The sequence below is a fragment of the Mytilus trossulus genome, chromosome 1 (assembly GCF_036588685.1).
Source record: "Mytilus trossulus isolate FHL-02 chromosome 1, PNRI_Mtr1.1.1.hap1, whole genome shotgun sequence".
Taxonomy (NCBI): Eukaryota; Metazoa; Mollusca; class Bivalvia; order Mytilida; family Mytilidae; genus Mytilus; species Mytilus trossulus.
In genome coordinates, this window is record NC_086373.1 from 19,217,119 (window position 1) to 19,361,297 (window position 144,179).

The following is a 144,179-nucleotide window of genomic DNA, read 5'->3' on the forward strand; positions in this document are numbered from 1 at the left end:
ATGGGGTTAGTACTTTGCTCTCACCCCTTATGGAATTAAATGATTCCGTATATACTGTATAAGGTCACTCACACACTATGTAACTAATCATATTGTGAGTGAAAATATCTTATACTATCTAGAAATTCTATCATGCAAGTTTTCTTGTACGGCATATATTTACTAATTATTTCAATGTCTTTATCACATGGGTTAGTAAGTTCAATGGATTGAATTATCATTGGACGTGCATCATACTTTGGTAAAAAGGTAATCAATACGCATCATTCCTAATTGATAACACGATAAATGGGTAAGTAGCAGACTGATTATCAAAATCAACTGATTTTCCAACATCATTAACATCACTATCATTTTACAGTAGTAATTGGGAGTCAAATAACCAATTTCCCTTCAGCAATAAAATACCATAACTAATGAAAATGATAAAACACATCTTTTATAAAAAGTAAAATCACAAAATATACTGAACTCCAAGGAAAATTCAAAACGGGAAGTCGCTAATCAAGTGGCTCGCGGGTATAAGATTTTCAGAAAAAAAAATAAACATTTAATTTTCATTACAAATATTATAAATTACCTTAAGTAGTTGTTACTTTATCATATGGACCAAAAATCATTCCAAAAAATCAATTCGTGTTGGCCCCAGTTGACTTTTTAAATGTAGATATCATTGAAAAAGCTCGAAATTATCTCCCTTTGGTGCAAAAATGCTATTTTTTGGCATTAAAATTGAAATATCTTTTTTACTCATCGGTGACCTATATTTATTTATTGTTGTTTTCAAATAAGCTATACATAAACTAAATAATTGTAAAATTTAAGCGATTTCTGTAATAAGGTTCTTTTTTTATTTCGATATTACCTCTTTTACTCAGTTAGTTCAACAGAAAAAAAAGGACATTTACAAAAATGTATGTTTCTTCCCAAAGCAGATTGTGAGCGTAAACGATCGGTGACCCTTCTTTTTTAATTCATTTTTCTATTTGGTATAAGATAAAGTTCATTTATAGAAAAAAAATAGCGAAATCTTATTTTAAACAACAAAAAATGATTTAGACCCGCGAGCCCCCTTAACATCAATCACGTTTGTACGTGTCCATTTCGTTAGGTGATCGATTAATCTTACGGAGTTCAAGCATACACGGCACAGGATTCACTAGACTTCAGTTCAACATTAAGTGCGTTTGTACTAATACACCTATTCTATTATGTTCAAATTGTAATGTAATTTCTCTCGCAGAAACTGGATAGTTTTGATAATTACTTGATAAATCAGAAACAAATAGCATATGTTTGTCCTTCTTGTCGAATCGAGTTTGCTTTTTAATACTTACTGATAATAAGTGAATATATTTAAGTTGAACTTTGAGTTTGCATTTCACCAGCATGATTGTTGTTATGGTTAAAATCTAGATCAACAATTATTTTTTCACACCATTTTCTGATTAATTAGTGGAATCGACCCAGTGGTGTAAATAATTATCAAAAATACCAAGGTTATAATTTAGTACGCCAGATTAGCTTAGCTGTAATTGGCAAAACCATTTTACATTTTTTTTTATCTTCAGGCAAACTTCGTTGTTTATTTGGCCATTTTAACTTTTTAATTTTGAGTATCACTGTCTTTGTCAGACGAGACACTTGCACGGCGAGTAGGATTGAAATACTGACGAGTTTATTTCTTTTGTCATTCGCATAGTAGTTAATAGTAGTTGTCTTTTTGCCCAGATTAAAATTAAAATTTTAAATGAGTTTAGATTGATGCCACAAAGCTGACTGTACTTCAGATACCACCTTTAAAGTGTAGCCAGACCTATGCATGGTTCAAAATGAAGAATATAATTATGGGATTTATAAGTGAACCATATATTTAATAGTATGTATACATGTATATTAATCATTTATCTAAAATCAGCAACTTTGTAATACAAGCCTTTACATCTTATCAAAACTAGAGGCTCTAAAGAGCCTGTGTCGCACACCTTGGTATATGTGAATTAAACAAAGGAAGCAGACAGTGCATGACAAAATTGTGTTTAGGTGATTGTGATGTGTTTGTACATCTTACTTTACTGAAAATTCTTGCTGCTTACAATTATCTCTATCTATAATGAACTTGTCCGTGTAGTTTCAGTGGAAAATGATAGTAAAAATTTACAAATTTTATGAAAATTGTTAAAAATTGATTTTAAAGGACAATGACTTCTTAGGGGGTCAATTGAACATTTTGGTCATTTTGACTCATTTTTGAGTCTTAAATTGCTGTACATTATTGCTGTTTACAGTTTATCTCTATCTATAATAATATTCAAGATAATAACCCAAAGCAGCAAAATTTCCTTAAAATTACCAATTTAGGGGCAGCACTCTAACAACGAGTTGTCCCATTCATCTTAAAATTTCAGGGCAGATAGATCTTGACCAGATAAACAATTTTACACCTTGTCAGATTTGCTCTAAATGCTTTGGTTTTTGAGTAATAACCACAAACTGCCTTTAACCTCCATGTTCTATTTTTAGCCATGGCGGCCATCTTGGATGGTTGGCCGGGTAAAAAAACACAAACTTTAAACTAGATACATCAATGATGATTGTGGGCAAGTTTAGATTAATTTGGCCCGGTAGTTTCAGAGAAGAAGATTTTTGTAAAAGATCATGGATATTTATGAAAAATGTTTAAAAATTAACTATAAAGGGCAAAAACTCCTAAAGAGGTCAACTGACCATTTTGGTCATGTTGACTTATTTGTAAATCTTACTTTGCTGAACATTATTGCTGTTTACAGTTTATCTTCATCTATAATAATATTCAAGATAATAACCAAAAACAGTAAAACTTCCTTAAAATTACCAATTTAGGGGCAGCAACCCAACAATGGGTTCTCTGATTCATCTGAAAATTTCAGGGCAGATAGATCTTGACCTGATAAACAATTTTACCCTTATCAGATTTGCTCTAAATGCTTTTGTTTTTGAGTTATAAGCCAAAAACTGCATTTTACCCCTATGTTCTATTTTTAGCCATGGCGGCCATCTTGGATGGTTGGCCGGGTAAAAAAAACACAAACTTTAACTTAGATACACCAATGATGATTGTGCCCACGTTTGGATTAATTTGGCCTGGTAGTTTCAGAGGAGAAGATTTTTGTAATGATCATGGATATTTACGAAAAATGGTTAAAAATTGACTATAAAGGGCAATAACTCCTAAACAGGTCTTATTTGTAAATCTTACTTTGCTGAACATTATTGCTGTTTACAGTTTATCTCCATCTATAAAAATATTCAAGATAATAACCAAAAACAGTAAAACTTCCTTAAAATTACCAATTTAGGGGCAGCAAACCAACAATGGGTTGTCTGATTCATCTGAAAATTTCAGGGCAGATAGATCTTGACCTGATAAACAATTTTACCCTCGACAGATTTGCTCTAAATGCTTTTGTTTTTGAGTTATAAGCCAAAAACTGCATTTTACCCCTATTTTCTATTTTTAGCCATGGCGGCCATCTTGGATGGTTGGCCGGGTCAAAAAACACAAACTTTAACCTAGATACATCAATGATGATTGTGGCCAAGTTTGGATTAATTTGGCCTGGTAGTTTCAGAGAAGAAGATTTTTGTAAAAGATCATGGATATTTACGAAAAATGGTTAAAAATTGACTATAAAGGGCAATAACTCCTAAAGAGGTCAACTGACCATTTTGGTCATGTTGACTTATTTGTAAATCTTACTTTGCTGAACATTATTGCTGTTTACAGTTTATCTCCATCTATAATATTCAAGATAATAACCAAAAACAGTAAAATTTCCTTAAAATTACCAATTTAGGGGCAGCAACCCAACAATGGGTTGTCTGATTCATCTGAAAATTTCAGGGCAGATAGATCTTGACCTGATTTACAATTTTACACATGTCAGATTTGCTCTAAATGCTTTTGTTTTTGAGTTATAAGCCAAAAACTGCATTTTACCCCATTGTTCTATTTCAAGCCATGGCGGCCATCTTGGATGGTTGGCCGGGTAAATAAACACAAACTTTAAACTAGATACATCAATGATGATTGAGGCCAAGTTTGGTTTAATTTGGCCCAGTAGTTTCAGAGGAGAAGATTTTTGTAAAAGTTAACGCCGGACGACGGACGCCAAGTGATGAGAAAAGCTCACTTGGCCCTTCGGGCCCGGTGAGCTTAAAATGTTACGGACACAAAAGAGAGGCCAAAGATACTAATGGAACTTGAATTCATTTTATAGTCTGTTCTGATGCAGAACATCATTTAGGACCTGAACTTACCATACCTCGCTAAAAAAAACCAGATTTGTCTGTACAAAAATTGTTAGGAAACCTCCATTTAAAAGGAGAATTGTAAAATGAGCTTCTTTTCTTCTTGCTTAAAATAAGAATGTGTCAGTTCTTTTTTAAATGTATTTTATTGTAAAAATATAAAGCCTTTAAAATACAATATATAATAAGAATTTTTGTACATCTAAAACATAATTTAAGCATCATGACATTTTTCATTTGCTAATGTTTTGTTTTTTAAAGACCTTTAAAATCATAAAATAACCAAAGAGCATTATTATCATAAGATATGTACAGAAAACAGAAAAGAGACTAAAAAGGCTGCTGTGACATGTCACCATAATGATGACATAGTCTTTTTTTCCTAAATATTCAAATAATTGAATTTTAATGTTATGATACCTTCAAAAACAAATTCTCATGTCATTTTTAAACATTAGATGTTTTAATTCAAAATTTAATGAATATTTTAGAAACATTTTCAAACTATCTATTAATAGAAATACATTGATAGAGTTTCACTATCATATCATGCTTGTGTAAATGTGTTAAATAATATATAATCTGTCAGCTGCCAATTCTGAAAGACAACTGAGTAGAAGTTTCAATACAGAAATATTTTGGTTGCAAAGTGATAGCAAGAAGGATATTGTAAATATTATTCAAGCAAAAATAATTTGAATATTTGTGGCGGCTATGAAGTCAGACTAATTAACAGCATTGTATTCCTTGGAAAACAAATAATGTCACATACTCATAGATCAATTGGATCTCAAAAAAAAAATCATACAGACTTTGCCCCCTTTCACAGGTAATGCCTGCCTTATATTATAACTTTATTCATTTGGGGGAAATAATTCCTGCTTTATAATGAGTAAATAGTCAATTATGTGACTTCTTGTTTTTATTTTCTAAAATGAAACCAAAATTCCAGACAAAAATATACCTTCATGACTGTCCTGAGACTTTGATTTTTTTTTTGTTTCAACAAAGACATAAATTGCATAGGTATTCAAATATTTTAAAAAAATTGAGAAGAAATAGACTATTTTTATAACAATTATTTAAAATACATAAATATATTAAATAAGACAGAATTGACCATTGGTCTTTCTTTTTAATTAAAAAATAAATAAATTTTGCCTACATTCTTTTATGTTTTTTTCAAATATCATACTTGATTGTCATAGTTTAGGCTTAGAATACCTTCATTTTTTTTTTTAGAAAGCTAGAGAGATAGCAATTAGCAGAAAGGAACAAAAATGGGGATTGTGTCCATGGGACATAGATGATGCCCCCACTTGCATATCATATCAAGTTATAAAGGGATAAAACTAAAAAACATTAATCAAAGTGCTTGTAAGCACTGATGGGTAAAGACTGTTTTATTTTATTAGTGAACATTGCATTATATAAAGCATTGGTTGTAGTTGATTCAACTACAGTTATAGACAAAGGAAGATAACTCCAAATTTAAAAATTACTTTTGACAATTACATCATTGATATTTTTAGAACACATATAAGATTCCAATTTTTCTATTTTTAAAGGAGAACAACTCTAGTACGGTTTAAGTGTCAAGGGTAAAACTGAAATGCCCCCCTCTGCAAAGGTGGGGGCATAAAAATAAGAAAGAAAATATCTACAACAATTGCAATACTTTAGCCATATATATGTTCCAGACCATACAAGTATTTGGACCATACGCGTATGGTCATGACCATATGCGTATACTCATATGGTCCGACCATAAGCGTATGGTCCGACCGTACGCGTAAGGTCAGACCATATGAGTATTATACTCGTTTGGTTATTAACGGGCCGGACCATATGAGTATTTGGACCATATAGGTATTTTTTTTTAAATATACAATAGAAATAATACGTATTAATTTTACATTTCAAAAGCTACATAAACATTATTAAAATATTAATGATCTTAGTTTTCATCGCTAATTGTATTCGTGTATGCTTTTGTATACTTGAAATGGCATTCACAAGGTTCCATACATGTAGCTTTTCTGCGCGGATTGTTTTGGCTGCGAGCAGTGATATCGACTCGGACAATTCCGATGTGTCTACGGTGTTAAGAAACTCTATGATCGTATAGATCTCCAATATATTAAAATGAATATCACAGATCAAATTAAATAAAGGCAGTAGCTATTTCATGGCTCTTAAATGCTATTTTACCGGTCTTATAATTAAGATTAAAATAGAAGTATAGAATAAAGAATAGAAAAAAATAAGGAAACTAAGTACATACACTTTTAATATTTTACTTTTTAATAAATATCATGATCTTTGAAAAATATCATGATCCTTGTCGGTGATGTCACCTACTTTAAACAATAAAATTCCTTTTACACTATGTTCATCTGATTTTGACATCTTATAATTGTACTTACAAATAGTAAGCAATATTAACTGTGTGAAACTGTTTTGGTTTTTTTAAAGTTTTTTTCATATACAATAAAATGACATTTTAGTGACGTAACAACCAGAAGCGTCACACCTAATGAAGAGTTTAAAAGTATAGGTGTTGATTACCCCGACCATTAAGCGTACGGTCCGACCATATGGTCGGACCATATAGGTATATATCCAAATGGTTATGACCATACGCATATGGTCCAGATACTAATATGGTCCGGAACATATACAGAAGAGCTATTTATTATAACATTGACAATACAAACTATTTAAGGAATAACTGTAATATTTTTTCTGTCTATGGAGAAATAACATAAAAAATTTGGTGCACACTGAATAACACGCGTAGCGCGTTATTTAACAGTGTGCACCACATTTTTTATGTTATTTCAAATAGACAGAAAAAATATTACAGTCATTTCTTTGTAGAAAATCATGAAAAAACGTTGATGATGTCACGGTCAAATGACTAAATTATGTCTATGGGCTCATTACAAAATAATGTCAGCCAATCAGAAGATGCATTACATCCAAAATCAAATTATTTGCTATTAAAAAATATCATTTCTTTCCTATATATTATGCAACAATATGGTATGTACATGTTTTCAAAATACACAAATATTCAAAATTATGTATGTAATAGCAGAATCTTCAATAAAAATAAATACTTGCTAGCTATAAAGCATGACAAAAAAATTAATTGCAATACTCATAGAAGAAGACCCTATATCAATACTGAACTTAAAACAATGAGATGAAGAACAACGATCAAGGGTTGTTGACGTATTTTTTAAACTATGTTGAAGTCCTTCCTTTAATCACAAAGTGATTAAAATTAATCTAGAGTTGTCTCTCTTTATCTGTTGTTTTACAGTAATTCACAAATACCAAAATTAACATGATACAGACTTTCTGTATACTATACTCATTTGTGTAGAGGTTCCATCCTCTGTTTTTCATTTACAACTTTTACAACTATTACAAAAACAATCCATTGAATTAAACATACATTTTATTACACCAACTTGTATTTACATTTTCATGACTAGAATATACATTTTTTACTTTGTGGCATTACTTTGGCTACAGAGTATTCTATAATATTTTGTCGAGGCGCCAGGGTGACTACCGATTACCTAACACAATGGCTATCAGCTGACCTATGTTGACATAGTGTCATAAAACCCCTGGTAGTTAAACACGGTTACACCACCATCTACCATGGGGAGTGACCGGGGAAAAACAATTGTATTACCAATGCTCCAGTTATAAGTGCCCCACCTGTTGGCAGATGAAGGCCTCCCCTCTATAAGATGAGGTGGAGGAGGTCCCAGCGTTACCCATCTGTAGACCCCACCAGATACCACTAACCACATTTTCCAAACCTGCAAATTGTAGAACTTGTCAGGCCCAGAGCAAGGGCCGAGTGAAATAATCCCCCAATCACTACCAGTCTCCCTGGACCTCCCCCCATTCCAAATTGACTCTGCGCCTAAGGATAGTAGAAGAAAATTAATTTCTTTAAAATGTCATGTTTTCTTTCCAATTGTTAATTACTTAAAACTAGAATTAGTTCTGGATGCTTAAATCACAATAGTCCATATGTTAATAACGTGCTTAATGATCGAAATGTCCAAATGATAGCAACGCAAGTTTAACATGACAACAAAATATTTTAGCTATACTATAAGAGAATAATTTTAGAATCCTTTTAACTGAAATCTAAGTTCAGTTGAAACCATTTAAAAAAAAAATATGGATAAAATAACAATATTGTCATCCCTGTAAAATGAACAAATGAGGGTATATGCAGTAGAAACACATTTCTGGTATTTGCTGTAGATTTTGTTTTAAAAAAAGATATAATATTAAACCTATCAGAGAATTTTCTATAAAATAGTTGACAAAATGGAAACTATCACAGAATGATTTCTAATACATCTATAAATAAATCAATCAATCAATAAATAAATACAAATTAAAAACAAATAATAATAAATAAAAGTTTAATATCTGTGTTAAAAAATATTGAACAATTTTCTTCAAATGACTAAACATTAGTCCTGAAAGATATTTCATTAAAAATATCATAGTAGTTTGTTTAAAACACAAATTGCACAATTATTGTAAGCATTATGCATATATAAAGTCTATGCTTTTTATTTGCCTCACATACAGTATATGTTTTTCATTGCCTTTTAAATGGGGATTTTATATACCCTTCATATTGTTAATTCATAGCCTATGAAAACAGGTTACTGTTAGTGGTATTAGACAAACAACAATAATTCAAACTATTTTAAACTATGTAAATGGCTAGAATCTTTAACGCATGTATAAAGCAAATATAATATAATGTATAAATACACATGAAGAGCTATCAAAACAATTGTGATGTATATTTCTATAGTGTGTATAAATTTTAGAGAAAGCCTCTCAAACCTTACAAATCACCCTGATTGCCAACATAGATAGAAAGTTTTATCATGTTTATAATAAAACATATTATTTGTAAAAAATCTATCCGATAAAATTAACAATACATCATTCTTATTACAGTCATTTCAATTTAAATGCAATAGTTAACATGTTCACTCACAAAAAAAAACATCAAATTTTGTAACTTGTTTTGTTATTTCAGTATGAATGTTTTCTTAAGAAGATTTCAGATGTGAAACAGAGCTTATTCAAAATACTAATATAAATATAAGTGATGTGGTATGCTTGTGAATGAGACAACTATCCACCAAAGTTTAAAATTAAGCCATTATATGCACATTATTACCACAAGGCCTTCAACATACACAGAATATATACATGAAATATTTGTAATAGCCAATGGGTCATTATTTAAATTGGATTGTCTCCCATTTCCTTGAATATATTCTTAACTAAGATATGAAATGCATTATGTGTTTGAGAGATACTTCAGAGGTTAAAGTCATAAAACTTTGCTCAGTGCTCCGAGCATAAAAATCATGCTCAAATCACAAAATCCAGCATTTTGATTGGTTGATTCTTGAGTCTGAGTACAAAAATCGTGCTCGAAAGTTTTATGACCGCAAGGCCAGATACTTATGTAAATATTAGTTTGGTGATTTCCAATTAAGTCTTTTAATATAATATATCTTTGGACCACTATATTTTTAGCATTTATAAAAAAAAATCAAAAGTCACAAAAAACAGATTTTTTGTTTCACTGACATTTTCATGCATTGAATCTGCATATTTGTAGATTAGATTTTGTTTTAAATTGCATTATGGTTACAACTCCCTATACTTAGCATAATATATTAAAGTATAATTTTTACAAACTTTTACATTTTGAGTATCGTATACTATACTATTTAGCATTATATATCAAAATACCATTATACAAACTTTGACACTTTGAGTATCATGTAGCTGAAACTGCTAAAACAGAGAGCAATGCAACTACATGTATTTGGACATGAGAATTTTTGCTATGAGGTAAAGTTGAAAGGATTATCCTGCATGGTTAACATATTTGTTAGTGTTATATGATCTAACTTGATGGCACATACAAAATAGAACACAGGCTGAATGCAATACAAAGATTTGTTCAGAATTTTCTTTCTTTCATTTATAGCTATATACATAATAAGAGAAGAAAGGCTGTTCCATTATAGTCTATCTTCTTATCCTTCTTCCTGTGATAGTCTATCTTCTTATCCTTCTTCCTGTGATCAAACTTGTACGCTCTGTTGCTAAAACATCATATGCTGAAATGAGAAAATATTTTGACAAGTTAAAGTACGGGGACAAAATAAAATTGCAGCAATTCTTAAGCTTTCTTTGGTAAATTACATAATACCACTTTGATAAATAATCTTTTTCAGTGTTTTCTAGATACATCTGTATTTAGCACACTTAAAGTTTACCTCCCCCCTTTTCACTCACATAAATTTACATGTATCATAACCTACATAAAACCCTATGACAATTTTGGATGTGATCAGTCATGAGTGATACACATACATGGGATCATAGCAGTTCAAAGAAAATCGTATCAAAATAAAGCAAAATGTTATAATAATCATGTCTTGTTTTTGTAAGAATCAAAATAATTCATGCACAACAATTAGATTGTTGTCATTTTCACATGGTCTGAGCCATAATATTTGTGAAATTTATCAAATTAATGCTCAGGATAATATATAACAGCCCAGGCCATGTGAAAATGACAACAAATATGTGGCTTGTGTGAATTATTTCCTAAATTCTGAACCTACAAATAGGAATGTAATTTTTTAAAAATAAACCCTCCTTCCAACTTCCCCTTTTCTCAATTTGTCAGACAAAATAACAATGTCATTTTTACAATTGTATCCATCAGACTTACTTTTAAAGTAGATCCAAATGGATGATGTAGGCAAAGCATGTATGTGCTTGTCCCAAGTCAGGAGCTTGTAATTCAGTGGTTGTCATGTGTTTATATGTTACATCTTTGTTTTTCGTTAATTTTTTATACCTAAATTAGGCTGTTAGTTTTCATGTTTGAAATGTTTTACATTGTCATTTCTGGGCCTTTTATAGCTGACTATGCGGTATGGGCTTTGCTTATGTTGAAGGCAGGGCTTCCAAAACAGTCATATATTCCAGTCATTTGTATAATGTCCGGTAAAAGACCGGCTGGGAAAAGCATGAAACCGTCATATACTTTTTAGTTTTCAAGGCTTTTTCGGTCATTTTAATATAATTCACGATCTTTTTGACCCAACATTTTGCCTTTAACAGCCATACATTTCCGGTCATAAAAGTGAAATGTTGATTAATTACTATCAAAACAACCCTTACTTCAATACTTTCTAATTATAATCAAGGCTAATTAGTTGTTGGACAGCTGAAAACTACCTGTTCAGGTGACAGGTAAACTAATTTCAGTACCCGACATCGTATAAATTAATCGGTCCATTCACAATTACTTTCGTACATTTCAGCGGTTTGTATCTAATTGATTTAGTCCAAATTTATAATAAATACATTTATAAACTTGATTTGATGAAACATTTAAAAAGGTTTTACATGAAAAAATCGTCAGAACTACGTTGTATGAACAAGAACACATGTGCGCATGTGCAGAGGTGGGAAATTCAATTATGCATCCTACATTTCTTCAAAATTCTAAAACTATCATTGATACCTGTACCTAACGTTCATTTCAAGTATTTTGTTGAAGAAATAACGTGGAAAGAGCTTCTTCCCTCAGTTGTGCTTTGTAAACGTACACGGATTTTACGTATCTGTTTATGGTCCATGTTTTACCATTGTCAAGTCAACATCCGGTTTTGAAAAAAGTGACTTTAAAAACGAAAATAAAGTTCTAGACAACGTCATTTTGCACAATTAAAGAGTCTAATGCAGATATGAGCATGCTGATGTGCACTCTTTGAATGATGCAATGCCAATTTTAACATTTTATGTCAGAACATCAAATTCATATCAAAGTAAAGTTTAATATCCTTTTTAATCTAATGTCAATCATTGGGATGGCCATCTGATTACCATAATTGCCTTTTGTGACTTAGTCTTGGGGATTAAAATTCGGATCAGATATAAAATGTCCGGCTGGCTCAGAAAAATTTTGGAAGCCCTGGTTGAAGGCCATATGGTGACCTATAGTTGTTAATTTCTGTGTCATTTTTATCTCTTGTGGAGAGTTGTCTCATTGGCAATTGCAATCATATCACATCTTCTTTTTTTTGTATTGACCTTTTTTATAATGATGACTAAAAACATGTTAAATATAAAGATCCTTCCAATTTGCCAAAACTGCTATAATATTTGTGACTAACTAACATTACCTCTTTCTTTCAGGCCTTTACCAAAGTTTTTATACACCTTGTACAGCTCAACCATCAATACAATCCACACAAATATTGCTAGAAGTGCTACAACAAATAACAAATTGAAAATTATTCTTGCTGATTCTTTCAGTATTTCAAATTAATCTTCTATACTTTTTTAAGTATCTATATATCTAGAACACACCCGCGAAATCGCGGGCTTTGAGAGCGTGGTTGAAAGTATGTAAACTGTTGTAGAAAGAGCTTTGTAACAGATTTTGTGACTGGAAAATTTAAGGAAAAGTATCAAAAGTCATAGGGGCTTGGGAATAGGACAATTGTTCTTGTCCCCCTCTTCCTTAATTTAATTTTTTTTTTCTTTTTTTTTTTCTATTAATTTCAATATGGACATACATTTAGTATATTATGAACATGCATTACTATAAATAAAGGGTATTTGCTTTTTACTATCAATTCTCAGTTTATAAATCGATGATCATTTGTAAAAGATTGTATGACTGGATAACTTCAGAAAAGGTATCAAGTAATAGGCACTTTGGGACAGGACAATTGTTTTTCTTGCCCGGCTCCTCCTTCTCGCCATCATTTTTTTTATCAAATTTACAAGCACAGGAATAATTTTAGCGCTTATCTGAATATTATATGTTCATTCATTCCTATAAAAGAAGTCTCTGACTCATTGGGAGTTTCGATCCCAGATCCCAATTAATACACTATGTACGTAAGTTATTTTTTTTAATTTTTGTAATTTCCCATGTCCCGCTAGACTTCATTTATCGTTTTCACGGCACAATAATTTGACCTTCACGTGTCACGCTGTAACTGTCGTGGAAAGTTAACTCTTTCATGTGTCACGCTGTAACTGCCCTGGATAGTTAACTCTTTCACGTGTCACGCTGTAACTACCGTGGATAGTTAACTAGAAAATGGTAGCAGATAGCAAATGCACTGTATTCGTAGCGTATGAATTTAGGTTCACTGTAAACCAAAAACGCAAACCGGAAGTCTGGTCTGACTTTAAATTTTGTCCAGTGATGGAAACAATGTCCAAATGTCTTTTTTCTTGTTTTTCTCCCAAAATAGCTCATCTGAATAATCTTAAGAATGGATGACAAATGTGACTATGCACTGTACCTTAGGACACAGAGGCATGATGATTAATTTATTATGGAAAGAAGAGAAGCGACACATCAAAATGAGGTCTTCTAGTTTAATAGTAAAAAATCTATATTAATGCTTCATATTGCTAACAACTACTTCATTTGAACTGTGGTGGATAGCTGTATCAATAGCAATCATACCGAATCTCCTTATTTTTATATTCATTATGCTCCTTAACACATAAAATGCAGCAATTTTTTGTAAGAATTCATTCCAGCCATTGAAAGCTGTTAGATTTTAAATTTACAAATTTCTGTGAAAGATAAAGAAATGTTTTCAGATTCAGAGGCCAGTAACTATTTGATTTGCAAAGAAAATCACATTAATTTATGAATTTGCACGATTCAAATTACCTGCTGCTATTGTTGAATATACTATTGTGTCTCCTAATTCTTTGATAGTTTCATGTATGTCCATATATTCCTGTAAAAAAATCAAATAATTCAGGTTTAATGAAAACATACTATTTTAAAACTACAAAAGAAAAAAACAGAGAGCTGTAATGTAGTGGTTAGCGGAACGGACTACTAACACAAAGGTTTCTGACTTTGATCCCGTTCTGGGGAGAATATTTCAGAGACTACAATATCTGCTCTCCCTCTACTGTATACCATTTGCAAGTATAGTCTTGAGAAACCATGATAGTCCATCTGAAGGCGAAGATAAATGGCTGACCCTTGTAAATAGAGTGCCATATATCTTGCACTTAAAGACACTATTGTAGATTTGGTAAACGAGCAGGCTAATGATGCTACAAGGCAGCAAAGTGGAAAGGGATTAATATAAGTTGCAATAACTTGTTTCACAATCCACTATTAATAAATTTGTTTAAACTTAATAATCTAAAGAAAAAGCTATTCACATTTCCTTAACAACAACTGGTATGTTCATAGTCATAAACTTGTGGAAGGGCAATAACTCTACCAAATATCTGGAATTTTCAGTTTTGAACCTCTGATTTAGCCTTTTTCTCCTTTTTTTAATATTAATTCAGCCAAAAAATTGGCATATAAAACAGTTTTGAAATTCAATTATCTGGATGTAATGTAGTCTGTTTTCCATTATCTAACTGTTACCCAAGAAAAAATAACATGACTTTGACCTATAATCATGCATGATAATTGTTACCTTTTTATACATTGCAACTGAGATAGAGAAACGTCTCATTGGCATGCATACCAAATCATCTTATTTATTTGAACTGTTAACTGATATTTATTTTTAATGAATTATTCATTTCAATTAGAAAAACTTTGGTTTAAAAAACTAGAGGCTCCAAGGAGTAAACTGCATGTTAACCTCCTTATGTTCTATTTTTAGCCATGTCAGCCATGTTGGTTAGCAGGTGGGGTCATTGGACAAATTTTGAAACTAAATACCCTTATGATGATTGTGGTCAAGTTCAGTTATATTTGTCTTAGTAATTTCAGAGGAGAAGATTTACAAAATTTAGGAACAATTATAAGTTCAATAACTCCTTAAGGGGTCAATTGACAATTTTGATTCATCTGAAAATTTCAGGGCAGATAGATCTAAACATGATGAACATTTTAACCTTGTCAGATTTACTCTAAATGCTTTAGATACAGAGATATAAGCCCAAAACTGCATTTTACCCCTTTATTCTATATTTAGCCATGGCAGCCATCTTGGTTGACGGGCCGGGTCATCAGACACATTTTTAAAACTAGATTGCCAAATGATGACTGAAATGAAGTGATGAGAAAAGCTCACTTGGACTTTCATGCCAAGTGAGCTAAAAAGTTGATTGGGAAAACACTAAAGGAAAATTTGAGAGAAGTATTCTCTTTTCATAATTATTACATGAAATGTCAGTACTACAATACTTACCTCAACAATCTTATAAATATAATATGTTGGCTTGGCCAACCCAAATATTGCAAATACAATGGCACCCTTTGATAACTCTTTTCTCAACTGTAAAGAATTTAATTATTGTCATTATCATATTTGAGTATAGCCATGACTATCATGAAACCAATAATATAATAATCAACAAATATAACCCCTTTTTTCCCCCCAACATTTTTTTTTAGGAATGTGAATGCAGCAAAAATAATCCTTTTAAGTTTGGCATGCTTTTGAAAGTCAGAAGAAATAACTAGTTGTTTGGTGAAATTAGTGGTGGTCACAAGATTCTAGAGTAGTAATGATTTATTCAGAAATTTTTTTAGCAACAACCAACTCTTAAAACATGTCACAAAAGTATATGTACTAGAATTTACTCCAATATGACTTCTAACTTTGGGATGACACACTTTTCTCAATTTGAATTTTTTTGTATGACCCATGTGTTGCTTATTGTTGTTTGTCTTTATTAATATGTCTATTTTCTAAGAATTATATCAGTCAGATATTGCTTGTTTATTTTTTTTGTTTATACTGTAGTGTCATGCATTCCCGTTTTTAATCCAAATGGACGATATTTTTCTTTTATTATCCATGAAACAAGAAAATTCTAAATGACTTGTTGATATTCAGAACTTTTACTTCCAAGGTGCTTTCCACCTGTCCACATTTGGACAAGTCTATTTCTATGAGATTATGCATCTTACAGACTGATGACAAATAAGGGAAACGAACTTATTGTGTAATGGGTTTTAAACACAGATTTCGTTCCGCAAAATTATTTGCGTAAACGACATTTCAAGGTCAGTTATAATTGATGTCTATTTTTAGAAACGTAAACTGGAAGTTTTATTTTTTCACAACAGAAATGTTATCACTTTTGTTAGTGATTCATGCATTTCATTTCATAAAAAAAGAAGAATTTAATTATTTTTCAGGGATAATGTATTTGTTTGGGTCGGCGGGAATAAAAAGGCATGAAAAGTCAATTTTATTTTTATTCTAGGAATCGGCAAAATCGGGTCGGCGGATCCGTAAACCAACAAATTAAAAAATCCTGGCCTTACCAAACTGACAGGACTAAAAAATATATTAAAATATAGTTAAATATTATCACTGAGCAGTTTCTTTTCTACTTATTAATTTAGTTTGAGAATCAATGTGTTTTCCTACACAATACTTACAACAAACCATCCCAGAATATTCCATCCCAAAGCATATGGAATACCAACTCCTAAGATTATCTCTTCCAACAATTTAACTTTGGTCCCATTTCTTAAAATAAGTACTACAATGCTGGCCTAAAACAAATTAAATAATAATAATTTATAATTAAATTTAGAACTAAAACTATACTTATCATTCAATAATACTTTGTTTTCACTGTAAAATTGCTCATTGCTCAGATGTACATTCTTTGTTTGCAGTGCCTTTACATTGCCATGGTGGTGGTTTTTCATAGCAATTAGCATTAATTATTCAAAATAATTTTTTATTTTTTTTCAATTAGTGTTGGTCTTCTAGTTTCCGTTTATGGCAACCATATAGCAATTGTGCTGGTTTGTTAAAGACTTCACTAGACATGCTAGATCCAATTGTAAAATATATACTTTAGTTGATAAATCAAGATTGTTTGGTTTATAATATAATTTTAAAGTTTTAAGAGGCACCATAATGGTGGTTGAAAGTGGTCATAGCATGTAATTAAAAATTCCAACAATATATTAAGCAATATTTTAGCCTAAAGGTGTAATACCACCAAATCATGGTACATCCCATCTGGTTGCATATGAAAGTAGGCCTAAAAAAATATTCCCTTGAATTTGACAGTTGGATGTTGGATGTCTGAAAGAATCATTCTTTTTTTATTTGATGGTCTTATAAAATTTGTTGGACTGTTACGGTTACATAGTTACCAAAGCAGGTAACCAGTAAATAACAGTGTAAAAATTGGGTTGTTTACTTCCGGTGATGGTTACTTTCTTATATGCAATGAAATGTAGTGTGAAATTTTCACTGTATCACTGGAAAGGATTAAACTTTATACATGCAAAGTATTTCTTTGGTTGAAATAAAGGTAAATACTGTACAATTTTTTTAAAAGTGCCAATTTAACAAAGACTAATAGGGAAAAATTAATGGTGGTATTACACCTAAACAAACCATTCCAAATCAAAGAAAACCTATTGTGAAAATGGAAAGTTCAAACAAAAACTTTAAAAGAGAGATTCAAGAGATGAATTTTGTAACTTTTGATTCTTACAGGTCACATTACTAGCTATAGTTTACAGATTGGGTTTCCTAATGAACATAAACAGTACTACCAACATTATTCTGATTTATAGATTAAGAAAGCTGAATGACTAAACAGGAGAACACACAACATCTTATAATGGCTCTTTTGTCAAGGTGAGCAAACATTTAAAAAGGACAGGAAATGTCATTAAATCGGTGAACAATAAACAAGGAAATGGATGTCCTTGATCTTTAAAAAGAATGTCAACTACAAAAATTAGTTTATACTTACTGTGACCTGTACATCAAACTTTAGTAAACATGAAAATAATGATGCCTGGTTATATAGATCTGGAAAGACAAAAAGATAGTCCAAATAATTATGCCGTCTTGAACATGTTGAAAGGCTATTCTAAATTTTTTCTGTGGTGTCATAGAAAAAAATTGAAATAGCTTTTCATGATGTCATAATTATTTGGATTAACTAAAGGATGACATTTTTGTAATGTATATATAGCAAAATATACTCTTAATTTTTTTTTTTTTTTTTTTTAAATAATTCAATGTTTAACCAATAAAGGTCATGAAAGCTATTTTGTTTCTACTGACTTGATTAAAGTTTACAACCTTGTCATGGTTTCTTTCAACATGTTCAAGAAAATGTCAATTACACATCAAACATGCATTATGATTTTTTTTTATATTAAGTGTTGATGGAAAGTTGTCTAATTGGTAATCATACCATATCTCCTCATTTCTACCATGTCTACCTAAACAACCTATGAAGTAACACTATATTCATTTTAGTGTACCAGCAAAAAAAATAAACATTGCCAATCATTTTATTGAACACTTTTATTGCATAATACATTAATTCAACTACAACATAAACTTACATTGTAAGTATTCTGATGCCCCAACGATCCTAAATTGAAGATACCCAAAATGTTTAGCCACTGACCAAGCTAATAAAATGTTTGGTGGCGCTAGAACACAGATCAGTATTAGACGAATCTAAAACACAAACAGAAACATTACTTTATTTGTATGTCTGGTAACGAAAGAATAACAACTCTTTTTCAATAACTACAATTTTTTTTTAATGATCAAACTGTTTTGTTTTTTAAACTATTTAATTACTTAATTTGTTTTTACATTATAATAGATATCAGTCTTCTACAAGAAGTAATTGATTGGTGACTGTTTTACACCACATCAGCACAAAAAAATCTATACTGTAGTAAGATCTACTAGGAATTACAATTTATATTGTAGACCTATTTACCACAATGGCAACAAATCAATAAATAATTATCTCAACTCGTCTGGCAGTTTCACACTTTTTAATGTGTGTATTTACAAGGTAAAACAGTTTGCAGGCAGACATGTCATCCTATCTGGACAGGCTATTCCAGCTTCCAGCCAAAACTCTTTGCTCTTACTTCTCATTGGTGCATGCTTAGCAGAGAAGCAGCAAATACAAATTTGCATGTCTTTGGTTTGACCTTGCTTTACATTGAATCACCAACCCCCCTCCACTACTGTAAGTAGATAGCCAGTATATCTATGTCCCCCCAAAGTATTGTTCCGCCAAGAAAAAAAAGTATAAAGTTCATAAGCAATTGCTTACATTTCTTGACATTTTACATCAATTTAAAACATAGTGGGACATTTGCATATCAATCAGATCTATATTTTTTAATAGGCATAAATCTATAGTTAAATTATTAGTTCCAAAATACTGACAATATTATTATCCTACCTTTATTATTTTTACTTACGAGTTTTAATGTGGTCCTACTGTCGTTATTCAAAATGTATTCCACAATACAGTAAACCATTACCACCAAAACAGCTGCCATCAGGGCATACATCTCGTACACTCTCTCCCGTAATACACCATGGTAGGCATAAAACAAACAAAATGCTAAAATAAATTATCAAAGCATGAAATAAACAATCAAAGTCCTTGTAAGCACTGAAGGGTAACATTGATTTAATTTATCAGTGGGAAGCAAAATAAAACATTGCATTGTATGTATAAAGAGGGGTTATAAAGCATTGCTGTTAGTTGATTCAACTATTATCATGGACAAAAAAATATTTTTACAGTATTTGTATAAAGCATAAATGTTGCCAGTGCCTAAAATGTATTGATCATATACACAAATGTATTTACCTGAGTTTAGAAGAAGTAAAATAATAAATGTGAAGTCTGGAGTGCCAGATTGACCATCGTCCACTAGTTTAACCAGCCTATATACAGTTAATCCAATAGCTGCTAGTATGTTCACTGTGGTGAAAAGTAGGAACACCCATTCTTTTGCACTTAGTCCTGCAAATGTTTTTGTCTAAAAAAAAAAGTGACAACTATAAAGTTGATTTATTCCTAAAACAGTTAGTTGACAATGTTATATCTGCTTTTTGTAGAATTTTCTGAACATTTAGTTTCTTTCGATTAACCCTGATTACTTTTTCTGAAGAAAAAAAATAATCAAATCAAAGGGAGTTCAAAGTAATTTTTAACATGATAAAGCTAGAATTTAGTTCTACATAAACATGATAAATAGTATTATAAAAACAAGAATGTTTCATAAGTACACAGATGCCCCACTCGCACTATAATTTTCCATGTTCAATGAACCGTGGAATTGGGTAAAAAATCTAATTTGCCATTAAATTTAGGAAGATCATACCATAGGGAACATGTGTACCAAGTTTCAAGTTGATTGGACTTCAACATCATCAAAAACTACCTTGACCAAAAACTTTATCCTGAAACTCACACTTTCATTTTCTATGTTCAGTGGACCGTGAAATTGGGGTCAAAAGACTAATTTTGCTTTAAAAATTAGAAAGATCATATCATAAGGAACATGTGTACTCGGTTTCAAGATGATTGGACTTCCGTTATATCAAAAACTACCTTGACCAAAAACTTTAACCTGAAGCGGGACAGACGGACGAACGAACAGACGGACGAACAAACGGACGGACAGACGGAAGGACAGACCAGAAAACATAATGCCCATCTACTATCCTAGGTGGGGCATAAAAAGGCAAACTATGGTACTGAATGTAGCATCATTATCAAAATAAACACTGAAAACAATGATAAAAATGCTGATTACAATCCTCAATTATGTTTTTATGAGGTCCAAATCCAGCTGAAACTGATCAAATCTTTAGTTGTGATTAGACAATTAAACCACAGGCACTTGTTTCTATCCATGGGAAGACACACTTTAACGTATATTTCTATAAATAAACATTGATAGTGGGTCTTCCCAATGATAGAAACAAGTGCCTGTGAATTTAACTCTGTTAACATGTTTACGAATTTACATGAACTTGTACTTACTTATTCCAAATATTGTAAGGCGTCAAAGAAAAAAAATATAATAGCCTTTCAAGACGTCATAATTATTTGGACTAACTAGTATAACATGAGGGTACCCAAATTGCACCTATTTAGACAGTTGTTTAACCAGGGCCGTAGCATAATGGAGGCAAATGAGGAAATGCCTTACTTTTGAAATGACGACCAAACTTTTGAAATGTCATTTTTTTAAATTATTTACATTACCAATATGCGAGTTTCGAGTTTCAAATTATCTACTGGCACACTACATACAGTGTGTCCAATCTGCAGCAGCAATTACAGCTTTTACCATAGCGGTGATGGTAAAAACATAAGTGTTCCGAATACAAATCAAAATAAAAAAATTGAAACAAATCTTAATGTCGTTACAAAACTGGTAGAAGACGGGTTCTTAAAAGAAGAAAAAAGATGAAAAAGGTAACTCATAAGTATTAACACCCCCTATTAGTATGCTGGCTTATTTTCCTTGGTTTATGTTTGAATCGATAACGCTATACATGTAGGTATACCAATGTTTACAATATCAACTCACTGAACAACAAATGCTAATCGATAAAATAATTCATTGACCATGTTGACCAAAAATAATAATTTTTCATAATTAATTTAAACAAAACCATGAAGCACCTTTTCTATGTAAGTCTTTGATGTATAAGACAATTCATGATTTTTATTTATTTATAATAAAAGTATGAAATATATTTTTGGTATTGTTTAAAAATATTTTTTTCGTGTTTCTTTTTCTGATTATGATCAGCATTGTCTGGTTGTATGCTATCGTGTTCCGTTGAATATAGTGCGGTAGGTTTTTGGGTTCGAACCCCAGTAGGTCAAACCAATGACTTAAAAATTGGTAGAATAATGTGTTCAGGTAGGTTGACATGTCTTCCCGCGGAATGTTTACAGACAAGTTGTGATCACTTGTTTGTGACATTAGAATGCTTATAACATGTTCTCGTCTTCTAGAAGCTTATAACTTGCAACTGGACATAAATATAAATACATGTTTATACATAAGAACGTGACCAACAGAGATTAATTTTAATATTTACTTATTGGCTAGCTAATAAAGGTATCGGGATTGTTCGCCCTGATTACATGTTCCCCCTAGGTTCGTTCGCACTGAGTTTGTTCGCCCTGGTGTTCCGTTCGCCCTGAGTTCGTTCGCCCTATTCTCATTAACGATACAGATATGTATATATGTTACATTAATGAAAGAAATGCATATTTATATTAAAATTTATGTTTATCTATTAAAAGCTGAATACAGAATATTAATTAAATAAAATTCGTGGCTAAAGTTAAACATATAAATAACTTAGTCTTTAGTTTTTTTTCATGTCAAATACTTTGTAGTCTTTGAATCCACAGAACCTTATCCTTGTAGCAGAAGGACAACATAATAACTTATTATTCAGTTGTTATACAAAACAGCAACACGTTATTGCATCATAAATAAATATTGGGTGAATTTAAACAGACTTCAACATACAAATAGTTTAGTCTTCAGTTGTTTTACATTTAAAAGTACAATGTAGTGCTGAAATTTCAAGACACTTATTTCCCAGAAGCAGCAACAAGTAATTCACAAAAACTAATTTCCTAGTAACGTATTTACATACAGATACTAACTTAGTTCTCAATACCTTGAAGTCAAAATATCTTGTAGTCCTGAAATTTACAAGAACTTATAACCTAGTAGCAGCTAGCTGTAGACAACACAATACATCGTACATATTCGGCGAAATTGTCAAGAACTTATAACCTAGTAGCAGCTAGCTGTATACGTACCGATTATCAGGTTATCTGCATGTTGATATCGTAAAATATCAGCTGCGAGACATAATATGAAGCTTTTTGTCGAGTGAGCGTAGCGAACGAGATCAAAAAGCCTTCATATAATGTCAAGCAGCTGATATTTTACAATATCAATATGCAGATAATCTGATAATCGATTTATCGGGCTTTATTTGCATGTTTCGGAAGTGTTTTCTTTGTTTTGCCAACACACGAAAGTTGACTTGATAAGTTCGGGTCAAAGTTATTAACGTCGGTTCAAACATTATGACGTCGCTGATATGTCCGGGTCAAAGTTATTAAGGCTGGGTCAACGTATTTGACGTCACAAAGACATGATACGGAAAAATATTAAGAGCTGAACAGAGTGATATAGACAGAGGGACGACCGATAAAACACAATACATCGTAAATATTCGACGAAATTGTAGACTGACTTCAACATATTCAATTAAATACACACAACACAACACTGTAATAAAAAATAAAAATCAGGGCGAACATACCCAGGGCGAACAGGTATCAGGGCGAACGGTCTCAGGGCGAAACGGAAATAGGGCGAACAGTAACTAGGGCGAACCGAAATCAGGGCGGACGGACCCAGATTCGCTAATAAAAATAACGCATTTTTGTTATCATTTTTTTCGTTTTTTATTATAAATAGTAATGCTGAAATAAGCTAGCTTCTCTGTTTCAGCCACCAACCCTCTGAAAAAAGGCTCAATTTTTTTTTCGCTGAGCAGAGCATGCGCTACGGCCTGGTTAACCTACATTTATATATGCTTCAGACAAAAGTTCTCATTATGTGTTTATTTTGTAGATGTATCATTATTTACATTGACAGTAAAACCTCTTCTGACTCACTAAACAAGCGCCTGTGTTTTTTATATAGGATAGCGATCACCATTAACAGTAAAACCTTGTTTGACCCACTAAACAAGCCCCTGTGCATATATATTGACTGTTTCCAGATCATGTTGATGTTTATCAATAAAGAGATAGTATATTGACATGTCAGATAAAGGCATGCCTAAGATAAACCTATGATTTCATGGTGAACTGATTTCAAAAAAAAATTACAATCAAGGTAGTGATATAAAATAAACAACATGATTTGAATGAAGTGAAAGTGGCAGTTCCGCCAAGCATGTGATGATAAGTTCACCTGTCCTATTGGGGTAACCACCGTTGTCTTGGGTATATTTGTTATTCCATATTTAGAATAAGTATCAGATGAGTCAATGGAGTCTCTACTCCCACTCGCCGATCCACTACCATTTGCTGCTGCTTGGTCCATTCGTAAATTAGTGATATCTACTTCCATAGTCTCCCATTTTTAAAGTTTTCGTCACATGACAAACTATAAATAGAACAAACTCTCTGGACTTTTTAATAAAGCATACTATTCCGAAAATTCCCGCCATAATTATTTATGCACGAGTCGATAATCAAACCATTATGTCGGTAGAAGGCAATCATTATCTTAAAAACAGAGAACAATGGAGAATATAAACATATTGATATTTATATGAAAGAAAAGCTATTATACCAGAGACATATAATACATTATACTAAGGGACTAAAAAAGGGGGGATTTTTTTTCGCACACTGCACAATTTTTTTAAAGGTTACTGGAAAATCAGCATAAAGAATCATTTTTTTTGTCATCTAGCTGTTTAACCATGTGCAATAAATGGAATCACAAGTGGCTTAAATATAGAATTAATATAAAGAATCATTAATGTCTTAAGAGCCTTCACATGCTTAAGATTTAAACAAAACTACTCCTTTTGGAATATAATCAAATGATGAACATATTTAAAATATAGCATTTTTAATAATTTTTCATTTATTTTTATGAATTTATCTATCATTTGACATAAATTATGAAAACATATGTTTTCACATCATATTCAGGTAACACTATATATATATGAACAATATATTATACCAGAGACATATAATACAATATATATATAATAATAATATATTGTATTATATGTCTCTGATTATACCAATCCATTGGATAAAGAAAAAAACCGCTCCCCCCCCCCAAAAAAAATGAGCCGGAACATATAATCGATAAAAAATAGAAATTAAAATAACAATTAATATATTTGTTGCGTCCGGTTTGATGAAATTTTCATTGAAAAAAAGTGTGAGGGTATCTACACTTATCTTCACCAAGAAAGTTTAAAGCTAAATATTAGAAAGTCAAGAAGGTATAAGAATATAAACAAAAAAGCGAAAAACTATATGACCAACATGGATATAGCAATAATAGTCACACCAATTAAGGAGTTAAAACCTTAGTTTAAAAAAATATAATGGTTGACTTCATAAACGGGTAAGTTAAGAAAGGTATGTTATAAATCATGTTGGTACCAAAGAACTGACAACTGAACTGAGTATACTCCCGAGGAATAAGGGCCCACAAGCAGCGGTATCGACCAAGTGCTTTTTATATTAAAAAAAAACCACTTGATACATTTGCAGCTTCTTAAGCTTAGATTTACCGTCACTAGGAACGCTCAAAGCCAAAAAATTAAAGGTCAAGGATATTTAATATTTATAGTAATGACAAACATCAAATGATATTCGAGCAATTGAGATGTAAAAATAACATTCAAATCCATTTAAGGTCCTAAAGGAACCTCAGTTTCTTATTAAGTTTTTATTCACATCTCCTTATTTTGCTACATTAACACCAAGCTGGTGCACGTATTGTTTGACACTTGATGAACAAAACGCGAATACATCTTACATCAAGGAAAGTGCAAATATTAAATGTCAATTGACTTTTTTATTTCAATTATTGCATTTTAACGACAAGACAAATGCAAATGTTAAATGTCAATTGACTTTTTATTTCACTTATTGCATTTTATCGATGATTTGTATGTACTTTTGAGGTTTTTTTTTTATTATACTTGTTTGAAGACAACAATGAAAAGTGGAAATTTTTAACGAACAAAACTGATAAACAGGAACAACAGATATTTAGTATTCATTCCATTGGTCTTTGATAGTGTGATGACTGACATGCGGAGTGTCAATGGATTTTGATAGAGAAACGAATTGCACGTTTGTAAATACATTTTGGATCTGTGCTCTATACACAGAAAGCTCTAACGGATGTAAAAGGAAGAACAACTGAAATCTACACCTTTCTGAAGTTTTACGGCTATCATCACAAATTGATTGACATCAATACGCCTTGTATAACTTGAAACTCATCAGCGACGTGTTTTTGCGGTCCTAGATATTTAGATACCATATACTACTTAATAAGATGAGGTATGAGTTCTAATGAGACCGAATTTACAATGTATAAAAAGTTATACAATTGTAGGTTTAAGTCCGGCCTTCATCATGAAGCCTTGGCTAGCACCAACATAAAGCTTTAAACGGCATAAAAATTACCATTGCAAAACAATTGAAACAGGAGAACCAACGGTCTAATATATTTAAAAATATAAAAAAAAAACGAGAAAAGAGAAACACTTATGAACCACACCAACAAAACGACAACGACTGAACAACAGGTTCCTGCATTAGAAAATTTGTATAATATATAGTTGGCTGATCTATAATATGTTACCGCTTGAGCCCTATTCCCGATTGTGCACTTGTATGGATTTGTATGAGGAGTAATGCAATCATTACAGGAAACGCTGACTCTGTCGATCCAACAAATCTTTCTCCTTTTGGAGTAAATAGGGTTTTCTAAAGTTGTTTGTTTGTTATCAATTTACGAGATTAACTACTGTCGTTTTATTTTCATATACAGATAGTACTATGCATTTTTTAGTCGCTCACCCGGCAGATCTTCATTTGCATCAGTACAAATTTTATCATTTCATCGCAAGACAGTTCAATACCTTCCTGTTAAATTTTGATATTTTTATTATCCGTTCTCAACCAAACGACCAGGTAAGTTAAATATATTTAGCGAATATTGCCGTTTTGCATAGATTTTTTTTCATGTCATAATCCATTTGAACGGCGGTTTACATGTAAGACATTGAACAAACATATGCAAGACTGAAAGGCTGTGACATTGCAGACGCGCTGGGTAGGATTTCTAGTCATCTCACAATCGGCCATGAAAATATTACATTTGTGACAAACAAGACAAGCATTTTTTTTTAAAAGTACACAGGAACATATTCTGTATACCACTTTCGAAATCCTTTGAAATTCAAAAGTATTGTTTACCAACACTCAGGCTAGCAAATACAACTACACAATTGACACCACATGACCACCAAATAATTCGTATATACATACAAAAAAGACAGCAGAAGTTTAATTTTCAAATATACGGCGGTAACAACGGACGTCGATGTAAAACACAATACCGGGTATACCTCTTACCTGAAACTATGAATCATCGAATTCTAGATTCATTTTTGATTCCTATGGCCATATTATTACGGATATTCTTAATACCGTCCAAGGCCGAGGGGTTAAAAACGTTTTGAAAAAGGACCAGAATATCGTCCTCCATCTAAATTAGATGGGAATCGGTCTTCAAATGACAAAAAATGCTGTTTGATCGTATTGTAATAATAAGTGTAAAACGAAAAAAAATATCCTTATTCAAATAAATGCATGAATGTTGTGGATATTCGAATATCGAAAATATACAGAAATAAAAAAAAAAGTACATAAAACACCGTTTTCTAGAACGATAAAGTCAAACAAAATACTTTCAAAGTGTGTTTGTTCCGTCCTACAAAGCAACCAACAATGTGCCGATGGCATGCCACAAATACTACACGATTGTAGATAAAGCCAACAGTAGTATTCCAATTTTGCTTAACAAATCCGGTTCAAAACCATGCGTATTGGCTTTGCTTATTGTTGAAGCCCTTACATTGACCTTTAATTTTTAATTTATGTGTCATTATTTGGTCTTTGTGGAGAGAAAATCTCCGTTTAAGCTCACATGTGAGCTATTCTCGTTACTTGGCGTTCGTCGTTAGTCGTCCGTTGTCCATCTGTCGGCAAAGTAAGATCTAATATTAAGTTAAATGACCAATATTGTTAATTGACCCCTCAAGGAGTTATTGCCCTTACTTATTAGAATAAACTGTTGCTACATTTTAAAAAATAGCCATCAAGATTACTGTTTAATGTCCATTCTAGTGTCATTTTAATTCTGATAAGTCCAAGAAAGTTTACACGAAGATTGGACTCCATACACAATGGGAGAACATAATTTCCATACATCTTTCATTATGCGAAGTTATGTCCCTTTGTAAATGTGTGCTTTCATCCATTCTGAACACGGTTCTGCTTTTCAAGTACTATATACTCATGTTTTTGAAAATCTTGAATTTATTACAATGTATACTGAAGAAGCAAACACCTATCTAAAACGACTTAAAATATTTTCCGCAATAATGCAGTCCATTGTTTGACACAACAACATCTTTACTTGAAAGAGTTCATTTTGTTCACAATAGTCTATTGCTGTTTTTTCCAACGCATCTTTTGTCATGATGTAAGCACCTTTCTGCAATAAAAACTGTACAAATCTTAAAATGTCGTTTTTATTGATAGTTGACTGACATGCGGTCATCAGCAAAGTACACTTTGCAGAGTTCCTAAAGTTTACATCACTGTATGTCATCAATTGTTCTTGAGCCTGTTCAAAATTACCATTTATTACCTGGTCAAATAGCTCTAGAAAATTGTCCTCAAATTTTGACATGTCGAACTGATTTTTCTTTATATATTTTCTTACTGCTTGAACGATGATGGAAAGCAAAATCATGATTTTTATCACTATTAACAGTGCAGTGTCTTCCTTTCTTTTATATACCCTTAGTCAGATTCACGTGCTTTTATCAAATGTCAAAATTATATTAATCCAGAAACCTTAAGAAAGGTTAAGTTGTTTATTCCATGTTTTTAAGTGCGAACTAATAAACAATTTATATTATAACCAAAACTATATTTAACCAAGTTATTCCGCAAAAAAGGTCAGGGCCAAAAGGAAAAGGAAATATCATTGAACAATTTAATGTATTCGACCTAATACCACAACAACGAAACAACTTCAGACACTGTAATGTTTGTTACAAGAGTACAACAGAACGAAACGCCACGACACAAAAATCCTAATACATACGTTGAATGTAATTTGGTACGCAAAACACACGTTTCGACTACAAAAGACTCACAAGTGACGCGCGAAAATAAAAAAGGCTAAAAAAAGGTAAAAGGTAAGAAAAGTTAAAAGGTGAAAAAAGTTTAAAAGTCTAAAAAAAGAACGTTTAAAAAAATGATTGCTACAGAAGAAAATCCAATTCAAACACGACAAAAAAAATTCATCATAGATATTCAAATATAATATTATACGCAAGAAACACGTTTCGTATACAAAAGACTTGTACGTTACGTGCGACCAAAAAAAATTGAAAATCCAATAAACAGTTAGACAAACAAAAGCATGTTGAAGATAAAAATCAAGTTTATAGAATTGGATTTAGGTAAGACATTGTATTTATTAGCACATAAAACACAAATGTGTGTTATACAGCGGGCATACAATTAGTTTGTCAATACTTTTTTTATTCCTTATCACGCATATAAGGAGTATGAATAAATGGGAAAATGAAATGGTTAACAAACAAGTTAGTATTGTATCCTTTGCATTTTCTTTCTTTTTGATGAAGATTTTTCCGCTTTCTAAATTTTGTTTGTCCACTTTTGAAAGAAATAAAGATAGCTCAAGGTGCAATGCTTATATAACTATAATATCAGATGTCTGTGTTTTACGTGTTTTTAAAACTATACTGGTTTTTAATGACACTATTTGGAGTGCACCAGATGCATATTTTGACAATCTGCACTCTAATCCAAACTTAAAGCCCCGAGAGCTATGCATGAGTAAAATAAATTATTAAAATCAATGAACAATGTCTTTAACAGCCCGTTTGCTCTTAGGTTTACTTTATTTTGAATAATTTAATACAAAACTTAAAACATGTATCGATAAATAGGTAATAACAATTACTGTGATCTGTATTTTTTCACAACTTTGTACTTTATTCTTAATGTATTATAACACATCATCAACAGCTTTGGATACCTAAGTTAGATTCTCGTACTGGTGAGTACATTATGACCCTACTTTCATAATTATGTGTTGATTTCTAATTCCTAGCCCAAGTAAGAAGTCATTATATTGATACATTATATTTGTATTGTGTCTTATTTATTTTGTGTTTTAATCTTACGAAATATGGATTTTCTTATCCCAGGCTTATACTACCTTAGCCGTATTTGGCATAACTTTTTGGAATTTTTGGTCCTCAATGCTCTTAAACTTTGTATTTGTTTGGCTTTATAAATATATTCATTTGAGCGTTACTGATGAGTGTTATGTAGACGAAACCGGCGTCTGGCGTACTAAATTATAATTTTGGTACCTTTGATAACTATTTACACCACTGGGTTGATGCCACTGCTGATGGACGTTTCGTCCCCGAGGGTATCAATAACCCAGTAGTCAACACTTTGGTGTTTACATGAATATCAATAATGTGGTCATTTTTTATAAATTTGCTCTTTACAAACTTTGAATTTTTCGAAAAACTAAGGATTTTCTTATCCCAGGCATAGATTACCTTAGCCGTATTTGGCACAACTTTTTGGGATTTTGGATCCCCAATGCTCTTCAATTTTGTATTTGTTTGGATTTATGAATATTTTGATTTGAGCGTCACTGATGCGTCTTATGAAGACGAAACCCGCGTCTTGCGTACTAAATTATAATCTTGGTACCTCATGTGACCTTTGATCAACATTTGTTAGAATAGGTTGCTCATGTTCTCAGACACGTGAGTGATTGGAACAACAGCAGGACTGATCTCGTTAATTAATTGATTTACCTCCTTTGTCATTGTCGTCAGCTTACCTCTTAGTGATTTACTAAATGTAGATGTTTGTTGATAATATTTGAGTATTAGTCTGTTGATTCATTTTCTCGGTCACTCACGCGTCTTTAAATTCACAAAAAGGCTTGTCAGTTAGTACGCCAGACGTGCGTTTTGCAAAAGATATATTTAGATAAAAAATATATCTTGAAAAAAATACTTGTTGTTTCAATGATTAAATACTTTGTCTTTTGAATATTGCTGCACTCTTTCATTATATAAATGAAAACTAGTTGAATGTTTCATACCAAGTAGAAAGGACACTAACAAACTATATATATAAATTGTCTTATTTAATTGTAGCGTAGTCTAAAGTTTATTATTGAAACAAACACTTTTTCCTTAACCATGTTAACCAAATCATTCCGAATTTTTCATTTTATTTTTTCTTTGTCAATGTTTAAGCAAAATTGTGTGAATTGTGTATAATGTAAACACAGCATTGATGAAAATCTATGCAGGGGTGTGATAATTATCGTAATCTTTTCAATAAACTACGATTATAGGCTCACACACTACCCAAATCAGGATCCGCATTATAACACAGAGGTTTTCTTGTCGCCTGTTGACCCAATACTATTGTATAAGGGTGGCATTAGCGGTTTAGAAAATGTTTTTACTCTATATGTTTCATTCCCGAATAAGATTAAATTACTTTCCAACTCTTTAAATATAATATGAACAGCTTTTAAACAGACTTTTTTGTTGAATAAACTGAATAAACTGAATGTGATTTTTTTTCATATGTTATACAGATTATTTCAAGCATTCCTGTTAAGTTTGTCATAATCACTTCAATCGTTTCTAATAAAAATGTCTTCAAATATTCAAAACCAATCCGCATCATTATAGAATAAAGTTTGGACTAATAAATGATCAAAGAGTTATTTAACTTATAGACTAAAGATTTTTTTAGCTTATAAACAGTTTAATATGATACAAAAGATGACTTTATGATGATGAATTCTGCGAATGGACCTATTGGTCTACCTTCTAAGGTTTCTTATAGTCCATTTGTACCGTCGTTTAAAAAAATCCACTTTTGAGGCCGATAAATACAAATTTTGGGGTAATATTTACTCATTGAGGATAGAAATGTTATAATAAATGAGTAATTTAAGTATTCAAGCTAAGTGAAATATCCATATACAACTCTACTGTCTCCAAGGAGGTTTCAATAATTCTTGAACTTACACTGCGTTCCATAGAGGGACGGTAAAAGCTTCTCTTTTAGTGAATAATTTGTTGTTACTACTTAAGCATAATTTCATTTACTTACAACTGTATATTAATTAAAAAGTAAAATCATAAAAATACTGAACTTAGAGAAAAATCAATCCGTAAAGTCCATAATCACATGTCAAAATCAAATAACAAAACGCATTAAAAACGAATGGACAAGAACTGTCATATTCCTGACTTGGTACAGGCATTTTCAAATGAAGAAAATGGGGGATTAAACCTGGTTCTATAGCGCTAACCCTCTCACTTTAATGACAGTCTCATCAAATTTCGTTATACTTACATAAACAGACACAATAAATAAAATAGTCAAGATATGGGTACATCAGTCATCATCGTATAACACTTTTAAAGCAGACAATTTAACAGAACACAAAAAATCTACTATCTACGAACACATTCATTGATTTTAGTGTCTGACGTCAGAAAATTTTATACGTCACATAAATTTGTCGTTCAATGTGCATACAAACAAATTTAAAATTTACATAGGTAATGTTAGCATACAGGGTTAAAAAATCAAAAGTATGTAAGGATTAATTTCAGAAGTAGACAGAGATTTAAACTAGTCCAAAAGTTATATATAGAATCTATAAAAATCCAAAAATAGTTAATTCCACTAATTCAACGTATATTGTAATTCAAAATAGAAATATATCATAATGACATATAATAGAACAATATCATACTGACTGGATCTTTTAAAGTACAGAGTCACGTTATAAGAACAAAATAAATACAAAGAGTTGCATATACAAAACACATTACCAAACAATGAAAGTATTTCTAAGGGAAATGTTCTGTTATAGCAGAAAATAAGAAATAACGAGAAAAAATTCCCCAAAACACTAAGTATGGATTTTTCTGGCAACTGCTATTTATGGAAAAGTCCTATTTCAAGGGGATGTTCTCATTAAAAGTGTTAAAGATTAATTAAATACAACTGTCAAATTCAATGGGATATTTTTTTCGACCTTTTTTCATATGCAACCGGATGTGACGTTCTATGATTTGATGGTATTACAGCTAAAGTGTTATAAAAGTCCCACGTTTAGTGTTGCTATTTATTTGTATGTGTTTCATATAACCTGAAATATTTGATACTAGTTAAATCTTTTTCATTGCTTGAATTTTACCAGAAATAACCAAAAAGTGTCGGTTTCGATGATCAAAACGTAGTTAAATCATTTCATTTGACAGTTGTTTTCCGTTAGTTCGATGTGTCTGATAATTTGATAAGGTACTTTGTGAATTGAATGTTCCTTGGAGTTCGATGTTATTGTTATTTGTCTTTGATTGTGAGATTATAAAAACAATTTTACATTGGCAAAAACATATTCAAAACATGTCACCCTGATGATAGACTACTTTGTAGCTTGCGCTTCATATACGAATGTTGAGAATTTCTAAACTGTGCAATAGTGATCCAAGTCCCTTGTGTGTAGATGAAGTCCTATGTTTCCTTTTATATCTTACTACAGGTTATGAGATTTGCTTATTGGTGGTGTTTGCTCAATCTTTATTTTCTGGAACACCAAAGTTTAAAAATAGGTGTCTTTGTTCAAATTGTTTTTGAAATCTTTATTTTGTACGTTTTGATAATTTATATTTCAATTTCTGTGTTTCTCGAATTATGCATTGGTCTATTTTTTCATAATAAATTGTTGGTATTTTTTCAAGCTTTCAATTTCAGACATTTGTTAATCTAAAGTTATATTTCTTTTCGGTTTGCACTAACCCACGTCGTTTTTGTCTTTTATGCTTTCGGTGTGTGTTTTGTAGTCTGCTTGCATTATTTGAAATCTACATTTCTGATAAAGGTTAAATCTGAATTGGTCTAATGGTTACACGGATGAAATTAAAAGTTACACGTTTAACAGTTGTATGAGACTATTTATTTGAAAACATTTTAATAATATATTCTAAAATATAAGTACATACAAATTTAAAATTCGTGTCGATCAGCCTATAAAACATTTCAAAGAATAAACAATTTTTCCATTTAAATATTGATAGAGCTCACTGTGTTTATGTAAATATTATTTGAAGTCACTTTATTCAGTTCCTGTGAGTACATTCGAAGATGAGACTCCATACACAATGAAACATGCATGCGTCTTCAAGTATAAAAAACTTTCAATATATCGTTCTTCTTGGGAATCCAAAGTCATGCCCCTTTGTAAATGTGGAATCGACATCATTGCTTTTATCACACCAAACTTGAATCTGCTTTTCATGTATGATACACAAATGTTTTTACAAACATGGAATTAATTACAATCCATATTGATGAAATAACCACTATCTAGAACGATTTGAAGATATTTTCCGCAATAATGCAGTCCATTGTTTGACACAAGAACATCTTGACTTGAAAGAGTTCATTTTGTTCACAAAAGTCTATTGCTGTTTTTCCCGACGCATCTTTTGTCATGATGTAAGCACCCTTCTGTAATAAAAACTGTACAAACCTAAGAATTTCGTTTTTATTAGCAGTTGACTGACATGCTGTCATTAACAAAGTAGACTTTGCAGAGTTCTTAAAATTAACATCGCTGTAAGTGATTAATTGTTCTTGAGCCTCCGCAAAATTACCTTCTTTTACCAAATCAAATAACTCCTGAAAATCTTCCTTAAATTTTGACATGTCGAACTGATTTTTCTTTATATATTTTCTTACTACTTTAACGATGGTGGAAAGCAAAGCCATGATCAGTTAATACAATCAACGATGCCGTGTCTTCTTTCCTTTTATACACTCGTAATGAGATTCACGTGCCATCATCAAATGTCAAAATGTTAATAATCCGGCAACCTTTAGAAAGGTTAAGTTGTTTTTCTCATACTTTCAAATTGAAAATCCAATAAACAGTTAGGCAAACAAAAGCATGTTGGAGATAAAAATTAAGTTTATAGAATTGGATTTAGGTAAGACATTGTGTTTATTAGCACATAAAACACAAATGTGTGTTATACAGCGGGCATACAATAAGTTTGTCAATACTTTTTTTGATTTTTTATCACGCATATAAGGAGTATGACTCAATAGGAAAAGGAAATGGTTAACAAACAAGTTAGTATTGTATCCTTTGCATTTTCTTTCTTTTTGATGAAGATATATCTCATACACAGCTTTAATAGTTTTCCGCTTTCTAAATTTTGTTTGTCCACTTTTGAAAGAAATAAAGATAGCTCAAGGTGCAATGCTTATATAACTATAATATCAGATGTCTATGTTTTACGTGTTTTTAAAACTATACTGGTTTTTAATGACACTATTTGGAGTGCACCAGATGCATATTTTGACAATCTTCAATCTAATCCAAACTTAAAGCCGAGAGCTATGCATGAGTAAAATAAATTATTAAAATCAATGAACAATGTCTTTAACAGCCCGTTTGCTCTTAGGTTTACACATTTTGAATAATTTAATACATACGTTAAAACATGTATCGATAAATAGGTAATAACAATTACTGTGATCTGTAATTTTTCACAACTTTGTACTTTATTCTTAATGGATTATAACACATCGTCAACAGCTTTGGATACCTTAGTTAGATTCGCGTGCTAGTGAGTACATTATGACCCTGCTTTCATAATTATGTGTTGATTTCTAATTCCTAGACCAAGTCAGAAGTCATTATATTGATACATTATATTTGTATTGTGTCTTATTTATTTTGTGTTTTAATCTTACGAAATATGGATTTTCTTATCCCAGGCTTATACTACCTAAGCCGTATTTGGCATAACTTTTTGGAATTTTTGATCCTCAATGCTCTTCAACTTTGTATTTGTTTGGCTTTATAAATATATTCATTTGAGCGTTACTGATGAGTGTTATGTAGACGAAACCGGCGTATGTCGTACTAAATTATAATCTTGGTACCTTTGATAACTATTTACACCACTGGGTTGATGCCACTGCTGATGGACGTTTCGTCCCCTAGGGTATCAATAACCCAGTAGTCAACACTTTGGTGTTGACATGAATATCAATAATGTGGTCATTTTTTTTATAAATTTGCTGTTTACAAAACTTTGAATTTTTCGAAAAACTAAGGATTTTCTTATCCCAGGCATAGATTACCTTAGCCGTATTTGGCACAACTTTTTGGAATTTTGGATCCCCAATGCTCTTCAACTTTGTATTTATTTGGCTTTATGAATATTTTGATTTGAGCGTCACTGATGAGTCTTATGAAGACGAAACCCGCGTCTTGCGTACTAAATTATAATCTTGGTACCTCATGTGACCTTTGATCAACATTTGTTAGAATAGGTTGCTCATGTTCTCAGACACGTGAGTGATTGGAACAACAACAGGACTGATCTCGTTAATTAATTGATTTACCTCCTTTGTCATTGTCGTCAGCTTACCTATAAGTTTTGGATTTCAATTATTTTGGCCACGAGCATCTCTGAAGAGACATGTATTGTCGAAATGCGCATCTGGTGCAAGAAAATTAGTACCGTTAATTTTATTTATTTACCTCTTAGTGATTTACTAAATGTAGATGTTTGTTGATAATATTTGAGAACTAGTATGTTGATTCCTTTTCTAGGTCACTCACGCGTCTTTAAAATCACAAAAAGGCTTGTCAGTTAGTACGCCAGACGTGCGTTTTGCGAAAGATATATTTAGATAAAAAATATATCTTGAAAAAAAATAATTGTTGTTTCAATGATTAAATATTTTGTCTTTTGAATATTGCTGCACTCTTTCATTATATAAATGAAAACTAGTTGAATGTTTCATACCAAGTAGAAAGGACACTAACAAACTATATATATAAATTGTCTTATTTAATTGTAGCGTAGTCTAAAGTTTATTATTGAAACAAACACTTTTTCTTTAACCATGTTAACCAAATCATTCCGAATTTTTCATTTTATTTTTTCTTTGTCAAAGTTTAAACAAAATTGTGTTAATTGTGTATAATGTAAACACAGCATTGATGAAAATCTATGCAGGGGTGTGACCATTATCGTAATCTTTTCAATAAACTACGATTATAGGCACACACACTACCCAAATCAGGATCCGCATTATAACACAGAGGTTTTCTTGTCGCCTGTTGACCCAATACTATTGTATAAGGGTGGCATTTAATTTAGCGGTTTAGAAAATGTTTTTACTCTATATGTTTCATTCCCGAATAAGATTAAATTACTTTCCAACTCTTTAAATATAATATGAACAGCTTTTAAACAGACTTTTTTGTTGAATAAACTGAATAAACAGAATGTGATTTTTTTTCATATGTAATACAGATTATTTAAAGCATTCCTGTTAAGTTTGTCATAATCAGTTCAATCGTTTCTAATAAAAATGTCTTCAAATATTCAAAACCAATCCGCATCATTATAGAATAAAGTTTGGACTAATAAATGATCAAAGAGTTATTTAACTTATAGACTAAAGATTTTTTTAGCTTATAAACAGTTTAATATGATACAAAAGATGACTTTATGATGATGAATTCTGCGAATGGACCTATTGGTCTACCTTCTAAGGTTTCTTATAGTCCATTTGTACCGTCGTTTAAAAAAATCCACTTTTGAGGCCGATAAATACAAATTTTGGGGTAATATTTACTCATTGAGGATAGAAATGTTATAATAAATGAGTAATTTAAGTATTCAAGCTAAGTGAAATATCCATATAAAACTCTACTGTCTCCAAGGAGGTTTCAATAATTCTTGAACTTACACTGCGTTCCATAGAGGGACGTAAAAAGCTTCTCTTTTAGTGAATAATTTGTTGTTACTACTTAAGCATAATTTCATTTACTTACAACTGTATATTAATTAAAAAGTAAAATCATAAAAATACTGAACTTAGAGAAAAATCAATCCGTAAAGTCCATAATCACATGTCAAAATCAAATAACAAAACGCATTAAAAACGAATGGACAAGAACTGTCATATTTCTGACTTGGTACAGGCATTTTCAAATGAAGAAAATGGGGGATTAAACCTGGTTCTATAGCGCTAACCCTCTCACTTTAATGACAGTCTCATCAAATTTCGTTATACTTACATAAACAGACACAATAAATAAAATAGTCAAAATATGGGTACATCAGTCATCATCGTATAACACTTTTAAAGCAGACAATTTAACAGAACACAAAAACATGTACTATCTACGAACACATTCATTGATTTGAGTGTCTGACGTCAGAAAATTTTATACGTCACATAAATTTGTCGTTCAATGTGCATACAAACAAATTTAAAATTTACATAGGTAATGTTAGCATACAGGGTTAAACAATCAAAAGTATGTTAGGATTATTTTCAGAAATAGACAGAGATTTAAACTAGTCCAAAAGTTATATATAGAATCTATAAAAATCCAAAAATAGTTAATTCCACTAATTCAACGTATATTGTAATTCAAAATAGAAATATATCATAATGACATATAATAGAACAATATCATACTGACTGGATCTTTTAAAGTACAGAGTCACGTTATAAGAACAAAATAAACACAAAGAGTCGCATATACAAAACACATTACCAAACAATGAAAGTATTTCTAAGGGAAATGTTCTGTTATAGCAGAAAATAAGAAATAACGAGAAAAAATTCCCCAAAACACTAAGTATGGCTTTTTCTGGCAACTGCTATTTATGGAAAAGTCCTATTTCAAGGGGATGTTCTCATAAAAAGTGTTAAAGATTAATTAAATACAACTGTCAAATTCAATGGGATATTTTTTTCGACCTACTTTCATATGCAACCGGATTTGACGTTCTATGATTTGATGGTATTACAGCTAAAGTGTTATAAAAGTCCCACGTTTAGTGTTGCTATTTATTTGTATGTGTTTCATATAACCTGAAATATTTGATACTAGTTAAATCTTTTTCATTGCTTGAATTTTACCAGAAATAACCAAAAAGTGTCGGTTTCGATGATCAAAATGTAGTTAAATCATTACATTTGACAGTTGTTTTCCGTTCGTTCGATGTGTCTGATAATTTGATAAGGTACTTTGTGAATTGAATGTTCCTTGGAGTTCGATGTTATTGTTATTTGTCTTTGATTGTGAGATTATAAAAACAATTTTACATCGGCAAAAACATATTCAAAACATGTCACCCTGATGATAGACTACTTTGTAGCTTGCGCTTCATATACGAATGTTGAGGATTTCTAAACTGTGCAATAGTGATCCAAGTCCCTTGTGTGTAGATGAAGTCCTATGTTTCCTTTTATATCTTACTACAGGTTATGAGATTTGCTTATTGGTGGTGTTTGCTCAATCTTTATTTTCTGGAACACCAAAGTTTAAAAATAGGTGTCTTTGTTCAAATTGTTTTTGAAATCTTTATTTTGTACGTTTTGATAATTTATATTTCAATTTCTGTGTTTCTCGAATTATGCATTGGTCTATTTTTTCATAATAAATTGTTGGTATTTTTTCAAGCTTTCAATTTCAGACATTTGTTAATCTAAAGTTATATTTCTTTTCGGTTTGCACTAACCCACGTCGTTTTTGTCTTTTATGCTTTCGGTGTGTGTTTTGTAGTCTGCTAGCATTATTTGAAATCTACATTTCTGATAAAGGTTAAATCTGAATTGGTCTAATGGTTACACGGATGAAATTAAAAGTTACACGTTTAACAGTTGTATAAGACTATTTATTTGAAAACATTTTAATAATATATTCTAAAATATAAGTACATACAAATTTAAAATTCGTCTCGATCAGCCTATAAAACATTTCAAAGAATAAACAATTTTTCCATTGAAATATTGATAGAGCTCACTGTGTTTATGTAAATACTATTTGAAGTCACTTTTTTCAGTTCCTGTGAGTACATTCGAAGATGAGACTCCATACACAATGAAACATGCGTGCGTCTTCAAGTATAAAAAACTTTCCATATATCGTTCTTCTTGGGAATCCAAAGTCATGCCCCTTTGTAAATGTGCAATCGACATCATTGCTTTTATCACACCAAACTTGAATCTGCTTTTCATGTATGATACACAAATGTTTTTACAAACATGGAATTAATTACAATCCATATTGATGAAATAACCACTATCTAGAACGATTTGAAGATATTTTCCGCAATAATGCAGTCCATTGTTTGACACAAGAACATCTTGACTTGAAAGAGTTCATTTTGTTCACAAAAGTCTATTGCTGTTTTTCCCGACGCATCTTTTGTCATGATGTAAGCACCCTTCTGTAATAAAAACTGTACAAACCTAAGAATTTCGTTTTTATTAGCAGTTGACTGACATGCTGTCATTAACAAAGTAGACTTTGCAGAGTTCTTAAAATTAACATCGCTGTAAGTGATTAATTGTTCTTGAGCCTCCGCAAAATTACCTTCTTTTACCAAATCAAATAACTCCTGAAAATCTTCCTTAAATTTTGACATGTCGAACTGATTTTTCTTTATATATTTTCTTACTACTTTAACGATGGTGGAAAGCAAAGCCATGATCAGTTAATACAATCAACGATGCCGTGTCTTCTTTCCTTTTATACACTCGTAATGAGATTCACGTGCCATCATCAAATGTCAAAATGTTAATAATCCGGCAACCTTTAGAAAGGTTAAGTTGTTTTTCTCATACTTTCAAATTGAAAATCCAATAAACAGTTAGGCAAACAAAAGCATGTTGGAGATAAAAATTAAGTTTATAGAATTGGATTTAGGTAAGACATTGTATTTATTAGCACATAAAACACAAATGTGTGTTATACAGCGGGCATACAATTAGTTTGTCAATACTTTTTTTGATTTTTTTATCACGCATATAAGGAGTATGACTTAATAGGAAAAGGAAATGGTTAACAAACAAGTTAGTATTGTATCATTTGCATTTTCTTTCTTTTTGATGAAGATATATCTCATACACAGCTTTAATAGTTTTCCGCTTTCTAAATTTTGTTTGTCCACTTTTGAAAGAAATAAAGATAGCTCAAGGTGCAATGCTTATATAACTATAATATCAGATGTCTATGTTTTACGTGTTTTTAAAACTATACTGGTATTTAATGACACTATTTGGAGTGCACCAGATGCATATTTTGACAATCTTCAATCTAATCCAAACTTAAAGCCGAGAGCTATGCATGAGTAAAATAAATTATTAAAATCAATGAACAATGTCTTTAACAGCCCGTTTGCTCTTAGGTTTACACATTTTGAATAATTCAATACATAAGTTAAAACATGTATCGATAAATAGGTAATAACAATTACTGTGATCTGTAATTTTTCTCAACTTTGTACTTTATTCTTAATGGATTATAACATATCGTCAACAGCTTTGGATACCTTAGTTAGATTCGCGTGCTAGTGAGTACATTATGACCCTGCTTTCATAATTATGTGTTGATTTCTAATTCCTAGCCCAAGTCAGAAGTCATTATATTGATACATTATATTTGTATTGTGTCTTATTTATTTTGTGTTTTAATCTTACGAAATATGGATTTTCTTATCCCAGGCTTATACTACCTTAGCCGTATTTGGCATAACTTTTTGGAATTTTTGATCCTCAATGCTCTTCAACTTTGTATTTGTTTGGCTTTATAAATATATTCATTTGAGCGTTACTGATGAGTGTTATGTAGACGAAACCGGCGTCTGGCGTACTAAATTATAATCTTGGTACCTTTGATAACTATCTACACCACTGGGTTGATGCCACTGCTGATGGACGTTTCGTCCCCGAGGGTATCAATAACCCAGTAGTCAACACTTTGGTGTTGACATGAATATCAATAATGTGGTCATTTTTTTTTTATAAATTTGCTGTTTACAAAACTTTGAATTTTTCGAAAAACTAAGGATTTTCTTATCCCAGGCATAGATTACCTTAGCCGTATTTGGCACAACTTTTTGGAATTTTGGATCCCCAATGCTCTTCAACTTTGTATTTGTTTGGCTTTATGAATATTTTGATTTGAGCGTCACTGATGAGTCTTATGAAGACGAAACCCGCGTCTTGCGTACTAAATTATAATCTTGGTACCTCATGTGACCTTTGATCAACATTTGTTAGAATAGGTTGCTCATGTTCTCAGACACGTGAGTGATTGGAACAACAACAGGACTGATCTCGTTAATTAATTGATTTACCTCCTTTGTCATTGTCGTCAGCTTACCTATAAGTTTTGGATTTCAAATATTTTGGCCACGAGCATCACTGAAGAGACATGTATTGTCGAAATGCGCATCTGGTGCAAGAAAATTAGTACCGTTAATTTTATTTATTTACCTCTTAGTGATTTACTAAATGTAGATGTTTGTTGATAATATTTGAGTACTACTATGTTGATTCATTTTCTAGGTCACTCACGCGTCTTTAAAATCACAAAAAGGCTTGTCAGTTAGTACGCCAGACGTGCGTTTTGCGAAAGATATATTTAGATAAAAAATATATCTTGAAAAAAATACTTGTTGTTTCAATGATTAAATATTTTGTCTTTTGAATATTGCTGCACTCTTTCATTATATAAATGAAAACTAGTTGAATGTTTCATACCAAGTAGAAAGGACACTAACAAACTATATAAATTTGCTGTTTACAAAACTTTGAATTTTTCGAAAAACTAAGGATTTTCTTATCCCAGGCATAGATTACCTTAGCCGTATTTGGCACAACTTTTTGGAATTTTGGATCCCCAATGCTCTTTAACTTTGTATTTGTTTGGCTTTATGAATATTTTGATTTGAGCGTCACTGATGAGTCTTATGAAGACGAAACCCGCGTCTTGCGTACTAAATTATAATCTTGGTACCTCATGTGACCTTTGATCAACATTTGTTAGAATAGGTTGCTCATGTTCTCAGACACGTGAGTGATTGGAACAACAACAGGACTGATCTCGTTAATTAATTGATTTACCTCCTTTGTCATTGTCGTCAGCTTACCTATAAGTTTTGGATTTCAAATATTTTGGCCACGAGCATCACTGAAGAGACATGTATTGTCGAAATGCGCATCTGGTGCAAGAAAATTAGTACCGTTAATTTTATTTATTTACCTCTTAGTGATTTACTAAATGTAGATGTTTGTTGATAATATTTGAGTACTAGTATGTTGATTCATTTTCTAGGTCACTCACGCGTCTTTAAAATCACAAAAAGGCTTGTCAGTTAGTACGCCAGACGTGCGTTTTGCGAAAGATATATTTAGATAAAAAATATATCTTGAAAAAAATACTTGTTGTTTCAATGATTAAATATTTTGTCTTTTGAATATTGCTGCACTCTTTCATAATATAAATGAAAACTAGTTGAATGTTTCATACCAAGTAGAAAGGACACTAACAAACTATATAAATTTGCTGTTTACAAAACTTTGAATTTTTCGAAAAACTAAGGATTTTCTTATCCCAGGCATAGATTACCTTAGCCGTATTTGGCACAACTTTTTGGAATTTTGGATCCCCAATGCTCTTCAACTTTGTATTTGTTTGGCTTTATGAATATTTTGATTTGAGCGTCACTGATGAGTCTTATGAAGACGAAACCCGCGTCTTGCGTACTTAATTATAATCTTGGTACCTCATGTGACCTTTGATCAACATTTGTTAGAATAGGTTGCTCATGTTCTCAGACACGTCAGTGATTGGAACAACAACAGGACTGATCTCGTTAATTAATTGATTTACCTCCTTTGTCATTGTCGTCAGCTTACCTATAAGTTTTGGATTTCAAATATTTTGGCCACGAGCATCACTGAAGAGACATGTATTGTCGAAATGCGCATCTGGTGCAAGAAAATTAGTACCGTTAATTTTATTTATTTACCTCTTAGTGATTTACTAAATGTAGATGTTTGTTGATAATATTTGAGTACTAGCATGTTGATTCATTTTCTAGGTCACTCACGCGTCTTTAAAATCACAAAAAGGCTTGTCAGTTAGTACGCCAGACGTGCGTTTTGCGAAAGATATATTTAGATAAAAAATATATCTTGAAAAAAATACTTGTTGTTTCAATGATTAAATATTTTGTCTTTTGAATATTGCTGCACTCTTACATTATATAAATGAAAACTAGTTGAATGTTTCATACCAAGTAGAAAGGACACTAACAAACTATATATATAAATTGTCTTATTTAATTGTAGCGTAGTCTAAAGTTTATTATTGAAACAAACACTTTTTCTTTAACCATGTTAACCAAATCATTCCGAATTTTTCATTTTATTTTTTCTTTGTCAAAGTTTAAACAAAATTGTGTTAATTGTGTATAATGTAAACACAGCATTGATGAAAATCTATGCAGGGGTGTGACAATTATCGTAATCTTTTCAATAAACTACGATTATAGGCACACACACTACCCAAATCAGGATCCGCATTATAACACAGAGGTTTTCTTGTCGCCTGTTGACCCAATACTATTGTATAAGGGTGGCATTAGCGGTTTAGAAAATGTTTTTACTCTATATGTTTCAATCACATGTCAAAATCAAATAACAAAACGCATTAAAAACGAATGGACAAGAACTGTCATATTCCTGACTTGGTACATCAGTCATCATCGTATAACACTTTTAAAGCAGACAATTTAACAGAACACAAAAACATCTACTATCTACGAACACATTCATTGATTTTAGTGTCTGACGTAAGAAAATTGTATACGTCACATAAATTTGTCGTTCAATGTGCATACAAACAAATTTAAAATTTACATAGGCAATGTAAGCATACAGGGTTAAACAATCAAAAGTATGTAATGATTAATTTCAGAAATAGACAGAGATTTAAACTAGTCCAAAAGTTATATATAGAATTTATAAAAATCCAAAAATAGTTAATTCCACTAATTCAACGTATATTGTAGTTCAAAATAGAAATATATCATAATGACATATAATAGAACAATATCATACTGACTGGATCTTTTAAAGTACAGAGTCGCGTTATAAAAACAAAATAAATACAAAGAGTCGCATATACAAAACACATTACCAAACAATGAAAGTATTTCTAAGGGAAATGTTCTGTTATAGCAGAAAATAAGAAATAACGAGAAAAAATTCCCCAAAACACTAAGTATGGCTTTTTCTGGCAACTGCTATTTATGAAAAAGTCCTATTTCAAGGGGATGTTCTCATAAAAAGTGTTAAAGATTAATTATCTACAACTGTCAAATTCAATGGGATATTTTTTTCGACCTATTTTCATATGCAACCGGGTGTGACGTTCTATGATTTGATGGTATAACAGCTAAAGTGTTATAAAAATCCCACGTTTAGTGTTGCTATTTATTTGTATGTGTTTCATATAACCTGAAATATTTGATACTAGTTAAATCTTTTTCATTGCTTGAATTTTACCAGAAATAACCAAAAAATGTCGGTTTAGATGATCAAAACGTAGTTAAATCATTTCATTTGACAGTTGTTTCCCGTTCGTTCGATGTGTCTGATAACTTGATAAGGTACTTTGTGAATTGAATGTTCCTTGGAGTTCGATGTTATTGTTATTTGTCTTTGATTGTGAGATTATAAAAACAATTTTACATCGGCAAAAACATATTCAAAACATGTCACCCTGATGATAGACTACTTTGTAGCTTGCGCTTCATATACGAATGTTGAGTATTTCTAAACTGTGCAATAGTGATCCAAGTCCCTTGTGTGTAGATGAAGTCCTATGTTTCCTTTTATATCTTACTACAGGTTATGAGATTTGCTTATTGGTGGTGTTTGCTCAATCTTTATTTTCTGGAACACCAAAGTTTAAAAATAGGTGTCTTTGTTCAAATTGTTTTTGAAATCTTTATTTTGTACGTTTTGATAATTTATATTTCAATTTCTGTGTTTCTCGAATTATGCATTGGTCTATTTTTTCATAATAAATTGTTGGTATTTTTTCAAGCTTTCAATTTCAGACATTTGTTAATCTAAAGTTATATTTCTTTTCGGTTTGCACTAACCCACGTCGTTTTTGTCTTTTATGCTTTCGGTGTGTGTTTTGTAGTCTGCTTGCATTATTTGAAATCTACATTTCTGATAAAGGTTAAATCTGAATTGGTCTAATGGTTACACGGATGAAATTAAAAGTTACACGTTTAACAGTTGTATGAGACTATTTATTTGAAAACATTTTAATAATATATTCTAAAATATAAGTACATACAAACTTAAAATTCGTGTCGATCAGCCTATAAAACATTTCAAATAATAAACAATTTTTCCATTGAAATATTGATAGAGCTCACTGTGTTTATGTAAATATTATTTGAAGTCACTTTATTCAGTTCCTGTGAGTACATTCGAAGATGAGACTCCATACACAATGAAACATGTGTGCGTCTTCAAGTATAAAAAACTTTCCATATATCGTTCTTCTTGGGAATCCAAAGTCATGCCCCTTTGTAAATGTGCAATCGACTTGTTTTATCCCACCGAACTTGAATCTGCTTTTCATGTATGATACACAAATGTTTTTACAAACATGGAATTAATTACAATCCATACTGATGAAATAACCACTATCTAGAACGATTTGAAGATATTTTCCGCAATAATGCAGTCCATTGTTTGACACAAGAACATCTTGACTTGAAAGAGTTCATTTTGTTCACAAAAGTCTATTGCTGTTTTTCCCGACGCATCTTTTGTCATGATGTAAGCACCCTTCTGTAATAAAAACTGTACAAACCTAAGAATTTCGTTTTTATTAGCAGTTGACTGACATGCTGTCATTAACAAAGTAGACTTTGCAGAGTTCTTAAAATTAACATCGCTGTAAGTGATTAATTGTTCTTGAGCCTCCGCAAAATTACCTTCTTTTACCAAATCAAATAACTCCTGAAAATCTTCCTTAAATTTTGACATGTCGAACTGATTTTTCTTTATATATTTTCTTACTACTTTAACGATGGTGGAAAGCAAAGCCATGATCAGTTAATACTACCAACGATGCCGTGTCTTCTTTCCTTTTATATACTCGTAGTGAGATTCACGTGCCATCATCAAATGTCAAAATGTTAATAATCCGGCAACCTTTAGAAAGGTTAAGTTGTTTTTCTCATACTTTCAAATTGAAAATCCAATAGACAGTTAGGCAAACAAAAGCATGTTGGAGATAAAAATTAAGTTTATAGAATTGGATTTAGGTAAGACATTGTATTTATTAGTACATAAAACACAAATGTGTGTTATACAGCGGGCATACAATTAGTTTGTCAATACTTTTTTTGATTTTTTATCACGCATATAAGGAGTATGACTTAATAGGAAAAGGAAATGGTTAACAAACAAGTTAGTATTGTATCCTTTGCATTTTCTTTCTTTTTGATGAAGATATATCTCATACACAGCTTTAATAGTTTTCCGCTTTCTAAATTTTGTTTGTCCACTTTTGAAAGAAATAAAGATAGCTCAAGGTGCAATGCTTATATAACTATAATATCAGATGTCTATGTTTTACGTGTTTTTAAAACTATACTGGTTTTTAATGACACTATTTGGAGTGCACCAGATGCATATTTTGACAATCTTCAATCTAATCCAAACTTAAAGCCGAGAGCTATGCATGAGTAAAATAAATTATTAAAATCAATGAACAATGTCTTTAACAGCCCGTTTGCTCTTAGGTTTACACATTTTGAATAATTTAATACATAAGTTAAAACATGTATCGATAAATAGGTAATAACAATTACTGTGATCTGTAATTTTTCACAACTTTGTACTTTATTCTTAATGGATTATAACACATCGTCAACAGCTTTGGATACCTTAGTTAGATTCGCGTGCTAGTGAGTACATTATGACCCTGCTTTCATAATTATGTGTTGATTTCTAATTCCTAGCCCAAGTCAGAAGTCATTATATTGATACATTATATTTGTATTGTGTCTTATTTATTTTGTGTTTTAATCTTACGAAATATGGATTTTCTTATCCCAGGCTAATACTACCTTAGCCGTTTTTGGCATAACTTTTTGGAATTTTTGATCCTCAATGCTCTTCAACTTTGTATTTGTTTGGCTTTATAAATATATTCATTTGAGCGTTACTGATGAGTGTTATGTAGACGAAACCGGCGTCTGGCGTACTAAATTATAATCTTGGTACCTTTGATAACTATTTACACCACTGGGTTGATGCCACTGCTGATGGACGTTTCGTCCCCGAGGGTATCAATAACCCAGTAGTCATCACTTTGGTGTTGACATGAATATCAATAATGTGGTCATTTTTTTTTATAAATTTGCTGTTTACAAAACTTTGAATTTTTCGAAAAACTAAGGATTTTCTTATCCCAGGCATAGATTACCTTAGCCGTATTTGGTACAACTTTTTGGAATTTTGGATCCCCAATGCTCTTCAACTTTGTATTTGTTTGGCTTTATGAATATTTTGATTTGAGCGTCACTGATGAGTCTTATGAAGACGAAACCCGCGTCTTGCGTACTAAATTATAATCTTGGTACCTCATGTGACCTTTGATCAACATTTGTTAGAATAGGTTGCTCATGTTCTCAGACACGTGAGTGATTGGAACAACAACAGGACTGATCTTGTTAATTAATTGATTTACCTCCTTTGTCATTGTCGTCAGCTTACCTATAAGTTTTGGATTTCAAATATTTTGGCCACGAGCATCACTGAAGAGACATGTATTGTCGAAATGCGCATCTGGTGCAAGAAAATTAGTACCGTTAATTTTATTTATTTACCTCTTAGTGATTTACTAAATGTAGATGTTTGTTGATAATATTTGAGTACTAATATGTTGATTCATTTTCTAGGTCACTCACGCGTCTTTAAAATCACAAAAAAGCTTGTCAGTTAGTACGCCAGACGTGCGTTTTGCGAAAGATATATTTAGATAAAAAATATATCTTGAAAAAAATACTTGTTGTTTCAATGATTAAATATTTTGTCTTTTGAATATTGCTGCACTCTTTCATTATATAAATGAAAACTAGTTGAATGTTTCATACCAAGTAGAAAGGACACTAACAAACTATATATATAAATTGTCTTATTTAATTGTAGCGTAGTCTAAAGTTTATTATTGAAACAAACACTTTTTCTTTAACCATGTTAACCAAATCATTCCGAATTTTTCATTTTATTTTTTCTTTGTCAAAGTTTAAACAAAATTGTGTGAATTGTGTATAATGTAAACACAGCATTGATGAAAATCTATGCAGGGGTGTGACAATTATCGTAATCTTTTCAATAAACTACGATTATAGGCACACACACTACCCAAATCAGGATCCGCATTATAACACAGAGGTTTTCTTGTCGCCTGTTGACCCAATACTATTGTATAAGGGTGGCATTAGCGCTTTAGAAAATGTTTTTACTCTATATGTTTCATTCCCGAATAAGATTAAATTACTTTCCAACTCTTTAAATATAATATGAACAGCTTTTAAACAGACTTTTTTGTTGAATAACTGAATAAACTGAATGTGATTTTTTTCATATGTAATACAGATTATTTAAAGCATTCCTGTTAAGTTTGTCATAATCAGTTCAATCGTTTCTAATAAAAATGTCTTCAAATATTCAAAACCAATCCGCATCATTATAGAATAAAGTTTGGACTAATAAATGATCAAAGAGTTATTTAACTTATAGACTAAAGATTTTTTTAGCTTATAAACAGTTTAATATGATACAAAAGATGACTTTATGATGATGAATTCTGCGAATGGACCTATTGGTCTACCTTATAAGGTTTCTTATACTCCATTTGTACCGTCGTTTAAAAAAATTCACTTTTGAGGCCGATAAATACAAATTTTGGGGTAATATTTACTCATTGAGGATAGAAATGTCAAAATAAATGAGTAATTTAAGTATTCAAGCTAAGTGAAATATCCATATAAAACTCTACTGTCTCCAAGGAGTTTTCAATAATTCTTGAACTTACACTGCGTTCCATAGAGGGACGTAAAAAGCTTCTCTTTTAGTGAATAATTTTTTGTTACTACTTAAGCATAATTTCATTTACTTACAACTGTATATTAATTAAAAAGTAAAATCATAAAAATACTGAACTTAGAGAAAAATCAATTCGTAAAGTCCATAATCACATGTCAAAATCAAATAACAAAACGCATTAAAAACGAATGGACAAGAACTGTCATATTCCTGACTTGGTACAGGCATTTTCAAATGAAGAAAATGGGGGATTAAACCTGGTTCTATAGCGCTAACCCTCTCACTTTAATGACAGTCTCATCAAATTTCGTTATACTTACATAAACAGACACAATAAAAATATGGGTACATCAGTCATCATCGTATAACTCTTTGAGTATGTTTGTTTTGTTCATGCATCGTTGACAATTTAATGGAATTTGATGCGACTGTCATATAAGTGAGAGGTTTAGCTAGCTATAAAACCAGGTTCAATCCACCATTTTCTACATTAGAAAATGCCTGTACCAAGTCAGGAATATGACAGTTGTTACCCATTCGTTTGATGTGTTTGGACTTTTGATTTTGCCATTTGATTTTTGATTTTCCTTTTTGAATTTTCCTCGGAGTTCGGTATTTTTGTGTTTTTACTTTTTAAAGCAGACAATTTAACAGAACACAAAAACATCTACTATCTACGAACACATTCATTGATTTTAGTGTCTGACGTAATAAAATTTTATACGTCACATAAATTTGTCGTTCAATGTGCATACAAACAAGTTTAAAATTTACATAGGCAATGTTAGCATACAGGGTTAAACAATCAAAAGTATGTAATGATTAATTTCAGAAATAGACAGAGATTTAAACTAGTCCAAAAGTTATATATAGAATTTATAAAAATCCAAAAATAGTTAATTCCACTAATTCAACGTATATTGTAGTTCAAAATAGAAATATATCATAATGACATATAATAGAACAATATCATACTGACTGGATCTTTTAAAGTACAGAGTCGCGTTATAAGAACAAAATAAATACAAAGAGTCGCATATACAAAACACATTACCAAACAATGAAAGTATTTCTAAGGGAAATGTTCTGTTATACCAGAAAATAAGACATAACGAGAAAAAATTCCCCAAAACACTAAGTATGGCTTTTTCTGGCAACTGCTATTTATGAAAAAGTCATATTTCAAGGGGATGTTCTCATAAAAAGTGTTAAAGATTAATTATCTACAACTGTCAAATTCAATGGGATATTTTTTTCGACCTATTTTCATATGCAACCGGGTGTGACGTTCTATGATTTGATGGTATTACAGCTAAAGTGTTATAAAAGTCCCACGTTTAGTGTTGCTATTTATTTGTATGTGTTTCATATAACCTGAAATATTTGATACTAGTTAAATCTTTTTCATTGCTTGAATTTTACCAGAAATAACCAAAAAATGTCGGTTTAGATGATCAAAACGTAGTTAAATCATTTCATTTGACAGTTGTTTTCCGTTCGTTCGATGTGTCTGATAACTTGATAAGGTACTTTGTGAATTGAATGTTCCTTGGAGTTCGATGTTATTGTTATTTGTCTTTGATTGTGAGATTATAAAAACAATTTTACATCGGCAAAAACATATTCAAAACATGTCACCCTGATGATAGACTACTTTGTAGCTTGCGCTTCATATACGAATGTTGAGGACTTCTAAACTGTGTAATAGTAATCCAAGTCCCTTGTGTGTAGATGAAGTCCTATGTTTCCTTTCATATCTTACTACAGGTTATGAGATTTGCTTATTGGTGGTGTTTGCTCAATCTTTTTTTTCTGGAACACCAAAGTTTAAAAATAGGTGTCTTTGTTCAAATTGTTTTTGAAATCTTTATTTTGTACGTTTTGATAATTTATATTTCTGTGTTTCTCGAATTATGCATTGGTCTATTTTTTCATAATAAATTGTTGGTATTATTTCAAGCTTTCAATTTCAGTTATTTGTTAATCCAAAGTTATATTTCTTTTCGGTTTGCACTTACCCACGTCCTGTTTGTCTTTTATGCTTTCGGTGTGTTTTGTAGTCTGCTTGCATTATTTGAAATCTACATTTCTGATAAAGGTTAAATCTGAATTGGTCTAATGGTTACACGGATGAAATTAAAAGTTACATGTTTAACAGTTGTATGAAACCATTTATTTGAAAACATTTTAATAATATATTCTAAAATATAAGTACATACAAATTTAAAATTCGTGTCGATCAGCCTATAAAACATTTCAAAGAATAAACACATTTTCCATTGAAATATTGATAGAGCTCACTGTGTTTGTGTAAATATTATTTGAAGTCACTTTATTCAGTTCCTGTGAGTACATTCGAAGATGAGACTCCATACACAATGAAACATGCTTGCGTCTTCAAGTATAAAACAACTTTCCATACATCGTTCTTCTTGTGAATCCAAAGTCATGCCCCTTTGTAAATGTGCAATCGACTTGTTTTATCCCACGGAACTTGAATCTGCTTTTCATGTATGATACACAAATGTTTTTACAAACATGGAATTAATTACAATCCATACTGATGAAATAACCACTATCTAGAATGATTTGAAGATATTTTCCGCAATAATGCAGTCCATTGTTTGACACAACAACATCTTGACTTGAAAGAGTTCATTTTGTTCACAAAAGTCTATTGCTGTTTTTCCCGACGCATCTTTTGTCATGATGTAAGCACCCTTCTGTAATAAAAACTGTACAAACCTAAGAATTTCGTTTTTATTAGCAGTTGACTGACATGCTGTCATTAACAAAGTAGACTTTGCAGAGTTCTTAAAATTAACATCGCTGTAAGTGATTAATTGTTCTTGAGCCTCCGCAAAATTACCTTCTTTTACCAAATCAAATAACTCCTGAAAATCTTCCTTAAATTTTGACATGTCGAACTGATTTTTCTTTATATATTTTCTTACTACTTTAACGATGGTGGAAAGCAAAGCCATGATCAGTTAATACTACCAACGATGCCGTGTCTTCTTTCCTTTTATATACTCGTAGTGAGATTCACGTGCCATCATCAAATGTCAAAATGTTAATAATCCGGCAACCTTTAGAAAGGTTAAGTTGTTTTTCTCATACTATCAGTGCGAAATCATTTGTTTTTGTTTTTGATTAAAATCAAAATATCACAGCAAACAATGCCAGGGTCAAATGAAAAGGAAATATGAATCGAACACTTAAATGTAGTAGATGAATATAGGCAACAGTAGTATACCGCTGTTCAAAAATCATACATCCATGGACAGAAACAAAATAGGGGTAACAAACTAAAACTGAGGGAAACGCATTAAATATAAGAGGAGAACAACGATACAACATTAAAATGTAACACACACAGAAACGGACTAAGCATTAGACAAAATTCTATGAGAACAACAAATATAACATCAAAACAAAAATACCTGAATTAGATAAGTACCGTGACACGTCTTAAAGTAATGTGAATTTACACTTAAAAATAAGAGAAAACGAATAAATAGTAGACCCATACCACTACAATATAACAATTGAAAAGAAAATATGAATTGGACACTAGACAGACATTTCGTATACAAAAGACTAATACGTTACGCGCGAGGAAAATAACATCGGCCCCAACATATCAAAAACATATCACCCAGATGATACAAAATGATGACAATTTATAGAGCAACCTAAATAAAAAATAAAAAAATATTCAAAGGCGCTGTACATTGAGCATGGTAATTAAAATATATAATATACACATATACGAATGTCCTTGATTAAGGGCTTGTGACTAACTGTGCAATAGTTAACCGAGTCATTTGTCTTGAGATGAAGTTCATCTGGCCTTTAATCGCATACTACACGGGGTATGATTTGTACTGAGCTGATTATAGTACAGTCTTTATTTTCCGAGACATAAAAGTTCTTTCCAAGTTTAAAAAAGTATGCTTGCATAAATTGTTTTTGAAATTTTGTTTCGTAATTTTCGATATTATATATTTCAATATCTGTGTTTCTCAAATCACCCATTGGTTTATTCTTTTTTGTTTTTAGAAATGTTTGGTATTTTGATAAGTCAAGTTTTCAATTTTGGCATTTTTTTTTATGTTAGCAAATACAAGAACGTGTTCTAAAGATATTTCGGTGTATGTTTCGCAGTCTACTTGCATTTTTGAAAACTTTATTTTCGACAAAGTATAAATCTAAAATTTAGTATACATGAACATGCAGTGTAACAATGAACAGAATAATTGGTCAATTGATTTAACGGAAGTAACAAGTAACACATATATGACAATTGTGTGAAACTATTTTATTGAAAACATTTTTAATAAAATATTTAAACATATAAGTACATTCAATTTTTTTGATCGTGTCGATCATCTAAAAGAATTAAATAATAAACAATTATTGTTCCATTTAAGGGGGTAGACCTTGGTTCAGGGAGACAACTCTTTAAATCAGTTAAGCGTTTGTAAAAGTCAAGTTCATCAATGTATTTTAAGCATTTACCTGAAACAGATCGAAAATAATCTTTGTAACATAAAAGCTTAGAATATATTTTTGAAAATGGTTGACACAAACGTTCTGATGATTTTAAGAGTTATTTCCCTTAACCTAGGTCTACCTCCTTAAATTACTATTTCAAAATATCACTGCTTTTATATAAAACGTCGCTTAAGTCATTTTTATTCTGTTCCGACAAGTAAACATGAAGATTGGACTCCATACATACTGAGACATTAATGTCTGAACATACTTTGTATACATGAATCTTTATACGAATTCAAATTTATGTATCTTTGTCATTGTCCCTAGGATATAAATGCTATTCATCCAAACTGAACTCGATTCTGTTTTTCAAGTATGATGTCTGCTCAGACCTTGAATTAATTACGATTCAAAGTGATGAAATATACATTTATAAATTTACTGTTTACAAATTTTAGATTTTTTTTGAAATACTAATGCTTTTCTACCTAAGGCATATATTACCTTAGCTGTATTTGGCAAAACTTTTAGGAATTTTGGTCCTCAATGCTCTTCAACTTCGTACTTTATTTGGCCTTTTTTTTTTTTTTAACTTTTTTGGATTTGAGCGTCACTGATGAGTCTTTTGTAAACGTTACGCTCGTCAGGCGTATACACTAAAGTTAGTCCTGGTATCGATGATGTGTTTATATACAATTTTACTTGATAGGGTTCATTTTGTTTACAGTAGTCTATAGCCGATCTTCCCGACGCATCCTTTGTACTGATGTACGCACCTTTTTGCAATAGAAACTGTACAAATCTTAGAATTTCGTTTTAATTTGCAGTAAACTGGCATGCGGTCATCAGCAAAGTAGATTTTGCAGAGTTCTTAAAATTAACATCACTATAAGTGATCGATTGTTCTTAAGCCTCCGCAAAGTTACCTTCTATTACAAAATCAAATAACTCCTGAAAATCTTCCTCAAAATTAAACATGTTGAACTGATTTTTCTTTACAAATGTTCTTACTACTTTAATAATGGAAGAAAGCAAAGTCATGATTAGTTAACACTATTAACGGTGCAATGTCTTCTTTACTTGTTGGTACTCGAAGTGAGATTCACGTGTCATTATCAAATGTCAAAATGACATAAATCCAGTAACATGTAGAAAGGTTAAATTGTTTTCTCATACTTTCAGTGCGAAATCATGAATTTAACATTTATTAAAAACAACCAAACTGTATATGAACAACGACGGTAGCCATGCAAACAATGTCAAAGCAATTTGAAAAGGAAATCAAACACTATTATAATGTATAAGCCACAATACCAAATCATTGAACAACGTACAAAACTATAAAGTTTGACACAACAGAATAATAAAAACAAACGCATAAAGATACCAGGTTATAATTTTAAACATAAGACACCCGTTTTGTCTACAAAAGACTCATTAATGATGTTTGATAAAGAACGGTAAAACAAAAAGAAAAAAGTTAAAAGGCCAAACAATTGAAAGGTAATATAAATCAAGTAAAGACAGATAATGTGTTTGCATAAAGTTATCAGAATTGAATTATGGTATAACATTGTATTTTCATTTAAAAAAAACATATTTACAGCAGTGAAAGATATATCAAAAGTTGCAATTTGTAACCTTTGGAAAAGAGATATTTCCCATCCATTTATAATGATAATTTTCTTTATAAAGGTGAAAATTTAAAGAATGCATCGTTATAGTCTGATAGTGTTCCATTATTTCCACTATTTAAAAACATATTTAAATATAAATAAATCTATTAAGCGAAAATATACTAGAGTCTCAAACCAAAATCGAAGGAACAAATAAGTGGAAAACCAGGAATAACAGAAAACTAAACTGATACAAAATCAGAAACAAACCCCGCCAGCATACATAGAAACGGAATATAAGATAGATACATATTTGCAATCAAGATACAATGATTAACCTTTACCACTGTAGTAACAGCTTTCTGCGTTATAATATATATATATATATATTCCCTCCGGTTTATATGATCCGTTCATCCTATATTGACTCTTTATATTCAAGTGTCTATCTTAAATTGAGGGTAAATTATATGGCCTTCCAAATACTGTTTCGATCCCTTAAATCACTGAAGAGACATTTCTTGTCGAAATCCGGATCTGGTGTACAATGTATCCTTATGTTTGTGGCATAATATCTTGGCCGCATGTTTATTGTTTTCTGTTTAGTATTAAATTCTATACGTTTGCATGTAAAACCAAATTTCGTTGTAGAAGGGTCTAAATACAGCACAAACAACAATTTCATAAAGACCAAAAAAGTAAAAAAGTATATTAAAACAAAACGCATTTGACTAACAGGTCGAACAACTGATGTTCTTTAACCTTGCTGACTGCCATTGGCGATTGTCAAATAAAATTGATCACAAGATGTAACAAAATGGATCTTAATATGAATAATTTATCTACACATTCTCTTTTGCGTTATATAACTGAAGTTCAGTGTAAAAAATGAAATCACAAAAATACTGAACTCAGAGGAAAATCAATTTGGAAAGTCCATAATCACATGGCAAAATCAAATAACAAAACGCATCAAAAACGAATGGATAAGAACTGTCATATTCCTGTCTTGGAACAGGCATTTTCAAATGTAGAAAATGGTGGATAAAACCTGGTTATATAGCGCTAACCCTCTCACTTTAATAACAGTCTCATCAAATTCCGCTACATTTACTTGATGCGTTAAATAAACAGTCACAATAAATAAAATAGTCAAAATATAGGTACATCAGCCATCATCGTATAACAATTCTAAAAGGAACAATTTAACAGGACACAAAAACATCTACTACCTACGAACACATGGATTGTGTCGTATTCTGAATTTTAGACGTTAGTAATCTTAAAACAATTGTCACTTCAATAAAATAATATGATTTTTATTCCTCAATTTGTTCCCCCTGATTTTAACAGAATCTATAAATTATTCTAAGCAAATCATGCATTAAAGAAAAAGGAATTATGACGGAATTCCAAAACCATGGTGTATCAATAGAAATAAATATCCTTACTGGTTTTTTTTATTGTGTTGAAGCACTTTTGTTAGGACTTTTGATTTTGAACTTTCCTTTTTGAATTTTCCTCGGAGTTCAGTATTTTTTTGTTATTACTTTTTTCTATCAAAGATTAAAAACAAAAGAGCACACCGTCTATTTATGATTTTTTTTTTCATCATCTGTTCTTATTGATTGCTAGATTTACAAATGTTTCGATAAAGGGAGCAAGAATTGAGGTTAAATCTGCAGGTTTTGCAGTTTTGCACGTTTCATGTCGTAAGATTTCCTTTTTTTATTAGCAAATATTGTTTTTCGTTTTCGTTTACTTTTTGAAAATGTTATAGATAGACATATATCATTCATAACTAATGTATGTGAGTTCTAGATATTTGTCACCATGACGAAGGTTAGCAATATTATATTGATTTTAGAAGTCGCTCTTAAAAGTATCGATTTTAACCTTTTTGTGTCTCCTATCGAATACTATAAAAGCAGAAAGAAAGAAATTTAAAAAATGAAAATGGTCAGCAAAATATGAATCGCAAGTTTAATGTCAGAAAATTTTTAAGTTACTCCTAATAGGAGTAATTGTACTAGAATATCATAAAGGAGATGTGTTTATTTGCCAATTAGTCAACTTTCCAATTCTCAATTTCATTTCCATTCTCAATTTTATTTCCAACTACGTGTTTTACTCTTTTTGTTTTTTAGGCTATAGCTTTGAAAAATTTGAAAAACAGAGAGATACTTTGAACGCTACAAAATGTCATCCTAATTCACATAAGTCAATATTGCCAAAATTATCAATCACCATTCAACATGATTTTTAAACAGAAGCTAGCCATAGAAAGCGTTTTAAAAGCAAATGGTCAAGAAAGGTAGGTATTAAAATAATAGAACTAGCTGCAATAGTGAGTCGACTTATTATAGGTGTCATTGTCCTGGAGTGAGCAATAACAAAATACTGAATAAGAAGCTTGACACTTGAATAACATAGTCAGGAACAAAGCCAAACTTATTAATATTTAATCTAAATGAATGACATTTTAAGCTCACCTTTCCTAAAAGGAAATGTGAGCTTTTGCCATCACGTCGTCGTCGTCGTCGTAAACTATTTCAAAGATCTTCTCCTCTGAACCAATTACAACCAAACTTTAGCTGAATGATCCTTAGGGTATCTAGAATAAAGATTGTGTTTTATTTTTCATTTTGTGAAAAAAACATGGCCGCCATGGCAAAAAATAGAACATGGGGGTAAAATGCAGTTTTTGGCTTATATCTCAAAAACGTAAGCATTTAGAGCAAATCTGACAGGGGTAAAAATGTTCATTAGGTTTAGATCTATCATCCCTGAAATTTTCAGATGAATTAAACAACCCATTGTTGAGTTGCTGCCACTTAATTGGTAATTTTAAGGAAATTTTGCAGTTTTTGGTCATTATCTTGAATATTATTATAGATAAAGATAAACTGTAAACAGCAAAAATTATCAGCAAAGTAAGATCTACAAATAAGTTAATTTGACCAAAATTATTGCCCCTTAAAGACTTTTTTCACAATTTGTTCATCATGTTGACTTACTTTAAAAAATCTTCTCCTTTGAAACTGCTGTATCAGTTTCAGCCAAACTTAGGCTAATGAGTTTCAGAGTATCTAGTATACATTTTATATTTTATTTCCTTGTATGTCAAGAAACACAGCTAAAATAGAACATAGGAGAAAATGATTTTTTTTTTGGCTTTTGAAGAAAATAGGACGATTCAAAGAACATTTTTAAATAAATTGAAAAGCCAAAATAATCATTGATGAGAGATTTAACCAAAAAAATTAAGATGAGCGATTCAGGCTCTTGAGAGCCACTTTTAAGTTTTTCCCTAAATTTGATATAAATCTATTGTTTTGTCATCCATATCTTTAAAAATACCGGTGTGCAGACACTAGGCTCAATAAACTTATTACCAAATTCCAACAAGATTTTGACTCATATTGGTCTCATTTTACGAAAAGTTTGTAGTTGTATCGAATCATTTTATATGAGAACATGTCAGATAAAGCCTTTAGTTTCTGTATTTGAATAAATGAAAAGAAAGGGGTGTGAGTTCTCTGACAACTCAAATAAACATTGGTAAAAAAAGTAGCACCACAAGCTGTCGTTTTAAGTCATTTTGGGTTATTATCTACTTTGCAGTATTACTTAAGTCCCTATACTATAAAGGATTTTATGACTAAGTATCCACGATGTTTCTGTACCAGCCTTATACGGATGATATGTCAACATAAACTGACCGAATGGTTCTTTTAAGAAGATTGAAACAGCTTTTAGTAACTTCAAATATTATTAGTTTAACAATATGTGTTGTTATGTTATTTTTTTCTTTCTCAGTTAAAAACCGATCGGTCAAGTTGAGCTTACGATGTTCACAGCTTGTTAAAATGTTGTAATGTTACACACTGTCCAAAATAAAGGTATAGGTTGTCCACACACAAGCATGTTAATCCCTGTTATCAGTGCCCCAAACCAGTTATCGCTGGTGGATGTACGTCATATTTGTTTCATTTTCATTTTTGTACTATAAAAAATTCGAGTATCGTTTTTATTTATATATTTAGTGTATTTTTAATCATTGTTGAATGCTAGCATGTGACCTTTAATTGTTTACATCTTGTTTTACGCAATTAAGTGGAAAAAAAATCACAAGTATATTTTGCGTTCCTATTTTTTGGAGTTACCACTTACTAATGAAACGCAAACAGTTCCAATATGATTATAATATTCTGCACTTCTGACATCGGTAGATATAAAATCAGTTACAAAAGAAAATAATTTTGTATAATAAGTTACACATTAGTGCAAACGCCTAATACCGTTAGACTGTGGCTTAACTTTATGTACATGGATATCTCTAGGCATCATTATGGTACAAATGGCTTCAATAAAACTTTATTATTAGATATGTTTTCATCATTATTGGTTCTGAAGATGTTACATTCTAAAGAAATATTAAGTAAAGAATATATTAAGAGCGCACCTAACAGTAAAAAACTGATAAAAAAGTATCCTGAATATCGTGTATTTAACAATTTCGAACGGTTTATCATATACTGTGAAAGAACATTTGTTCGTGGGGTACCAATCTTCGTGGTTTTCGATGATGTTTTATTCATGTGATTATCTAACAAATTAAAGCAACCTTTGTCCAAATCAATACATAAAAAGATCCATATGTAGGTTCGACTATATGCATACCGGTATATATTCTAGAGAATACGTAGAATTCCACCCAAAGCAAATTTACAGTGAAAATCTCTAAAGAGAAAAGAAAGATGCCACAGGGACATTTATACTCATTAGTAAAAAAAAAACATAGCCGAAAACAAACCAATACAAAACCCCAAAATAAAATCAAAAGACGAACAATACACATAAAACACAACATTGAAAACTTAAGACTGAGCAAATCAAACCCCACAAAGCTCAGTCTGGTAAAGTTGAAATATTCAAAATATTTTGATATCAAATAATTTTAGGCAGATGCAAATACTTATGGAAATTGGGATTACGGACCACGCAGGTAATATTTTACCATGGACGCATTATCGAAAAAGAGATGCCCCATTGTCAGTAAGTGTACATGATGCAGATAACAAAACAGTTTTTTACACAATTTAGAAGCAAAATATGTGCACAAGAACGTGAGCTAAAAATAAGATGCGGATATAGCATCATGGTTTTGTGGCAAACACTTCAACTCGTGGGGTACATTAGATCATTTTCTTTTTATTAAGTCACGTCTTGATTATTTGTAGGTAAAATTTGTCTTCCGCAGCCGAAAACATTTTTTGAAAAATGTTGAGAATAATGAATGGGACACCATGAAATTGTCGGACGGATAACGGTGGAGCTTGCATTTGACACCTCATGAATAGAAAACATGTATTTTAAAAAAAACATATAGGAATTTTGTCCAATATTTTTAAATCCGAACTTCATTTGAAATTTTTACTTTTCTTTTATTCGAGCGTCACTTGAGAATCTTATGAAGACACAACGCGCGTGTGGCGCAAATACAAAATTTCAATCTTGGTATCTATGATGAGCGTTTTTATAACTGACACCGAGATATTTGTTGATAGTAAATTTGCATTTGTTGTTATTATTTTAAAAATTTTCAGAGAGAAAAAGAAATTTCGAAAAGTAAATCTGACCTTTTATGTTAATGCTATAGCGTCTGGCGTACTAAATTATAATCCTGGTACTTTTGATAACTATAAATCAGTCATCATGATCGATTCATTTGTTTGCATTTGAAAGACGATGTTTTCCTTTTTCCAATGATTTAAACGGAAAAAAATATATATATTGGAAAAAGCGAGAAATTGCAAGAATCAAACATTATCAGAAAAACATGAACTTCAAGTAAGTCATCAAAATGTTCTGTTCAAACACCATACACAAGTAATTGCCTTTGAGTTTACAAAAAACACACGATATTGTAAATGCTTCAGTGCATTTGCATCTTTTGTGTTGAATGGAAATTGTGAGACTGAAAATCTTGTACTGGTAATATATTTTGCTGAATCTAGTCAATGAGACAAATATCCAACGACTAATTTGACTGTTTTTCTTCTGTTTTGACTTTAATCTTAAAAACTTCGATCGATAGAGAGCTACTTTAAAAGAAATGTCAGCCATACAAGATATACGAATAAGTCAATATTGCCAAAAGTATCCGTCTTCTAAGCATAGAAGCTACTGCTATTATTTTTTATCAGGAACATTGGAGGGTGAGAGGAAAACATTTTTAAAGACAAAATTGGCAAGAATGTTATTGAAATTTTTGACTTTTTGAAATACTAAGGCTTTTCTACCTCAGGCATATATTACCTAAGCTGTATTTGGGAAAACTTTACTGAATTTCGGTCCTCAATGCTCTTCAACTTCGTACTTTATTTGGCCTTTTTTTTTAAATTTTTTTTTTTAACTTTTTTGGATTTGAGCGTCACTGATGAGTCTTTTTTAGACGAAACGCACGTCTGGCGTTTATATAAAATTTAGTCTTGGTATCTATGATGAGTTTATTTAGATATATAAATAAGTGAAGGTAACTGCAATGGACGGTCAACTTTTTTGTTTTTGTCATTGTTATGAAAAGCTATTTTGTCAAATATCAAATGTAATGTCAACCTATATAATTTTTTGTCATATATTTCTTTTAAAATATAAAATACGTTAGCTAAAAAATGTCTTTAAGAGCTCTTTCCAAATGCATGATTTTCACAGCTGTTTTTTCTGTCTTTATAAATAAAGGTTAAAGGTTTGACCGGAAACAAACATGTTTTAAATCTCTGTCACAAGTGCCATAAACTAGTTGTCTCTGGTTTATGTTCGTCATATTTGTTTTTCCCATTAGTACTTTACAAATGTTTTTTTCCCCCCGACTGTCTTCACCTTTGAATTGGTTTGGCTTCTCAAACTGGTGACAGCTTTAGGTGTTGAATGTCATTATGTGACATTTTATCTTTAACATTGTGATTCATACAAGTATACAAACTATTAACACCAGCAGTTAGATCATCTGTTCTTATATACTTATTTTGATTTATTACAGATTAACGAAATGTATCGATGCACACAAAACAGTTCAATAGGGTAATCGTCTTCTGCAAATCAGGATTCGCAGATTAAACTGAAAATTATTTGATTTGTTTTGATATGATTTAACCCGAGACACCAATATAATTTAAAAGTCGTTCTTCAAATTCAATAAATAAAATATTTTGTGATTCATATGAAGAGGGCTAGTTATTTTTTCCTTGCTTTTGAGCTCATAAGAAACAAAATTAAAACATATCCAATACTTTATATTTTTTTTTCATTTTTCATTTAATAATTTCGTCTTTGCTTACATATTTTCTAACAAACACATTCTACTCAAAGCCAAACACAGACATACACTATTCATAGATACCAGGATTAAATTTTGTATTTACGTCAGATGCGCGTTTCGTCAACAAAAGACTCATCAGTGACGTTCAAATCCATAAAGATTAAAAAGAACAAATAAAGTACGAAGTTGAAGAGCACCGAGGACATCAATTTCCAAACATTTTGTTAAAAAACCAGCTTGGGTAATCTGTTCCTGATGTAGAAAAGCATAGTGTTTAAAAAAATTCAAATGTTTTGTAAGCAGTTAATGTGTAAATATAACCATATCAAAAACATTCGTGTTTGATAACCTAAGATAATTATTTTACCATGACAGAAGGGGTCACAGAAGATTATATGACCCTATCTAAGAAACAAAACATTTTCTAATACAAAAAGTACAAGCAAACGATTTCCCACAAAAACCAAAGGCAAACAATAAGATGGGTATATAGTGGCATGTGGCAAAAAAGCAAATACGTTGTGTACTCTAGATCTTTTATTGTTTTTACGCGTACGTAAAATGTTTCTGATGCAGCTTCAAATCATGTTTCTTTCGTTCACTCTTTTGATAAACGAATAGGCAGCATGCGATTATCTTTCAGATAAGATGAATATTTTTATCAATAAAAGGAAAAGTGAAACACGCCAGGTATTTCATTTTATTTCATAAGTCTACATGACCAAGATGGTATAAAATATTAAATATGGTATTTGCCTTTGAATGAACTTTATCAAGCAAAGTTTACCTCAGGATTAGGCCACTTTATTAATTCCATTCTGGTTTTGATTCCTATTGTCTTTGGTTTTCTAATAGTTGAGCGTTCCCATTTAAGGTAAATTTAGAAAATCGCTTCGGACGCACGGAATTGATAACGGGTTGTTTTCCTTTTTTTAAACCTTTTTTTCTATGATGTCATCGGAAATTGTAATTAGCAGAAAGAAAAACAATGAAAAAGTAAAAAAGGTCATTAAAGTATGAACTACTAGTTAAATGGCAGAAATATTCAGTTGATACCTACTATCTGTTAATGTCATCGAATATATTTAAAAAATGATAAGTTGTATCATTGCAAATGAGACAACTATTTAACGACTCGTTTATCCTCTTGATTTTGCTATAATCTTGAAAACTATGAACGAGAATTTCTTTGAACAATAAAAATTGTCAGCAAGACAAAATCAATATTGACAAAATTGTCTGATTTCTTCAAATACGGGTTGCCGCTCTTGGTTTTTAGTAACAGAAAGGAAGAGGTGGGAAGATATATAATTGAATCTGCAGATCTGATACAAGTATTTAAAGAGGGCGATATTGTGAGATAAAACTCATCGCTGGTAGGCGTTTCGTCCGGGAGGGTTTCACCAGCCCAGTAGTTAGCACTTAAGTGTTAACATGAATTTCAAATATATTGTCATTTGTATAAATTTACTGTTACAACACTTTTAATTTTTTGAAAAAACTATGGATTTTGTTGTACCAGGAATAAATTACAATATCCGTATTTTGCACAACTTTTAAGAATTGTTGGTCCTCAATGCTGTTCAACTTTGTACTTGTTTGGCTTTATAACTATTTTGATCTAAGCGTCACTGATGAGTCTTATGTAGACGAAACGCTCGTCTGTGGTATTTAATCATAATTCTGATACCTATTTTAGATGTTTAAATTGCCAAAGGATAATATCGTTGAAATATCGCTTCACTGAGGGACATTTTATGATTTTTTAATTAAAAATTATCACGTTGACGTTTAATATATGAAGGTCATTTAATCACTTTCATAAAAACTGCATAACATAATAAGAGTTTGAACTGAACGTGTTGACATATTTAGTATTGTGAAGCTAGAATAGTTTGTCGCGCGAACTCACCAGTCAAAGGGATCGTCGGATGCATACCTTTTCCTGATGCAAGTGCGTGTGCATTTAATCTTTGCTCACATCAAACATTTATTTCATTTATTGGTGTTTGACATGTGATAATCAATAAAGTAGACTCAAAGAGGTTTGTTTTAAATAACAACCAAGATATATACCATCCCTTGTAGTTCAGCCCGTGCATAATACTGTCAATTAATTGTATAGATGAATCCTTTATATCATGCACTTATTTAGACATTACAAGCTGACTTTTTGTTGCATGCGTTTTTTACGATGTTCGAAACAATGCTCACCTAGGGTGTTTGACTTGAGAAATAGAATTGTTTCCTTAAATGTGATAATTAATTAAGTAGACTTTGATTAGTTTTTAAATTAACCATCAACATATGTATGTAAGTTTTAGTAAATAAGTGAAATTAGGAATAGGTTGCAAGAAATTCAATTTAGGAATTACATGTATTCTTGGTGCACTTAGTAAATACGGAAACTGTGCAGTTAATACCAGTAATGACTTATATTAAAATGAATTTTCACACCTTTTTACTAACTGTTAATATAAAATGTTTTTATATAAAAAAGTGATCGAACTCAAACGAGAGACGAAAGATACCAAAGGGACAGTCATACTCATAAATCGAAAATAAACTGACAGCGCCTGGCTAAAAATGACAAAAGACAAACAGACAAACAGACAAACAGACAAACAGACAAACAGACAAACAGACAGACAGACAAACAGACAAACAATGGAACACATGACACAACATACAAAACTAAAGAATAGGCAACACGAATCCCACTAAAAACTTAGGATGATCTCAGGTGCTCCGGAAGGGTTAGCAGATCCTGCTTTACATGTGGCACCCGTCATGTTGCTTATGTGATAACAATTCCGACTAAAAAAATAGTCTAATTCCGTAGGTCACATTCATGAATGGGAAGGGGATTGTAGTTACAACGTAAGGAACGTATCCGATATCATTTGTGAAACAGTTATTCCATAACGGTCAACCAACTCGTGATGGCGTCCGAAAAATTAACGAACGGATGATTTCAACTTCACCATTTGGAACTCTTGGTTTAATAGCTTCCTTGTGAGTAGCAACCCTCTATCATGAAAATCATGATTGGAAATGAAAGCACGGGAATATCGTATCAATTGGGAGATTTATGCCTCGCATACAGGTTTCAGGTGGAATGTTGCTACTTAGAAATGGAAAGTTCACAATTGAAAAGCTGAAATCATCTGTTTTGTCGTAAAGTTTTGTTTAGGTACATTATGAGGCAAACTTAACTGTATCTGTAGTATCCTTTATCTCTAGTTCGATGGACTGGATGCGTTCAACTTAGTCACCAAATTTTGAATTATTTAGTGAAAGAACAACATCAAATATACCTTGCATCGCAAATATACCTTAATGGTAAACTGTTTGAAACTTATTTGTTGAAATTGCGGATGAAAATGAATATTTACATTTGTTTTGTTTTTAAATTGTACAATGAAAAATGTTATAGAGTCTAAAAGCCAGAGTAGATGCTAAAGAATGTAATCAGCAGTTAAAGCATTTTGTTTGAAAATAAAACTACAAACAAGAGATGATTAAAATTAAACCTTTCAGTCGGGATTCTATTTCGTCAAAATTATCTCCCTATAATGTTTCTTATGGTTAATTTTTACGAAGCTTTTGGAGTGGTGACGCACTGTCAAGTTAGCTCTTGAAAACCGATAACTTTATCATGTTGAACCTAGTATCATAACGATCCTTTTAAACACAAATATCCTACTAGCTGTTGAACACCATTTAATGTACTTTAATGCATTTGGTCAACTCAAAACTATTGTCAAGTAATAAAATCGTTGGGTTTTTTTCGAAATTTAAAAATTATTTAAAAAAAAAAATACTACATTTTTCTAGGAAGTGCAGATTAAAATTTACGAGGTTTGAGACTTATAACCATGGATAACACACACTCACACACAATGAATGATTTTTTAAAGATAAGTTGTTTTATGATCCAGCAGAATAGTTTGTCGTCAAGTAATTTTAGTATAATGTTAAAAAATGTATTCGACTGTGCTGTTATGACTTATTAGAAGGGCAGTTCACTCTACATGTATATACTCTACATGTATATATATACACGAAGAATCAAAAGCATTTGGCTTGAATGACGCACGCTGACGTCGCAAATCATTTTCATGTGGCAAGAATGACAGTACCAATGATAGTATTTTTTTTAAATTTTGTGCTATAAACATGTAGAGGATCGTTTTTATCTATATATCAAGTGTGAAAAATAGTTTCTTAATCTTTATTAAATGTAATTATGTGGCCTTAAATTCTGTACATCTTCTTTTATACAAGGTAGAGGAAAGCAAAACACCACTATACGTTGTATTACGGATTTATCAACACAAACACGTAACCTGCAATTCTAGCATCGGCAGATCTAATACCAGTTTTAAAAAGAAATCAATTTTGTATTAAAATGAGAAACATAAACTTCTCCTAGATACCAGGATTGAAAATTTGTATTTCCGCCAGCCGTTCGTCTCGTTTACAAATATAAAAAAAGAAGATGTGGTATGATTGCCAATGAGACAACTATCCAGAAAAAACCAAAATGACACAAACATTAACAACTACAGGTCACCGTACGGCATTCAACAATGAGCAAAGCCCATACCGCATAGTCAACTATAAAAGGCCCCGAGAAGACAATTCAAACGAGAAAACTGACGGCCTTGTTTCTGTGAAAAAATGAACGAAAAACAAATATGTAGCACATAAACAAACGACAACCACTGAACTACAGGCTCCTGAATTGGGACAGGCACATACATAAATAATGTGGCGGGGTTAAGCATGTTTATTATTGACGCTCGATCAAAAGTTTATAAGACCTAATTAAGTACAAAGATGAAGAAAATTGAGACCCAAACATTTCGAAAAGTTTTGTCAAATACAACTCAAGTGATCAATTCCGGAGGTAAGCATTTCCTGCACCGTATACGACACCCGTCGTGTTATTTCTTTGTTCAATTCGGTAATGATGGAAGGTGATTATGAATCAACTCAGAGATCAAAACTAAACAGACAACACCATGACTTAAAAGAAAAAGACAAACAGACAAATAATAGTACACAAGACACAACATAGAAAACCCAAGATAAAACAACACGAACCTTACCAACACGTCAAGTGCTCCAGAAGGGTAAGCAAGTCCTATTCCGAATATGACACCCGTTGTGTTGTGCATGCTATTACACACCCAGTTATTAGTCTAATTCAGTAGGTCACAATCGTGTAAAGGGTTACGAGATTGTAATTACAACAAAATGAAAATATCCGATATCACCTGTTAAACGGGTATTCGGTAACGGTCAACAAACTCGTGATAGCGTGCGAATAATTAACGAAGAAATTATTTCACGTTCACCATTTGGAACTCTTCGTTTGATAGCTTCCTTGTTAGCCGCAACTCTCTATCGAGGAAATCTGATTAGAACTACAAGCTCTGGAATAACGTAACAATTGGAAGGTATAGACTCCGTATGCAGGCGATTGCTACATAGAAATTGAAACTTCACAATTGGGAAGCTAAAATCATATTTTTTGTAGTACAGTTTTGTTTTCAACAGACCCTCATTGTTAATTTCTCGATGTAGGTCATATTAGGAGGAATACTTTACTGTATCTGTAAAACATCTAAAATATCGTGTCTCTGACAATCTTCAACGGTTCATTATATACTCTGAAAGTGACCTTGTTCGTACGGTACCCATTATCGTGGTTTTCGTGGACGGCTTTATCAATGCAGACAATTGTCGAATAAAATATTGCAAAATTTTTCCATTTCAAGACATGGAAAGATCACCCTGCTGTTTTGATTACTTGTAATACACGGAATCTAAGTTTTTTTAATCTTTTAATTCTCCTGAAAAAATCGTGATCGACGAAAGTTGACCTTCCGGTGATGATATGGACGCTTAAGTGTTTCGTTTGATCTCTTCATACTTTTCATTTGACAAATACAGATATCAACATATCGGGTTTGCTTTTATATTTCATAAGAATATATTTAATTCAAGGATATTTGTTTTTTAAAAGTGTATACTGTGTCTTATTAAGTATTGTGTCACATGACCCAAATAAAACCTTGTAAAGCCACTCCATACACATTTGATTACATACGTGTACAAATAAATGAGATTTTTATCAATTGACATGACGTAAAACACGAGGGGGTTTTCGAAAAATCTGAGCTACAAGTTAGTTGGCAAAAATCGAGGAGCAATTGCTTTAGAATATAAAAAAAGTTGATTGCCAATGAGACAAAAATCCAGCGACTTATATTATACGTTTCTCATTGTTTTACTATAATCTGGAAAACTATGATGAACAGAGAGCTTATTTGAAAGAAAATTTGATATCCTGAATACGAATAAGTAAATGTTGCCAAAAGTATCTGTCTTCAAACATAGGAGTTACTGTTCTTGATCTTTTCTAACATGAACAACAGAAGGTAAGAGAAAAAAGATTTTTAAAGTAAAAAAAAACGTAACTGCGATCGTCAGTTAACACTTTTCTGTGTCATTGTTATATTTAATGCGTTTCCCTGAGTTTTAGTTTGTTACCCCGATTTTCATTTTTGTCCATGTATTTATGAGTTTTGAACAGCGGTATACTACTGTTGCCTTTATTAATGTAAACCATTTTTACTTTTCTTTTGGAAATTTTCCCAAATATACTAAAACGGCATGAAACCTGAATGGCAACAAGGATCAACACGGCAAAATTTACTTTACAAATAGCTTCATTTAAATAGAACTATTATTTTGCTCCACATTTGATAACTTTTGTCATCCTTATTTTAAAAAAAATAATAGTTTTTTTTAGGTTCAGCAAAAATTATTATCAATCCAAGATATTGACCAACTCAGTTTCCATTCAACGCTCAAGTTGTAAATGCATTGAATCATTTATAATGAAAAAAATTAGTTGAGCCTATATTTTTATATTTATAAATGATAAAAACGGAATGGCAGTTCCCTCACATCTCAAATAGAATCTTAACATAAACATAGCATTTTTAAGCTGACAGTTTAAGTAATCATTAGATTTGCTTTGCTCTTATCAAAAATGCGGTTTTGCGTTTGGCCATATGCTTTAAAGAATTTTCTGACTTAATATCTTTATTATCAATGCGACGGCTACCACATGTGAGCAAGATCTGCTCACCCTTCTGGAGCATTTGAGATCACCCCTAGTTTTGGATGGGGTTCGTGTTGTTTATTCTTTAGTTTTCTATGTTATGTTATGTGTACTGACTGTTGTTTGTTTGTTTGTCCTTTATATTTTTAGCCACGGCGTTGTCAGTTTATTTTCGATTTATGAGTTTGACTGTCTCTTTGGTATCTTTCATCCCTCTATTCATTGGTTTTGTAACACCTACACTAGGATGTCAATAAATCAGAAACTGGGCAAATTGTTTCTTAGAAGAAGATTGACACAGCGTTCAGTTACTGCAAATATTTAAATTTCAACAATTTGTGTCAAATGTTTTATTTGTTTTATTAGTTTAATACTGATATTTCTGTTAATTCTCTTTCCAAATGCGCAATTTCAACAGCTTTTTTTATGTTTTGTTGTTACACCACTGTCCGATATTAATGTTTAAGTTGACCGCAAACAAAATATTAAGTCCTGTCACCAGTGGAACAAACTAGTTGTCGCTGCTTCTTGTTTGTCATATTTGTTTGCAAATGTCGATTGTCCTCATATTTGATTTGGTTTTGATTAAATGCTAGTGTAAGATATATGTTTTGCTCTTTGTTGAATGCCAAACAGTGACCTTTTATCGTGTTCATTGTGATTCATACAAGTTAAATGCATTCATACATTGGCACTCACACCACATCTTCCTATGTCTAGGTATACAAATTATAAACACCAGCAATTAGATACTCTACTCTTTGATACATTTTCAGTTATTCGAGACTAACGAAATGCATCTTTGTAGTCAAAATAGAGCGCAACGAGTTGAATAAGGTAATCGCATTCTGCAAATCTTGACTCGGAGGAACCTAATCATGTTTGAAATGTAAAGTTGTCTTTGTTTTAGGCGCGTACTCAACAGTCTAACAAATGCTCAAAAGTCATACTGTGAGTCTCGACAACGATTACAAGCAATCTTTCAGAATTTGTTTTTGATTGTACAATAATTTCGTAATATTGTTTGAATAATAAAAATGATCACCAAAAAAATATACACCCGGCCACGTCCACTTGTATTTTTGTCCATCTGATGAGTTGAGCCTTTTTCAACTGATTTTTATAGTTCGTTCTTATGTTGTACTATTATACCACCGTTCCAGGAGTCTATAATTCAGTGGATTACTTTTGTTTATGTGTTTCATATGTCTTTTTCGTTCATTTTTGTGTACATAAATAAAGCCGTTAGTTTTGAAATGTTTTACATTGTTATTTCGGGACCTTTTATAGCTGACTATGCAGTATGGGTATAACACATCTTCTTTTTTTTTATAAAATCAATATTGAAAAAACTATCCATTTTCCCCAAAAATAGGTAACTTTTCTGGAATTTTTATGAAAAAAAATATAGGTTTGAAGAGAAGAGCTGCAAAAATAAATAAATCAAACAATCATTTTCCAGCCCTGCGACATGGACTATGATTCAGTCGTCTCTTGTTTATGTTCCTCACACTTGGTTTTCGGTTTTTTTTGGTACCATAAAATTTGTCGATGATCTTCATTATATTAACCGTTTTCTTTTCTATAGCGTGTGTATACTAAAGTTTTTGTTCAAATCTTGATTATCAAATAAAACAAGAGGAGTTACTACATTCAAATTTATTGCACCTCATATGGCCCATCACTGGTCCGATACGTTTACCGTATCCTGATATTATGGAATCTGCAGATCTGATACCAATTTTTAAAGAATTCGAATTTGTGAGATTAGACACATTTCGATGGGTTAAACATGCAACAAGTCGATTTCGTTGAAACATCGCTTTACCTATGCACTTTTACATTTAAAAAAAAATTAAGTAGGCATTATTACGTTGACGTGTAATATTTGAAGCTCATTTTATCACTTCGATGAAAACAATATAACAAAAATAGCTTTTCATTAAGTTTGAACTGATCGGAATTTACTAACACAATTTCAAGACCAACCAACACAAAATCAGTACATTTTTATTAATATTTCATTTACTGCCTTTGGACTCATCAGTAACAAAATACAACACCTCCACTGTTGTTGTTGTTGAGACAAATACGTTTAAAATGATCCTTTTCTTGTTTATGCACATATTTAAACGATCTCTAAATCAAATCAGGACCACATCTTCAATTTATAACATTATCTCGTTTGATAACCTTCCACGTCGTGATAATGGTACGCTTTACTGATTCTTATCTTACAAGTCCAAGTAAAGAACAGGGATGAGGAGAATACAGTACACCGTGCTGAATAAGAGAAAGTGTACGACTAAAAATGTTGCTTTGCACACGCCATTCGTCAATAAAGTCATGTAAACTAATCAGGACCCGAAATGGATAATGGCTTGGATCCAAAACAGAAAATCGTTACTTCCAAAAAGACCTGGTCATATTGCACAGACAATTTACATTCATGTTTAAACATGTCTTAACAAATGTAAATGTTTAATACTTCTGACAAAACCGGGTAATGAGGAAATGGCTTCCTAGACGTAATAAAGCATATATGCTATAAATACGCAATGTATTGTTTTACACAATGGTCTATTATGTTCACGTTGGTCGAGAGCCGTATTTTCCAATATTTAACTTTTCCTGATGTGAGTACGTGTGAACTTAAATAATGTATTAATGTCAATTAATAGGTTAAAAACTTAATATCAACCACTTATTTGGACAATAGAAACTCATTTATCTTTGCATGCACTTTTTAACAATGTTGCAAACCAAGATAGATAATGCTATCCTAGGGCGTTTGATAAAAAAAAGTAGTTTTTTTGCCTGACATGTGATAATTAAATAAATAGACTTTAAAGAGTTTTTTAAAACATCTCCATTAATATTCATCCTATCACTTGTTGTTGAATATGTACAGCATCAGTTATATTAATGTCAATTAGTAGGTTAGATAAATTCATTTATCATATATTTAGTACAAAAAACAGCTATTTTGTATATCTAATAAAATTTCTTTTTTCCAGTCTGTATCACCTACCCTGTATCGCATACCCCGTATCGCATACCTTTTTTTTTTTTTTTTTTTTTTTTTTAAACTAAAGTCAGTTTATTTTGTTTTTTTTTGCTTAAGAATTTTATTTCTACAGTCAGTTGCTTATAGGTGTTACTGTAAAATTTTACCTATAGCTCAACCTGTTTTTAAAATTGTCAACACAATAGGGACATTTAAATTGACCAGTTGGTATTGTTAGATTTAAAATATACCTTGATTCTACCTGTACAGATTTTTATTCACCTAACCCAAAGTTTCAGCACGCTTTTTTCCTGAAGATTTTTTACCTAGGATTATTCTTTTAAAAATTGATAGGGAAGAAAATAGTTTTGGTTTTCATTGTTTTAAATCCCTGATATATATGATTTATCTATTTTTTACCTAAAATTCTAAATCAGTAAAAGATTAAAATAAATATGTATTAATTTGTTTGAAAATTTAAACTGTTTTTACACCAAAATGCTTCTTTAAAATTCTAACCCTTATACATAGTATTGTCCAGCTGCCAGTGAAACAAGAAATAGCTGCTCAGGTGTTTACAGTTTAAATTTCAGAGGGATATGTTGTTCTTTTCTTCACATGACCCTTCAAGATTCGCAATTTGGATTATTATTTGCAATATTTTAAATCTTTTGGTGTCATTGTGTGTACAATATTGGATTTATTTTATTTGAATTCACTACTCAGACTTTTTATAGCAATTTTGCTTCTTAAAATGTGATGTGTTTCTTTCAAGATTTTATTGTCATGAAGGACATCAAGGAGGAAATAATTCATTCAAACCGTTTTGTGGGGCTTACATATGATGTTGTACATATAAAATTCAAAATAATTTTGGAGTATACCTTGATGTGTTTTTTATTTGAAATCTATTATAATACTAGTTGGAGTTTTGTGCATAAAATGCTGTGTTCACTAAAGGAAATTAAATTTTTCATACGATGGGATTTAGTTATGTTAAAGATTTAAAAATTTCAAAATGGAATTCAAGTAGGAGATATAGTGTGTGTTCATCCAACATGTTTCTGTGGCTTTAAATGTGATTTTTGAAATATTCATTATTAATTTTGGGATCTATTACAAATTTAAGATGATTCCCTATTTAAATGGGATCTTGGAAATGAAACAAAATGTTGAAGTAATGCAGTGGATATAGTCTAATCTAGTGATAAAGTGAAAAATAAAAGTAAAATATTCTAAAATATTCCTAACGTGAGGAAATGTTTTTTAAAAGTGAATGTGAAATTGTTAATAGTCATTATAAAATTCTGAATCAAATATTGTTTGATTTGGAAATTATTATATGAAATGAAATAAAATGTTGAAGTAATGCAGTGGATATAGTCTAATCTAGTGTTAAAGTGAAAAATGAAAGTAAAATATTCTAAAATATTCCTAACATGAGGAAATGATTTAAGTGAATGTGAAATTGTTAATAGTCATTATAAAATTCTGAATCAAATATTGTTTAATTTGGAAATTTATTATAGGAAATGAAATAAAATGTTTACTGTGGATGTATTAAAATCAGGTGATATACAGTAAAAATATAAATAAAATTTTACAAAATATAAGTGATAACTATTTGGAATATAGTAATGGAAATGATTCTGAATTATGTATAGATTCTGCACCTGTTAAATTAGGATGTATATCATTGGAAGTTAATCAGAATTCACACTATGGATTTAGAAAAAAATCTAGTGAAGTAGTAAAAAATGAATAAAATTGGGAATTATTTAAAATCTTTGGAATTCTGGATGAGATGTCAAATATTAGTGTAAAAAAAATAAATGAAATTGTTTATTCAAATATGATTTTGAGGTTTCATTAAAGTGAGTGAAATATTACGACTGGATTATTTAGGGTATTAAACACTGCAGTGACTATGCAAACATTTAGATGAAATGTAGTGCATTTTAGGTCATGCAATTTTGAATTAACTGCAAGAAAATAAAATATATGATAAAGTCATTCTTGTTTGGCTTGATCACTCATAAGATTTTGAATGACAGTAAAATAAAAATCTCTCAATAGAATAATCCTAGGTATAAAAAAGTTCAGGAAAAAAGCATGCTGAAACTTTTGGTTAGGTGAATAAATTTTTTTACAGGTAGCATCAAGGTAGATTTAAATCTAACAATACCAACTGGTCAATTTAAATGTCCCTATTGTGTTGACAATTTTAAAAACAGGTTGAGATATAGGTAAAATTTTATAGTAACACCTATAAGCAACTCACTGTAACAATTTTTTGAATGACGTCATATTTGGTATGTAACGTCACGAACATCAAGTTTTTACAAAAAAAAATTTGGCACACTAAATGCAACTATAAAAAATACAAAACACTCAAATATATACAAAAATAAACAAAATATTTTCAAAACAACAGATTGTAAGGTAACCTAGGTGCTTCGTATAAATAATTGAGCAGTTATTTTAAAGCTTTGAAACAAGACAAAAGCAGAACTGAAGGTAACCCATTGCTATGGATCAGAAAACAGTTCATATCATATAAAACTCTTCTGTTGAAATATATGATAAAGCGTATAATACATGGCAAAATCCGTATCACATGCCGTATCACCCTCGACCAATATCATCTCTCGGGCCTAAAGGCTCTCGGGCTGATATTGATGTCTCGGGATGATACGACATATGATACGGATTTTGCCATGTATTATTCTCTATATCAACCACTTATTTAGACATGACAAACTGTGTTTTCTCTGCATGCATATTTTACAATGTTGGAAACTAAAATAGGCTATCCTTTTGTGTTTGATCTGAGAAACATTATTGTTGACTCACATATGATAATCAATAAATTAGACGTTGCAGAGTTTTTAAAATCATCATTAATATATATTACATCACATGGTGTCGAATATGTACATCATGTATGTCAATTAAAAGGTTTAATGAACAAAATCCTTAATATCAACCACTTATCCAGACATTGAAACTGATTTTTCTCTGCATGCATTTATACAAGGAAGCAAGCTAAGACTATCCTTGAGCGTTTGAACTGAGAAATATTATTGTTGCCTGACATATGACAATTAACTTTGAAGAGTTTTTGAAATAACAATCAATATCTGTATACCATCGCTGGTTGTTGACTCTGTACATCATTACTTTCAATTAGAAGGTTAAATAAATCTTTAATTCAGAAATGACAGACTGATTTCTATTTTCATGTATTTGGAAAAGTTGTGAAATCAAGCCAAGGCTATCCTTGATTGTTTGATCTGAGAATTATTATCTTATCGAAAGTAAGAAAATTTAAATCATTTTTAAAACAATTTAAAGTGAGAACTTACGAATGGTATCTCCATTACAAAAACAAAACAGAGAAAAATAACTATTAAATCAATTCAAAGAATATTACTATAATTTTTAAAAGTTTGAAAAAGCCTTGTTTATGTTAGATAAACTGATTAGTAAGACCAGGATTGAAAGATTTTATTTGCGCAAGACGCGCGTCTCGTCTACTTACGACTAATTGATGACGCTCGAATAAAAAATAGGCAACACGACCAAACAAAGAACGAAGTTGAAGAGCATTGAGGACCTTAATTTACTAAACAGTATGTCATATACAGCTTATGTAATTTTTCCTGAGGTATAAAAGCTTTAGTTGATTGTGATGTTTTAGTTCTTTTGGAGCAGGACCTCCTTATCCTTAGATAACTTGAAATGTTGGTAGGGTTTCTGATGCTCAGATTTTAGTTTTGAAGTTAGATGTTTTTGGTCTTGTTATAAATTTCTGCTTGGTATCATCAACCTAACTGAATATGTTTGTTTATCTCCAATACATTATCTGATAAGTGATTTAATGGGTTCAAATATATTAACTGTGCACCCTTACTGGCTATTTTTTTGTAGATATGAATCTGAATTCATACAAAATGAATACACAAATAATTAATAACCATTAATATATATAACAACCCTGGTGTCGAATATTTACATCATTTATGTCAATTAAAAGTTTTAATAAACAAAATCCTTAATAACAACCACTTATTCAGACATTGAAACTGATTTTTCTCTGCATGAGTATTTTATGTGATATAGCAAGATAAGACTATCCCAGAGCGTTTGAACTGAGAAATATCATTGTTGCCTGACACATGCCAATTAATTAAGTAGACCTTAAAGAGTTTTTGAAATAACACACAATATCTATATACCATCACTTGTTGTTGAGTCTGTACATTATAACTGTCAATTGGTAGGTTAAATAAATCCGTAATTTAGAAATGAAAAACTGATTTCTATTTTTAAGTATAAAAAAAGTTGTGAAATCAAGCCAAGGCTATCCCTGAATGTTTAACATCAGAAAAATGATCTTATCGAAAGTAAGAAGTTTAAATTATTTTCGAAACAATCTAAGTCAGACCACACTAATGTTATCTTCATTACCAACCATTAAAAATAATTATTTAATCAATACAAAAAGTACAAATGTACTTTTTAAAATGTTGACAAAACACTTGTTTATGTTAGATAAACTCATTATTGATACCAGGATTGCAAGTTTGTATTTGCACTAAAAGCGCGTCTCGTCTACAAAAGACTAATTGGTGACGCTCGAATGATAAATAAAAATTACCACGACAGAATAAAGTACGAAGTTGAAGAGCATTAAGAACCAAAATTTACTAAACGGTATGCCATATAAAACGAAGGTAATCTATTCCTGAGATATAAAAGTCTTAGTTGATGTTGATGTTTAAGTTCTCTTGGAGCCGAATCCCCTTACCATGAGATCACCTGAAATGTTGGTATGGCTTTTGATGCTCAGACTTTAGTTTTGTAGTTAAATGTTTTTGGACTCGTTTAAAATTTCTTTTTGATATCAACCACCTATTTTCATGTGATTATTTGTCTCCAATAAATGATCTGATTTGTGGTTTTATATGTTTAAATGTTCTAATTGTGCACCCTTACTGGCTATGTTTTTTGTATATATAAATCAGAATTTAAACAAAAGGAAATCACAGATAATATTTTCTATTGTTCTTTAATTTCTGTTTCAGGTATATTAAAGATTTGTGTCACCCTATAACCGACATTTCCATTATTGTCTTCATCCGTTGTATCTCAGTGCCAGGATATAATCAAATTAAGAAGCTTTGATTATCATCTTATCTTTTTATTCTCGTCGCTGGTGGTACCTAACACTACAGGGATATAATTCTGTAAAAGCTAGTTAAACGTTTTGGTTAGGTTGTGTTGTTAAGAGAATATTAAGCTTCCCAATGATCAAATTAGTGTTTTTCAAACTGCTATATAACCAGTGTAATTTTTCTGATAAAACAGTTGGTTTAATTTTTTTTATATATTTTTGTCAAAGCGGCAAAGTAAATACTTTGTCAAAATGTTTGGAAAATAAATGAGTCAAATTATTTGTATTGAAGTGCCGGGTATCAACTTGAATATATAGATATATGACAAACGTCTTCTCATATTCTAGCGGTACCATTATGTGCATATTCTGCTTTCAATACCTTATTTACAGGTGTATGCTCCTAACACATACGCTGTTATTTAAAGAAAGCCAAACTAAAACTCTAATATAAGCTTTGGGTCCTTATCAAGAACCAATGTTGCATGCAAAATGTTTGTCTGTCGAGATTTCGTATCCATGCTGTCAACTTTTCCTAACTAATATAACAATGGAAGGTTTAAAATGCTATCAAACCAAGTTAAGCCAACCCTTTTATTTTGGCAATGCATGTAGCACATCATAAATATGACAGTTGCTCTGTTCTTGTTTTGTTGGATGTGTCAGTTTTTATGGCCTTTCACTTTTTTATAAATGGACTTGTATTTTTGTATTTTTGTATTTCTGTATTTTGATATTCAAAATAACCCAACTAATGTTTATTTAGATATTGTACTGATTTATTGGAAACATAAGTTTTTTTTTTTAAATTTATAGTTAACATGTAGTACTTGAACTTGTCAGTTTACGTTTGATTGACGTTATTTAATTTTTTATCCATCATATATGTAATTATTGAAACGTCTTGCAGATATACTGAAAACCAACAGTTTTGCAAAACCAACCTTTTCATAAAATGAAATAAATTCAAAATGATTTCAGGAAAACCAGATAAGATTTAAAAAAAGATAATGAAAGGGTTGTATGAAAACGGGGATTGAAAATACTAGACATACAATATCTAAGTTGACATGAAAATGATAGACTTTCAGACCCTTTGAATATATCTCCATGGCAAATATAACAAAACAAATGTGTTATGATTGCCAAAGAGACAACTATCCGCAAGAGAGACAAAATGGCAAATAAATGAACAGCAATAGATCACAGTACGGCCGTTAACAATGAGCAAAGCCAAAAACACTGTTTATAGACCGATACAACAGATTAAAAGCTGACAAAATATGATTGATGATGACCACTGATGGTATCCAAATGATTTCTAAAAAATTCTAATAATTATTGGAAAGACATTTTGTTAAACTTGAATATCCTAAACACTGTCACTAAGGACACTGCTGAAGTGACCACGAAACAATCAATATGGCAAACGAAGAGTTTGAAGATAAGTAATAAACCTGTCTCTTAAAACATTTTAGTGTTGAATCAGGATTTTTCATTATAAGTGATTTAATTGATGAGAACTGTGAATATTTACTGTAAAGGAATTATGAAGACAAAATAATCTTAATTTCTTGGAGTACTATTCCATACTTTATATGATACCAAAAGCCTGGAAAATCTAATCACTGCCTCAAAGAAAATCATGGGCATTTTAAAGGAAGAACTTAACTTTTTTCTTAAAATAAAAAAAATCATGTCAATTTTTTATAACAAATAAACTCATCATAGATACCAGGACTTAATTTAGTACATACGCCAGACGCACGTCTCGTCTACAAAAAAAATATTGTCAAGTTATACGGAACGTTCTACAAAATAAAAAAAAAACAAAATATGTTAAGGACTAAGCACTTATATAGAAAATTGGAATTTCATATATAGTTTACCCTTTTGTTGTACTAAAAACAACCAATTAAGTATGTTCCAGTTTAAGATGTTGCATAGAACTCTCGATACAAATGTATTTTTGCAGAAATATGGGTCATAAGAAATTTACTTATACATTTTCTGTAATGAAACTAAAGACACTATGATTAATAAGTCACCTTTTCTTGAAATGTACTATTAGACCATTGGTTTTCCCGTTTGAATCGTTTTACACTAGTAATTTTGGGGCCTTTTATAGCTTGTTGTTCGGTGTGAACCAAGGCTCCGTGTTGAAGGCCGTACATTGACCTATAATGGTTTACTTTTTTAAATTGTTATTTGGATGGAGAGTTGTCTCATTGGCACTCACACCACATCTTCCTATATCTGTCTTGTTAGAAACGTTTGGTTAGAATTTGCTACATTTTTCAACGTCAATGTAAATTAACGTATTTGGCACAACTTTTAGGAATTTCGGATTCCCAATGCTCTTCAACTTTGTACTTGTTTGGCTTTATAAATATTTTGATATGAGCGTCACTGACGAGTCTTATGTCGACGAAACGCGCGTCTTTTTTAAATTGGCACAAGAATCTAGAATCTTTATTCTTGTGCCAGAGTAATTGGATGTTTCCTATAACTTAATCACATTATATCTGGTGAAGTATTTACATTTATACATGTCTATTTCTTAAAAGACTTCATTACCGACCCTAACAGGTGCTTAAGCTATCAGTATTCATACGTACAAGGTAGCCAATCTTCCTCATTTTACATAACACTTAAATCAAGAGAGAAATGTGACAATAATGGTAGTTGTTTGAAAGTTTATAATATATGTGAGGGGAGATTAAATTGAGTAAGGAAATGGGGAATGTATCAAAGAGACAACAACCCGACCATAGAAAAAAAACAACAGCAAAAGGTCACCAATAGGTCTTCAATGTAACGAGAAATTCCTGCAGCCGGAGGCGTCATTCAGCTGGAGATGTTTATCGCTATTGTTATAATTATTATCTATAGACAAACTTAATTCTATTAGATTGTATCTGAGTTTTCTCCCTTTGACATTTGTTGTTATTTTATTTTGTGATATTGTAGAACACGTCTTGTCTGACTCTTATCTGTTAATGATCTCTGATGGCTTTCATTGGCGTCTCTCATGTTCCACATCATATCATTGACAGTGTTATGTGTATTAAGAGAAGTAGGCTGATACCATCATTTAATTTTTCGGTATATCCATGTAATCTATTGCAGAGTGAAAAAATATGACCATGATCTAGTAAATAATTATCGTATAAATAAATAAAATCAGCAAACTCAATGTTTTAGCTTTATAAAAAAGAAGATGTGATATGATTGCCAATGCTAAAACTATCCACAAAAGACCAAAATGACACAGACTGTTATTGCAAATTCTAATATAGATTCTTTAAATCATTTATATATTTATTTAGAACAAAGCTTGCAGTATTTTTATATCAATTAGGAATTAGACACAAAGATATTTTTTTAAAGATTCTATAACACATTTTAGAACATTTAGTTGTTAAATAGCATGTTTGCTTATAATGAAAAAAATCGCCAAAATATTGTTGTAATCAATATGTATCCGTATACTTGATATTTCCCCACAAATTGTATGTGATTACATATACGACAGCAATTCTTCTGCACCAGATATGCATTTAACTGCACAGGATGTGCGTTTTGACAATTATTGTCTCTTGTAAATATAAAACCAAATACAGACGTTGGAGAGCTGACCAAACAAAAACAAATTAAAGTATTCAGAGAAGAAATCAGTGGTATGCATACAGGAGATATATTCCTTCATCTAAAATGAGTTTCTTAAGTTATATAAATTACAGATGTGTACAAATTTCAAGCCTAAAATGTAGGCGTTTTTATAATATTACTACTTTTAGTATTTGTAAGCCATCCCTGAAACTCCAATAGACGAAATAAAAGCATATGTAATGTAATTTTCCAGAGTAACCGCAAACATATATTGGATAATGAAAACATGAGAATAAATCGTAATAACCTTCAATAGCAAGGTATGATGTTTAGATTTTGATAAATATTGAAAGCATTACGGTGACATAAAGTTGATAACCGTCTACGACATTTGTTACTTTTAAGTCAAATAGTTAAAATCAATACGCATAAAAAGTCCAAGTTCAGTAACAAATATTTTGTAAATTCAAATAAAGGAGAAAAACAAATCTTCACCATGAGTAAGCTATCATATGATACCGGATTTACTATTCAGATAGTTATCAGAAGTACCAGGATTATAATTTTATACGCCAGAAACCGGAAGCAGTTAACTGTCACATATATCCTGCTGCTAAAACAAAGTGGCTTTCATTTATTTTGTATTAAAGTCAGTTCATATATTACAATGGAAGTACATTTTATCGCAAATATTGAAAAAAGATTAGAGACCAAATATTCCGTTACCACGGCAAGCTATCGTGCGACATAGAAAAAAATACTCTTAGTTAGGCGACAAGTGCGATTTATCTGTATGATAAGTTATCAAGAATGAACATTACCACTTCCATGATCCTCTACTGCGATGATTTATTATTTCTCCTCATTCTTGATAACTTGTCATAAATTAAGTGAGTCTTGTCTTGTCAAAACAACAGCCTAATTGCAAAACATACATTTTAGTGATAGAAAATAGTCATTATAATATCTTGATAGGTATGTTTGATATGTTGTACGTACATTTAAAACAAGTTTAATTGATGTTTTCTTATGCTAAACACCAACGTGATATTGCACGTTTATATCCGTGGTGCTAACAACATTATCACAGATACGAGTTTAATAAGTTTCTATGCCAGATGTGCATATCGTCTAAATCAGTGGTGCTCTTTTTGATATGATGCCAAATGTGCAATGTTTTACGTTAATGTACGTTTATGACACTGTCTTTGATATTTACCTGCTTATTAATCGACTGGGACAGCGCTTTATTTTTCACCATTTTCTACATTTGAAAATGCCTGTACCAAGTCAGGAATATGACAGTTCTTGTCCATTCGTTTTTGATGTGTTTTGTTATTTACCATTTTTCACCATTTTCTACATTTGAAAATGCCTGTACCAAGTCAGGAATATGACAGTTCTTGTCCATTCGTTTTTGATGTGTTTTGTTATTTAATTTTTCGTATGATTATGGACTTTCCGAATTGACCTTCCTCTAAGTTTAGTATTTTTGTGATTTTACTTTTTGATATATTGCTTAATGTACAAATTATAGGTAATGCATGTTTTACGTAAATGTGACTACATTTATGTCACTTTCTTTGTTATTTACCTGCGTATTAATCCACTTGAACAAGAACAATCAATTTTAAAATGGTTGACACATTTAACCTATTTTCCTATTTTATATTTCACGACATAATCAATTCAAATTGTGTCAAATTAACGCCTTTTATTTTGGAAGAGAACCCGAACAAACGTGTTTAAAATGCGGTAATTATGTCACACGTTCTTAAGTTAATGCCGTATGTTCTAATTTGAGCGCATATAATTGTGGACACAGTTGTTATATCCTACCTCTTTATTATCAATATAATTAGTTCTTGTTAAATAAAATTGATTGAATTTGCATTGTGTAAAACCTTTGTTTGCACGGATTTGTCATCTTTGATTAGTTCATTTGTATCATTCATTCATTTGTCTATTCTTTTTCCCAATGAATTATCTGCTTGATTCCAACATTACTAGTTTTGTGGATGGGGAATGTACATTACTTAAGGTTTGTATAGTTATATTTATCAACGTGCCTCAAATCAAAACATAGATCACGAAATATCGAATAAACAATATTCTTTTATTTTAGGCCAAATGCCCACAAATATTTAGTTGGATGAACATTTGAATAGAAATATACTTGCATTGGATTTCACATTTAACTTCATTAGCTGTTGTTTTACATAAATATCATTTGTATATAATGTTGGGGCTTGAAGCCCAAAACTATACAAGCTTATCAAATATGCAAACATTGTTCACTAAGAGCCTGTCTCACAAAATTTACGGACGCCATCACGAGATGGTTGGCCGGTATGGAATTACCGTTTCAAAAATTGATATCGGATATGTTCCTTACGTAGTAACTACAATCCCCTTCCCTTTCATGAATTTGACCTACCGAATTAGACTATTTACCGGATTTGTTATCACATAAGCAAAACGACGGGTACCTTTCCTGCACCTGAGGTCATCCCTAGTTTTTGGTGGGGTTCGTATTCTTTAGTTTTCAATGTTTTGTCATATACACCATTGTTTGTCTGTTGCTCTTTTTCATTTTTAACCATGGTGTTGTCAGTTTATTTTCGATTTATGAGTTAGATAGATAAACGACTCACATTTTCAACAGATCGAAGAAACTATTAGATGGATAATGTTGGCCTTCAAACATATGGCAATGCAGCATTCTGGTCCGCTGATGAAAGAATCTTAACTACCAAAGAATAGTTCTATTGTGGAAATTGCTAAAATTATGTGGACATCGATTGTAAATGGTTGACATTTATGAAGCACTATTAATCTATATTTTTCATTCCAACTTTCACACGTTAACGACTTAAAACTGGTTTTAATAAACGCCTTACGTACCTAACGAAATTAATCAGGTAAACGTGTTGTACGCACGTTTGTCATATCACCATTTATCCGGTAGCTGACATATTTTTTTTTTAATATAAGCGCTAGAATTAATTAATAAATAAACTCCCGGTTTACGTTGGTAAAACGTCAGCATTTACATTTATGTAAAATTTACGTTTTTCCTTCTAAAACATCTGATTTATACTTATATTTGTATGTCTTGTATCTTATTTAACTTTAGATTTAAGGAACTTTTGAACTAACGGCCCAGTGTTATTTGTGTTCGGACATTAATAATTTTATATGAAGGGAAGGAATTTATATAGTGCGTGGTGAATTGTTGATGCCTACAATAAAAACATTCAAGAACAGAAAATACGCAGCAGTCTATCTCACAGACTTTTACATCAGCTCTAAGCAGGCCGTGAGATTCATTACTATAGACGGCTTTTTATTTTTATTTGGTAACAACATCTGTTATATATGAAGCTTCCGCAGTGAGTGTTATTCAATCTATGAATTTGACTATCCCTTTGGTACCTTGTGTACCTCTTTTATGCACATATAGCAAACACAATCAAACAAAAATGGACAAGCACACCTTTATTCAATTAGGGAAACAGATAATGAATTTTAAAACTTTGTTTTTTCATCAGCTTTTAGGAAATCTAGTTGTATCCACAAACTAGAGGTATTATACCACCGGATTGTTCCCCTTATCATTCTTTGTTTAATTTACCCTTTCTAAAACATGTTTGAAATAAATCTGTATGGGCCAGCTGGGTGCGGGAGTTTCTCGCTGCATTGAAAACCAACTGGTGGCCTTCGGCTATTGTCTGCTCTATGGTCGAATTGTTGTCTCTTTGACACATTCCTCTTTTCCATTCTCCATTTGACCTTGTTTCAAATAAAAAAAATACTTGGCACTAGTAAAGTTTATCCTATCCTGTACAACAGACAACATTTCACATAACATTTCATTGCATATATTAGATAATAACCATCATTGAAGAGAACATATACAATATTAAGAAGATGTAGTTTGGTTGCAAATGTTGCAACTCTCTACAAATGGCAAAGGACTAGTAAAAGAAACAAACAAATATTAAATATACAGACTATTCTCTCATAAGCAAAAAAAACCTCACAGTAAAATATCAGGACATATATACAGTATATAGCAGCTTCCAAGTTAATTTCAGATTTCCTTCAACATGCATTTAATTTACAGCGATGTACACACATTTACGATATCGTATGAGGGATTTGTTTGTGGAGACAACAAGATAATTGTCACGGAGGTATGGGAATTGCTTAGCAATTATTGTGTCTTTCAAGATAGATGTTAAAAAGGGTGCGTCATAAATTCATAAAGTGATTTTAATTCTAATTGAGATCAACAACCCCAGTGATTTAATCCACTCATAAAAATTATACACGTTGTTTTCATTCCAAAATAAAAATTGTTTTGTTAATTGGTTTTAGTTAGCACCAGTAGATATTATTAATTCAATCATTTTAATATCCGTTGACTACCAAATACTGTTTTTTTTTTATGAAAGACAACGTATATATCAACACATTGTCGAATACATAATTTATATATTGAAAAAAATTCTACTTTCAGCTGTTCAGTAGGATCAATTAGCGCTTTCTGTAATAAATACTAAGCCTGAATCACGTGCCAGTATCCTTTCGACATATGGGTTCAGTGTCCATTTGGTAACTATCCTTCAACTGTAAGCTAGATAATGTATGTTCATTTAACGATAGTGGCTTATTATTTTTAATCATGGTATTTAATTAAAACTTTATAACAGTCTTATTGTTTATTGTTGAAGGGATATTATATTGATAATCTTTATGGAAAACATGTTAAGTTTCTGCAATTATTCAAAATTAGCTGTAAACTACTGTTGCCTTTCTTTCACCCCTTATTTTATTGAATTTGCTTTTACATTGAATGATAAATCAAAGTCATTCGTGTTCAGTGTTTTTTTAGTTTTATATACTAGTATATGTATTTTGATTCAGTTGAGTCATTTCAGTTGATATTTTATGTGTGTCTCTCTATATTGTGATTTTACACTAATGTCTCGGGTAAGGATAAAATTTGGTATCTATTAAAACGTTGAAACCCGCTCAATTGGTTTGCACCTGTCCTTAGTCAGGAATCTGATGGTCAGTAGTTGTCGTTTCTCGATGTGATTGATAAGTCTTGTTCTTGTATAAAGATCACAACGTTAGTTTTCCCGTTTAATGTGTAATACCACCATTGATTTTCCCCTATTAGTCTTTTTTAAATTTGCACTTTTCAAAAAAAATGTGCAGAATTTATCTTTGTTTCAAATAAAGAAATACTTTAAAAAAAAAAAGAGTAAACTTTTATCCTGTCAAGTACTATAGAAAAAAATTCACATAACATTTCATTGCATATAAGAAAATTACCATCATTGGAAGTTAACCAATCAAATGTCTCCCCTTATTTTATCTGTGTACAAGGTTTAGTCACCATGTATCCTCAAGATTACAAAATATTCTATAGATATCCCAAATAAAAAAGTAATGGTGTTTTAAAATATCCAAGACATATGTTTATGACACAGAAATGTTTTACTGCAATAAAATGTAGGATTAATTACATCATACAACAGTCAAATTCAAGGGAATATTTTTTTCGACCTACTTTCGTATACAACCGAACGTGACGTACCATGATTTGGTGGTATTTCACCTAAAATGGTTTGACACTAGTCATTGTTGAGACCCTTAATAGCTTACCCTCGGTGTGAGCTAACGGTCCGTTTTGAAGACCGTACTTTGACCTATAATGAAGAAATGTCTCATTAGCACCCAAACCATATCTTCCCATATCTATTTATAGATGAACATTGATCTGTTATAGATCTGGTATACATATCGTAGCCAGTTTAAAATCTTATATTGAATTAGTTTGACAGAACAGTAGGTTGATAAGTAATACATAAAACAAAGATCGACACTCTGTGAAACTTTTATTTGAATACGGGAAATATAATAAACTAAAAATTATATTCAGTTTGAAATGTTTTTGCATGAAAATAATCGCGAAGACATAATATACATTTTTTTTATATATAACTGCTGAATATATAATAGTCTACTGAAGTCACTCCTAGTCTTATAGCTTTAAATAAGAAACACTGGATGGATTATATACAGAACTAAACAAGAAATGTCGACTGGAAAAATCTTCACTGCATCCATTATTCTTCATGCCTCAGTAATTGTCCAAACTATAATGTTGTTTTCGTTCACATTGTTACTGGTTAGAAAGAATGGCTTCTTCAAATATCATATTATGATTTGCAATCATGTCGCAAACTCAATTTCCGAGTATGACATATACACCATGCATCTGTCGCTAGAAAAAGTTGACGATATTTTCCGCAATAATAGAGTCTATTGTTTTACAGAGCAACATTTTTACTTGAAAAAGTTTATTTTGTTCGCAATAGTCTATAGCCGTTCTTCCTGATGCGTCCTTTCTCATGATGTAAGCACCTTTTTGTAATAAAAACTGTACAAATGTAAAAATATCTTTTTCATTTGTTGTTGACTGACATGCAGTCATTAGAAAAGTAGACTTTGAAGAGTTCTTAAAATTAACAGCGCTACACGCCTTCAATTGTTCTTGAGCCTGTACAAAATTACCTTCAATTACTGATTCAAATAACTCCTGAAAATCATCTTCAAATTTCAACATTACGAACTGACTTTTCTTTACGTATCGTTTTACTTCTTTTATAATTTTGTATATGAAAGCCATGATTATTCTGCCAGGTACATGAACGCTTCTTTTTTTTATATACGTTTAATCACGTGATTTAGTCAAATGTCAAAATATCATCATTAAACAATATCTCATAGAAATATTGACCTTATATATTTGAAACTATTCTTGTATTCTCCATTTATGTTCAACTATTCTAACATCAAGAGACCGAATGACGTACATGTTAGCAACTAAATGTCGCCATACGGATTTTAACCATTTGAAAAACCAATACCGCATATTAACCTGCGAAAGCTAAAAACCCCGACATAACACAGGGTACATCTTTTCAAATACAAAAACGAACGACATGAATTATGTACCAATACAAACAACATAAAATGAAAGAAGCAAACGTCTGCATACATAGAAACGGGTTGTAGATAAAAACTGCAAATTTCTGACTTGGAACAAGACATTTGGAATAAAATACTTATGCGTTTAATCTTGTATGATGTTGGTGGCCAAACATTCTGCCTTTGACAACACAACGTGACAGGATTACAGTACAAACAAACTTAAGGATACAGTACAACCAACCACAAGAACACTCATCACAAGGGAAACATAAATAAATAATATAATGGTACATTATAACATTTCAACTTCTCTTAATCTTAATCAAAAGTCCAACAATACAATACATGGACAGTTTGTACCGAGCCATTATTGAAACACAAATAACTCTGATAAAGCAAAAAACGATAATCACTGAATATCAGATACCATACTCTGTATAGTCATATACTACACAGGAAAAATTGCAACATATGTTTTCCATATGTTTTTCATATGGTTTGTTTATATGTTTTCCATATGTTTGTCATATGTTCAAAAACATATGTTTTCATGTCGGGCCTTAACAAATGTTTCCATATGTTTTAAAACATATGAAAAACATTTGTTAAATATATGAAAAACGTATGTTGAATATATGAAAAACATATGTTAAATATATGAAAAACATATGTTAAATATTTGAAAAACATATGTTAAATATATGAAAAACATATGTTTAAATATATGAAAGCATATGTTAAACACATCAGAACATATGTTGCATTTTTTCCTATGTATCTATAAGAAAGAAGATGTGGTATGATTGCCCATGAGATTGTTTTAAACATATTTCTAGGCGCAGTCATGTGAACGTGGAGTAGCAGCACAACAGTAGGAAAAAACAAAGAAAATCAAAGGAATAGGACTATGCACATGATACCAATACAGAGCATGACATTCAACTTAAAAACACTAAATACAGAAACTACTCATATGAGAGTATTCAGAGTTACTGATGATGTTGTGAATATTTCGTTATATATATAGTACATTTTTACAGCTTTCTTTTCTAGCCTCTTTTTATTTATATCAGAATATAGAATCAACTATAAAATCTTCAAATTACAAAACAGCTAACATTATAATGCTAATGTCTGTTGTCAATGTACTCATTGGCCATTTCCCGTAATATATTGTGATATAATAATCACCTCTCCCAGTAGGGAAGACAATTAACAGAGATGTATAAGTAAGATGACACAAACAAATAAATAGAATAGATTTTACAGCTATTGTGTTAACCTACATTAAGAAGAAACTTAACCGGTGTAAAACATGTAAAAGTCGATTTCAATTAACATTCATAAAGACAAAATTAAATATTACATCTGACTGTATTTTAGATAATTTATTCTGCGTTGTTTCATAAAAAATATACCAACGTAGATACAAGCAGCTTGTTTTAGGGGCAGATAAAAAGAACTGTGCAAAAAATCTTTCAAATTTTAAAACAAAGTAGTAGGGGCAATAAGGCCCCTTACTTGGCTGAAATTAGCTTCAAATTTAAATTATCATACATATTTTTAAATTACTGTACAGTGTCTAAGGTAAAAGGTTTTCAGAAAAACTAAACAATTTTGGACATTGTTCAAGTTACCATGAAAACAAGGCATGGCTTCATTTTCAATTGTTGTAAAATTTCGTGATTTTCTTTGTTTTTCAATAAAATTATAAGTATATTTTAAATTGAAAAAGTATGTGCCCACCCAAGAAACAACTTTATATTTGGTAAGGTTTTGTCAATTGTTATAATAAAGCTTCTGTTAAATTATTTTGTTTTTTCTTGCCTGCGCGCGATGTTTCCAGAACAGAAATGAAGGTAGAAAACTGCATAAATTCTGCATTTGTCATTATTTTTGTGAAAACAGTACATGTTATGACGTAATTGTGACGTCATCACATAAAAATATTTTTGTTTTTTATGTTATTTCTTGACCTTATATATTTCTGAACATTATGTGCCAATTTGAAAAAGATATCAAACATTTTCTTCTCTTGGGCTAAAAATTTATTGCCCCTACTCCTTTTCATAAATTGCCATATGAAGATGCTTTTGCTTATTGACAACATACTTATTACACTTGGAGGACCTTGTTTTCCACAAAAAAAAATCGGCATTCTCATGGGAACAAACTGTATCACTCGTCTTGCTAACACATTTCTTAAGTCAGATAAGGCTGACTTCCTACTGGGATTTCTTGAATTGCATGACAGTCGCATACATTATATTTACAACGATGTGTGAACAAAGTAAACAGATATAACAGGTAAAATTAGGGGTGCATTAGTCAACATAGTGTTATAATAAGCTATTAAATCAAGAGGTCCAACGTGGAAATTGAAACCATTTGTTTGTAAGTTTTACTGACGCTATCACAAGTTAGTTCACCGTAATGAAATATCCGTTTCATGGAGGATAACGGATATGTTCCTAATGAATTAACTAAAATCTAATACCCTTTTCTTGAATGCGACCTACAGATTGAAACTTATTGCGTTAATATAGATATGAGCAACAAGAGAACTATCACATGTGGAGAAGAATCTGCTTTGCCTTCCAGAGCACCTGAGATCATCTCCAGTGTTTGATGGGTTCGTGTTATTTAATATCTAGTTTTCTATGTTGTGTGTTTTACTCTTATTTGTCTGTAGGTAATTTTCTTTTGAAGACATGACGTTGTCTGTTGATTTTCGACATATGACTTTGTGTGTCCCTATGATATCTTTTGCTAAACAGATTTTAAATTAGAACAATTATTATCCCAGGCATAGATTACCTACGCCGTATTTGGCACAACATTTTGGAATTTAGGATCCTCAATGCTCTTCAACTTTGTACTTGTTTGGGTTTATAAATATGTTTGATTTGAGCGTCACTGATGAGTCTTATGTAGACGAAACGCGCGTCTGGCGTACTAAATTATAATCCTGGTACCTTTGATAACTATTGACATTTATCTTAAAAATATTAAAGTGTTAATCAAAGCTTCCTCCAAAGGTCTCATTATATTAGAGCCTTTGCATTATTCACGTATTTGCTGGTGTATCCGTATCGACGTATCATATAACATGTATATAAGGGAAAGACAAATTAGGTCAAGTTGATCCTGATGAAGATATTTGAAATTGCAGTACATACAATAACAAGAATTAATTGTATATGAATAAAAAAAAAACACATTCATATAATACTAAAAAAACCTACTTAGATCTTTGGGCACAAAGAGCAGCTGCACACAAACAAACAACTACGTAAAGTATCCTATGATGTCTGTACACCCTTGAAAATGTACAGAATACAAAACTGACGTAATTACAGAATAGTTAAAGATAAAGAATACAAAACGAAACCCCCTTCCTCCAACCCATACCGTCTGCTTTAAAAAAAAAATACCAAATAGAATATTTTACTATTCGCATATAATATAATCAACTAGTGATCCAACAACAATCTACTTTCCATCGAGCGAATCAATAAAAAAAATGTCTTCATATTTGACACAAACTTAGAGCGTATTATTTTCAGTACATTTAGTAGCAAACATAATTATGCAGTCTATGGACATTTTTATTTTATATTTTGTTTCTGTGTGTGTCACATTTACCGTCGTTTTTCTGTTGTGTCGTTGTTCTCCTCTTATATTTGATGCTTTTCCCTCATTTTTAGTTTGTAACACGGATTTGTTTTATCTCTCAATCGATTTATAAATTTCGAACAGCAGTATACTACTGTTGCCTTTATTTAACACGACCAAATACAAAACGTTTCAGCAATACAATGTTCGTATCTACCGGTTTAAGATAATGTGACAAATGAGATAGTCGGATTCAATTTCACAATTTTGTCAAAGACAGGTTAAATAGTTACATGGAAAATTTCGCCGATTAATGATTTTAGGACTTTTTTTTAAATTACGTTTCAATACAATTGAAGTTAATCGTTCTGTTATTGTTAAATTATCTAACAGAAATACCAAATGAAAAATGGTGCTTTGAAACGCCTAAAATATATGGTTTGACTCAGAAATATTTGACTGCAATGACATACATGATTAATTTGCTACCCCTTTCAAATTCAAGGGTTCGATCCTGTTTTATATGCAACTGAATGTTACGAAATATAATTTGGTGGTATTATACCTATAAAAACTTTTGTTAGAGATTTTAGGCTACCAAATGTACTGATTTGTTATTGCAGAAAAGCACTTCGGACACATGAAATTCGTAATGTTTTGTGTTAATCTTTTTTTCGGTTTTTAAAACATGTCAGAATTTTTGACGAACGAAGTTCTTCATGGAGTCAATTAGTGTTCCTTATTTTAATTTGAAAGAAAAATATTATTTAGATGCCATGTTTATGTTCCAGACCATATGAGTATTTGGACCATATGCGTCTGGTCGGGGTAAAAGAAGAAGAAAAAAAGAGGGACGAAAGATATCAAAGGGACAGTCAAACTCGTAAATCTAAAACAAACTGACAACGCCATGGCTAAAAATGAAAAAAGAACAATAGTACACATGACACAACATAGAAAACTAAAGAATAAACACTCTGTTACAGTTTACTTTGGATACTTCTAAACTTTTCATATGGTATGACCGTTCATAAAAAAGACGCTATCATATAGGTAATTATATTATAATAAAAAGATTAGCTCAATTAAAATTAGAAGTTTCACATAGTTAATTTTACTTACTTGTCAAAACTATAATCAACACATTTATACCGATGGTCACTACCGATGGTCATTACCAATTTGTTATTACGAGTGAATTTCAATATGTCGACCTTAACAAATAAATTCTGTTACAAAAGAAGTCACTGGAAAGTACCATAATTTATTTAAGGTGTCTTGTGAATATGGTGTATTGCAGTCATTTTACGATATTTGAGATCTAGAGCTTCTTAAAAACACCATAGACATATCGGAATGACCCAAGACCTCGGTATCACTGTACGCAGCTGCAAAAAGGCTAGCTTTTCACTCGCACACATAAGGTGTAAATGAAAAGGATCGTGCACAACCAAGATTTGCAAATGCAAAAAGCTATGATACCGCGTGGAAGTAAATGTCACACCAAGCCTACATGCAAGAATGTAATTAGCGATGAAAACTAATTATGGTATCAATATTTAATCTTTACGTAGTCTTTGAATTATAAAATTAATACTTTGTCATGTAACAATATTTGTTTTTTAGATAAAGTTTTTGTATTATTGAAACGTTTTTAATGTAATTTGAAAAAAATACCTATATGGTCCAAATACTCATATGGTCCGGCCCGTTAATAACCAAACGAGTATTATACTCATATGGTCCGACCATACGAGTACGGTCGGACCCTATGAGTATACGCATATGGCCATGACCATACGCGTATGGTCCAAATACTCATATGGTCCGGAATATTTACATGTGATAGTTCATTTGAAATTAGTAAATTAGAAAAAGCCGATGAATTTAATGAATCTTGTGTTTTTTTTCTCTCGAAATACTAAGGATTTTCTTATCCCAGACAAAAACTACCTTAGCCGAATTTGGCACAACATTTTGAAAATTTGGGTCCTCAATGTTCTTCCGATTCTGTACTTATGTGACTTTATAACTATTTTCATCTGAGCGTCACTGATGAGTTATAATGTAGACGAAACGCGCGTTTGGCGTATCAAATTATTAGCATTGTACTTTTGATAACTATCTAATATTGATACAGAAAATTCGTTGATCTGGATTTCTATCTGTATTCAAGAGTACAGTTACAAAATCATTTTCAAGATGACCACAAAAATTGAAGTAAAACCATCATGTCATAATCACTATTTCAAAAACGATTCTAGGACATAAAACGTAAAGGAACAAATGTTTTGTTAACGTATTATTTATCATACATCGATAAGTACCGTGCGCACACATGGTCTCTGTTAATGATTTAGACAGTTGACTATTGTAATGTTCAACTGCATTATTAGACACCCACACACCATAAATGATAGAACAATGAGTTCCCTATCATCAGCTATGTTTTGTACTCAATTCTTTATTAAAAAGATAGACATGGAACTGCTAAGAAGTAACATTCTTTATTTATATTTGACTTATATATCGTTTCAGGATAATAATTGTCCTCTGTGGACAATAAAATGACGACAACATACAATTTTCTTGTTCCTGATACACTGTAATCCATACCATCCTTCGTTGCTTAAAACACAATATAGAGTGGTCAAAACTAAAACCTAAATCCGGCAGGGTATCCATAAGCTGAACTGTATTTAAACCCATATACGACAACTCCATATAGTGCATTCTTAGACACATGACGTATTTTGTAAACTGAACGTCCAGTCATTTTCTTTACAATAGTTGTAAAACTTTCGTTTTGTGCCATTATTGCAGCGGATTCTTCAGTTAAAAGATTGCCAACAAATCGAAGTCCGTCTACGTCCGATGATTTGATCATAATCGTAATGTAACTTGATGGTGCATCTTTTGGTGGTGCAATAACATACTCTTTAGAAAAATGTTCGATTCCTGGAACAATCATCATGGCTATTCCTTTATTTTCAGCTAATGCAAACAGACACACTAGGATTGGATAGACTGGTTCTCTGTCCTTTATCTGTTTGGCTTTGACAGACAACAAAGGTATCTGTGATACCCGTATGTTGCAAGGGAGAGGACCAGCCTATAGGATTGGAATGGAAGCCGACACAAAATACGACTTGGGTGATACCTCTATCTCTATGTGATCTCCATGTTCAACAATCAACCATGATGAATTATCCTTTATGGTTATAGTTGTATTTCTGAATCGGCTTATTATTCTAATTCTATATCTGCACGCCTTATGAATTGGTGGGATTATGACATGTTGACTCCATTTATTAACAGGAATCATACTTTCATACACACTATTTGAATGCACACTGCGATTTGGATAACGTTTATTGACTACTTTAAGAGACGAATACTTATTCCCTGATATAACAGCTATCGGTTTGTTTGCATAGATTGTCGTTGCAGTCAAATTGCTAAGAGTCTCAATGTTAAAACCTTCTAAATAATCGAGAACTATATTAATCTTTTGTCCAGGTTGGATAGAAGTACTTCCAATTGATATACTTCTTACTGAAGCAGATTCTATAAAAACTGTGGTATTTGAAGCAGTTGCGATTATGCCGCATTTGTTTGTTGTTTGGTTGTGTCATAAGAGAGTATTCCGTTTCCAATGCAGTAAACGGCAAAACAATAAAACTTGACGATTCACAAGATCTGTCACATTATGATTTACTGATGAATCCAACAACAGTAATTAGTTGATCAGCCGAAATCATAACAGTGGTATAAGTTCTACCCGTTACCAATTTAAGAACTAAGCTTGGAATATCTATGTATTCAACACCCGTTGTAATGATCACCGTTCTATTAATTTCTGCGTATTCTGAGATGATATTAACATTAGCTCGGTTGTTTGCTGTGATAATTAACTGCACTTCAAATCTATATGAGGTGTCTTGTATTGGAAACATTGTATAAAATAATTTCCCTTTGTGGTCTGAAAAAAAGTAAATGTGGATTCAGATTTGTACCAAAACTGGTGTCTCTATAGTAATTACAAATGTATGTTTTAACATGTTGCTTTTGAGTTAAATGGAATGGCATCATTGTATTAAAGTATTAAGGTGGATAACTCTTACACATGATTTTGAAGTCTTATAAGCGTATAAATTAGTAGTTTTTGAAACATTAACTAAACATTGATGTTGTGTACATGTGGTTATGAAAATGATTCTGCAGCATCTAACAATAATAACTGTTAGGAATAATACTTGTTTGGTCTGAAAAAATCAAGCATCAAAAGGTGAAAATGATAAAAAAAAAATATCCCTCATATATGAATTGCTTCTAGAATAATTATAGACTTGACGATATTATTGAATAGTTTTCCTAGTTCAGCGGCTAATATTAACACATAACGGATATTTACACATACATAGTACATAATAATGAAGTATTGTCAATCTATGTTAGGATACATAATATTTTATGTCTCTTAAATTACGGTCACTTGAAAGTTTAAAACTTTAAAATGGAATCAACATTATGTTTTCAACCCAGTAGCCAACACCTCGGTGTTGACATGAATATCAATGATGTGGTCTTTTTTATAAATTTCCTGTTTTTCGAAAAACTAAGGATTTTTTTTTATCCCAGGCCTAGATTACCTTAGCAATATTTGGCACAACTTTTTGGAATTTTGGATCCTCTCAACTTTTCAACTTTGTACTTGTTTGGCTTTCTAAATATTTTGACATGAGCGTCACTGATGAGTCTTATGTAGACGAAACGCGCGTCTGGCGTACTAAATTATAATCCTGGTACTTTTGATAACTATTTTCATCACTAGGTCGATGACACTGCTGGTGGACGTTTCGTCCCCGATGGTATCACCAGCCCAGTAGTCAACCCTTCAGTGTGGACATGCATATCAATAATTTGGTTATTTTTATAATTTCCTGTTTACAAAACTTTTGATTTTTTCGAAAAACTAAAGATTTTCTTATCCCAGGTATAGATTACCTTAGCCATATTTGGCACAAATTTTGGAATTTTGGATCCTCAATGCTCTTCAACTTTGTACTTAATAAATATTTTGACATGATCGTCAGAGTTCCAAAAAGTTTTGCCAAATATGGCTTAGGTAATCTATGCCTGGGATAAGAAAATCCTTAGTTTTTCAAAATAGTCAAAGTTTTGTAACAAAAAAATCATAAAAATGACCATATAATTGATTTTCATATCAACACCGAAGTGCTGACTACTGGGCTGGCGATAACCTCGGGGACAAAACGTCCATCAGCAGTAGCATCGACCCAGTGGTGTAAATCAAAGGAAGCTGGATTAAAATTTAATATTTCAGACGCGAGTTTCGTCTACATAAGACTCATCAGTGACGCTATAAAGCCAAACAAGCACAAAGTTGAAAAGCAATAAGGACCAAAGTTCCAAAAAGTTGTTAAACGTATATCAATATTACAAAACGTCTAAAAAAGACAATATACAATGAACTGACTTGATCATATTAATCAATATTCCGTGTGTATTCTTAGTCGGGAAGCAACCTTATATATTATAATCTGGTTGACCTCTGAAGACTGCCTTCGGTCATTTAGTTGATATAAACATACATATTGGTATGACTTTCAATGAGACGACTCTCCGCAAGAGACCTAATGACACAGAAATTGATAAATATAGGTCACCGTGTCAATGAACAAAGCCAATACCACATAGTCAGCTGTAAATGACAAATGTAAAACAATTTAAACGAGAAAACAAACGTCTTAATGTACGTACATACAAATAAGTGTATAACAAATATGTAACACATCAAAAATGCATTAAAGACAATGATTATTCTGAAGAAGAATTTTGTACAACAGGAAGCCCCTTCCAATTCAATGAAGTAAATATGTGACCAAATCAAATAAAAGAAGAACATTTGTGGAGCACCCGTAGATGATAAAATAGTATGGGTGTAATACTAGTACCTTTGCCATATCTGAGGACAGTTCATCAACCTTGGTTTTCTTGTTAACTCCATTTCTGTTATATGATGGATCTAAAATAAGATAGCTTTCATTTCATTTATTAAGTAATCAGTTGTGTATTATATCACAAAAATGGTTTATTGAACTAGATTCTATGAAAAATGAATGTTCTGTTCGTGCATGTTTTGGATACGTTTTCATAATTTCTTTATTTTCATAATAGCTTTATTGAGCTACATGTATCTCTAAACATAAGTCATGCGATTGTGGTTCCTCAACACACACGATCCTGTAAAACTGTGCAATTTCTTTAAAATGTGTTCATGTGTAAGATAGCTAGACACAATATGGTATATATATGGCCAGCCATCTACTGTAAAACACCGTATTCTTATATTCAAGATATGTCATCAGTTTTTGTTGATGTTTTGTTATTGACTAAAATTGTTATGTTCTACACATATTGTTCAAACAGAAGACATTTATGTTTACTATATTTGAGATACCTGCTTTATGTCGAACATACCCTCACATATTTCTAATTCAATGTCAATGATTACAAAAGGATAAAAAACACAATAATGATAGGGTTTTGAATATAAATCGACAGTGTATATTCAAACTTTTGGTCAAAGTATGACAGAAAATATCGTGGTCACAGGGAAAGAATAGCAATCATGAACAAATAAGTAAAAATACGATATAAAATAATAGCTAAACAAATAATATGAAAGAACAAGAACTACAAAACACTCTCCTACTAAAACAATTCTATAATCACGTTATAGGTTGCTGTGAATATAGACAATGATATTTCCCATAGGTACACTCTTTGCGGCTCAAGCTTTGCAAATTTTACTATGAACTTTCGTAAAAAAATATATATCCTAGAACGAGAAGTTTATATCCACTACTTTTTTTTTTTCAAACGTCGATGTATTTAATTCTCTCAAGTAGGTCATAGGAAGTGATAAACAGCATCCCCATGGGTAATAATACCTTTAGATGTGCGACTTCGATACAACGTCCTAAGTGATGTTATCCTGTCACCATCTACGCTACCTTGATAGTTTAGCCAAGAAACGGCATAGATCACCTGAGCTATATTTGGCAAAACCTTTAGGGATTTTGGTTCTCAATGCTCTTCAACTTCGTACTGTATTTGGCCTTTTTAACTTTTTTGGATTCGAGCGTCACTGATGAGTCTTTTGTAGACGAAACGCGCGTCTGGTGTATATACTAAATTTAGTCATGGTATCTATGATGAGTTTATTAGCAAAGAAACGGCACCGTTATTTCTGAGTTTGTAACAATACTACTTTGGAATGTTATGGTGTCCATCCCTGTCAAAACACTCAAAATCAAAATTGGGAAACAAATACAAGTTCAGGGCCCAATTTATCTGACAAAGACTAAAAGGTGGATTTTCGATAAATGTTTAAATATAAATGTCAATCATTAAAAATATGCTAACTAGTTCAATAATATATGTTTCCAAGTTAACTTGTGACAGAGGAACAAACGAAACGAAAATTAAAAAAAAATATTTTCAGAACAATATTCGAAACATATACATATTTAAATGACATACAGCAACGAATAAAAACCACTATTACATACATATACACAGATAATCATGTTTATGGGCGAACAACCTACCATTAGCATGGGACCGTAGTGAATGAGCACACAATAAGAACAAACTAAGATTCAGCGGAACATGTCCTCGTAAGCTCTGATGAAAGAAAAGCAAGCAAACAGCTCACAAAAACACTTAAGATACAACTACCTATTTGAGAGTACTTGCAGTTATATGTACTAAAATCAAATCTTATTGTTTATCATATTTCATGAAGTGGTTGTTTAAGACTGTTGGATGGTAAATATTCAATAAAGCACACTTGTATACCTAAATTGTATGTATATTATAATATCACCTGGCCAAAAGGACCCAGTAAACTTTCTGCCCGTCGTCCGTCGTGGTTGAACTTGTTCAAATATACTGTTCTTTTTAACTGATTCCCCAAGTTTAATAAAATTTGACTTCATTCATCATTGGGGTATCTATTTTGAAAAAACGATGGCTCTTCTTATAGTTTTTGTATGCAAAAAATATCATATGACTTTGAATTGCCCTTATATGACAAATTCAATTATTTCCAAAGTGTTTTTCTAAATAAAAAAAGACCAGAATAGTTCAATAGAATCTTTAAATAACAAGAAGGATCAGCAGGACATGATATACAAATAGGCTATAACTATAGTCGTGAGACAACTCTTTCTTAAAATTATTGCCTTTACATCATTTTTTTTTTTAAATTTTGGCTTTGGCTTAAAAATCTATATATTTATAGTTATATAGATGATCTTTAAACAGCAGAAACCATTACCACGACTTGATCTACAAATGAATCAAATAACTGTATTGAATAGACTCCTTCTTAACATTTGTGTTTTTTAATGGCGTTGTTAACGTTTTATGTATATTTTGGTTTATACCTTAAATAACTATTAAAGATGATTGGAACATTTTGAATAAAAAAAGATCAGCAAGACAGCATCTACAAATAAAGCCAAAAACAAAAGAAGAACAAAATAGACCATAATCGTAAATTGACTTCTAACTAAATTGTCTATTCTTCTTACCAGTACACTTGTTACAATAAAAACCTGATAATAAATTGTTCAAATAAGGCTTTCGAAAATAGTGGAATTAATTACTTTTGGAGTGTCAAGAACTCGTTGGAAGTACATGGTAAATTGCATGCTTATATTGGTGATTTTGAATCTGATCAAAGTTTTGACTTTTCTGCCCTGTATACCACATTGCCTCACATTCTCATTAAGAAAAAATTCACCCACCTAATTAAATGGGCATTTAAAAAGTCAGAATGTGAATATATATGTTCAAACTCGTTTAGGTCATTTTTTAGTAGCAATAAACAAAAAAACTATAACAATTGGACATGCTTTGATACTATATATGCCCTTGAATTTTTACTAGACAACATTTTTGTTCGCTTTGGAGATTCCGTATATCGTCAGGTTATCGGAATTACAATGGGGACTAACTGTGCACCACTTATTGCGGACCTGATTTTGTTTTGCTATGAGTTACAATTCATGACAAAAATCAGCAAAGACCCATCGAAACAACATCTGATAAACAAATTTAATAATACTTTTAGATATTTGGATGACATTTTGGCTCTCAATAATGACGACTTCAGTATGTATATTAAAGAAATTTATCCTGTTGAACTTACTTTAAATAAAGCTAACATTAACAATGACCACTGCCCTTTCCTCGATCTTGATATCTATATCACTAACGGAAAGCTTAATACTAAAATTTATGATAAAAGAGATGTTTTTTTCATTTCCTATCGTCAATTATCCATTTTTAGATGGTGACGTTCCCTTGTCACCGTCTTACGGTGTTTATATATCTCAACTTGTACAATGCGCTCGTGTTTGTAACAATGTCTTAGATTTTAACGGGATAAATTTATGTATTACTGAAAAATTATTACACCAGGGTTTTCAATATCACAAACTAGTCAAAACATTTACTAAATTTTATCACCGGTATAAGGACATCATTCGTAAATATAGCTCAACATGCAGACTTCTTATACGTTTAGGTATTTCACATCCAATTTTTTTATGTAAATATTCTTTATAAAGCACAAAAATGTTAGTATTCACCGCAGAAACTAACAAAACCTATAATAGACTTATTAAGAAGGGATATAGTTACGATACTGTTGTCAGGTCATTAAAGATTGCATATTTTGGCGTTAATATTGATTTATTTATAGGGTCTTTGCATCGGAACTAAAAACATTTATTCAAAAAAACAGTTGTTGGCATGACACGGGTTATGTTCTTCTCATATATGTTATTATGGTATTATACTAAAACCCTAACGGGAAGGAGTGTGCCTGATATTCATATGATGAAATCATAATCTTTAAATAAGTTTAATTGAAGTCTGGAGCTGGCATGTCAGTTAACTGCTAGTAGTCTGTTGTTATTTATGTATAATTGTCATTTTGTTTATTTTCTTTGGTTACATCTTCTGACATCAGACTTGGATTTCTCTTGAATTGAATTTTAAATGTACGTATTGTTATGCATTTACTTTTCTACATTGGCTAGAGGTATAGGGGGAGGGTTGAGATCTCATAAACATGTTTAACCCCGCCGCATTTTTGCGCCTGTCCCAAGTCATGAGCCTCTGGTCTTTGTTAGTCTTGTATTATTTTAATATTAGTTTCTTGTGTATAATTTGGAAATTAGTATGGCGTTCATTATCACTGAACTAGTATCAGAGTTGGGTTTCTGACTGTTATCTGAGTTGTCGGATGCTGGGTTGTATGTACTGACGTTTGCCTGTTATGGTTGGACTTAACCAACAGCACACCTTACGGACTATTGAGTATGGGTAAGGGCCTGAAAACAGTTATAACAAACACAGTGAAGTTGGTTTTAGATGTTATATCTTCTAAAGCGCATTCGATAATCATATATTTACACAATATAATAGTTTATAATACAAATAATAGAAACATATAATTCATATAAATGATCAAACAATATCTATAGTATACCAATTTTATGTAAATGCATGAGCATATGCATTTAAACTGACGAACACGTATGCTTATAATATTTCTTGTAAATAAAAGCTTATTTAGCATTCAAATATATGAGCAAGATGCGGACTTGATATTAAATATATGAGCATAAAGCGAGACCGACTATTTGAACCTAACAGAGCATAAAGCACGTGCCGAACAGCATAAAATAATGAATATATAATATTTTGACTAGGGGGATGTACATATGTAAGAACATATTGAGATCTGGTATCTTTCGAAATATAAACATGGTAGAGCATATATGTGGCGCTTGTAAAAGCTTAAACTATAAACCTATCAACCCAAAAATAATCAATTCCGACAATGAGCATTGGTTGAGAAATATTCGAAATCGAGACTAAACTTAGCATTACGAAACTAATCGCGAATATGCTAATAATATAAATATGAAACAATATAATATGAATTGGGGAAAACTAGCTATTAAATTATACGAGCTTGCTTTGTATCAAAAATTCATGACTCATAATAAAATAGGACTAAACGACAAGAATAGTTTACGATAAATAATTTCTCATTAAATTAACCTACACATGTGAAAATTACGCATAGCGCGTTTATTAAAATAATCAATATCTTATCCTTGTAGAACTGACCTTAAATTGTATTAAGTATGAACAAGCGATAAGTTAAAATTATCATTTCCAACATGCGAGCGTAAAACTTAATTCTATAACGCGTTTAAAAATACCCTTGAGTATAGAAAGTTTGTGAAGAATAAACCAACCTTTTTTTGAACATATATACATCTATTTACACTGATCGGGAAATCAACTTTACTAAAATAAAATGGAAATGAAACTTAACGAAGTTTCATAATGCAATTAAATAAAATAATAGATAAAAATACTTGACTCACCTGAAAACAGTTATAACAAACACAGTGAAGTTGGTTTTAGATGTTATATCTTCTAAAGCGCATTCGATAATGCCACTTTAGGGACCGAAATTCACTTGTTCGATTTTGCGTTACTGTTTCAGGTTCGACCAATCAGATTCGTTAAACAATCAAGCTATCTTAGTTACCCTGATATTTTGGGGTAAAAAGGGGCGTGGAAAGGTCTTTGCTGGACAGGACAAAGAACCCTAATTGACCAGGTTACCTAGACATAGGTTGTTTACACAACAACTTGTTTGTGTTTACCGGACAATGGAATTAGTAAAAAACATGTCTGATTGTGTCCACTAAGCTTGTCGCTAAAACATCTTAAATTGATAAAAATAAAGCCTAACAAAGAGAAAATCTAAAGTAACAAATGCCAAAATAAATATCTGTTAGATTTGAAATTCTTATCTTAAATATATCGAGAATATAAAAATGATTTCCTTCAACAATAATGAACGATTATAAAACAAAAATACTTTTAATTAATACTGCAGCTTCGAAATGGACTTTAAATAAATAAAATATCTTAAACTTTTGCCTTTTTGCTGAAAACTAAATTTTCACCAAAATATAAAATGAGGTTAAAAATGACTCCATGACAACTCCCCCCTACTTCAGCTGATTTCGTCCCGAAATCATGAACTAATTTTATCTGGAAAATAGTAATCATACATTTGTAAATCAATAAATATATATAATCAAATTAAAAACAAACAAATCACACAATATATACAAAATATACAAAAGAATATATATAATCAACTTAGTCCTGAGTAATAAGGTCATATAAAAAGTATTGTCCATTGCATCACCTATACGAAAATTGGGTCTAAAACTGACTTTTCAACTATGAACCAAAACTGGCTGGATTTAATACAGTAGCAAAACGTTGGTGCGTAACTAGAACATACGCATTAAAAGATTGCATTAAAATTTTGTTAAGTCTTCTTCGAGTTAGATATCCTATGCTGACTGAATCTGGAATTTGTACAGTTTTCATAGTTAATTTATTGGTAATGACAAATGAAGAACACAGAAAAAACAATTTAGAATAAGGAAGAGCTGAAATTGTAATGTTTTGCACTGACGGTGTTGAGAAATCGTAGTACGATGGACACAATGATAAGTTTATTATGGGTATTGTAACACAATCACCACCGGACGTTATTTCTAGGTAAACCCGAGTGCATTTTGAATTTCTTCGACGATACAGGAAGTAAACAAGTACTGATAAAAGCACAAGTACTAAACAACTTAGTATAACAGAAGCATGTAACCATGTAAATTCTGATGTTATAAACTTTTCAAGAATTGAAATATCATTTGGTGCAGGTGTTGCAGTAACTTTATGGTAAATAAATGATGGAACGCTGTCTGATTTTGATTTTACAACTTGTTGCAGTACTAAAATGGCAGTTGCCATTCGACGAAATTTCAAAAACATGAATATTAAAAATAGAAATGTTACTGACGCTATTCCAATAGCGACAAAAATCAAAATCGCGTTTAAATCAGGCCACTCAGATTGCAATTCAATTTGACCATATAAAAGTGGTTCAGTTAAAGACTTAAATATAAGGGTATCATTTCTAGCTGCAGCAGACATTTTCTTTAAACTTAAATGTACTTCGTGGTCTGCAGCTAAAATGTTAGACATAGTATGAGTATAAAATTTAAAATTTGGTATTGTCATACTGATTTGATTTGAAAATAAAGAATCTCCTAAAATAGTTTTTAACTTATTTTGATTGAAAAATTCTTGTAAAACTGCTAAATTAATTGGATGGAACACTGACAGTTCTGAGGTCTCATTATAACAGTTGACCAATCTGGGAGGTAAATATAAAGATACTGTAGACAGTGAACACTTGCACGGTAACTGAATAACACAGAACTTGCAACCAGGTAAAGTGGTTTGTTTACCTGGGCAATTAAGTGCAAGCGAATCACTTTGATACACCAATACTGATGTGGAACTCAATTCAATGATGTCATGGGTCAAATGGTTTTTCAGAAATCGGAAATCACAGAATTGTGAAACCTGGTTGATGTCGTTATTGAACAATCCAATAGTGCATTGTGGAACATGCGTTGGTATGAGTGCCTTGTTAAAATTGCACGTGACTATTGATTCATGCTTGCAGTTACTTAGTTCGTTAGCTGAGATATGTAAATAATAGTCATGCTGATGTGTTATAGCAAAGAAATCAGGTAGATCTAGTAACTTAGTAGCATGCTTGAGAGAATTATTTACAGGAACAGGAAGTGACAAGATCTTGTAAAGACGAAGAGGGTGAGTGAGTGAAGATATAGGAAAACGAAGGGTAATGAAAAGTTTAGAGTGGTTACGCATAAACATGAAATTTGAATTAGTATAGTAATAGGATGGGTGAGGTTGTGTTAAGTAGAATCCAGGATATGAATTTGTTAAGATAGTTTGGATTTTATGCAGAGCTAGTGTTAGAGTATGTTTTGGCAATAAGAATGGTGAGATCCGCCCTTCGACCAAACTTTGGATTGCTGCCTGAAATTGGTCCACTTTGCTTCTGAGCATGTTGCCTTTGTTAGTGAGCTCTGTTAGTAATGTGGTCGTGTTAAGGAAAAAACTTTGGGTGTTCTCTAATGACATCTGAAATTTGTTTGCAATGGCAAGAATTTCTACTGAGTTTTGTTGAATTCCATCCATCAGATTGGTTGTTCTTTTGTCAACTAGTGACATAAATGAAGACAAGTGATCTCCATGTTGCTCTAGAGCCCTAGCCATTAATCTTGTTCTTTGATTTATTTGGTTGATATGGCTAGCTAGTAAATTTACATCTCCCATGGTTGCAGTGCCAAATAAACCTTTAGCTAATGAGCCTATGAATGGTAAAAATGAGCGTGCATTGCGCTTTTTTAATAAAATATCATTTTGGGGAATTAGTGTTTTAATACTCCTAATTGACTCTATCAAATGAATTTTTGTGGTGTCCTGTAAATGGCGAACAAAATTAATAATGGAATTGAAATAATCACATTGGGTAGAGTTTTCATTACAAAAACTTATGTTTGGTAAACTAAAATGTTCAGGTAATGACACCTTGAATGTGTGTAACCAGGACTCCTTAGCTAAATACAATTTTGTTTCTTCTTTAAAAATCACACCATAATTTATTCTTTGTACTATGTCTGTTTCTTTGGCTGTCATGGCACCAACTGATACACCACAAAAAATGACCATCATAATAGTGTATATAAAAACTCGCTGACCAAGCCCAAAATTGCCTACAAAATATCGAAAAAAAAAATAATTTAAAAGGAATAAAAAAATTTATTGATATGATGAAAGTCGAGTATGCATGTCATGCGCATGAGCACACATTTCTAGCACTAAATACAACAGACTAGCTGTTAAGGATTGACTTTATCACATCAAAATTTCCGAAAAAATTGAAAGCACTAAATAACTATGGTCAGCAGTATCATTATATTACACAAATATGAAGTTTTATTAAACCTTACGGAATATTTTGTCATTGCATGTGTATACAGGTATATGGTGTGACACCTATATATATATATGTATATTGGCTGTGATTTTATCAAAAGATATGAGTGCATATTTAAAATATTGGGGCACTTGTTCCAAAGTATTTAGTCTAATGATTATGAGTCCTAACTGGAAACATTTTAAATTTTATGATTATTAAGGAAAAACTAATGATTGTAATCTTTAACCAATAAATGTAGCAGCAAAATTTTAATTTATTTACTGGTATTTTAATCTACAAGTTAAAGGTTCTCAGATTCTTTTTTTCATAATTGTCTGACGTTTTTTTCCTTTCTGTGTATATTTTAGATTTATTTCATGTAATAAATCTTGGTCGAAACTTGAGTTTGGTTCCCAAGTTCGAGTTCCATCTTGCCATTCGACTCTCATAAATCTTTGACCATTTCGAAAAATTCCACTTTTTATTTGTTGAAAACCAAATTTCCCATTTCTATTTTGATTATCTACTTGATTATTTTGTAGGTCATTGTTTGCGTCAATAGCTATTTGTTCAGCAACTTCATTTTCAACATGATTTCTAACCTGTGTATTTTCCACTTCATTGTCAATTTGAGGTGGTTGCACATCATGCTCATTTTGATTTAAACCTTCATCATTTTCAATTTGATCTTGGGGATTTATATATCTTTGACGATGAATATTTGGGTCATAATAGCGCCTCATATTTGTTGCATTCATCAAAGATTTGTGTACAGTGTTGTTTTCAATGTGCTTAATCTTGTACGTGAAGTTTGGACCAAGTTCAATGATGCGATAAGGACCGTTTGCTTTGTCGTGTAATTTGCGAGATAGACCTTTTGGGACTTTGTTATTTGTCAACAAAACTTGGTCACCAACAGAAAAATTTGGAATGTTGGATTTAAGGTCATGTCTTTCCTTATCTTTTGTTTTTTGTTGTTGGTCTCTTTCTTTTGCAATTGTATGAGCAATTTTTAAGTTTGCCAAAAATCCTGCTATATAGTCTTTGAGATCGCGACTTAAATTGTCCTTTGGCTCTAACGCTACATCAAAAGGAAGCCGCATTTCTTCCCCAAACATCATGTAAAAGGGAGAGTATCCTGTTGTGTTACAGGATGGTGATTTCCTATAAGCCATCATTACAAAAGGGATAAGAGAAGGCCAATTTGACTGGTCCTTATTGCAATACGTTCTGAGACAAGCTGCTAAAGTACTATTTTGGCGTTCTACTGTACCGTTGGTATTTGCGTGATAGGAACTTGAGTGATGTTGTTTAACTTGAAACATTTCGCAAATAGCCTTTATGATTTTAGCCATGAACGACTAAGCTTGGTCACTAAATAGGATCTTTGGGCTTCCGAACCTGGAGAAAACTTCAGAGCAAAGAATGTTTGCAACTTCCTTAGCGGTTTGGGTTTTCATGGGGAAACCTTCAGTCCATCTAGTAAAGGAATCGACTACTAAGAGGATATGTTCATAGCCATCTTTAGTTTTAGACAAAGGTCCAAGAATATCAATATGCCAACGATGAAACCTACCAACGTGTGGCATTGGGGTCAAAGGTGGATTGTTTGGATTGTAATTCCTTTTTGCTCGTTGACACCTATCACAAGTTTTGATGTATTGTAACACGTCTGAATGCATTTTAGGCCAGTAATATTTTTCCAATAAAGAAGAATAAACTTTGTCTTGACCTAAGTGTCCTCCGCCTAAAAGAGAATCGTGGTAACAATGTAAAGCTTCTTCCCTTAAACAAGTAGGTAAAGCAATTTGTTTTATATGTCTAAGCTCAGTAGGTAATCTTCTACACCTTCTTTGGTACAAATGATACAATACACCATTATAAATGGAATAAAATTTACTTTCAGCAACTATAGAACGATGTAATTTTTCATCTTGTGGAAGTGTGTTGTTTTGTAAGTATTTGATGATGTTAGCAAAATCTGGACAATTTTGTTGTTTTTCAAATAGCGAATTTGGATTGTCTAAAGCTTGTGGAAGTTCTTCAATGTCAATGGCAGATATGATTGGACAAGAATCTGTAATCTCATCGTCATAAATAAACTCCGTGACGGTTCTCCAACCATCGGGTAGTTCATCAGATTCACAAATAGAGGCACGATCTGTATCAAGATCAGTATCGGACTCTAATTTGGAATCTGTTGTAGGATACGCAGTTGATACAGATTGTACAGTTGGTGCCTCAATATATGGCCTACGACTTAAACAATCTGCAACAACGTTGCTTTTCCCTGGACGATGGATAATATCATAATTCAAGTCTTGTAACTTCAGAGCCCATCTTTCAAGCCTATTAGATAATTTTGCAGATTTCAACCAAGTGAGTGCACTGTGATCTGTTACCACCGTGAAGTGAGAGTTAGCTAGATAGGGGCGGTATGCTTCGACGCCTCTTAATATAGCCAAACACTCCTTCTCTGATGTATGGTAACTTTTCTCCGGGCCACTCAAAGCTTTACCACCATAAGCTACTACATATTCTCTACCTTCATCATCCTTTTGCCCTAACACATAACCAATGGCTTTATCAGAAGCATCACAGGTTAAAATGAAAGACCTATTTGGATCTGGATAGGATAGAACAGGGGCAGTAAGCAGAGCATTTTTCATGGTTTCAAAGGCCTGTTGACACTGTGGTGTCCATTGGAATTGTGCATCTTTACGTAATAAAGCTGTTAATGGTGAAACAATGTCAGAATGACCTTTAATGAAACGACGATAGTAGTTAGCCATGCCAAGAAAACTCCTAACCTGTTTGACTGTTTTTGGAACCGGAAATTGACTAACAGCATTAGTTTTTTCTGGATCAACTTCAATACCACGCCGAGACATTATGTGACCTAGAAATTTGACTTCTTTAACAGCAAAATTGCATTTTGCAGGTTGTAACTTTAAGTTGGCGTCTTTTAACCTGGTAAAAACTTGACTCAAATGTTCTAAATGTTCCTCAAAAGAATTACTGAAGATAAGGATATCATCAATGTATATGAGTAAGAATTTCCAATTTAAACCTCTAAAAACTTGAGTCATAAGACATTGAAATGTAATAGCTGCATTCATGAGCCCATAACTCATACGATTCCATTCGTAAACACCTGATTGGGATATGAAAGCACTCTTATGTTTAGTTTCTTCGTCAAGAGGGATTTGCCAAAACGAACTTTTTAAATCTAAATTTGTAAAATATTTCGCTTTAGCTTCACCGAGAGCATCAAAAACACTTTCAATATGAGGGAGAGGATAAGTCATAGGGACCGTTAATTTATTCAAAGAACGATAATCAATTGCCATTCTCCAACCTCCCGTTTTCTTAGGAATCATGATTAATGGGGAACACCAATCAGAATTTGATTCTTCAATAATTCCGTTTTCTAATAATTCCTGAATTTGATTTTCAGTTTCACGCCTAACTTGAGGTGACTGCCTATACGGATTACGTCTTACAGGCCGTGCACCTGGTACAGTTACAATTTTGTGTTTATACAAGGGAGTTTTTCCTAATTCTGTCATATCTGTTGCAAAACTTTGTTTGTTTTCATTCAAAAAGTTGTGCATCTTTTGTTTTTCACTATCTGTTAAATCAGATTCTGATAAATCAAACTTAAGATCTGAGCATGATGTGCTGTTTGGTGTTTTAATTGATGACACTGATGGTTTAGTATCTTTAAAATTTTGAATAGTTTCTGTATTGACATGAGCTACCTTAGCCAGTTTAGTACGTGCCTTAATGCGTACTTTATTATCAGTGGGGTTCATTAAGCTTAAATAAGCTTTACCGTGCTTGATTTTAACTAGTGCTTTTGCTGCTAAAATTCTGTGCTTGTGAGCTAATGACTTAAGCGACTCTAACAGCACTGTTGAATCATGTGTTTGGTGTGAGACAGCAACACTAATCAAAGTTTGTGATCGTTTTGGAATTGTTATTGCTTTGCTTGTTTTTGCTAAACCTTGTTTTGATGTTAATCGACTGAGGGTGACTACATCGTCATTTTCAAAAATTTCAAATGTGTCAGTTTCAAAATTTAACTTAGCTTTTGTTTGTTTCAAAAAATCTACGCCTAAAATTAAAGAATGGTGTAACTGTGGCAAAACATAAATTGAAGCCCTAAAATTTCTGTTTCCTATAGTAACGGATATGTTAACTTTGCCTAGCACTTTTACATGATTGCCATTAACAGCAATTACGCTTGTAATGTCTGGTGGCTCGAGTTTGTGTGTTGAGTAAGGAGTTCTTAGAAAGAACTGCTTACTCATTACAGATATGTTTGCTCCTGTATCGACTAATGCACATGTTCTTGTCCCACCCACAGAAACTTTGGTGGTACTCTTTTTAGCATCTAAAGTGGTGATTAAGTTAATTACCCTTTCTTGCCTATCTATGTGCCCATCTATAGTGGTTGTTCTACAGACAGGCCCGTGTCCCTAATCTTGACCTTGAGCTGCAAGTCTAATCTTTTTTATACATTTTTTTTCAAAATGACCTAACTTTTTACAAAAATGACATACTTTTTGTGATGCAGGACATTGTGACCTTATTTTACAGGACTTACCCCCACAATAACCACATTCATCTGATTTGGTACTGTACTGGTGGTTTTGCTGTGTGTTGAACTTGACTCTGTGCTGTTCTGGTCTGTAATCTGGTCTGCGGTCTGGTCGGTTCATGGCGGATAATGTTGTGTCCATTCTTGTCATGATGCTATCTAGCATGTTGGCTTCAACCGATTTGACTGCAGAACATACAGCTTGATTGATGGTGGATGTAATGTCCTCCATCTGTGGCTGACCAGACACAGCAATAGTCATTTCTGCAACATTGGCAATTTCTCTGAGGGCATGCATGGTCTTTGACCGATTGGGGAGTATGATATGTCCCATACCCTTCTTGAAACCCTTCTCGGTCACTGAAATGAGAAATTCCTCAGAAACACAGTTATTTGAATTTAAACTTAAAGCTCTGTCGATATATTCGTCGACAGTTTCATAAGCGTATTGTCTTAGTTCTGTTATTTTAACTCCTGCATTTAGTGTAGGTTTAAAGCGTTGTAAAAATGCTGCTTTTAAATTGTTAAATGTGCTTTTTGTCTGTGTATCAAGGGTGTTAAACCATGCTTTAGCTACCCCGGCTAAATGAAAAGGGAAAACCAGAAGGGCATCCGCTTCTGGCATCCTCTGGAGTGTGACAAATGTAACAAACATTGTCCACCATTCTAATGCGGTAACATTACCTTTTCCCGTGAACAATTCTATGTTCACGTTGTATCTTTGCACAGAGAAACCAGGTGGCGGTCCTTGAGGGGCTGGAACGATTGGAACGTTGAGTGGTGCCATGACTTCTGCTGGTGGGTTGACCGGAACTTGGATTATTTCGGCTTCCTGCTGACCTGCTGCATTTTCTGGGGCTGGCATGTCTCGTTCTATTACGTCTTGTGATCTCAACCAATACATATACTAGTGAGGTACCGTATTGTTGAACTAGGGTCTCCGCCAGTTATCAGAGTTGGGTTTCTGACTGTTATCTGAGTTGTCGGATGCTGGGTTGTATGTACTGACGTTTGCCTGTTATGGTTGGACTTAACCAACAGCACACCTTACGGACTATTGAGTATGGGTAAGGGCCTGAAAACAGTTATAACAAACACAGTGAAGTTGGTTTTAGATGTTATATCTTCTAAAGCGCATTCGATAATCATATATTTACACAATATAATAGTTTATAATACAAATAATAGAAACATATAATTCATATAAATGATCAAACAATATCTATAGTATACCAATTTTATGTAAATGCATGAGCATATGCATTTAAACTGACGAACACGTATGCTTATAATATTTCTTGTAAATAAAAGCTTATTTAGCATTCAAATATATGAGCAAGATGCGGACTTGATATTAAATATATGAGCATAATGCGAGACCGACTATTTGAACCTAACAGAGCATAAAGCACGTGCCGAACTGCATAAAATAATGAATATATAATATTTTGACTAGGGGGATGTACATATGTAAGAACATATTGAGATCTGGTATCTTTCGAAATATAAACATGGTAGAGCATATATGTGGCGCTTGTAAAAGCTTAAACTATAAACCTATCAACCCAAAAATAATCAATTCCGACAATGAGCATTGGTTGAGAAATATTCGAAATCGAGACTAAACTTAGCATTACGAAACTAATCGCGAATATGCTAATAATATAAATATGAAACAATATAATATGAATTGGGGAAAACTAGCTATTAAATTATACGAGCTTGCTTTGTATCAAAAATTCATGACTCATAATAAAATAGGACTAAACGACAAGAATAGTTTACGATAAATAATTTCTCATTAAATTAACCTACACATGTGAAAATTACGCATAGCGCGTTTATTAAAATAATCAATATCTTATCCTTGTGGAACTGACCTTAAATTGTATTAAGTATGAACAAGCGATAAGTTAAAATTATCATTTCCAACATGCGAGCGTAAAACTTAATTCTATAACGCGTTTAAAAATACCCTTGAGTATAGAAAGTTTGTGAAGAATAAACCAACCTTTTTTTGAACATATATACATCTATTTACACTGATCGGGAAATCAACTTTACTAAAATAAAATGGAAATGAAACTTAACGAAGTTTCATAATGCAATTAAATAAAATAATAGATAAAAATACTTGACTCACCTGAAAACAGTTATAACAAACACAGTGAAGTTGGTTTTAGATGTTATATCTTCTAAAGCGCATTCGATAATGCCACTTTAGGGACCGAAATTCACTTGTTCGATTTTGCGTTACTGTTTCAGGTTCGACCAATCAGATTCGTTAAACAATCAAGCTATCTTAGTTACCCTGATATTTTGGGGTAAAAAGGGGCGTGGAAAGGTCTTTGCTGGACAGGACAAAGAACCCTAATTGACCAGGTTACCTAGACATAGGTTGTTTACACAACAACTTGTTTGTGTTTACCGGACAATGGAATTAGTAAAAAACATGTCTGATTGTGTCCACTAAGCTTGTCGCTAAAACATCTTAAATTGATAAAAATAAAGCCTAACAAAGAGAAAATCTAAAGTAACAAATGCCAAAATAAATATCTGTTAGATTTGAAATTCTTATCTTAAATATATCGAGAATATAAAAATGATTTCCTTCAACAATAATGAACGATTATAAAACAAAAATACTTTTAATTAATACTGCAGCTTCGAAATGGACTTTAAATAAATAAAATATCTTAAACTTTTGCCTTTTTGCTGAAAACTAAATTTTCACCAAAATATAAAATGAGGTTAAAAATGACTCCATGACACTAGTATATATTTGTTTAGCGGCCAGCTGAAGGACACCTTCGGATGCGGGAATTTCTCGTTACATCGAAGACCTGTTGGTGATTTCCGCTGTTGTTTTTTCTATGGTCGGGTTGTTGTCTCTTTGATACATTCCTCATTTCCATTCTCAATTTTATTCTCATTGCAGTTTTTGTCTTTTAATAACGATTGTTGAACATCTTCTTTTCTATTTTTGTTCTCTATTAACGTGGAAACAGCAATGAACTATATATATAACCTTCATATGATCAGCAATTTAAGAGCTACAAAAACTCTTTTATGGCCGAAATCTCCAGTCGACAGATTATTGGAGCTTTTTCCTTTTGATGATAGTTTTTAAAATTTAATTACGATAGTCAAATATAACTTTAACAAAAATATTTATCAGAAGGATATCAAGTTTTTCATATCCTAACCAGACTGAAATGTCCTGTTAACTGTACATATACTAATGATTTTTACATAAAGTGACCAACGTTAAAGATGTAGGTGAGCGCCCCTGGTTCTCTAGAGTTTATTAAATTAACTATACAAACTGTCGATTACAATACATCTAACAGTGAAATTTTAATGTCTGTGGTTAATGTTACTTATTTCGTGTGTGCCATAACTATTACCTCATTCAGTGGGTGAAGACAATTAACATCGATATCTAATGAAGTTGACACAGAAGAGCAGTATGTGTTAACCTACATTAAAGTAAAGTCGAACTGGTGTTAAAGTTGATTTTAAATTATTATTAATCCTAAGGACACAATTAAATGTTACATCTAACTAAATGCCATTATTATTCTGTCTAATATAACACATGCTGTTTTAACTATAAAGTCTAGACATTTGATCAAAAGCAAAGATTTTAGATAAGAATTTATTGACAATAAAGTGAACCAAACCAGGCATACATCATAAACAAACAATGTGTTCTTATCATTAATTTTAAACATATAATATTGATGTCTCTGATACTTTTACAAGTACAGGTACAGTGATAGAACACAAGTGAGTTCATACTGAAAAATGTCCTATCATTTCAACTTAAATCATTTATTTTTCAAAAAAATATTACGAAGTAACAGTATGAACGATTTTTTTATGAAATCATTACCACAATATGAAGTTTAATTTGATTAGAATACATAGCAAACTTTCTTCTTGTTCACCTTGTCAGAAAATTTAAATGCGCATGAATTATATGATGAACAAATAACCAAATAAATTCAAACATTTCTGCATCTTATGGTATTTATTTGTTATAAATCAGTCCTGTAGTTACTTTGTAATATTTTTTTGGAAAAAAATATTTTAATTGAAATGATAGGACATTTTTTTAATGTAAACTCACTTTTGTCCAATGATTGTAGAGATTAGTGTAACAAAATTCCTCAAATGCAAGTTAGACCAATTGCGTCGACAGGACAAGTATGCTTCTATGATTCTCCATGAATAGTCAAATATTCAAATTAATAGGTGGCCTGTCGAAAGTAAACTTTTGATACAGTTAGATAAAAAAAATCTCCAATTTTTTTTAAATTCTTTTTTTTCATTTCTGATTTATATTATGTTCATTTTTTTCATTTCTCTTTTATATTTTGTTCATAAAAGAGGGACGAAAGATACCAGATACAGATACATAAGTGAGCTTTCTTTAATAAAATATTTTAGATTTCGTATTTCGTATATTTGGAATACAAGTCATTTATTTAAAACATTTTTGTCATTGTTTGTCATTTTTTATTGAAACAGTCACGTGATAATTACAAACCATTATAGTCTGAAATGGCCTATATCTGTACTCGACTGTACTGATTTTTACTCAACCAGTCTGAATTGGTCTGACTTTTACTTGACATTACTCGACCCCAGTCTGAACCATACTCGACTTTACTGAATCGTACTTGACCCTTATTTTTGCCGTTGAAAATAGTCTGAACCATTACTTGACCAGTCTGAAACAGTCTTAACCCTTTATCGACCTATTTTCCCAGTCTAAACCATACTTAACCAAAGGTCTGTACAATACTCGACCAGTCTGAACCATACTAGTCCAAATCTAATTTTTAACTGTTAAAATAAATTTCTTTTTTACTGACATATATAACAACAGCTAACAAAATTTATAAATTGTTCAACCATTTATTATAAATATATCTTTTATTTTATTTAGGATATAAAAAAATATATTATATATAATTTACACTAAAAAGGGATAAAATTCAATAAATAAATAAAATTGTTCTCTGATTTATGGTAAAATATTAAAAATAACCTCTGCTTGGGGCAAACTCATAAATAAGAACCACACCTGGTCAGAGGTATTAAATTTTAATTAACATTTATTCAAAGTTGCAACATCCTGTTTAATTTAAATAACAAGACCTTCCGAATATACTAGATAAGTAATATACGAATTTTAGAAAATAGGACTTTCTTTTTACCTGTAAGTATGCCATGTCTTTAATTTGACAAAAAGTTCTTCAATTAATTGAAATAAATTATTAATGTTACTTTGAAACACGTTTCTTTTTTTTTTAAAGGTTATCAAGAATTGTTATGGAATTATGATTATATAAAATTCTTGGTTTAATTAAACAAAAAAAATTAAGGTCTTATTTTTTAAAATTTATTAAGTTGTGTTATATACTACTTAATTATAAACTTAAGTCCAATTACCATACAATACTTCCGAAATATTCATAAAATTTTGAATAAAATTGAAAAATTTGTTACTTATTGTGAAATTTTAATTTTAATACTATATTGAGTACATTTTAGTTTCAAGTTCTTGTTCAAATTTCATTTTTATTAAAGAATATTTCCTGAGTTGATAAAATCTAGTTTATAGATACAAATATTAGGTCTAGGTTGGTCAATACTTAGTCGAATATGGTTCAGACTAGGTCGAGTACGGTTCAGACTAGGTCGAGTATGGTTCAGTCTGTGTATTACCAAACAATATCAGCAAATAATCGAAACACAAATACGATATACTCTAACAAACGACAAATATTTTTTAACAGGTTTATGATTATAAAAACTCATCATAGATACCAGGAATAAACTTTTGTTTTTGCGCCAGACTTTTTTAAGAGCATTGAGGACCAAAAATCCTTTAAAGCTGTGCAATAACAGCTCAGGTAATCTATTCCTAAGTTAGAAAAGCCTCAGCAGTTCACAATTCAAAGTTTTGTATACAGTTAATTTATAAGTATGGCAAAATGATAATTCATGTCAACATAGAATTACTGACTACTGGGCTGGTGATACCCTCGATGAATTAAACCTCCACCATTAGAGCCATCGCTCCAGTTATTGTTAGTAAACTCTTTATAGGTACGAGGATTGGAATTTTGTAATTGCGCCAGAGGCGTGATTCAACTACCAAATACTTATCAGAGGCACTCGAATCGAAAAATGTTAAAATGACCAAATAATGTACAAAGCATTGAGGACCAAATATTCCTAAAATTTGTGCAAAATACAACTACGAAATATATTTCTGAGGTTAACAAGTCTTAGTATTTCAACTATTCAAAGTTTGATCAGTTGATTTATAAATACTTAAAAAGTATGACCATATCAACGATTATTCATGTTAAAACAGAAGTGGTGACTACTGGGCTGGTGATACCTTCGGGGAATGAATACCAAGTAACAGAACCATCGACCCAGTGGTTGTAAGTTTTCTCAAAATTATATGCCTATATGGAGATGAATTTAAATGTAGACTTTCATCAATAAAGCCAGATTTCGCATTATTTGTGTGTAAAATTTTGAAAATCTTATTAAGTCATACTGCATACTGAATAGGCTGATTGAATTTTTGTTGCTTGCTTTATGTCCAGTGGAAAATATTTCATGAATGTTCAGGACGATACACACTAAATAGGAAAGCATACTGAGACCTACATGTATTAATATTCGTCTTCGTGTCAGTTCTTTACTTTTAAAAAAAATATCTATACCCTTTACTCTATCAAATGATCAACAAATAAGTTATTCTTATATTCTGTTGAATAACATTCACACATCGGACAGATGGGGACGGTATTTAATTAAATCCTGATTATCTGTTAAAAAAATGTATTGCTTTTCATAATACAATCTTTCGGAATATTTCATTCGATTCATTTAAAATTGTTGAAAAAATAACCACTTTTCTGCGATAGAAATGTCATTACAAATTGAAAAAACAACAACATCCCCTTCCCCCTTTTCCATAAACTAATTTGATACAATAAATAACTTACAATGCGTCTTGTAATTGTCATATATCGTTATCGAATGCTTATAATTAATGTGTGTCTTTCTTCATGCAGTTACAGTAATATTTTTATTGTGTATGGATACTAATTTGTAAAACGTTTATATCTAGATTGATAACTGAGTTTTATTTTACATTCTAAATGAGCATTAGGGCGTATTAAACCTGAATACATTAGAAAGGTATATCCCACTTTAGTGTTGTCGGTCAAATAGGATACTAGATTTTTCAAATCTTTATAAAAAATAATATTTGTTTGACGGTATATAAGTCAGATAAGGCATATTTTAAGGGTTTTCTTGTCGTAAAAAACACCTCGAGGTGTCAAGGAAAAAGTAAAAACACAAAAATACTGAACTCAAAGACAAGAAAAAACTTAAATATGCATTATCTATAACAGAAATTTATACCCCCGCTTTCAAAAAAGGGGGGTATACTGTTTTACCTCTGTCTGTCAGTCCGTCCGTCCGTCCGTCTGTCCGTCAGTCAGTCCGTCCCATGAAACTTTCGTCACATTTTTCTCAGGAACTACACATCCACCCTTTCTGTTATTTGGTATCAACATTTATATATGTCAGCCATACCGTGTGATGCGTTTTCAGATTCATCATTCATCGACTTCCTGTTTACCGAACACTTGTATGATTTTACACATGATAGCCAAGTTGAAAAATGTTTCGTCACATTTTTCTCAGGAACTACAATACAAGGATTTCTGAAATTTGGTCTCAGGATTTATATAAGTCAGCTATACCGTGTGGTGCGTTTTCAGATTCATCACTCGACAACTTCCTGTTTACCGAACACTTGCATATTTTTACACTATTAATATTATCCACTTGCTGCGGGGGTATCATCAGTGAGCATTAGCTCGCAGTTTATCTTGTTATATATGTTCAGTTTTCATTGTACTGTGATTCTCACGCGCCAGAAAGAACGTCTGGAGATAATCGAGAAGAAATTAAACTTTTTCGAGTTCAGATGTTTTTGTTTGAACCGGTATACTGCCTTATTAAGGACAACATTTTCTATTTTTACTCACAATGTCCCGTTATATCACTTTTATGTACAATAACTAAAATAACCCACTATAATTATGTAAAACATATGAAGATGCTACTGCTAGGTTTATTGATTGATTTGGTTTGTATTGAAGGACTTTTTGAATTGTTTATTAGATTAGTCATGTCCGCATAGTACAATAAACACATCATAGATACCAGGACTTAATTTTATATATACGCCAGACGTGCGTTTCGTCTACAAAAGACTCAACAGTGACGCTCGAATCCAAAAAAAGTTTTAAAAAAAATAAAAAAAATAATGTACGAAGTTGAATAGCATTGAGATCCAAAATTCACATAACTATATTATGTCGACGTACTTTGATTTATTGTGTTTGTAGAACTCCTGTAATAATTTTCTGGACTTGTAAAAGCAGTCGTAACACCAGTGTTGTGTACCATCCAGAGGTTTAGCTAACTTTAGAACCACTTATGTTACACATGAAATGCCTATACTAAATTTGGAATACATCAGTTGTTATCCATTTGTGTTAGACCTTTCGATTTTAACATTTTCCCTTTTTAGTTTTCCTCGAAGTTCTGTATTTTTGTAATTTTACTCTATTTTTATATCTTCCTATCAAGATATTGTTTAAGGAAGCTTTGATTAACACCTTAAGTTTTTTATATATCTTTTTCAATAATTTTTTTTTCAAGATCTGTACTTTTGATAAATTAACTGACAATAAATATTTTGCACAGCATGTGTTTAATTCAGCAGACATAACGTCAGATGTCACATTCAATTATGTTTTAATAAATATTAATTCAATAGCGACCTCATTTCAGCATTTCTTGATGTAGGTTAACACGTATTGTGTAAAAGGTATTCTATTTAATTTTCTTCCGTGTCACACAGTTTAGACATGAGTGTTAAGTGTCTGCTCCATTAGAAGATGTGGTTGTTATATCACAATATATTGCATGAAATGTACAATGAGCACATTTACCACGGACAATTGCATTAGACTGTAAGCTGTTTTCTAATCGGCGAATTTCATTGTTGATTCTCTATCATAATAAAGGTATAATAAAGAACGGAATAATATTTTACGAAACATTCACAAACATCAACAGTAACTGCACGTACTCTCAATTAGGTCGTTTTGTGGTATTTGGTGTCAGCTGTTTGTCTTGCTTTGTATCGATATGACGAGTCAAAGTCATTTTTAACTGATCTATATATTTTTTTAAATATTGTGCTGTTACCTCACTTTCAATTAATAGGCGATGATGGTTTGCTTCTTATATGTTTCATACCACCACATTTGATATGTGAAAATACCAAATCAAGAACCTTTTATTTAGTAATTTTCAGTGTTTTTGGTGTATGTTATATTTGTGTGTCGACTATTGTACTGTAAAGTTTATTCGTATGCTGTATGGTTTCATACCTGTCCCAGATTAAGTTTCCCTAAACAGGTTTAAATAGACGTCATTATACAGTGTCATGTAAGAATCCTGTAATTCAGTTGTTTTCATTTTCTAATATTAAATATTTTTTGGATTTCACTTGTACTTAGGCAACCGGATTTTGTATTTGAAAAGTTAACATTATGTTATGTCGCATGCTCAAACTTTTTCCATCTTAATTAGTGGTAAAGGGTTTTCTCATTGTTGCAAGCTGAATAATGACCTATAGTTGCCTACATGTACGTCATTGGGTCTCTTGATGAATAAATACCTGCGAAGAATACAAAAATAGCTATAACCATATAAGGTGGTTTAATAATAATATATGGACATTTGACGACATCAGGTGGTTGAATCTATATAAAAATGATGCGCTGATGTTCACTTGTCAGACTAATCATGGCTTTGATATCGAAAATAAGAAAAGAAGTTAAAAGATGCATAAAGAAAAGTCAGTTTGTCAAGTTAGAATTTGAGGAAGATTTTCAGAAGTTATTTAACCTAGTACTTGCCGGTAATTTTCTTCAGGCTCAAGAACAATTGATGGCGTTTAGCGGTGTTAATTTTAAGAACTCTTCGAAGTCTACTTTACTTATTACCGCTTGTCAGTCAACAACAAAGGAAAAAGAAATTCTTACATTTGTACAGTTTTTATTGCAGAAAGGTGCTTACATCACTAAGAAGGACGCATCGGGAAGAACGGCTATAGACTATTGCGAAAAGAATAATCTTTGTCAAATAAGGATGTTGTTATGTGAAACAATAGACTTTATTATTGCGGATAATATTGCTAACTTCTTCTAGATTAGTATGCATTGTAATTAATATTACAAAGTGCTACTTGATAAAGACACGTTAACGACATGCCTGCAAATCACAACTTAAAGTGGCAGTTGATCAACATAAAGTGGCAGTTGATACTTAGAGATGCCTTTTTTCGGTTTATCGATAACAATAGGAATGAAATCAATATCAAAGTTGGGATAATTACTGACTGTCAATGATAGGAAGAACAATGGATGCAATGTATGATTATCAAGTTGACGATGTAAAAAAAGACATTCGAAAATAATTATGATTGTATGAATACTTTTGATAACGTAAATGAATAAATAGTTTTGCAAAGATAGCATTTTCATAATTTTTTGTTTATAAACCTGTTGAAGCCTACCTCCGGGTACAATGATTTCCTCTCTGGTGAAGATCCATTGTTTGCCTAGGTTTGTTATCTGCCCTTTTTTCAGGTAATTTTCGTTTTGACACATTTTCGGTTTTCATTCTCACTTTTATAATGTTATCAAATTACTGTATTGTCAAACATATTCTATAAAAAAAAAAAAAATTATTGGTGTCTTATAATCTAGGTTTGACTGTCCTTCTAGTATCTTTAATTCCTCTTTAAGATAAAAAAAAATACGGACACTTTTTTTAATCTCATTTTGAAAAAAAATATCATAGTTCAAATATCAGGGGCACGTTCTGACTACAATAAATCGAAAAAGCCCAAGAACCATACCGTAAAAAAGAGTGTATTTAAACATCGTGATTGATTGATGTTTATTTCAATTTAAAACTAAAATATTAACTAATAATGATATGTTAAAAAATATACCACAATTTTAAAAGACACGCTTAAAATCATAAACCATTGTTACACGTAAACTCTTTAACTTATAGAAATGACCAAATATAATCTTAAAATGATGAAAAAGACCCATTTCACTTTGATAAAGGACAGACAAACACAGGTTCCACGTTAACTAAATAAACAAATTTTCAGAAACAACAGCACATATACACTAACAACGTCACCAGGAACGCATTACAAAACTTATTTGATGAGCTACAAAACAGAAGGTAGTTTCTTCTGGTCTACTAGACACTGCCTTTTAATCCCTTATCATGACATCTTAAGACTATTAAGTGCAGTCGTATGTTGTCATCAACAACGAGCAAAGGAGGTCTAATTTGTGGCTGCGACAAGTATAATAGATCTCAGACGTTAACTGTTATCTCTAAAGACGTCGCTCCTCACTATTCTACTACCTGTCAATAAATTTATTTTTTGGCATTGTCATGTCGGCTCTGACTGTTCATGACGTTAAAATACCAAATCCCGGGGATGTGTTTCAGTTGATTTTAGTCTCTGATGCATGATATCTTATTATTTATTGGTTTTTGTTTTTTAACTAGCTGTAAGTAACTGCGAGTAATCTCAAATCGTATGTTCTTGTTAATTCGACCTGTTGTAACTGTTTATGATGTTTTTTTTGTTATTTTATATTAATATGGATCTGGTCTAAATACCAGCTTTGATTATTTGGAATATCTACTATTTTTCACTTCTTTGTACTATATTTGTATGAACATCAAGATTATTCTCCTTAAATCTGTTCAGGTAAGTTTTAGCTAACTGTTGTTGTTTAATTGTTGATATTCACCCCAATTTGTATCTAGTGTTATATTATGTATTTATATGACAGAACTTTGTAGGTATTCCTAATTATTGGAAGAAGTTTATACACTTAATTAGTATACCTTAAACAACAAAGTTATTTTTCATTTACCTGTAGATATTATTAAAACCGTTTTTTTTCGGTGGTGTCGTACCATGGCTTTGTTTGGACTTTTTGTTTGCTTTTTGGCCTTGAATGTTTGTCCCTGCATTTTTTGTGCATTTGCTTCAGGTATCGCCGATCAAAATTGTTCGTTCGAAGTGTCTTAATTTACGTTTTTTGATTGAGTTAAGCCTTCCAATAGATATTATATCGTGTGGTTTTCTATGTTGTGCTGTAATGCTACTGTTTCAGAAAACGGGAGAAGGTTGGTACCATAAAAACGTTTAATCCTGCTTCACATTTTATGCACCGGAATCTAATGTACAGTAGTTGTCGTTTGTTTATGTAATTTTACGTGTTTCTCGTTTCTCGTTTTTTAGATAGATTAGACAGTTGGTTTCGCGCTTTGAATGGTTTACACTAGTAATTTTGGGGCCCTTTATAGCTTTTTGGTTCGGTGTGAGCCAGGGCTCCGTGTTGAAGGATAACATTGACCTATATTGGTTTACTTTAATTTATTGTTATTTTGATGGAGAGTTGTCTCATTGATGCCCACACCACATCTTTATATATCTATCTATAACAAATCAATGTTCATATGTTACCAAGTTTTTATAATGGTCAGCAATTTAATATTGGCGTCCATAAAACATCCGAGATTATCCCAGGTTTTGATTGTGGTTTTCTGCTTTCTGTGTTTTTGTACTGTTGTTTATTTTTTTTGTCGTGTTTAGTCATGTGATTGCTGTTTGTACAGGCTTATCCATGCATACTTGATGAACAATTAAAACACATAAAGTTTTCATTATATTGCAAGACTATAATTAAAACTACATGTAGCAATTTGGTAAAACAGAAGACACATTAAGATAACTGTGCATACCAGAGAGACGAAAGATATCAAGGGAGCATTGTAACAATAAGCTACAACAAACTGACACGTGATTCGGGATTAATATTCATTACAAAATGTGATAATTGAACCTACTGCTCTTCAAATATTTGAACAGCTGAAATAACTGTTAATCCAAATGTCAATCTTTCAATTTTTCATTTCGATAATGATAAATACTTATGCCTGAGCATTATACGTGGGTGAAAGAAAAATATAAATTAAGATCAATAAAAGCATGTACTGGTGTTAAAGAAAAACAATTAAGGGACTTGTATACTTTTTCCGAGTGGGTTAAATCTCTGAGGTTGCTGATCCAAATCAGAATTAAGTTACTTGATGAATCTTTGAAAACCCGCCGTACATCTATCTTCAAATACCCATTTGTTGCTTATCAGTTGTCCTTCCTCCACGACAGGTATGTTGTTGTTTGACAGAAAAAGCCCCCGAACGATATCGTACTTGTTTTTTACATCGTTGTTTATAAACTCAAACATATAATCTCACTTCACTTTCATAAGAGGAAACATTGACAAATCATCAATCAGAATGGTCAACGCAGACACAAATATTTTGTTACAGCAAGATTAATTTTTATGTTTATTTGGATTCTTTCGTCATTTGAGTTGTATGCTGTGATGTATCTTTACACAATAATTCGGTTACAAGATCCCAATTCAAGTGAAACCTTAATGTTTGTGTTTATTGCTTACCCATGTTTTGCAATTTAACGTATCTATAAACAGCTGTTATAGGTTGATAAAGCTTATCTAGCTATCAAACCTGATTTAATCCACCATTCTCGTCGACAACTTCTTTCAGTAATCTCGTCGTTTTTTACTTGTTCCGTTGATTAATAGTGTTGACCTTTCCTGTTTTTATTAACCCTTACGGTTATTAATTTGCAATGGAGTTCCGTTTTTTTGTTCCACGTTCGTATCTGAATGTGAAATACAACAACGCGACTTGTTATACAATTAAGAAGATATCATAAGATTGCTAATGAAACGACAATTGAATAGAGGCAAAATGGCTAACAAATTAGCAACTTTAGTTCCCAGTGTGGCCTTCAACAATAAGCAACACTTTTACCGCATAGTCAACTTTAAATTGTCCCATATGAAAAATGAATATCAAGTCAACCAATTCAATTTGGGACAATGCTAAATATTAGATAACAGTCAGAATAAGTCTTCCCCACCATTCTTAAAATATTAGACTCATCAAACGAAGATCTATAACTTTTTAATATGTTTCACTTATTTTGATCTTAAACACATGCTCTTTTGACTAGTGAAACCAATTTTAACTACCTCTCTATATATATATATATGTTTTAATACCACCTTCCTACATCCTATATTAAACAAAGTACCCGACAAAGAGAACGCATGTTTAAATAAGACCATATAGTATACAAAAATGTAAATTTTACCTAAATCTAAAAACTGATGTTTCCGTGACGTATACGGGAGTTAGCAAGCATATTGCACTTAGATAAAAAATATACATGTATGTCAGCTTCAAAGGTACGTGTGATATGATGAACGTGGGCGAAACACGTTAACCTGTTAAACGTTCGTTTGGTACGTAAGGCGTCAAAAAAATCAGTTTATGGTACAGGTGTTAATCTGAAATTAGAAATATATGTTCAAAGTGTTAAAAAGATTGGAACCATTCGAAATTGAAGTCATTTTTTTAAAACAATTTCCACTAAAGCAATTTTCCTTGAAATTTCAAATTCTTATCCATAATAAATGGGCATTGTATCGGCACCTGTGTTACGACATTATTTAAGCCGTCGAATAACATGGTTTGAAATAAAAGCATTTAAATGTTTCTTATATGATTCTCTGTACATAAAACCTCGACACAGGATTTTATGTCCTCGCATTGTTGAATACGTGTGTCAATTATTAATCATTATTGAAACCGGTTTTGAAGGAGTGTTGTCAAAACAAAAAAGAAAAAAAGGTAACTGCATTTTCGATTGAAATATACATTAATGAAATATAAGAAATGGCCTTTTGAACAATCACTTTATTTATAAACCTTCAGTATAGCTGAATTCCAGAAATTTTAGAAGCATGACAAGATGAGAAATGTTGAAATGAAAACAGTGACCAATTACCAAGGAAAAGGAATAGACAAATGCATTAATGATACAAATAAAAGAATCATATTTCATTGATAACCAATAAACTTGATATGATAGATTTTTCTACAAGTATAAATGCTAAAATAAGAATAAAACTACATTAACAATAGAATGTTTGACATAATTACCGTATGTGAGACACGTTTATCTGTATATTTCATTACAAAAGGCGTTAATTGGATACACTTCAAATGGGTACTGGCGTGAAAAATAAAATAAAAAAAAGAGTAAAACGTGTCAATCATTTTTTAATTAATTTATTCTTGTCCTGATAGATTATTACGCACGTAAACATCAAGGACAGTGTCACTTACGTAGTCAAATTTACATAAAACATCCATTACCTCGTGTCTATACTTTTAGAACTGCCTTATGTAAATTGTAGAAAATGATGCAGACACTATGTGCATCTTGCGTACTACATTATAAGTCTGGTATCTTTGGTAAATATTAAACAAAACGAATTGAAAACTGCGTTATTTAGCTCATGTTTTATCCAAGGTAGATATCTGTTAAACTACTCTAAACTGGATATATGATTGATTAAACGTACTTATTAAGATATCATAGTGCTTATTTCATGGATGTACTAAGGTGAGGTTAGGTGAAAATTAGTAAATCAAGAATTAAAAATTGATGCTCTATATTAGCTGGTAGAGCATTCTTTAAGAACAAAAATCAGCTAAAAATATAGATACGTCATGGACCTCCTTTTCGAGATATTTTAGATTTAAAATATTGCGGGAAAAGGCTGACTCGGTCTTTTACCTTTTGTTTGCGGTGGTATTATTTGGGTCCCCAAACAAAAGAAATTAAGAATTTTCTAATATTTATTAAAAACCTTTCTCTGGCTATTAGTCTTATATGAACAAAATAATTGGTTGTTATGAGGCACAAAAACTTTAAAACTTGCTGTTGCACGTTAAACACCAATATACAAAAAAAATCATGTGCGGTATTTTAAATTAGATATAGGACATTTGAGTTGATCTTCCGTTAAACGTATGCTTCCGCTGTGTTATTAGGTAGATGATCATTTAATACTGTCTTCAATAATATTAATTGTACAATAGTAAATTGCCACTGGAAGGAATGGTCTAAAATGGAACTTTAATACTGGATTATCTTCAGCAAAAGTCAAGGCATGCTGTTTTTTTGACACGACTAGGCGGTCACTTAATCTAATCTTTAGGGCATACAATACAGTTTTGATCTTATGGTAACCTTTTTACAAAAGATTGCATATAAGTTCTTTTTAACTTATAATAAGTCATTGCAGATATGTAAAACAATTTGTACCTTCCTGTATTCTTAATTTAGAGAAATTGAAAAGTTTTAATAAGGTTTTGGATTAATACATATATTGGCATAGTATCAATGAAGAGACGTTATTGTTGATAAAAAAGTAAAATTATAAAAATACTAAAATCTGAGGAAAGTTCAAAACGGAAAGTCCCGTATCAAATGAAAAATCGAAAGGTCAAACACATCAATCGAAGGAATAACAGCTGAGATATTCATGGTTTGGAACATGCATTTTTGAAATTTATGCTAAAATATGGCCTCGCACCTTTCTGTTTTAAAAGGATTCCATTAAAGTCCAACATCATTGGTAAGTAATACTTTACTGCATATTGTTTTATAAGTTTCTTAATTACGATTTGATACTCTATATTTCTAAAATACTAGTATTTATTTTAAAACATTCTTTTCGTTTGTGTTGTGATATACATTCTGAGATATTGCTTGATGATCTGTTTGTGTTTTAATGGCTGGTTTTATGTCTGTTTATTCTATTTGAGTTCGTGTTTCAGGACAGGTAAAAAAGAAAATCAATTATTGGTGCTTTATTGGTGCACTTTTCCTTCTCCAAGTAAGTTGCATTGTACTTTTTAACTATGTATTCCTTGTCATATATAACTTAAGTTATGCATTTTTATCAAATATTCTAAACTGTGTCTTCAATGTCTTCAATTAGTTATAAATCAACTGTTTACAAAACTTTAAATTTTGAAACAATAAGGAATTTTTAACTCATGAATATATAACATTAGCTGTATTTGAAAGAATTTTTATAATTGGCTTTATTCTCAATGCTCTTCAACTTGGAACTTTTAGTGGCCTTTTAACAATTTTTTTTATTCGTCACTGAAACATGCGTTTTGTGCCAAATGAAATAAAAAATTTCAATCCTGGTACATTTGTATCTATAATGAGTTAACTTTCATATGTTATTGACTGACATGCCATAATTAGTAAAGTAGACTCATAGACTTTTACATAGTATATTAATCTATTGCAATAAAAAATCATAATATCTAATAAGATTTGTAGATTTAGCTAACAAAGTCCTTATATTTGTATGAAGTAACATTCGTTTATAGTGGAAAATTGTTTAAACGATGAATAAGCTACAAATACAAATTGCTTGCTAATCCCTCTCTGTGATTACCATTAGATAACTCTGGTTCATTTCCAAATCAATCTTTCATCATGGGAAGATAAATAACTTGATTTTCATTCATAGTCGTTTTCAAAAATGATGAACGGTTCTTTATAATGGTATGTAATCATTTCAAACGTTTCAAAATTATGAAATTATATTCGTACATCAATGTTTTTGATACACCAATAACAAAAACTGAAATATATTGAATTGATACATTTGTAATTATTCAAAATTATATCAGAAACCTAAACTTAATTATAAAAAAAATAATCTGTTGAGGGGAGACAATACTCGCATAACTTTTTCGAATTGGCACATAATACAACGGAATGTCACTCTTGCATACCAATGACACATCAATATAATTAGTTAACTGTGCAATCGTGCCAACTTCAATTATGATTCTAAATTATAAATATGACCAAAAGTTGTTAATCTATAGATAGTGAAGACTAAGAAAGCTAACCAACTGTAAAAATATTTCTTGGCAATTTCTTAAAACTTCCTCAGAAAAATGCTCGAGCCCCTTGACTTTCATAGCTCAAAATTAACGTTTTTACACAATATTGGAATAAAGTAGTTAAAGATTATTCGCTTCTTAAAGTGAAAGACGCAATAAAAATCGTTTGCTTGAACCATCTTACCGAAATGCGGATAAAATTAAGTCCTGAACATTTCGACATTTTCTCGTCTATTTTTATCAAAACTAGTTTTGAACAAATCACAAGTACGTGTTAAGATCCGACTAAATACATATTTCCCGATATGGTCAGGTAAATTTGCCATATTACAATCCCTTCAGCTGTTGACGAGTCCATGCAAAATAACCATAAAGTACATTTATATACTTACCAAATTGAATAATTTCTGATTTTTTTAATCGTTTTTTCATTTACACGAGCCGAAAAGATTGTTACGTATTTGTTTTTCGTTTATTGTTTTTTTATATAAATAACGCCATCAATTTTCTCGTTTGAATTGTTTGACATTGTCATATCGGGGTCTTTTATAGCTGCCTATGCTTTGCCCATTGTTGAAGGCATTACGGTTTCCTTTAGTTGTAAATGTCTGTGTCATTTTTGTATCTTGTGGACAGTTGTCTCATTGGTAATCATACCACATCTTTTTTTATACTATTTTCGTGCACGTTTAGTGTTTTACTTATCTTAGATATCAGCAATGCTAATTTCAAAATGTGTATGTCATTGCTTATCTTCTAACTGTTGATATCACGTTTTTATTGAAAATGACAACATGAATAATATAAAAAATAATGTAATAAAAAAAAATGCAAAATGGTTAAATTATTTTCCATTTGACAAACATTATAAATCGTATCGTGTCATTTAAAAAAATCTCCATAGTTAAGTTCATTAAATTATGATTAAAATTAATTAAATGGCTAAATCAAAAAAAATATTTAATTGTAAAAATCAAAAAAAACATATCAAACGAATGGACAGCAAATGTCATATTCCTGACTTGGTACAGGCATTTGGTAACAAAAGTAAAAAAATACTGAACTTGGAAGAAAATTCAAGACGGAAAGTTTCTAGTTACAAATGATTATCTATCATATAACACTTCTGTCTTCTGTTTAACGGAGGATCGACTCGAATGTCCTAAAACTTATTAAAGCATCGCGTATGGAAAAGGTGAATTTTTAAATATGTTGTTTAACGTTCAAACGCATGTTTTAGAGTCAAACACTTGATGACAAACGTGTTGTTGAAGCCAGAAAGGCATATTGTCCACAGCATTATCTACTCTCGAAATGAGACATTGCTTAACGAACAAATTAGAGGACTATTAAGGTAAATTTGACTACTATTGACACGGTCTTTGCTCTTACTTGGGTATTGTTCTATCAAGACCAGACAAAATCAATTTTAAAATGTTTGGCACGTGTTACTTTTTTCTTATTTTCTATTTCAAGCCAGTGCCAATTCAAAGTGTATCAAAATTAACGCCTTTTATAATAAAAGTTAATCCCGACAAAAGTGTTTAGCACACGGTAAGTATGTCATATGTTCTTTGTAACGATTGTATTTTCTAATTTAAGCGCTTAAACTTGTAGGCACATATATTATATCTCGTTTTCTTGATTATCAACAACATGATGTTAAACCCAAGTACTCGAAGAATAAAAAAATAATCACGATTATTTATTTTTACATTGTTGTTGATTTTACATGAGGAGTTTATGTGTATCATTCATGCATTTTTCCATTCCCTTTCCTAGGTAATATTCCTGTTTTCATCTCAACATTGCATGTCTATATAGCTAGTCATGCTACTAGGTTTGGGAATTTACGTGATCTAAAAGAGGGACGAAAGATATCAAAGGTACAGTCAAACTCATATATCTAAAACAAACTGACAACGCCATGGCTAAAAATTAAAAAGACAAACAGAAAAACAATACTAAAATGTGATAGTTATATAAATGTTAGAAGGCTTAAATTATGTTTATTAAATGCAAGTTTTTATTATTTTAATCGAAAATGCAACAGCCATTTTTTACTTTCGTTCATTTATCCCTTTTAACATATTTTTCTAATTTCAGATTCACGCCTGTACCATTATAAACTGTTTTTCATTGACACCTCAAGTACCTAACAAAAGTTAAATAGGAAAACGTGTTTCACTCACGGTTGTCATATCGCACGTTCAGTTGAAACTGACATATATTATTATCTTAGCGCGACACTTGCCAAACACCTGTTCACGTCACTAAGATGACAGTTTTTAAATTTATGTAAAACTTGCAATTTTCATACAATAAAATCTTATTTAAACAAGTGTTTCTTGTCTGGTACTTTGCTTTATTTAAGATTAAGTAAGGAGGTATTACAAAAGTATATAGTGTTTGAAACTGACATACTTTCTTATCTAAGCGCAATACTTGCTAAACTCCCGTTTACGGCACTAAAACCTAAGTTTTTGCATTTATGTACAATTCACATTTTTTATACTATAGCATCTTATTAAAACATGCATTTTGTCTGTCTGGTAATTGTTTAATATAACACAAAGGAATATAGAGTTTAACATTGGTTGCATAGGTCAAAAGAGCGTTAGCTCAAGACCAAAATAAGCTGAGCATATTGAAAACAAGTTATTGATTTTCTTTTGATGATTTTTGATTTTGAAAAAATTGTGGGAAAGACTGACTCAGACTTTTATTTGATATTCAGCATCATCCCAAATTGGTTAAAATGTTACACATATTTTATTGTGTGACCTTTTAAAGCTACATTTGTAACTATGCGATTAAAATTTTGCTCACGATTGAAGGCCACATCGGGACCTTAAATATAGTTGTTAACTTTTTAGCCATTTGGTCTCTTGTGAATGGTTGTTTTATTACCAATCATTTTTCATCTCCTTATTTTCATACTTAAGGTGACTCAGGCATATTCGAAGTTTCTACATTTGAAAATGCCGTTTCAGGAATAGGACATTTCTTGTTCATTCGTTTTTGATTTGTTTTGTCATTTAATTTTGCCTTGTGATTATGGACTTTCCGATTGGATTTTCCTCTGAGTTCAGTATTGTTGTGATTTACTTTTTTTTTTAAGAAGTGCCGTTTTTTTGGTTATTTTAATCTTTACAGAATGTGAATCGAATGGGTTGAAAAAAAATAGAGGGTCCAAGACCATTTGAGATCAAAATATTACTTTTAAAGAGGTGTGTAAAAGGGACCAATTTTCAATGAAATGATAAGGAAAAAAGAGGTATTGATATACTTTCATCGGAATATCAAAAAAACCTTCTATGACACCTGTTCCAAAACTGTGATATAAAAAGGCTGTATTGCTTCAAAGAATGAGCAAATAAAAAGATAGGTCACCAATAAGGAAAACAAAATATTTGGCCGTAAACATAGTTTTGTCGGGAAAATAATGAAATTGGATAAAAAGTCATTTTGCAGATACACATAATAACGATAAAAATTTGTAAGTGACAAAAAATCAATCAAAATATTTCAAAAAATGATAGTGAATTTACATCATTAAACTTTTCGTGTGCATGGTAATTCATACGCGAATTTCGGCGCACTCGAATAGTGCCGAGCCACCTTAAGCGCTGTCTGGTATTTCACATTAGAGCATAAATGTTTAACAAAAATACTGAACTCCAATTCAATTTAAAACAATGAACGGTCTATGAAAACAGACAAAATAACAACGCTATTAATCAACGGAACAAGTGAAAAACAGTTTCCTAATTCCTTCATTGTTATGTTTACAAAACTTAGATTTTTTTTGAAAAACTGATGATTTTCTTACTCCATGCATAGATTACCGTAGCCGTATTTGGCACAACTTTTTGGAATTTTGGATCCTCAATGCTCTTCAACTTTGTATATATTTGGCTTTTTAATATTTCGATATGAGCGTCACTGATGAGTCTTATGTAGACGAAACGCGCGTCTGGCGTAATAATTATAATCCTGGCACCTGAAAACGATGCCAACGACAAAGGTATAATATAACTCATTATAGAAACCATCAATTAAATTGTGTACGCTGGAAGATAATTGAATTGTGGGTACTGCAAGTAGGACGTTTGATACAAATATTTTATCACTGACAAATAAATATCGAAAGTGTTAGACTTTCTTAGGACTTAATTTAATTCGGAAACGTTGATGCAGATTCTTTTTTTGATAAGACCCCCCCCTATCATATTTGTTTCACTAGGAATACCGATGGTTTGTTAAAATACAAGACCGAGAAATGTTACAAATATGTTTTGAAGATACCAGTTTTAGTAAACGTCTACTTGAATCAGAGTGTTTTTTCTACAAAAAATATTCGTGGTAACTTCCTATAACAAACAATATCTATCTTCGTTGACCTTGATTGCTCATTGTTTCCCCTTTTGGAAGTGTCGTTATATTAAATGTTTTGATACAGTATCAATACATATTTTCTTGAACATTTTTTAATGAACAGCGATATTGTTTGAGGGTTTGTCTATCAAGACAACATCATACATGTCAAGGAGGAAGAACTAACGCTTACAAATAATTTGGTATTTAAAGGTTTGTGTTTATGGATTTATTAATCATTGTAATCTTAATTTTGAACATTAACCTTAAAGATTCAGCCCACTTTGAAGGAGTATGGACGTCGGATTTCACAGCGCGATTCGATTCGTTAATTAGTTTTTGTTAGCACAAGAAAATGTTATAATTGCATTCATTATTATTTCTCCCTACCCATCTGGATTTTTTTTTAACTTTATGAAATACATATCTATCAATAATAAAGGACATTACTGAATTTTCAATATTGAAAAATTGACATTTGGATTTACAATGTTTCTTTTGTTTCTGTTATCAGCTGTTCATATACTTATAAAACAGTGGGGATCAATTATCGCATTTTGTAATAATTATTAATTTGGAATCACGTGTCAGTTTGTGTTCGGCTTAAAAGTTCATTGTCCTTAAGGTATCTATAGCCCCTCTTGTATGAATGGTTAAAACATAGTATGTTCCCGTAACTATATTTGCTCATTTTATATATAATCTTGCAAATAAATCAAAAACTTCTTGTTTGTGTTGTAATACACATATTGTTTCGGTTATAGATAATGCATAGTTTAAGGTTTTTCTTGTCGTAGAACACACCGAGGGGTGTCAGGATTGGTCAAATGAAAGACCAACCGGAGGGAGGTCTTTCTTTGAACAATCCTGACACTCCGAGGTGTGTTCTACGGCAAGAAAACCCTTAAAATATGCTTTATCTGACTTATATACTGTCAAAAAATATTTATTTTATAAAGATTTGTAAAATTTAGTATTCTATTTTACCGACAACACTTCAGTGGGATATTCCTTTCTAATGCGTTCAGGTTTTAATACGCCTTGCGGCCCATTTAGAATGTGAAATAAAACTCACTAAATAATTTATAAACCTTTTAAACATTATTATCCATACACAATAAAAATATTACTGTAACTGCATGAAGTAAGATACAAATGATACGGGTGTATGACAAATACAAGACACATTGTAAGTAATTTATTGTACCACTAAGCTTATGGAAAAGGGGGAGGGGTATGTTTTTTTTTCTATTTGTTATGTTTTTTCTAACACAGAAAAGTGTTTTTTTGTTTTAACAATTTTAGTTCAATCAAATGAAAAATTCAAAAAGATTAGATTGTCTTTTGAAAAGCAATACATTTTATTAAAAAATAATCAAAATATAATCATATACCATCCGCACCCGACCCTTTCGTGAGTTACGTTAATGTTATTCAATAGAATATAAGATATCTTATTAGTTGATCATTTGATAGAGTAAAAGGTATACATAAATTTAAAAAAGTTAAGAACTGACACGAAGACGAATACAAATACATGTAGGTCACAGTATGATTTCCTATTCAGTGTGTATCTTTCTGAACATGCATGAAATATTTGCCACTGGACGTTAAGCAAGTAACTTAAAATCAATCAACCTATTCAGTTTGACTCAAAATCTTAGACACGAATATGTTAAACCTGGATTTATCTTATGAAAGTCTACATTAAAATTCATCTGACATATATGATAATGTTTCTTTATTGTAGCGATAAATTTACAAAACTTCACGTACGTCACGTCATTTGTTTCTAAAATTAAAAAGCGGGACTAAAATAACGGTTTCTTTTAAACCTTTCATTGATTGAACTTTAAAATATGAATTTCTAAATCGGCAACAAAAAACTATCAGACGAATAAAGTTTTGAAGTAAATCATAGATGTTTATCAAGGAAAATAATGACCTCACACAAGTCATTATTTTATGCCTTGGAGCATATATCATTGAAACATGGTATCGTCCGGGTTGATTCTTAAAAAGAATGACCTGTCGTTCTGAAAGAAATTAACTCCATATAGGTATGAAAGTGAAGAAAGACAAATTACGATTTAAAGTGTCCAATTCTGAACTTGCCTTATTTGAGGAGCAACGTTTCAGCTTACTGTTTTTACAATATTTTCCTCCAAGTTGCAAACGTATTCAAAACGACGAACTTCGAAATATAATCTCCTTCAGAAAAGGTTTGATGATTACACGTACACTGAGAAAAAGAATATTCCTGATAGATGTGACGAAGATATCAATACAATAGTCATGTTCATTCATAAAAAACAAACTGGTCACCTCTTGGCTATAAACGACGGAAAGATAAAAAATATAACAGACAATAACAATCAAAACCAAAGCGTAAACAAAGACTCACAAAACTAAAGGACATTCACATCAACAGTAATAAATATTAATTGAGAAACAACACGAACTCCACTAAATACAAGGAGTGAAATCGGGTGATCCGGACGGGTAAGCATTTCCTGCACTGTATACGGCACCCGTCGTGTTATTTCTTTGTTCAGTTGGGTAATGATGGAAGGTATTTATAACTAAGGAAAAATATCAGATATGTTTCTCACACATTTTTGTCATAATGGCCAATCAGCCATTATGGCGACTGTAAAATTTCTTTAGTGATGACCTTAATTTGATTGGTTCATAGCCCTGGTTTAGCAACTTTTGAGAATACACCGAAATCAGAAATCCAAAAAATACACAGAAATCAGAAATAAAAAAATCCCACCAAAACCCGTGAGTGATCTCGAATGCTTCTGAATGATAATTAAACCCACTTTTAGGTAAAGTCTTTATTTTTTATTATACGGACGCCAATATTACATTGCTTACCTTTTGGAAAAACGGAATCACAGATGAGCATTGATTAGTTATATATCTTAAAATTGAGAATGGAAATGGGGAATGTGTCAAAGAGACAACAACCTGACCAAATAAAAAAACAACAGCAGAAGGTCACCAACAGGTCTTCAATGTAGCGAGAAATTCCCGCACCCGGAAGCGTCCTTCAGCTGGCCCCTAAACAAATATATACTAGTTCAGTGATAATGAACGCCATACTAATTTCCAAATTGTACACAATAAACTAAAATTTTGGTGCAAATTTGTCTGCAGCAACCCTTTATCAAGGAAATGATGATGGGAAACTTGGTATATGTATTTAACGGCAATTTTGCAAATAATGAAGAATATTTGAAGGGATTTAGTCATTGAGTCTACTTTGCTGAATATATCATGTCAGTCAACAGCTTATGCAATTTGTTTTATTTTATTTGTTTATACAGTGATGCTGATATTGTAAAACAGCTTGAAACTATTGTGAATAAATTGAACAATTACTAAAAACAATACAGTCTTTTTATGAATTCTTGAAATTGACATTCTTATATGCCATCATTCGTTCTCGAGCCTGTACAAAATTACCGCCAATAACTAAATCAAATAACTCCTGAAAATCTTCTTCATATTTCAACATGAAAAATTGACTTTTCTTTAAGCATCTTTTTACTTCTTTGACAATGTTAGATATCAGAACCATGATTGTTGTAACTGCTAACATTATCGCTTCCTTTTTATATACATGAAGATAAAATCACGTGATTTCGACAAATGTCAAAATATCTTTATTAAACAATAGCTGACAGGTATAAAAATGAGCGTAGGCGGATAAAGCAATTGGTTTTTTTTGTTGTTTAATGCCTCCTGTGTTGGTCTATAATTATTGGCACTTACACCACATCCTCATATATCTATAATCGGATAATTGAGGATTGATTAATAAAGAAGTTCTCATTAGGAAGTTCGTATTAAGGCTGCATAGTCAATCATCATGTTTACAAACAAAACAAAAACTTTTTTAACAGATGGTGACATTGAAATGTTATTGTTTCTCTTATTGAAGTTTCTAATATCTTAAGTCAGTCCCATGAGAAAAGTTCATTTAAATATCAGCTTAACTATGAGGTCTTCTTATTCATAAATATTTTACCTCATTTCAAAAAAAGTAAAATCACAAAAATACTGAACTCAGAGGGAGCATTACAAAAAAAATATTGTCCTTCATATAATTTAGCAATGGTGTGTTTAATTCGATGAATTATCTAAAACTAGGCATCCCTTACAACTATAACAAAAAAGTATATGTATACTTCAAACTTTAACCAGTCATTTTCAATGTTTACCTCATCAATGTTTGAATGATGAATTATGCCAAATAAGTTTCAATAATTAAGTTGAAGTTGTTTTTTGTAAATTTGTAAAATTTACTCAATTTTAATGAAATCTGTTGCATTTGAACTCTTATTGCATTACAAGGTAAATCACACTTCAAGCTCTCGCATGATAAAAAAATATTTTTCGAGTATTCAGGTTGCGTTGTTTTCAATGTGTGTAAGTTAAAGATATTTTTTTTGACTTTGAAACACCAAGGAAACGACCACCAAGGCAGATTGCAAGAAATAGGCCTTAATGTAACAAAAGACAAATGCCCAAATGCCTGCGCAATATGTCAAATTCTGACTTATTCTGAGTGTAACAATTTTTTTTTCTACAAACCAGCCACAAAACCCAATAATTGGAAATTTGGGATTTATAATTACTTTTATAATTATAGACCACCACAGGAGGCATTAAACCACAAAAAAAACCAATTGCTTTATCCGCCTACGCTCATTTTAATACTTGTCAGCTATTGTTTAATACAGATATTTTGACATTTGTCGAAATCACGTGATTTTATCTTCATGTATATAAAAAGGAAGCGATAATGTTAGCAGTTACAACAATCATGGTTCTGATATCTAACATTGTCAAAGAAGTAAAAAGATGCTTAAAGAAAAGTTAATTTGTCATGTTGAAATATGAAGAAGATTTTCAGGAGTTATTTGATTTAGTTATTGGCGATAATTTTGTACAGGCTCGAGAACGAATGATGGCATACAAGAATGTCAATTTCAAGAATTCATAAAAAGAGTGTATTGTTTTTAGTAATTGTTCAATTTATTCACAATAGTTTAAAGCTGTTTTACAATATCAGCATCACTGTATAAACAAATAAAATAAAACAAATTGCATATGCTGTTGACTGACATGATATATTCAGCAAAGTAGACTCAATGACTAAATCCCTTCAAATATTCTTCATTATTTGCAATATTGCGGTTAAATACATATACCAAGTTTCCCATCATCATTTCCTTGATAAAGGGTTGCTGCAGACAAATTTGCACAAAAAGTTAAGTTTATTGTGTACAATTTGGAAATTAGTATGGCGTTCATTATCACTGAACTAGTATATATTTGTTTAGGGGCCAGCTGAAGGACGCTTCCGGGTGCGGGAATTTCTCGCTACATTGAAGACCTGTTGGTGACCTTCTGCTGTTGTTTTTTTATTTGGTCAGGTTGTTGTCTCTTTGACACATTCCCCATTTCCATTCTCAATTTTAAGATATATAACTAATCAATGCTCATCTGTGATTCCGTTTTTCCAAAAGGTAAGCAATGTAATATTGGCGTCCGTATAATAAAAAATAAAGACTTTACCTAAAAGTGGGTATAATTATCATTCAGAAGCATTCGAGATCACTCACGGGTTTTGGTGGGATTTTTTTATTTCTGATTTCTGTGTATTTTTTGGATTTCTGATTTCGGTGTATTCTCAAAAGTTGCTAAAACAGGGCTATGAACCAATCAAATTAAGGTCATCACTAAAGAAATTTTACAGTCGCCATAATGGCTGATTGGCCATTATGACAAAAATGTGTGAGAAACATATCTGATATTTTTCCTTAGTTATAATTACCTTCCATCATTACCTAACTGAACAAAGAAATAACACGACGGGTGCCGTATACAGTGCAGGAAATGCTTACCCGTCCGGATCACCCGATTTCACTCCTTGTATTTAGTGGAGTTCGTGTTGTTTCTCAATTAATATTTATTACTGTTGATGTGAATGTCCTTTAGTTTTGTGAGTCTTTGTTTACGCTTTGGTTTTGATTGTTATTGTCTGTTATATTTTTTATCTTTCCGTCGTTTATAGCCAAGAGGTGACCAGTTTGTTTTCTATGAATGAACATGACTATTGTATTGATATCTTCGTCACATCTATCAGGAATATTCTTTTTCTCAGTGTACGACTAATCATCAAACCTTTTCTGAAGGAGATTCTATTTCGAAGTTCGTCGTTTTGAATACGTCTGCAATTTGGAGGAAAATATTGTAAAAACAGTAAGCTGAAACGTTGCTCCTCAAATAAGGCAAGTTCAGAATTGGACACTTTAAATCGTATCTTTTGTCTTTCTTCACTTTCATACCTACATGGAGTTAATTTCTTTCAGAACGACAGGTCATTCTTTTTAAGAATCAACCCGGACGATACCATGTTTCAATGATATATGCTCCAAGGCATAAAATAATGACTTGTGTGAGGTCATTATTTTCCTTGATAAACATCTATGATTTACTTCAAAACTTTATTCGTCTGATAGTTTTTTGTTGCCGATTTAGAAATTCATATTTTAAAGTTCAATCGATGAAAGGTTTAAAAGAAACCGTTATTTTAGTCCCGCATTTTAATTTTAGTAACAAATGACGTGACGTACGTGAAGTTTTGTAAATTTATCGCTACAATAAAGAAACATTATCATATATGTCAGATGAATTTTAATGTAGACTTTCATAAGATAAATCCAGGTTTAACATATTCGTGTCTAAGATTTTGAGTCAAACTGAATAGGTTGATTGATTTTAAGTTACTTGCTTAACGTCCAGTGGCAAATATTTCATGCATGTTCAGAAAGATACACACTGAATAGGAAATCATACTGTGACCTACATGTATTTATATTCGTCTTCGTGTCAGTTCTTAACTTTTTTAAATTTATGTATACCTTTTACTCTATCAAATGATCAACTAATAAGATATCTTATATTCTATTGAATAACATTAACGTAACTCACGAAAGGGTCGGGTGCGGATGGTATATGATTATATTTTGATTATTTTTTAATAAAATGTATTGCTTTTCAAAAGACAATCTAATCTTTTTGAATTTTTCATTTGATTGAACTAAAATTGATTAAACAAAAAAACACTTTTCTGTGTTAGAAAAAACATAACAAATAGAAAAAAAACATACCCCTCCCCCTTTTCCATAAGCTAAGTGGTACAATAAATTACTTACAATGTGTCTTGTATTTGTCATACACCCGTATCATTTGTGTCTTACTTCATGCAGTTACAGTAATATTTTTATTGTGTATGGATAATAATGTTTAAAAGGTTTATAAATTATTTAGTGAGTTTTATTTCACATTCTAAATGGGCCGCAAGGCGTATTAAAACCTGAACGCATTTGAAAGGAATATCCCACTGAAGTGTTGTCGGTAAAATAGGATACTAAATTTTACAAATCTTTATAAAATAAATATTTTTTGACAGTATATAAGTCAGATAATGCATATTTTAAGGGTTTTCTTGCCGTAGAACACACCTCGGAGTGTCAGGATTGTTCAAAGAAAGACCTCCCTCCGGTTGGTCTTTCATTTGACCAATCCTGACACCCCTCGGTGTGTTCTACGACAAGAAAAACCTTAAAATATGCATTATCTATAACCGAAACAATATGTGTATTACAACACAAACAAGAAGTTTTTGATTTAATTGCAAGATTATATATAAAATGAGCAAATATAGTTATGGGAACATACTATGTTTTAACCATTCATACAAGAGGGGCTATAGATACCTTAAGGACAATGAACTTTTAAGCCGAACACAAACTGACACGTGATTCCAAATTAATAATTATTACAAAATGCGATAATTGATCCCCACTGTTTTATAAGTATATGAACAGCTGATAACAGAAACAAAAGAAACATTGTAAATCCAAATGTCAATTTTTCAATATTGAAAATTCAGTAATGTCCTTTATTATTGATATATATGTATTTCATAAAGTTGAAAAAAAAATCCAGATGGGTAGGGAGAAATAATAATGAATGCAATTATAACATTTTCTTGTGCTAACAAAAACTAATTAACGAATCGAATCGCGCTGTGAAATACGACGTCCATACTCCTTCAAAGTGGGCTGAATCATATTTGATGCATTAATTGTATTTTTTTTATGTTACATATCTTTATGCAGCTGTTTCTGGTATAACACGATGATAGCATTTAATGTACTGGTCAACTACGTTGGAGTGCGATGGTGACATTGTTGCACTTATTTGTTGATAACTACGTTGAAGTGCAATGCTTCAAATGTGATGTTAACAGTTACGCTAAAGAACGCTGACATCACAGCGAATATAAAAAGAAGATGTGGTATGATTGCCAATGAGACAACTATCCACAAAAGACCAAAATGACACAAACATTAACAATTATAGGTCACCGTACGGCCTTCAACAATGAGCAAAGCCCATACCGCATATAGTCAGCTATAAAAGGCCCCGATATAACAATGTAAAACAATTCAAACGAGAAAACTAACGGACTTATTTATACAGAATAATCTAAATAATTAAGTATGATTATTTTCCGCTATACACAAAGCATTATTAAATTGGACGATGTACTGGCTGAGACAGTATAATGGGTTCAAAGGTTGAGTAACATGTTTCAAGGGGCTGTCACTTCAAAGTGCAATTACGATATGATATAAACCGAATTCAACGTGTATGTGTATAAAAATTTACCAGGGTGTGTCACATTACATCGAATAAAACTTAATTTTCTCCTGAAAAAGCTTAGCAATCGTTCAGCTTGAGTTTACATCGGTCTCTCTGGGGTGCTTTATTTTGATTTCATAAAACATAACACTTGTACTCAAAGCGACAACAACCCGACCATAGAGCAGGCATAAATCCACCAATGGGTCTTCAATGTAGCGAAACACTCCCGCACCCGGAGGCATCATTCAGCTGGCCTTTAAACAAATATGCACACTAGTTCAGTGATAATGGACGTCATACTTA

At 31.4% G+C, this 144,179-nt stretch overlaps 1 protein-coding gene and 1 long non-coding RNA gene across 3 annotated transcripts; one reads left to right on the plus strand and one right to left on the minus strand.

Annotated features, from left to right (window-relative positions):
• Nucleotides 1-7,196: 7,196 nt before the first annotated feature.
• LOC134717824 (uncharacterized) lies at nt 7,197-24,385 on the minus strand. Of its 2 annotated transcripts, XM_063580329.1 has the most exons (11): nt 24,182-24,385; nt 20,017-20,188; nt 19,619-19,764; nt 18,734-18,851; nt 18,130-18,188; nt 16,787-16,903; nt 15,585-15,671; nt 14,087-14,156; nt 12,570-12,656; nt 10,421-10,487; nt 7,197-10,390 (listed from the first exon to the last, which is right to left on the minus strand). In XM_063580329.1, the coding sequence occupies exons 1-10, from the start codon at nt 24,338-24,340 to the stop codon at nt 10,426-10,428; spliced, it is 1,077 nt and encodes a 358-aa protein (XP_063436399.1). In that variant the 5' UTR covers nt 24,341-24,385; the 3' UTR covers nt 7,197-10,390; nt 10,421-10,425. The 2 variants fall into 2 exon arrangements, with proteins under 2 accessions (XP_063436399.1, XP_063436391.1); XM_063580321.1 differs by having other exon boundaries at nt 7,197-10,487.
• A 5,703-nt stretch (nt 24,386-30,088) lies between these two features.
• On the plus strand, nt 30,089-63,487 carry LOC134706942 (uncharacterized). Its single transcript, XR_010105672.1, has 4 exons — nt 30,089-30,139; nt 58,391-58,557; nt 61,208-61,301; nt 63,289-63,487. It is a non-coding gene; the product is annotated as an uncharacterized LOC134706942 (long non-coding RNA).
• The last annotated feature ends 80,692 nt before the right edge of the window (nt 63,488-144,179 follow it).

Excerpts from the sequence above, each read along its gene's own strand:
- LOC134717824 (XM_063580329.1), bottom strand. The coding sequence starts at position 24,340 with ATGGAAGTAGATATCACTAATTTACGAATGGACCAAGCAGCAGCAAAT. Across the intron at positions 19,765-20,016 it reads TTTACTTCTTCTAAACTCAG|CATTTTGTTTGTTTTATGCC; the intron begins GTAAATACATTT and ends AATTTATTTTAG. Across the intron at positions 18,852-19,618 it reads GTAGGACCACATTAAAACTC|ATTCGTCTAATACTGATCTG; the intron begins GTAAGTAAAAAT and ends TTTGTGTTTTAG.